This window comes from Meles meles, chromosome 18, assembly GCF_922984935.1.
Source record: "Meles meles chromosome 18, mMelMel3.1 paternal haplotype, whole genome shotgun sequence".
In the NCBI taxonomy this organism is placed as follows: domain Eukaryota; kingdom Metazoa; phylum Chordata; class Mammalia; order Carnivora; family Mustelidae; genus Meles; species Meles meles.
The window spans coordinates 43,111,048-43,231,008 of record NC_060083.1 but is presented as its reverse complement, the minus strand read 5'-3'; the positions used below and the strand labels follow the sequence as shown (position 1 = coordinate 43,231,008).

General features: G+C 41.1%; 5 protein-coding genes, 1 long non-coding RNA gene and 1 pseudogene across 6 annotated transcripts; 6 read left to right on the top strand and 1 right to left on the bottom strand.

Moving 5' to 3' along the window:
* Window positions 1-9,240: 9,240 nt before the first annotated feature.
* On the top strand, window positions 9,241-9,534 carry LOC123930162 (keratin-associated protein 3-1). Its single transcript, XM_045986417.1, has one exon. It carries the CDS (start codon window positions 9,241-9,243, stop codon window positions 9,532-9,534), a length of 294 nt encoding a protein of 97 aa, XP_045842373.1.
* Window positions 9,535-18,912: 9,378 nt separating this feature from the next.
* On the top strand, window positions 18,913-19,287 carry LOC123930045 (annotated as a pseudogene).
* A 10,802-nt stretch (window positions 19,288-30,089) lies between these two features.
* Window positions 30,090-30,386, top strand: LOC123930159 (keratin-associated protein 3-3). Its single transcript, XM_045986416.1, has one exon. The coding sequence runs from the start codon at window positions 30,090-30,092 to the stop codon at window positions 30,384-30,386; it is 297 nt and encodes a 98-aa protein (XP_045842372.1).
* Window positions 30,387-41,079: 10,693 nt separating this feature from the next.
* KRT40 (keratin 40) lies at window positions 41,080-47,295 on the top strand. Its single transcript, XM_045985263.1, has 7 exons — window positions 41,080-42,183; window positions 42,907-42,989; window positions 43,247-43,403; window positions 44,773-44,934; window positions 45,005-45,130; window positions 46,456-46,676; window positions 47,196-47,295. The coding sequence occupies exons 1-7, from the start codon at window positions 41,740-41,742 to the stop codon at window positions 47,293-47,295; spliced, it is 1,293 nt and encodes a 430-aa protein (XP_045841219.1). The 5' UTR covers window positions 41,080-41,739.
* On the bottom strand, window positions 42,052-110,948 carry LOC123929504. The gene is made up of 5 exons (XR_006815930.1): window positions 110,778-110,948; window positions 56,254-56,469; window positions 44,684-44,942; window positions 43,178-43,382; window positions 42,052-42,231 (listed from the first exon to the last, which is right to left on the bottom strand). It is a non-coding gene; the product is annotated as an uncharacterized LOC123929504 (long non-coding RNA).
* On the top strand, window positions 51,226-58,195 carry KRT39 (keratin 39). The gene is made up of 7 exons (XM_045985261.1): window positions 51,226-51,681; window positions 52,972-53,054; window positions 53,688-53,844; window positions 54,490-54,651; window positions 54,765-54,890; window positions 56,353-56,573; window positions 57,943-58,195. The coding sequence occupies exons 1-7, from the start codon at window positions 51,226-51,228 to the stop codon at window positions 58,193-58,195; spliced, it is 1,458 nt and encodes a 485-aa protein (XP_045841217.1).
* On the top strand, window positions 77,533-94,552 carry KRT23 (keratin 23). The gene is made up of 8 exons (XM_045985262.1): window positions 77,533-77,952; window positions 85,491-85,573; window positions 86,744-86,900; window positions 88,247-88,408; window positions 88,496-88,618; window positions 91,444-91,664; window positions 92,683-92,714; window positions 94,193-94,552. Exons 1-8 carry the CDS (start codon window positions 77,557-77,559, stop codon window positions 94,276-94,278), a joined length of 1,260 nt encoding a protein of 419 aa, XP_045841218.1. The 5' UTR covers window positions 77,533-77,556; the 3' UTR covers window positions 94,279-94,552.
* Window positions 110,949-119,961: the final 9,013 nt, after the last annotated feature.

The window sequence follows — 119,961 nt, the reverse complement described above, 5'->3', positions numbered from 1 at the left end:
CCTCCTCTCTAAATTTCTCAGTGTTAATTCCCTCCCTTTTCCCTTGAAAGAAACTATCTTTCCCAGGGTTTTCTGCAGTTCCTACATTTGTAACATCTCAGTATCCCCTTTTAACCCTTTCATTTTTTTAAGAGCTTAGTTTTAAAGTCTCCATATACAATTCACTTGATTCAAATAATGGGTGTGGTTCTTGTTTTTTTTTGTTTTTGTTTTTTTTTTTACATTTTTACTTATCTATTTGACAGACAAAGATCACAAGTAGGCAGAGAGGCAGGCAGAGAAAGAGGGAGAAGCAGGCTCCCCACTGAGCAGAGAGCCCAATGTGGGGCTCAATCCCAGGACCCTGAGACCTTGACCTGAGCAGAAGGCAGAGGCTTAACCCACTGAGCCACCCAGGCGCCCTGCGGTTCTTGTTTCTTGAAGGGACCCTTACTGTTATAATCTTATTGCCTTTAAAAATTCAGATTATCTACTGAACCATTTGTTCAGACTTCTCATCTAACTTTGGCTAATCCTGGGAACTGACTATGGAGCAAATAAGACTCTGAGCTTTGGGGTGCCTGGGTGGCTCAGTGGGTTAAAGCTTCTGCCTTCGGCTCAGGTCCTGATCTCATGATCTCAGGGTCCTGGGATCGAGCCCCACAATGGGCTCTCTGCTCGTCAGGGGGCCTGCTTCCTCCTCTCTCTCTGCCTGCCTCTCTGCCTACTTGTGATCTCTATCTGTCAAATAAATAAATAAATAAAAATCTTTTAAAAAAAAAAAAGACTGAGCTTTGGTGGTGGCAGCCAGAGAATTACATTATAGGCCTGACAAATTCTGACTGAGGAACAAGAGAAACTACTCAGGACCATTTAGCTCTGTAGTTAAGAAAGCTCTACCATGTCTATAAAAACCTTCTATGCAAAGTGGGCTGTGCCATGGAGACCTGACAGCAGGTGGCCCTTTATTAATTACTGACTTATCCCCAAAACCATAACTCTGACTAGAGAAACCTGCTTTCCATCATGATTGTTCTATTAAACACTAATAGGCAAACTTAGTTTTAAAAGCCCAAGAATACAAAGGTATTTTGAGAAACTTCAAGGGAGAAAATGCTGAATCATCACATCAACCGAAGCATAAAAGCCTTAGGTGAGCCTGGGGATTTGAGAGTTAAATAAAAGTGTTCTTGTGAGATTGAGAGAGACTAATCCAAAGCACCAAATATTTGTTCATATTGGGGCTCTTCATTTTTTTTTAAGATTTTTCAATACAGTATTTATCTTTGATGGAAGAGACAAACTAAATCTTTTCTCAAAATGATGGGAGGAATCTTGGTCTGAATGGAGCCAGAATAAAGTAAAGATAGTATTCATTTGTTCAAAAGATGAGACCTGTAGGCCTGCAGAAAAGATCTAGTAGGTTTATGACATTGTGGGATGGAGAATCAAAGGAACTCGGGATTTTCAGAGTCTCTGAGGTGGTGAGCCATGAGAAAGTTTGAGAAGAGTCAAGATGACAGAGGTTTATGTAGAGTAACAGCCAGAAGATCTCAAAGCAGAAGAAATTCATGGTTCTCCCCTAGAGGGCATCATGGGGGAGGCAGGAGATAATATAATGAATCCTAAAGATAGAATTCAGGAAACTCTGAGGTTAGCATTTTGAAACTTCACCCCAACACTTACTGTTTTATTGAACAGAAGAGTCAAAAATGAGAGAGAAACAAACAGAGGTTAGGAACAGAAATTTGTGTGGACCAGAGATTGAAATTGGAAGTAAGCCAAACAAATATCTTGTTATATTATGTTTCAGTATAGACTGTACACTTTGATCACTCTAAAGACCTTTTAACTGTAGGAAGGAACTAAAAAAATGAATCAGAAGACCTAAGATGAAAATCACAAATCTACCCAGTTATATCTTGCCTATCAAATAGGGGTTCTAATATCTCGGTGTCCCTGTATCAAATAAGTTTATTGGGCACCTGTGTGACTCAGTGGGTTAAGCTCCTGCCTACAGCTCAGGTCATGATCTCAGGGTCCTGGGACCGAGGCCCACATCGGGCTCTCTGCTCAGTGGGGAGCCTGCTTCCTCCTCTCTCTGCCTACTTGTGACCTCTCTTTCTGTCAAATAAAATAGTTTTTAAAAATAAGTTTATCAATAGTAATATGCTTGGCATTTAAAAAAAACAAATAATTTTTTCTCTTCCTCCTCTCCATTCCATTGTACATCTTCAGGAGCACAAAACCCTACTACTAGGAGGTTAACAATACCCAAATACATAAGAGTAGAGGATAAAGCTGAGAAAACTAGGAAGAAGGCTGTCCAGGGTGATGTTTTACTCCATTTGGGTGGTTGCTCCTTCTTTATCCAACTCGTCTGCACTCAGAAAAATCAAAACACTCAATACTTGCAGGAATTTTTTCCCACAGATGATGGTCCTCTCCTTCTTTTCACGTATTTCTTCTCAACTGACCAAGAAGCCAAATTTCTACTGATGAATGCTGACCAACTATGATTTTAAGCTGTCCTAATACATCATGGTTCTCCAGTTAAAATTTCAAACTGGGGACACGTGGGTGGCTCAGTGGGATGGGCCTCTGCCTTTGGCTCCGGTCATGATCTCAGGGTCCTGGGATCAAGCCCCGCATCGGGCTCTCTGCTCAGCGGGCAGCCTGCTTTCCCCTCTCTCTCTCCACCTGCCTCTCTGCCTACTCGTGATCTCTGTCAAATAAATAAAGTCTTAACAAAATTTTTTTCAGGGGCACCTGGGTGGCTCAGTGGGTTAAGCCACTACCTTTAGCTCAGGTCATGATGTCAAGGTCCTGGGATCGAGCCCCACATCCGGCTCTCTGCTCAGTGGAGAGCCTGCCTCCCCCACCTCTCTGCCTGCCTCTCTGCCTACTTGTGATCTCTCTGTCAAGTAAAAAAATAAAATCTTAAAAAAAAATTTTTTTCCCAACTGAATTTCAATGTGAATTGCATCATTTCCCATAAACCATAGATATTAACGAGGAATTCAGAATGGAAAAATCCATACTCATGCTGACAGAGCTGTGCTTCAGTCCCCTCTAAGTAATAAATCTTACTGAGGGTTTGCAAGAACTACCTCCACAAAATGGCAACATGGCAGAAGGTATTAGAGAAGGAGCCTCACAGGGTTCCAGCAAAGCAAGGCAGAGGGCCACTAGGCCTTCCTTTGGAGAGGTGGAGCTCCTACTGGTTGCAAAGTTATAGTGAAGACTGAACAGGCAGAAGACTTTTCAGACATTGAGACTGGAAAGCTAAACTCCTAGGATTTACCCCTAGACCTCTTTGTTAAATAGAAAGAACACCTGTAAATGATGGAAAAAGAACTCTAACTCCCCTTCATTTAATTAATAACTACCCTTTATTTAGAACCATTTATTGAGCACTCGCTATATTCCAGACACCGTGTTAAACATTCTTAATGCATTATTTACTTTATCCCTTAAACATTCTAGCGATGTGGTATTTTACAAATGGGGAGATTAATGAAGTAATTTCCCTGCTTTAGAAAAACATGCCAGTGGCTTTCAATGGTCTAACTACTTTACTTTTGTTCAAATTCCTCAGCCTGTGAGTCAAGACTCTCCATCTAGCTTTTACCTTCCAAGACACTTTTCCAGACACAGTACACTATTCACTGCTTCCTAATGACAATTGGTTCTTTTCCATATCCGTGCCTTTGCTGCAGCTGCTCACTATAATTGGAATGACCTTCCTACTCTGCTTTATCTTCAAGTCCTGTGTGCCCAAAGAACTCCAGTAGAAACTAAACCACCTGAAAGTACAATTGTGTCCTGCTCATTCCTAAGTCCCCTCAGTCTCCTACCACAGTGCAAGGCAAATAGCAGGGACTCAACAAAGACTGGCTAAAATAAACTAAATTACGTATTTTTCTCCTCAAAAATATAACAGCCAACAATGGAGAGATTATGGATTAGTATACAGTGATTAAGAACACAGACTCTGGAGTCAGATAGCCAGGGTTCAAATCCCAACTCCACTATTTACCAGTTGCTGACTTTGAGCAACTTATTTATTCTCACTATGCCTCAGTTTCCCTCATCTGTAAAACAGAGGATACCTTCAATACCAACCACAAGGGGTTGTTGTAAGAATTAAATGACATAATACATGCAAAGCATAGAACCATATCTGCTACATAGTAAATGCTATATAAGGGTTTGCTGTTATTATACAATCAGTTGCATATTATAGTAAACTAACAACTCAAAATGTATTTTAAAGTCATCATGCCAGTTATTTAAATACATTAACATTCAATTATCTTAATTTTAAAAAAATTTTAACCACTTACAGGAATTCTTTGGAAATACAGTAGCTATTTAATTCAACCCAGTAATCAGATTTGTCTAACTAATCGATGAGAAACATTTGATTCAAAATAAAATTATTTGATATAACTATTGTTAGCAAATAATTCCAAGGAATAAAAACCCGATGTTTACTATACAATAATTGTTTAACTATCTCAATATTAGATTTCACACAGTGAACAGCCAAAAATTTAATTTTCTCAATGCCTGTCATATATTAGGCATCCAAATTTTATTAAACACCCATTTTCCCAACCAGGTTAATTTTACTTAACACATATAATTTATACCTTCCTTAACCGTGTATAATTTCCTGTTACTACTGCACATTCTACAGCCCACAGTAACACACGAGAATTAACCCTCCAAGAAAAACAGGCAGCACTGCCAGTGAGCAGAAGCTGGGTGAAGCGTGCGTGTGCCGTGTGGCAGAGTACCGCGAAACCTGCTCTGGCATGTTGCGGTGGGATCATGCATGTCCATGGGACACAGAGTGGAAGGGCTCACTCACACCCCCCTTTCAGCCAGTACCAGCTGTCTTCAAATCGCAAAACGTTATTTCCGTTTAAAAGAAATCCAATCAGCACAGGCTAATAAGCTAGCAAGCCTTGATTCTGTCTTAGCTATAACCACACACTAGAAAATATCTGGAAAAAGCCCCCAAAGTCCACCACTTAACCCAAACCCAGAATCCTTTGCCTGCTTGCTCAGCAAAGAATAAAGTGAACATCATGCAATGAAAGGACTGACATCCGTAGCCGTCCTGATGCCAGCTATTTGCTCTTCCAAATGATATCATAAAGGAGTTCACCAGAAATTGAAAAAATCATGCAATTCAGAAAACAAAGACCAAATGTTTTTACTTACAGGCATTTTTATTAGGATGACAAACTGAAAAGGCTTCTAGCCTGCTTTTGTGAAGGGATGAAGTGCTCCATCAGGCTTAAAGAAAATTGAGTTGCCTCGAAGTGTGAAATCTCCCCACACTGACATTCCTGCTGACTCGGGAGGTGCCGTCATGGGAGGGTTTTCCCGACAGCACCCAGGAAATCCAGGATGTTGGTAAGGCACACAGAGGCTCACAAAAAACTGTGACTAACACACATAAAAGTGACCTTTCATCCCAGGCCAAGAACTTGGCAGTAAGCATATTCTGCGTCTGGGTGTTGGGGCCTCTTGTGTCTTCAGCCCTGCTCCCTCTCGAGGGCTTCAGGCTGCTTACCTTACAGGTCCCACACTGACCTCATCATCCACCTCTTCCCACCATCCCAGATGGCAGCTCTGTGGCTCAGTTCCCCTCTCACCTATGAGTAAATCTGAGACCTAAACATGGTCGTTGGCCTCTCTCTCCACACATCTTCCTGATGAGCACAACCTACCATCTCTACTTTCAAAATGTCTCCCCAACTCTTCACCTCTTACTAGTTCCTCCACCAACTGGCACCACAGCTCATCCTCTCACCTGGACCATGGATTGTTCTGCCTGTTTCCACTTTGGCCCTGCAGCACCTACCTTTCCCCAGAATATAACACATGCTTTCACCCCCTGCTGCAAAGCACCCAGTGCATTCTCAGTGCCTTTAGAATAAAAGCTAAACTCTGTTGAGCCTACAAAAATCCTACATGGCCCGGCATCTGCCTACCTCCATGAACCTCATGCACTGTCACACTCATCTTTTGCCACACGCAGACCAGCCACACGGCAAGGGCTGTCACTGACAGCCCTGACCTCCAACCACTCTATCACTACACCCTGTTTCATTTTCTCCTGGCACTTGTCACTTGTCATGGTCACTCCTTCATTTTTTATTGTCATTTTCCCCTACTAGAATGAACACCTTGATAACAAGGACTTTATCTGGCCTGTTAACACCTGTATGCACAGCACCTACGACAGTACTGGTTGTTCTGCTGAATGATTTAACTAATTTAAAAAAAATGAATGAACACAATTTACAGTTATGTAAAATTTAATCCCAGAAAAATGCTGATTTTTATTAGTAAGTGTGAGGAACTGCTATTAGACAAGGTGCCATTCACTACCAGTATTACTTTAAATCATTATTTAATATCCTCACTTTCAGTTCTGTCTTCTGGGAAGTGGGTATAGTAACAGTCCTGGTCTTATAGGGTTGTAAGAAATAAGGAAGAAAATGTGCATATGCATTATGCATTATGCCTGGCATATGGTATATATGTTCAATAATTGTTACCTATTAGCCAAGGATAAGATGACCATATTGTAGTGATCTTAAAAACAAGAATATTAGTTTTGTTGTGGAAACTGCTAAGCCACCAGTGGTCCCCAGGAAATTGAATAATCTGATGAGAAATCCCAGATTTATCCCCTCTTCTCTATGATACCCTGTAAGACAGAAACCACACCCTCCCCAATACCCCCATAGGACACCCAAATAGCTTCCCATCTACTGTCCCTGCCTTCAAATTATCTCCTTTCTACCGCTAGCATTTTGGTTAAGAAAACAGGCTTTCAAATCAACTCCCCCTTTTTATGGTCTCAAGCACTTCAATAACCTGATCCCACCCATCTTACATCAACTTATCTTGAGGGTTGTCTAGTCAGAACAACACCCCCACCCCCCCTCATCCACCAAGAGGAAATCTGTAGAGGGGTTGAGAGTGCACAACCTGGAGCCAGACTGCTTGGCTTCATCTGCTATTATCAGACTGCCAGCTCCATCACCTACTCACTGACTAGTTACTTAGCCTGTCTACACCCCAGGTTCCTCATCTGGGAAGTGGCAGGGACGGCAACTCTGCCTGCCTCATAAGCCTGGGGTGAGAACTGTGTAACACACGTTAAGCACCCAGCACAAGGCCTAATACTTAGTAAGTGACGATGCTGCTGAGCCTCTACTCAAAAACTAGTCATCTTTCTAAAAACAAATCCACACATGCCCCATATCTGTTCAAAATCTTTAATTAACGTCCATTGCCAAGAGGACGAAGTTCAAAATCCTGAGTGGAGCCTCCTAGAGCAAATTCTTCCTAGTGTGGCCCTAGCCCACCTTTCCAACTCTATCTCCCACTGTTCCTCCTCCACAGCCTCCCCGAGTAAGAGAGATCAGGAGTCCATGCTGTGGGCTTCCCCCAGTCAACCCTGTTGCCATCCCATGAACGCACCGCGGCATTTTGTTTCCTTGATTTACTTGCTGAAATTCCCTTCCTATTCCTTCTACCTGCTAAGCTCCTCATCATGCTTCGATACCCACACAATTGTTCTCTTTTCATGAAGCACTTCCTGAATTTTCCCCATAGAGTCAGTGGTACCTCCTTCTAAACTCCCACACCTCATCCAAAACACCTGAATGTACAAGTCCGTTGTCATTTACCAGTTTACTTCTCTGTGTCTCTTCTCTACAACTTCAAGGGCAGGCACGTATTTGCTTCTTTTTTATGTAATGTCTGACTTGCAATAGGTGTTCAACCAATGAGGGTTTGACTGAACAAGAGATATCTGTGGGAGGAATGTGGATGACAAGCAAAATTCTAGCAGAGGAATCCAAAACCACAAAATCATTCTAGTAATGAAAAGATGGCTAAAATGAAAAGTTGTAATGTAAAGCAGCTTTTGGATCCATCGTCTTGTCGATTTTGGCTTCTGACATCTTTATGTTGTACAATTTTCTACTTATTTTTTTAAAGCCTGAGCTATTTTATATGGAGATGGGTCAAGAAAACATTCTTTAAGACTTTCAAAGTAAAATATTTCTGAAGGTTTACTAATTTGGTACTTTTCCGACTCCAAAGCAATTCCAAAATATCACAGTAAGTTTTATACCTTTATTTAATTAAATAATACGATCACTAGGGCTTTAGTAGTTTAGATGTTTAGTAGTTTAGTGTGCTCCATATACACTAACTTATGAAGCTAACTTATGGAAACAAAATGATTCCATGGCCAAGCAAGTTTGGAGAAAAATACATGTTACATCTCTTCATTGGAAAGTCACAGAGCACTTTTGCATATTAAAGGCTCTGGAAGGTCCACTAATGAAAACCTCTATTTCCCAAATGTATTTACCAGAGAACCCTTTAATGGTTGCTTCAAACAAGTCCTCATGGAACTCATTTTATGAAATACTGTTTCATCTCTAAATGGCCCCATACAACTGTTCTTTGGGTCACGATTAATCCTAGTTCATAACATTGTTGGATGGAGTTTTAAAGGGCATCTGTCACTGTACAGTTCCTGACTCTCATCTGCCTGTCCCTGACAAGTTATCGTTCACGGCACGCATGGAGGGAATGAAAAGCAAATTATTTTTGCAACTAAGGAAGTGTTTCTTTACACAGAATCAGAATCTCTTTCTCTATAGATCCCAACTGTTCATCTTAATTCAGCTTGTCGGAGCCATGAAGAATAAATCTAAGACTCTTAGCACTTTTTCAGCCAGAAGACCTGGATTATCACATAGAATCTTTGGTTGCTGGAAGACTAGCAATCAAAAAGCCTACTCATCTCCTTATCTGAAAAACAGACAAAAGAAATGTGGGAATGATTTGCAGATACCTAGCATACCAGGCCATCACTAATGATGTATAATGATTAGAGGTTAATGACTCGGTGCCTTTGAAGACTGAAATGAAGTGTCCTTAAAGTGACAAAGAGCCAACGTGAAGAGTCCTAATTTGACAACAAAACAACCTAAACCCCTTTTATGAGGTAAAGAATGTGTCTCGGGTAATAAACACTTAAGTAGTTAGACGGTTTTAATGGAGATAGCTATAAACTGAAACACAGGGAAAAAAAAGTCGTGGTAATAGGCTGACGCCCAGGGAGGTGAGTATAAAAGAGCCAAGGCAGAAGAGAGAAGCATTGAGACACCAACAGACTTCTCTTCTCAACCCAACAAAAACCCAACTCCTGACACCATGGTTTGCTGTGTTCCCTGCTGCTGCAGCGTCCCCACCGGCCCCGCCACCACCATCTGCTCCTCTGACAAATGCTGCCGGTGCGGAGTCTGCCTGCCCAGCACCTGCCCTCATGACATCAGCCTCCTCCAGCCCACCTGCTGCGACACCTGCCCCCCACCCTGCTGTGAGCCTGACACCTATGTGCCAACTTGCTGGCTGCTCAATTCTTCCTACCCAACTCCTGGAATGAGTGGGATCAACGTGACTACCTACGTGCAGCCTGGCTGTCAGAACCCCTGTGAACCCTGCTAAGCAACCCTGTCTCTGCATAGGTCAGGGACATGGGCCTCATCATCTGACCTTCAACCCCTGCTACCACCTACATCAGGCTAAATCAATCCCAAGTCCCTGGGCCATGTTTTCATGAATTCACTCAACTTCTTCTCTCCTCCGTTGAGTGGAGTTAAAGACCTTCTTTCTGTCTTTTAGGCCATTTCATGGCTCTTTGAGAAATAACTATTTTGACTGTTCCTTAATAAACTTTATTCTGGCTTAGCAAATGTTGCTTTGTGATGATTTATTCTCATGTTTCCTCTCAGGGAAAGTGGAATGCCTACCTAAAGCTGAATAGCAATTCATCATATCCAAGATTTATCTCAGCATAAGGAGAGCATGTGTGGTGGAATCATTGAAAAATTAGATACTGGCTCTTTGTCATGGGATGAAAAGTGAAAAATTCACTAGGTCATCTTGTAGGATCTTTTTACTCAATAGGTATTTTTTGAAGACAACCACTACGCCAAGCCCTATGCTGGAACCTGGAGATTAATGTTTTTTAAATGTTTTATTTGCTTTAATTTCCATTGACCCTGGAATGGATGTTTCTTTCTTCCCTAGCTGACTAAACAAACTGGCCACTTTGTAGAAATAATTTTGATTCCCTTAGTTATAGCCATCAGCAAAATTCCAAGCTCAAAATGCAATGTAATTTGGGGAAGACCAAATACCCATTTCTTCATATATGCTATCTTCTAGAAAAATCAATTCTGAATATTAGCATTTATTGGGTATTCCTTGATCCCTCAAATGAGGCTTGGTTTACATGAGTCAGAATTCTCCTTAGAAGTTTACTAGTCCAAGTGTCATATAATATCATGGTGTTAAAATGAACTAAAAATATCAGACTGTAGTGCAATATTCTCCATCCACAAGAAACAGGCACACAATTCTGGAAGCAAAAACACACAGTTCCTCTTTAAAAAAAAACTTTGGTGATGACCATTAATTCATCTCCCTAGTTGTCCTGGAAAATTTCAAGTGTGAAAGATTTTTACAGAAAATACCCAAACTGCAATCTCATATATTTTCTTGGACTTGCCTTGGAACTTTGGGCTATTCACTTCCTCTCAGCCTCAGTTTCCTTGTTATCATAGCAGAAATGATACTCTTATCCCTGCTTATGTTTCAGGATTATTGTGAAACTCAAACAACCCAATGTGTTGACAGCCCCACTCTGGATGGTGAGAGACGCTCGCCATTACTGCCACACAATGATTCCCAGCTTCCTCACCAAAAGGCATCCCCTGATTTCTAGAAAAACATTATTTTTCCCATGTACCTTTATAAAATAATTCATTGCTTCCTTCATGTTTGTTCAAAAATACATTTATAAGCATCGGTGAGAATTTTAGGATTAATATACCCAAGTTACCTCTTTTTTTTAGTCAAAAGCAAAGCAATCTGACATTTTCACGCATTCCTGTAAGGGATAGATATTTAGACTTTATTTTTAATACTAAAAATAAGTCTGAGTGTCCTAGAGTACTACCTCTGTGGACCCTTAGGCATTCAAAGACCCTTGGCGCTAGTTAAAATGCCCCAGACGGAACCCAGGAAATGTGTGGCTCTGCGCTTGAGCTGCCTCTGCGGCCCTGAGCTGGTCACTGGAGTTCCGTGGGTCTTAAATCAATTAAAAGGGTTGGTTGACCAGAAGCTCTCTAGGATACTTTCAGCTTTAAAATCCTATGGTTCTATATCATCCAGAAGCATTTTAGGTAAAAGTACTCCATGCCACTAACCAACTAACCAACTCCACCCCACTCTATCACTTTTGCTACTTTCATTCATTATAGCTAATATTTGGTGAGTATCTACCAGGCATTTTATTTATGCTTCATGGGAATTATTTCACTTCTAACAAAAAACACATCAGATAACTACCATCATTCTCTTACAGGAGAGAAAACTGACAGTCCCAAAGTTACACAAATAGTAAGTGCCAGGAAGGGATCAAACCTAAAACCACCTGAATCTAAAAGCAGCTTCTCTTTCCACCAAACCAAAGTACACACCTCCTTTGCAGACAGCACTATGTTCAAGACAAATAGGATTACACATGCCTCTCCTTATCTAGGAGAAAGTATATGCCACTTAAAAATACATTTTCAATTATCCCCCTAAATTGTATATTTAGTTTTATATAGTAACTCGCTTTCTCTGGGGTGATTACAGTTTAAGACAAAATGAGTATATACAGTGAGTCTAGGAAAAACGGTTCAGGTTCTAAGGTGAAAACAAATCATCTTTTTTTTAAAAGTCAGACATTAAATGGTGATTAGCAACCTCAGCACAGGAAAAACATGGACTGGTTCATTAAGCCTGAACTGAAATATGGAAGGTTTGGCAACTCAAACACATTTTCGATTTTCTGATAAGTTTCAGTTACCCAGTTCAATGCAAAAACAAACTATCTGTAAAGTTAATAATTGTTTATCCTTGATAAGAGAACAGAAAACCAAGTCATATCATTTTTATTTCAAATTTATCCTGGCCTCCAGGCCTTTCTTTCCATCTTCATTGATTCTAGCCTAATTTAGACATTGATCACCAGACCCCTGATCACAGCCTCCTAGTTAAGCTTGGTTCAATAATCCCACGCCTCTCCCTTCATCCAAACTATACCTCTGTGAGACCAAGCTTCTATCCCTATTATAAATATTGGCTAAATTGAATTGCTCAAAAGTCTAGGATAACTCAAAATTTATTTTTGTAACATTTTATTTTTTTACTAAATCAAAGCTAAATTCTTCAGTGTGGCTTTTAAGACCCCCAATAACCTGATATAGTCAATTCTAGCAAATCTTACCTGCTACTAATCCTGGGGCAATGTGCAACCTACAACTATCAGAGCAATGTCCCCTATATAACAGTCAAGAGAGTAGTCTGCAACCAGACTCTCTTGCTTTAAATCATATCTCTAACACTTACTATGTGTCCTTTGGTCATATCATTTAACTCCTCTCTGCCTCAGGCCCCTCTACTGTCAAATAAGATTAAAAACAGTTTGTAACCTACATAACTAGTACACCACAAAACTGTGTAGGTCATGAAAAACTAGGGAAGACTGAGAAAAGATTGTCCCTGACCAGAGGAGACTAAGGAGATGTGTTGACTAAATGTATTTTGGGATCTCAGATTGGATCCTGGAATAGAAAAAGGACAGTAATGGAAAAACTAGTGATATCTGAATAACAGCTGAAGTTTAACTAATAGCAAGGTACCAATGTTGGTTTCTTAGTCTCAACATATGCACAATGGTATTGTAAGATATTATCATTAAGGGAAATTGAGTGAGGAGTAGATAGGAATCCTGTACTATCTGCAAACTTTGTATAAATCTAAAATTATTCAAGAATAAAAAGTGATTTTTGAAAAGTATGTATAAATACAGAGAACTGGTGGTTTCCAGAGTGGAGGGGATAGGGAATGGGCAAAGGGGGTAAAGGGGAGTGGGGGATACAGGCTTCCAGTTATGTAATGAATAAATTATGGGGATGAAAAGTACAACACAGGGAATACAGTCAATGGTATTGCAATAGTGTTGGACGGTGACAGATGGTGGCCACACTGTGTTGAGCACAGCACAATGTACAGATTTGTCCAATCGCTATGTTGTACACCTGAAACCAATGTAACATTGTGTGTCAGCTATATTGCAATTTAAAAACATTTTTTAAAAGTATATACTTCCCTGGGGATGCAGGGTCTCCTCCTTGTATCCAATACCACGGCAGCGTGGTACTGGCATTAAAACAGACACATAGACCAGTGGAACAGAGTGGAGAGCCCAGATATGGACCCTCAACTCTATGGTCAAATAATCTTCGACAAAACAGGACAAAATATACAATGGAAAAAAGACAGTCTCTTCAATAAATGGTGCTGGGAAAACTGGACAGCTATATATAGAAGAATGAAACTCGACCATTCTCTTACACCATACATAAAGATAAACTCGAAATGGATAAAAGACCTCAACGTGAGATAGGAATCCATCAGAATCCTAGAGGAGAACATAGGCAGTAACCTCTTCGATATCAGCCACAGCAACTTCTTTCAAGATATGTCTCCAGGGGCACCTGGGTGGCTCAGTGGGTTAGGCCGCTGCCTTCAGCTCAGGTCATGATCTCAGGGTCCTGGGATCGAGTCCCGCATCGGGCTCTCTGCTCAGCGGGGAGCCTGCTTCCCTCTCTCTCTCTGCCTGCCTCTCTGCCTACTTGTGATCTCTCTGTCAAATAAATAAATAAAATCTTTAAAAAAAAAAAAAAAAAAGATATGTCTCCAAAGGCCAAGGAAACAAAAGCGAAAATGAACTTTTGGGACTTCATCAAGATCAAAAGCTTCTGCACAGCAAAGGAAACAGTCAACAAAACAAAAAGGCAACCTACGGAATGGGAGAAGATATTTGCAAATGACAGTACAGACAAAAGGTTGATATCCAGGATCTATAAAGAACTCCTCAAACTCAACACACACAAAACAGATAATCATATCAAAAAATGGGCAGAAGATATGAACAGACACTTCTCCAATGAGGACATACAAATGGCTATCAGACACATGAAAAAATGTTCATCATCACTAGCCATCGGGGAGATTCAAATTAAAACCTCATTGAGATATCACCTTACAACCAGTTAGAATGGCCAAAATTAGCAAGACAGGAAACAACGTGTGTTGGAAAGGTTGTGGAGAAAGGGGAACCCTCTTCCACTGTTGGTGGGAATGCAAGTTGGTGCAGCCACTTTGGAGAACAGTGTGGAGATTCCTCAAGAAATTAAAAATAGAGCTTCCCTATGACCCTGCAATTGCACTGCTGGGTACTTACCCCAAAGATACAGATGTAGTGAAAAGAAGGGCCATCTGTACCCCAATGTTTATAGCAGCAATGGCCACGGTCACCAAACTGTGGAAAGAACCAAAATGCCCTTCAATGGACGAATGGATAAGGAAGATGTGGTCCATATACACGATGGAGTATTATGCCTCCATCAGAAAGGATGAATCCTCAACTTTTGTAGCAACATGGATGGGACTGGAAGAGATTATGCTGAGTGAAATAAGTCAAGCAGAGAGAGTCAAGTATCATATGGTTTCATTTATTTGTGGAGCATAACAAAGAACATGGAGGACATGGGGCGATGGAGAGAAGAAGGAAGTTGAGGGAAAATGGAAGGGGAGATGAACCATGAGAGACTATGGACTCTGAAAAACAACCTGAGGGTTTTGAAGGTGCGGGGGGTGGGAGGTTGGGGAACCAGGTGGTGGGTAATAGAAGGGGCACATATTGCATGGAGCACTGGGTGTGGTGCCAAAACAATGAGTACTATTATGCTGAAAATAAATAAATAAATAAAAATAAAAATAAAAGTATATACTTCCAAAGAATTTCCAATGGAAAAAAGACCAGCTCTTCAACAAATGGTGTTGGGAAAATTGGACAGCCACATGCAGAAGAATGAAACTGGAACATTTCCTTACACTACACACAAGAACAGACTCAAAATGGATGAAACCTCAATGTGAGACAGGAATCCATCAAAATCCTTGAGGAGAACATAGGCAGCAACTTCTTCAACCTCAGCCACAGCAAGTTTTTACTAGGAACATCACCAAAGGCAAGAGAAGCAAGAGCAAAAATGAACTATTGGGACTTCAACAAAATCAAAAGCTTTTGCACAGCCAAGGAAACAATCAACAAAATCAAAAGATAACCAACAGAATGGGAGAAGATATTTGCAAATGACCTATCAGATAAAGGGTTAGTATCCAAAATCTATAGGAACTTACCAATCTGAACACCCAAATAACAAATAATCCAATCAAGAAATGGGCAGAGGACATGAACAGACATTTCTGCAAAGAAGATTCAGATGGCCAACAGACACGTGAAAAAGTGCTCAACATCACTCAGCATCAGGGAAATACAAATCAAAACCACAGTGAGATACCACTTTACACCAGTCAGCCTGGTTAAAATTAAGAAATCAAGAAAGGACAGATGTTAGCAAGGATGCAGAGAAAGGGGAACCCTTCTACACTAATGGTGGGAATGCAAGCTGGTGCAGCCACTCCAGAAAACAGTATGGAGGTGCCTCAAAAGTTGAAAATAGAGCTACCCTACAACCCAGTAATTGCATTACTGGGTATTTACCACAAAGATACAAAGGTAGTGATCCAAAGGACACGTACACCCCCACGTTTATAGCAGTGATGTCCACAATAGCCGAACTATGGAAAGAACCTAGATGTCCATCAACAGATGAATGTATAAAAAAGATAGTATATATGTAGATATATGTATATGTAGATATATGTATATGTAGATATATGTATATGTAGATATATGTATATGTAGATATATGTATATGTAGATATATGTATATGTAGATATATGTATATGTAGATATATGTATATGTAGATATATGTATATGTAGATATATGTATATGTAGATATATGTATATGTAGATATATGTATATGTAGATATACATACATAAACATAATGGAATATTATGCAGCCATCAAAAAAACGAAATCCTGCCATTTGCCACAATGAGGATGGAACTAGAGGGTATTATGCTAAGCGAATTAAGTCAATCAGAGAAAGACAATTATCATATGATCTCAGTGATATGAAGAATTTGATAAACAAGACAGAATCACAGGAGAAGGGAGAGGAAAATGAAACAAGATGAAACCAGAGGGAGACAAACCATAAGAAACTCTTAATCTCAGGAAACAAACTGAGGGTTGCTGGAGGGAAGGAAAGTGAGAGGGATAGGGTGGCAGGGTGATGGACACTGGGGAGGATATTGCTATGGAGATGCTGTGAATTGTGTAAGACTGATGAATCACAGACCTGTACCCCTGAAACAAATAATACATTATATGTTAATTTTAAAAGTTTAAAAAAAAAAGTATAGATCTTCTAAAACTGTAGTCAAGATTAAATTAATCAAAACATGTACAGCCTTTGGAACAGTGTGTACCAACTGTCAACCTCCAGGTCCATCTTTTTATACTCTGTGATGCTTGGGGTGAGGACTCTTAATCTCCTTTGCCTGACTTTCTAGTAGATTCCACCAATGGAGGGCACTAGAAGGAGCCTGTAAGGCCTGAGGAAGAGAAGGTCTTGTTGCCCCAGCATCCAGTCATTTATCAGGCAGCCACAGTAGATTCTAGTCTCCAGCTTCTTTCCATGATGCTCCAAAAATAGCATCACTGCACCTCCTCAGAAACACCTACATCAGCAAGGGGGTGACATCCACCTCCCCCCCATGAAGGCCCACACCCTGGCCCCATGGGGCCCCTCCCCTGAGCTTCTGAGGCAAGAGCACCAGTTGGGCAGCCCTCGGGGTCTGTGCCCAGCTCTGCAGGGCCACTCTGCCAAGCATCTGGGTTCAGTTGCCCCCAACCTCTTCTCCCCAGTCCCCGCCCTAAGGTTGGTAGCCTGTTTCTTGTGTTTGTTACCTCAGTTTTCCTTTTTGGCTTTTTCAGTCCTCCAATAACTATTTAACCAATTCCCTATTTTAAAATTCTCTCTGTTGAAATACTTTGTGTGAGGTTTTCCCGACTAAACTTGATACACAAGTATTTGCATCATAAATGTTAGTTATCATTATTTTCTAACCTTCCTTCCTCAACCATTCCTTCCATATGTTCCACCCCCAAAACTCCATCCCATGGTCCAGGTCCTATGGTTAGGTACTACAGAGACCAGGAAAAATAAGACATAGTCTCTGCTTTAAAGGAGATTACATTCTAGTTAAGAACCAACATGTGTGCAAAAACTGCAGCCAAGTTTTATGGGTAGATAAGGGTTGCAATCAAGGCCCAAAAAGGCCTGGCCAGCTCTACCAGGGACAGGGGCAGTATAGGGGCAGAACATGGAAGAAGCCATTGTTTTCCTTGCCCCAAAGACACATCTCTTTTCTAAGCGTTGTCTAATCAAAACGACTTATTCCAAACCCTGCAGGCATCTCTGATCACTGAGCCTCTCCACTGTATTTCCTCCTGTGGACATTCTCACAGGGCCTAGCGGAGAAACTGCACCGAAATGACCTGACAGTGTCACACACAAGGCTGAATGATTTGCATAAGCAATTCTCATGTCATCTTTATTTAATTCTTAAAGTAAGACTATAGTAGGTGTATATTACTATTTTTCCCAAATTTGTAGTTGAGAAAACTGTAGCCCAAATAACTTGATCTAGGTCTCACAACATGTAATTTATAATTTGGATTCAAACCTAGCTCCAGCACTCCTCCCATTACCTTGTCTTGTACTTAATTATATATTGTTTGAATCATATACAAAGGGATATCTAGCCTTTTCCATCAGGGTTGGTACTCTTGGAGGGCAGGCACCATGCCTTCTATTTTTCTCTCTCCTACAGTTTTCAGAATATATTACAGATTGAATAAATGTTTGACTTATAATAAATAGATTTGCTTACCAGTGTCCTTTACTGTAGTTATGTACTAGCTTTGGCCATGACATCTTAATATTACCTTGAATTAAAGTGGAAGGACTTTTTTTTAAAAGTTTGATAGGAGGTGATTACCAGCTTTGGCAGTAGTTTTGAAAAATGAAATAGGTCAGCAGTTTGGCTTTTCTGAAAAGTTTGGTGTTTTGCAAAGAGAGGAAAGCTCATTTTTCATACCATATATAGTCTTATGGACCTATGTTTTAACATGTTCAGGCTCCAGGTTAAAAATAAAAAACAATGTCCTTTGAGAGCTTATTTATACATAATTGCATACACAGACAATGTAGTAGATCAATACAGAAAATCATCTAGCAGGCTCTGAACTTCCCAATCGAGATGATTTTTTTTTATTTCTGATATTCATTTATCCCCTCAAATCCATGAAAAGATAGCAAGGTGAATCTGGCAGGAAAAAAAGTCCCCGAGATTTTGACTTCCCAAATATATCCAGAACACACATTTTGAGAAGGATCATTTCTTACTTTCCAGGGAAATCACTCTTGATTCTTTTACACTCAGCAGTGATCCTTTTTAAGAATAAATTCTGGTGGGTAAAAAGAGGAAAGTTAGAAAAGACAGTGACATATTTGCCCGTGATTGAGTAAGTAGAGAACCTACACTGATACCATTTTGAAACGGCAACAGGAAGCACGTTTGAAATGTAGCAACACAACCAAATAAAACTGAAGGAGAGCTCATCCCACAGCTGATAAATAAGAAGTTAGTGAGTTATTTGTACGGGATTATACAAACAACAACAGGGGAACTTTATGATGGACAGAAGCTGTGTTCCCTGAGACAGCTCCCTATAAAAGACTTACAGAGAACAACTCTGTAGGATATCTTCCTTCGAGACAAAATGTCTTGCTGTGAGTCTGGTCTCCAAGGCTGCTGCAGCATCCCCGCCGGCCCTAACACCACCGTCTGCTCCTCTGACCTACGCTGTCAATGTGGAGTCGACCTGCCCAGCACCTGCCCACACGAGATCAGCCTCCTCCAGCCCACCTGCTGTGACACCTGCCCCCCACCCTGCTGTGACACCTGCCCCCCACCCTGCTGTGAGCCTGACTCCTACGTTCTGTCATGCTGGCTGCTCAACAGGGGCCACCCTCCTCCACACCTAAGCGGGATCTCTGTCACAACCTGTGTCCAGCCCGGTGAGCATGAAGCACCAGGCTGCTAGCCAAAGATAGGTTCAAGAGCTTGCCCACATTGCCCCAAGGGACAACGATAGTCATTAAGGGCCCCTCAGCAAATGGTCTTTAATTAAAAGCTCTGAAAGAAAATGTTCTGACCCTGTGCCTTCAGTTTTGCAGAACTGTTCTACATTTTGAATGATTTCCAGTGAGAAGTCAAATAAACACCGTCATGGACCTCCTCACTTTAAAACTAAATAAACACCACTGTGCCCAAACCACGTGCTGTCTCATGTTTAATGCTATAATTACCAAACAACTCTTGGCACATGTGTGTACATCATAAACCTATAAATATGTCCAGCAGAATGACACCATCTGATGACATCAGCATAAACCTCATAGGCAAAAGGAGGCCTCACAAGGATATGTACGTACTTGAAGAAAATTACCTGAACAGTCAAATATATTAAACTCTAAGATTAAAATCATTTTAAATTCCAAGGTCAACTCCTACTTTTAATTTTAATATTTCCCTGCCTCTTTAAGTAACTACATCGTGTTTCTCCTTTTAAAGATTCTGAGAAACTGGCAATTAAACATCCACATACAGAAGAGACCCCAAAAACTGAGATGAGCCATATTTTTTTTCATTGACTCATTTAGGTGAAGTTTTAAATGTAAAACCGTCTTGACAAGTATAAAAGCACTTCAGAAATGAAATGAATCATTCTGCTTATGTAAAGTATTATTATTATTATTAGGGGATATTCTAAAAATAAATACATACCTTTTTCATTCTAATCTGTAATTTAATCCAATTCAAAACACATTTATCAAATGCCTACTCTGACCTAGTTACTTGACAGAGACAAAGAAAGTGAAGTCATACTTCCCACTTTCAGAGAGTTTGCATTGGAGTGAGGAAGAAAGATAAAAATGATGAGCCATAATATATAACAGACTGAAATGAGGTTTACATGAAAAGATAGGCAGCATACTTTGTGAAAGCAAAAAATGAAAACATCTAGAAGAACCACCTAAAGGTTGCCATGAAGAAGATATTTGAGCTGATGTTTGAGGAATGAGCAGGATTTGAGAAGTAGAGAGCTGGGGAAGGATATTGCAATAGATGATCACACAAAGATGCAAAGTACCTAGAAGGTGCTAACCTTCATTTTTATTTGATAAGCTTTGTGACACATATCAATATTCAAGCAAAAATCAAGCCAACTTCACTAATGAGTTTTTCTTCCAATAAAATGCATGAAGCTTATTTACCAATGCCATTTAGTATTTTCTGCTGATTGTTTCAACCAGGTTTCTTTGCTTTTAAACAGGCCAAGTTGGTATTCAGTAACGTCCCCTCAGATACAGCCCACCAAAGAATGCATACTTTGTGTTTCCTCAACAACTTGCCATCCAACAAATTATGTATTTTAGATTCTACTACCTGAATAGTTTTGTGCTAAACAAGGGGAAGATGTTGGAATCAGGATATTACACCCTGGAGATTATTCAGTCCAACTTCCTCATCTGCCAACCTAGACTCTGGCAACTCAAGGCCAAGTGAGGTGAGGAATGCCGTATAAGGCATTCCTCAAAGGAATTTACAACCTAATTGAAGATCCAAGATATGAAAACAAATAAACATGGACAGTAGGAAATAAGGCCATGAAGAAAGGATTTCTATAGTTCTAAATCACATTGGATCAGATTGACTTCCAGAACCCACTGTCATTTTGCGAATCTTATGACTACTCCTTTAGTCCTTGTTTCAACTTATTTTAAATTTAGTAGAGCATTCATCTGAAAATGAATAAAGATGAGGTGAATTTTATTTTAACAGTACATTTTACAAAAGCCAGCAACTGGGTGGATCTTTCTTCCCAGTGAATTTACATTTTGACATAACTTTGAGTAAAGAATGCTTAAAAAAAAAAATAGTAATACAAATTTTGGAAACTTGGAATAGATTGAAAAATAATGAAAAGGAGTTTCATCTTATTCCATTCTGGCTCTACCCTACTTACTCAATAGAACCTGAATTATAGCCTCAATAAATAAATATGTCTGAGATGCATACAGCCATATGCAACATTCAACTAGAAGTAGCCATGTCCCTGTTGACTTTATTGAGAGGATGGTCCAATTAACCATTTGAGTTATATGTACTAAAATTAGTAATTAAAAATTGTATCACGTTATGCATTTATTATAAATTAAGGGGTAAAAACAAGGAAAAAAATATAGCCTCTGAAACTGCAGCTAAATTGTCTCTCAGACTGATTATCCATAATTCATATAAGGTTTGGCATTCCAGGACTCTGAAGATAAAATGTAATCATCTTATGACAAAAATGACAAGTCAGTGAGTCAAAAACATGATTTACCTTAATAAGGGCAGGACTCTTAATGGACAAGTAAATACCAAACTGATTAGAGAATCTTAGTGAAAAGGAGTGGGATAAACAAAAATGAGAGGAAGCCTTCTGGTTGGACCAACACCCACTGGGGAGCGTATATAAGAGCCCCAAAGCAAGAGGAGACATTTGAACCTCAGAAACCTCATCTTTCCAAGAAACCAAGAGCAGACCAGATTCCCAACACCATGGCTTGCTGTGTTCCCTGCTGCTGCAGCGTCCCCACCGGCCCCGCCACCACCATCTGCTCCTCTGACAAATGCTGCCGGTGCGGAGTCTGCCTGCCCAGCACCTGCCCTCACACCACTTGGTTACTGGAGCCAACCTGCTGTGACAACTGCCCCCCACCCTGCCACATTCCTCAGCCCTGTGTGCCCACCTGCTTCCTGCTCAACTCCCGCCACCCCACCCCAGGTCTGGAGACCATCAACCTCACAACCTTCACTCAGCCCTCCTGTGAGCCCTGCATCTCCAGCTGCTGCTGAATGATGGCTGCTTTCCTCCTTGCCTGACAATGCCTCCTTGCCTGACAATGAAGAACCCAGAAGTTGTCTATTCAGTATTCACTTGCCTCAGCAGTTTATCAGATGTTGAGGCAGACCAGATGGCCCAGATATGGAAAATCACCTTTCATTTTAACGGAAAGAACAACTGAGACCTTTTTTATGATTATTTGGCTGAATAACCATTTCATTCATTTGGGCAGGTAAATATCATCTATTATCAAAACACTAATAAATTCTCTAAGAGCTCAGGCTGTATTTTCTGGTCATGTTGCTTTGTGGATCCATTATACTGGATATTTTCTTAGAGAAAAAAAAATTCATGATGGGTTTTCCAATAAACTATTTCTCTGGCAAAATTTGTTGTTTGTGTATGTCAGAGTTTTGGGTATATGTCTGATTTTTTTTAAAAAAACGTGAAGATGATTATTTTATTTAAAAGAAAGAATCTAAGAGATTATGCTGAGTGAAATAAGTCAAGCAGAGAGAGTCAAGTATCATATGGTCTCACTTATTTGTGGAGCATAACAAAGAACATTGGAGGACATGGGGAGATGGAGAGGAGAGGGAGTTGAGGGAAACTGGAAGGGGAGATGAACCATGAGAGACTATGGACTCTGAAAAACAACCTGAGGGTTTTGAAGGGGTGGGGGGGGGGGGGAACCAGGTGGAGGGTAATAGGGAGGGCACGTACTGCATGGAGCACTGGGTGTGATGCCAAAACAATGAACACTGTTATGCTGTAAATAAACAAAAAAAAGAAAAAAGAAAAAAGAAAGAATCTATTAGAAGAATGCTTGGAACTAGCTAGCTTCCTAGGCTAGTTAACTTCAAATTGGTTATCTTTTATGTTCTCTCCTTTTCTTCAGCCAAATACAATTTGAAGGTGAGCCAATATTTATTTACCTACACTTTGCTGGGTAAATCACAGTAACTCACATAATCCTTAAAACATCACTCACAGATGAGAAAAATGAAGCTTTAAGAATTATTCAGCACTTTTGGGGCACCTGGGTAGCTCAATGGGAAGCCTCTGCTTTTGGCTCAGATCATGATCCCAGAGTCCTGGGATCGAGCCCCACATTGGGCTCTCTGCTCAAGCAGGAAGGCTGCTTCCCCCTCCCTCTCTGCCTACTTGTGATCTCTGTCTGTCAAATAAATAAATAAAATCTTTAAAAAAAAATTATTATTCAACACTCTCAAAGTTACTTATTAAGAAATCCAGAGTTCAGCTCCTCGTATGTCTGATTTTAAATAGTTTTTTTTTTAGAGATTTTATTTATTTATTTGACAGAGAGAGAGATCACAAGTAGAGAGGCAGGCAGAGAGAAAGGGGGGGGGGGGGGAAACAGGCTCCCTGCTGAGCAGAGAGCCCGATGCGGGGCTCGATCCCAGGACCCTGAGATCATGACCTGAGCCGAAGGCAGCGGCTTAACCCACTGAGCCACCCAGGTGCCCCTCATATGTCTGATTTTAAAGCCCAATTCTTTCTACCATGTGACAGAGCCTCCAATACCAACAGCCAGAAGCTGAGTGAACAGTTATGACATCAACTTCAAAAATGCAAGAGAAATAAAAAACGTAAGAATCTTTAACAAAATCATAACATCCAATTATAACCGAAAAGGATCTCTTGGCTCACAGATTAAAAGTGGCAGGTATTCAGTTCTAGGATCTGGGTCATTTAATGAGTCTACCAATTTCAACTTCATTTTCCCTTAAAGAGAACTTAAGTGGCCAACTCTAAAAGCAAGGCACAGGAATATATCTCTATTTGTCACCATCCTTGGCACAGAAATTCAAATCCAGTGATCAACAGAATGTCAAAACTTTTCCGGTGACGAGAACTAGAGCTAAAGCCTTAATTAAATATGATTTAATGGGGCACCTGGGTGGTTCAATCGGTTAAGCATCTGCCTTTGGCTCCAGGGTCCTGGGATCGAGCCCAGCATCAGGCTCCTTGCTTGGTGAGGAACCTGCTTCTCCCTCTCCCTCTGCCCCTCTCCCAGCTTGTGCTCTGTCAAATAAACAAAATCATTAAAAAGAAACAAAATACAAAAAATAAACATGATTTAATCTATGACTTTGTTTTGTTTTACAATCTGCTTAATTTTATCTTGAGATTATCCTTTACCCAGCCTTAGAGAAAGAATACATATATAATTCATATATTACACATATCACGAGGTATACATATACATGTGTAATATATATATATGTGTCATTCATATACAAAGGCAGAAGCCAAAATCTGAAAAGCATTGAGCTAAAACCAAAAGAATATAGGCAAAAAAGAAAAAGGCAGGGCAAGGAAGGGAAGAAATAAATGCCTTCAAATAAACATGTTTCTCAATGTTCTTAGTGTGCTTGTCAGTCTCTCCAGAGAGAGATTTCTCAGACAGTCTCACAGGCTTGTTAGTGGTTTGAATGAAAAGAACTTAGCAGCCATGGGTACATGGATACAGCCTACAATAATGCCAACAATGAATTTAGTCCATTCATTCATTCACTTGGCCTGTATTTCATGAGTGCTTCCCCTGTGCCAGGCACCATATCTGTGTTAGGATTGTAAAGATAAAAGAAATGTTATTACCTGGAGTGTTCTCAAGTTTCTCTCAAATCTGATGAGGGAGGCAGACAAGCTGTCTTTTTTTTTTTTTTTTTTTTTTAATTTATTTATTTGGGGTGCTTGGGTGGCTCAGTCAGTTACGCATCTGCCTTCATGTCAGGTCATAATCCCAGTGCCCTGGAATAAGTCCCACATTGAGCTCCTAGCTCAGCAGGGAGCCTGCTTCTCCCTCTGCCTGCTGCTCCCCCTGCTTGTGTTCTCACTCTCTACCACCCCCCTGGAAATAAATAAAATCTTTTAAAAAAATTATTTGTTTATTTTAGGGGGGGGAGGGCAGAGGAGGAGAACCTTCAAGCAGATACCCTACTGAGCATACAGCCCAATATGCAATCTCATGACCCAGGAGATCGTGACATGAGCCAAAACCAAGAGTCAGATGCTCAATCAACTGAGCCACCCAGGAACTCTAAGACGAACCAGTTATAATCACAATACATGTGTTTTAGATAAGCATATGAATATATTTGTAATGCCATGTGGATCCTGCTGTGACTGATGTGAGCAGCATGGCATGCAAGCACAAAGAGGAACTAAAACCCAGATCTGGTGATTCAGTGTCAGGATGAGGGATAGTTATGGAAAGCCTCTGAGCTATCCAGGCTAAAAATTAGAAGATGACAAGGCAGGAGAGGAGGGGAGAGGCTGTTCCAGACACAGCAGCAGCTTACTAACTCATGGATTGAGTCCACTGAAGATGGGGAGAAGAAGTGAGGGAAGGAGGAGAGAAGAAATGCAAAGACCCTGAGGTTGGGGCTCCCTAAACAAAGGGTTTTAAGACTGAAACCCCCAAGCAAAGAGAGATTTGAAGCAAGAAACTAACAATCCTATTTTGTTTCTTTTTATTATCAACCTTTGATTTATGTCTTCACTGTCACAGATACCCCTGTAGCCAAAGGCAAGCTACCCCAAGATGCGCCACTCTGGCATACTAATTTTTTTATACTCATTATTTTAAATAAAAATTACTTAAGACACAGTCTATGCAAGGACATCTAGATCCTCCTCTGTCCCTGTGAAAGCAAGAAATAAATCTCCATTGTGAAATGTACCCTCCCTGTATTTGGAGGTAAAGACACATCCTCATCATCACCAGAGATAGGAAATGTAAAGCTGAGAAGGATGTATATAAACAAACCTTACTACCTTTTACTTGCTCCTAATTTACTACCACAGCCCAAATTCTATTTACAATTCCTTACTATTTGAGGCTCCCAACGTTAAGTTTTTTTTGACCTGAGAATTCCTCACGTGTTGCTTCTTTGCCTCAGAAGTATAAAAAAATGCCTGCCTTGGTCATTTCTTTAGGTCTCAATTTCATTATTGGCCTTCAATGAGCACATAATAAAAATCTGGTGTTTTCTCCTGTTAATCTGTCTCATGTAAATTTAATTCTTAGGCCAGCTGGAAGACCTTCAAGGGTAGAGGAAGAATTTTCTCCTTCCCCACATCCCCATTGACTATCGACAGTATAATTAAAACTGGGCAAGGACTTGTGTGTGTGCACGTGCACGTGTATATGTATGCAGATTTTCAGCAATTTGAAAATCTACCATCTAATCAGAATCACCACATTTTTCCTGCATTTGCTTAAAGGAAAAGGTGAATTTTGTTTCTTAAAATAAAATGTTTAGTATCTCTGACACATACTTTAAACTTGCATGTTAAACCACAAAAAAGGTAGCTCAATCTCAATAGGTCCTACATTTAGTTTATAACAAATCAGTCACCAGGCCATCTAACGCAAATTACCTCACCACTCTAGGATTCACTGTCCTAATTTACAAACAAAGGAGAGTTATTCCCAGGTCTCTTAGACCCTGCCAAAGAAAAAAAATTTAATAAAGCACCGCAAGTCTTTTCAATAAAAGAGATGTGTTTACTATCATAAACATATTACTTTACAACTGTTTCTAATCTATAACTTTAAATATTATTTATGATTATGAAAACACAACATCCTAAACAGAACAGTAACAATTTCTTTATCTTTATAAGTTTAACTCGAAGTAACACTGCATTCTAAATAAGAGAGTGATCTCTTTCTGCCATGAAATTCTGTGAGAATCTGAAAACCTCGCTGTACTGTTTTTCTTAAAATGTTAAAATAATTTCTTTCTGCTTTTAATGTTTATGCTCTTAGAACCCTTCCTATCATAATGTATAATAACAGCAACTTAAAATAATATCTGCATGGTAAACCTTCCATCAAACTCCAAGTTCCACGAGAGCAAGAATGAGGTCTGTTTTGTTCACGGTTGTGTATCCAAAATTTATCACAGTGCTTAGCACATGGGAATTGCTCAATAAATGTCTATTAAATTATTTTTAAAATACTGAAAATGTTCATCAGTCCTAAGAAAAGAGTGAGCAATTTGGCAGGTATTCACTCAAAGATAAATCTGGTTGAAGTCCAGGGACACCAGCAGAGATTACAAATCCTTTTTTCCCTGAGTCATAGAGTACTTTCTTAAATTTAAAGTTTATTAATTTCTGTGCCAGCTGTTTTAATTGTAGGTATGAACCTTCAAATAAATGCATGGTGTTTCCTATATGGTTCCTCTTCTACTTATCCGCAGCTATGTTTTTCTTCTTGAGACTGTTTATTTCCCCTTTTCCTTACTTCGAATTTGATCTGCAACTTACTTGGATAATGATTATCTTTGTGTAGCACTTTATGATTGTCTATGGAAAATAATCTTCCAAGTAGAAGAATGTAGATATTATGATTCTTATCTTGCAGAAGAGAAAGGATGAAGCTCTAGAATGTGAATGACTTACCATAACAAGGAAGACAATGAGCAGGACTGAGATCAGTAAAGAGCTTTCTGACTCCTAATATGGTCCTTTCGAATCTACATGCCATCCAGGAAAACCATACAGACATGCTCCCCCATAGTGCACAGATACACAGGTATACTTAAAGGAAGAGGTGGGGAGCAAGTGAGAAGAATCATGGCTTGAAGTATGAGTGAGTCAAAGTTGAGTGGAATGGTGTGAAGGTCAGGATGACCCTTCACAGAAGCCTACTGTGTGTTCCCTCTTAAACACTGAACCATCTCTAAAGCCTAAACAGTGTACTGAAACTAAAGAGTCCAGGTCCTAAGATGCCCTTCAATGGACGAATGGATAAGGAAGATGTGGTACATATACACAATGGAGTATTATGCCTCCTCAGAAAGGATGAATACCCAACTTTTGTAGCAACATGGACGGGACTAGAAGAGATTATGCTGAGCGAAATAAGTCAAGCAGAGAGAGTCAAGTATCATATGGTTTCACTTATTTGTGGAACATAACAAAGAACATGGAGGACATGGGGAGATGGAGAGGAGAGGGAGTTGAGGGAAACTGGAAGGGGAGATGAACCATGAGAGACTATGGACTCTGAAAAACAACCTGAGGGTTCTGAAGGTGCGGGGGGTGGGAGGTTGGGGAACCAGGTGGAGGGTAATAGAGAAGGCACGTTTTGCATGGAGCACTGGGTGTTGTGCAAAAAGAATGAATACTGTTACGCTGAAAAAATAAATAAAATGGGAAAAAAAAAAAAAAAAAAAAAAAAAAGTCCAGGTCCTTCCTACCACAGAAACAACTGATTTGGGGAGAAAATGCACTACACTGGAAAATAAAATAAAATGTATACAGATTAACTTAGACCCTTATCTTCGTTTTCTACTGTTAGTAATTTCATGTGAATATTAGTAGTGTGGTCTCGAATTATTCTTTTACTTAGGATGTAGATATAAGCTACAAATTTAACTTTCCCCACACTTAGCAGTTAATGAAGGAAACAAAGCAAGCCAGTTCTCAATAGAGAGATAAATAACCAATACACATATGAAGGAATGTCTCAACTTAACTTGTTATAAAAGAAATACAAATACAATAATGAAATTTCATTTTTACCCACTAAGTTGGCAAAACACTCTTAAAATAAAATATTCATCAAAAAGTATAGGGAAACAGCATTCTCAAAGACAGCTAGTGGGAATACATAACTAGAGACAAAAAGAACCATTCTGAAGGACAGTATGGCAATGAATATCAAAGACCTTAAAATATTGTTCCAATAATTCTACCCAATAAGTCTGTTCCTGAAATGGCCAGAAATGTGCATAAAGACTTCTATCCACAGTTGTTACTACTGCCATAATTACCACCTTGCAAATAACCTAATCATATGAAATTTTTAAGTAGCTTAGATGTATAACCATATGATGAATACTAGGAAACCCTAAGAATAACATTACCAAATATATTTAAGAATACAAGATAATGAATATATATATGTTTAAGCAAAAGGCAAGTTACAGAAAAGTAGGTATGATTCCAGTAACATAATAATAAATGTATAGGAAAATTACTAGAGGTATATATACAAATATTCATAGAGAATATCTCTTGATGATAAGAATATGAGCAAGTTTTTTTATACTTTCCTATTTTGTCCAAATTTTTAAATATATAATATTTATAGTCAAAAATGGAATAACAGGTGTCTTTTAAAAGTTTGCCATGTAGGGGCACCTGGGTGGCTCAGTGGGTTAAGCCTCTGCCTTCAGCTCAGGTGATGATCTCAGGGTCCTGGGATCAAGCCCCGCATCGGGCTCTCTGCTCAGCGGGGAGCCTGCTTTCTTCCTCCTCTCTCTCTCTGCCTGCCTCTCTGCCTACTTGTGATATCTGACTGTCAAATAAATAAATAAAATTTTTTTAAAAAGTTTGCCATGTTTCTCAATAACGTATTTCTCCATATTAATATAAGTACGATCTTCGAAAGTCCCAACATTTAATACAATGTTCCATGTCGATTATATTTCAACAAAAAATTAAGTAATTTTTTTAAAGTCCCAAAGCTAAAAGAAAGTTACTAAACTTAAGTTCAACTTTTCCAAACAAGAATACATCAGGCCAATTGATACAGACAGAGGCAAAGAGAATAAACACTAAACTATCACTAGAGATAAGACCTACAAATTACAGGTTATATTGTGCAATATTCCCCAGAAAGTCTGGTGTTGGAATTGTAATAGCAGAAGCTTTTGGTGATACGTCATAAAGCTTGTGTTCCAGTCACAAACAGCAAGAGTAATCAGTTCAGATTTAGCAAGGAATTCAAATAAATGTTAATTAGGAGAATAGAGACTCTTTACAAGCATCTAAATGTCAAACCAATCAAAGGATAATGGGTACACTAATATAAACAAGAACCAGGAAAGAAGCTTTCTGGTTGGACCAACACCCACTGGGGAGGGTATATAAGAGCCTCAAAGTAAGAGGAGACATTCATACCTTAGAAGCCTCATCTGTCGTTACAAGCAAATCAATTAAAAACACAGATTCCCAACACCATGGCTTGCTGTGTTCCCTGCTGCTGCAGCGTCCCCACCGGCCCCGCCACCACCATCTGCTCCTCTGACAAATGCTGCCGGTGCGGAGTCTGCCTGCCCAGCACCTGCCCTCACACCACTTGGTTACTGGAGCCAACCTGCTGTGACAACTGCCCCCCACCCTGCCACATTCCTCAGCCCTGTGTGCCCACCTGCTTCCTGCTCAACTCCCGCCACCCCACCCCAGGTCTGGAGACCATCAACCTCACAACCTTCACTCAGCCCTCCTGTGAGCCCTGCATCTCCAGCTGCTGCTGAATGATGGCTGCTTTGCTCCGTGCCTGACTTTGAAAGAATCAACCCAGAAGCTTTAGCACTCACCTGTCTCAGTACCTGAAACTAACTGCCTCTGCTTTCCAAGCTGGAACAAGAATGATGTTATCCCTGACAACCCTGGCTCAAAAAGAAACCAAGAGACTTTCAATGGCCATGTGGTAGATATTAGTGATCAAGGGCAATTTAAATAGGTGGATGCTATTGGCTTCCCAAAGTTTTTCATTTCCTCCATATTAAAGTTTATCTTTCTTTGGGTGCTTGGGGAATTCTGTTTCCAGTGTTGGGCGGTATCTTTCTGGAAACTGAGGAGCTTCTTGATGATCATACAATAAATTTTACATCTCTGGCATAGCACAACTGTCTACAATTATGTTTGTTTATTCTATTAATTCATTAAATGTACTTCTCAGCCTTTTAAGAGCTGAGAACATCTGCAAAACTAAACAGCAAAACTAAACTGTACAAATATTTCTTGCTTTTATTGTTCTTGTTGCTTAAACTAAACGGTCTTGCATATAAGATGGTCCACTATTTCCGCATACTTGCAAATAGACTTTCCCTGCCTTGTCTTCCCAAAAAATGGTTTAAGGTAAATAGGGAAGAACTGAACATGACAAGAAGACATAACATATTAACTCCCAATGACCTAATGTGTTTATACAAAAAAAATTCATAACTTTATAATGTCATTATTCACTCAGTAGACAGTTATTAAATAACTGATAACATGCCCTATATTTTATTGTTCCTGCTCAAAAGGAACAGACTGTCGAGCAGGTCAGGCAGATACAAACACAATACCCATTCATTCCTTTGTACATTAACAATTATTTACTGAATGCTGGGCACTGTATTATAATAAAAAAATAAGTTCTACTAGTAGTATTAGCAACAATTATGAAACAGGATTTCCAGAATGATCAGAAAGTGGGGCAGAAAGTTGGGTAGAAAAAGGCTGATTTTTTCCCAAATTTAGTGATATAACTTATCAAACTACAAATTGAAGACTGTCAACAAACCCCAAACAGGTAACACAGCCTACACACAAACACACACAACCACCTAGCTATACCAAAGCCAAACTGTTGAATAAAAAAGCTCAACAGCACGCCTGAAGGAAGGAAGAGGAGTAAATACACATTAAACAGAGGGCAGCAAAGAGAAGAATGTCTGACTTCAATTCAGACAAAAAAACGGAGGTTACCTTTTCATGGTAAAGGTCCTGGGGTGGGGGGAACCTCGGTTTTATAGCTTGTAAAAACCATTTTCAGAATGGAAAGAAAATGAAAACACGTTGAGATAAAGCTAATAAAAAAGCATCCCTCTGAAAGATCACTTTGGAGTTCCGGTTCAAGGTGACACGTGAGAAGCTGTTGCACGCCCCTCTTCCCACAGATAGCCAGGGCTACAGCTCCATCTGGAACAACTTTCTCTGACAGAAACCTAAGGGCTGGCTGAGGGGCACACCAGGCCACCGAAGCGGGTAGGAGAGGCTGGCACCGCCTGGCCCCCACCGCTGGGGTGACGGTGGAGGTGGGGGTGCGGGTTGGGGGGAAGGGGTGGGACCCGCCACCAGGAGAGAACTGAAAACCCCGAGCCTCTCCTCAGTAGCTGCGCGTTCAAACCCCACATCCAGCATCCCAATTTTCAGACACGCACTTGAAAAACAAGCCCCCAAAACATCCACCCCTGCAAACCAGCGGAGGCTCGCATCCCCAGCCCCACGCGACGGCCCTGTGAGAAAGGGCACTCAAGGGGCCCGCGCTTGGACTCACCCGTGCAGGGCCCAACTCCAGCAGCCCATGGTCCCCGGACTTCGACAGAGGAGGCGCTTCCGCTTATATTAGAGCGTGGGTGGCTGAGGGGCAGGCGCTACTCCACACGCACACCCCTCAGCGACAAGCACCGACTGGTAGCTGGTGGGCGCCATCTTGGCGTGCTCCCGTTGGTGCCGCCCAACTGGAGCGTTTCAGTAAACCCGGTGTTTATTATCCTCAGCTGGTGCCCGGGTTTTTGCAGCCACAGCTGCCTAGCGGATGCGTCCTGATCACCTGGTTTTGGAGGCCAGCGGGGAGCTTGTGATCCTGGTCACATGGGACTGTAAGAATCCGTGTCACCCAGTCACCCCATCTGGCACCCCTATTTTTGGCAGTGCTACAAGGGGACACCTCCTGTGGCCCGTGGAGCTTACGTTCATGTGTCCCAAAGGACTGTAACTAAAGGAGAAAGAGTTCTTACCCAGGAGCTTGGTCTTTCTAAGAGGCCTGTACCTGGGGCGCCTGGGGGGCTCAGTTATTAGGCGTCTGCCTTTGGCTCAGGTCAGGATCCCAGAGCCCTGGGACCGAGGCCCATGTCGGGCTCCCTGCTCTTCCGGAAGCCTGCTGTTCCCTCTCCCACTCCCCCTACTTGTGTTCCCTCTCTCACTGTGACTCTCTGTCAGATAAATAAATTTAAAAAAAAAAAAAAAAAAAAAAAAAAGAGGCCTTTAGCTAATCATCATGGCCATACCTGAGGGGCAGGTTTCTAATTAAACATACATCTGTAATCCTTTCTAGGAATCTGAGGGTAGGCTCCATCTTCACTTTCAGGCTCTGCAGCACTTCAGAGCACCACTGTTCCCTGAAAGGGAAGTTTACACATGTCTGGTGCCCCGGGGACACCCTTGATTACTTCGCACTTTTGGGTTCCACGGGAGACTGTGGCAACACTGTGGCAACAGGGGAGACAGTTCTTGGCAGGCTGCCACCCCCAAGAAAACCACATAGACAAGCATTTCCCCGCCCTCTACTCCCTCCTCTTTCTGTGAAGAAGAGGCGGGTTGCTTGTCCTGGGAGGACTCCAGACCCAGCACACATTTTGGGTTGAGTGGCTTTCAAGGAACATAGACTACGGACACCATCTTGGCAGACACTCTGCCTTTCTCCAGCTCAGTGGTACGACCCAGAAAAGGGCTTATACACTCATCTTGAGCCCCTATTTTTGTGACTGCGGCTCAGTGGACACCTCCAGATCACCTGGCTTTGCTGGCTGGTTGGGCTTATGCCTACAGTCTCAAAGGACTATATATATTTGCCTACTTTAAAATGCTAATGCAAAGGGGTCTGGCTCCCAGTCAGCCTGAGTCTAGATGCTGACTAAGATCCTCCTCTTTGGGGCAGTGACAGGTCTTGGCACATCCTTAGCGCTGGGAGCTATTAAAAATATAATAGGCTACTTGGACAAGCACAGAGTTTGAAACACAATGAAGAGCCAGGGCAGAGCTGAACAACAAGGTTCATCCCCTACATAAGGCCACTCCTTCATCTACTGTATAGAACCCAGCATAAAGGGTAAAGCAAGATGAAGAAACAGGGGATTATCTTCCAAATGAATAAGATAAAAATAAAATGGACTAAAGACTGGAATGTAAGATCTGAAACCATAAAACTCCAGAAGAAAACATAGGCAGGAAGCTCCTGGATATAGGTCTGGACTATGATTTTTTAAATTTGATCCCCAAAGCAAAAGCCACAAAAGCAAACAAATGGTACTACATCAAACTAAAAAGCTTCTGCACAGCAAAGGAGATCAGCAACAAATTGAAAAGACAATCTGTTGAATGGGAGAAAATATTTACAAATCATATATCTGATAAGGTGAAATGTTCAAAATGTATAAAGAATTCATATAGCTCCATACCAAAAACACAATCCAATTTAAAAATGGGCAGAAGTTCTGAATAGGCATTTTTCCAAAGAAGACATACAAATGGTCAATAGATACATAAAAAGATGTTTACATCATTAATCATCAGGGAAATGCAAATCAATACCACAATGACATACCATCTCACATCATTCAGAATAGATAGTACTAAAAAGATAAGAAATAACAAGTGGTGGCAATATGTGGAAAAAAGGAAACCCTTGTGTACTGTTAGTGGGAATGTAAACTGGTGCAGACACTATGGAAAACAGTATGGAGGTTCCTACAATATGATCCAGAAATTCCTCTTCTATGTATTTGTCTGAAGAAAATATAATTTTTATATAATTTTGTATAATTTTTATATTTCATATAGTTCTATAATTTATATATATATATATATTTGTTGTATATCAAAAAGATACATGCACTCCCAGGGGCTCCTGGGAGGCTCAGTTGGTTAAGTGTCTGCCTTCAGCACAGGTCATGATCCCAGGGTCACGAGATTGAGCCCATGGGATCAAGACCAGGGTCATGGGATCAAGCTGAGCAGGGAGCCTGATTCTCCATCTTCCTCTTTCTCTCCCCTCCCACTTGTGCTCACTCTTTCTTACTCTCTCTCCCTCAAATTAAAATCTTAAAAAAAAAAAAAAAAAAGGATATGGGCGCCTGGGTGCCTCAGTGGGTTAGGCCTCTGCCTTTGGCTCAGGTCATGATCTCAGGGTCCTGGGATTGAGGCCCACATCGGGCTCTCTGCTCAGCGGGGATCTGCTTCCCCTCTCTGTCTCTGCCTGCCTCTCTGCCTACTTGTGACCTCTCTGTCAAATAAATAAATAAAATCTTTAAAAAAAAAGGATATATGCACTCCCATGTTAATTGCAACATTATTTACAATAGCCAAGATACAGAAACAACCTATATCATATATGGAATATTATTCAGGCAAAAAAGAATGAGATCTTCCCACTGCAATAACATGGATAGACCTCAAGGGCATAATGATAAGTAAAATAAGTCAGATGGAGAAAGATAAATGCTACATGAGCACTCATATGTGGAATTAAAAACAAACAAACAAATAAATAAAACCAATTTGATAGTTATGGAGAACAGATTGGTTGCCAGAGGCAGGGAAGTGGGGAGTTGAAGAAATGGGTGAACTGTTTTATTTCTTTAGTTTACATATATTGAATTTTAAAAATAAGTCACTTTTTAATATAAACAAAAACAACTAAGTAAATACATTCTGAAGCTTATAATCCGGAAAAACTATAATCAACAAAGACAATAGCCTTCTAATAAAAAAGCATATATTTTTGTCATGATCAGACATTAGAAAACTATCAATAAATTTTACCAATACCATTTTTTCATCTATCTTAGCCCATAATCATCATGATGCTCACACTGTTAAACGTTATCTGTAGTAATCCTTAAATGCTTTAAATTCCTTTTTAATTCAGAAGTATAATATTCTGTTAAAAAGAGATAGGAATTGGGGCGCCTGGGTGGCTCATCGGGTTAAAGCCTCTGCCTTCAGCTCAGGTCATGATCCCAGGGTCCTGGGATCGAGCCCCGCATCGGGCTCTCTGCTTAGCGGGGAGCCTGCTTCCTCCTCTCTCTCTCTCTGCCTGCCTCTCTGCCTACTTGTAATCTCTATCTGTCAAATAAATAAATCTTAAAAAAAAAAAAGAGATAGGAATTGAAGAAAAACAACTACGAGAACAACTAAGAGAAAGTACTTCCAGAAAAACTTTCATTTATGCTATAGCATGTAATAACCACCTTAGAAAGTTTTCTTTTAATTTTTACTTTCTGATAATCTTAAGCCAAACAATGATTTAATTGCCACTTTTTTGTAGCTCCTGTGCATTTACCCTAATGGTATTTTCATCCACTGAAACCGATTGGCTTGGATTACAAAATGTTATCCCTATGATGAGGGAAACACTGAATGAAGTCCGTTGGGTTTAAAATAGTAATTTTACCAAATGGAATCTCAGACCACAGGAAGGAACACTGGAAATGATAAAAATTTAGGACAGTGGAGAATGTGTTGCAAAGGGGCATATACTTTCTCCTGGATAAATAAACCAAGAAAAATAGGCAAAAGACTTGAATAGTTGTTTCACAGAAGAAGATATCGAAATGGGCAATAAATGCATGAAAAGTTGCTCAGCATCAGTCATCAGAGAGATGTAAATTAAACTATGAGAGAACACTTTTCCACTGACATGTTTATAATTAAACTATGTGGCAATAACAAATATTGATGAAGATATAGAGGAATTAAATCTCTCCTACATTATTGGTAAGAGTATAAAAGAGTATGTATAATCACTTTGGGAAAAGGTCTGGTAGTTTCTTATAAAAAGAAACATATACCTACTGTATGACACAACTATTCTACTCCTAAATATTTATGAGAAAGAAATGAAATACATATCCACAAAAATATTTGTACAAGAATATCTATGGGAGTTTTATTCATAACATCCCCAAATAAGAAATACTCCAAATGTTCATTCAAGGAGAATTGACACATTGTAGCATATTCATACAATGAAATACTCCTCAGCAATTTTGTGGGTTTTTTTTTTTTTTTTTGAAAGAAGGGAAGAAAGGAGAGAGGCAAGGAGGGAGGATGGGAGTGAGGGAGGAAGGAAGAAGGAAGGAAGAGAGGAAGAAAGGGAGGGAGGGAGGGAGGAAGGGAGGGAGGGAGGAAGGAGGGGAGGAAGGAAAGAAGAAGAGAAGAAGGAAGGAGGGAAGGAAGGAAGGGAAGAAGGAAAGAGGGAAAGGAAGGAAGGAGAGAGGGAGGAAGGAGGGTGGGAGGAAGAAGGGATGGAGGAGGGGAGGGAGGGAGGAAGGAAGGGAGGTAAGGAGGAAAGGAAGGAAAGAGGGCTGAAGGGGAGGGAAGGAGGGAGAAAAGAAAGGAAGGGAGTGAGGGAGGGAGGGGAGGAAGGGAGGGAGGAAGGAAGGAGGGAGGGAAGGAAATACTGTAGTGCTGGTATAAGTGACAACATGGATGAAATAAAAACTGTGACACTGAGCCAAAGAAATCAAATAAAAAAGTACACACACTGTGATTTTACTTATGAAACTCACAAATAGGGAATACCAATCTCTGTTATTGGTATTGGTACTGTTAACAGAATCAGAGGAGTGTTTACCTTTGGGAGGTAGGGACTGAGTGAAAAAGGGTACACGGGAACATTCTGGTATCGTGGAAATGTTAGGTATCTTGACTGGGGTGAGGGTTATATAGGTATATGCATTTGTCAAATTGCATTTCAATATATATAAATTTCATCTCAACTTAAAAATCTTGGAAGAAAAAAAGAATATGTGCTTGGTAATTAGGGAGTTATTGGGGACCAAGATTGATTAGCTGGAGACCTTACATGGGCATTATTTTACTATTTATAAAGTGAAATATATCCATATTGTTTATGCCTTGACAGCTCCATGTAGAAGTGACAGGTTATTATTTTTCCCTACAGTGAGGACTAAGTAAGTCCCAAAGGAGTTGCATGACTAGATGAAGACAATAGAGCTAGTTAGTAAGAGCACTGGAACGAGAATGTAAATATGACCAGGAGGACATCACGTTCATCCTCCGCCTATCTTCCTTGTACTGCAGCATTCAGCTTCTTCCCTTAGCAATTACATGTCAAACAGAAACCTCTACTGAGTCAAGTGGTTATATTTTTAGCAAACACTTATTAAGGGCTTATTATATTATGTCCCAAGTGCTGAGGATCAGACAAATAAGATATGCTGGTCTTAGAAGAGACATTTTCCAAAAAGGAGAAAGACCAGTAAACACAAAATACTGATAATGGTAAGAGATGTGACAATTGCTGTAATGGACGTGTGTGTGATGGGAAATGCCTCCATCTGGGTGTGAGGAGCTGGACATCGTATCAGCTGTCTTAACAGGTGGGTTCATCCGGGGTGGCAGAAGAGCAGTGGACCAAGGAAGCACCACCTACAAAGCTTGAAGGATGGCTGCAGTCTGGGGTTTGTGAGACAAAGTATCGGGAAATTAGCCTAGAAAGGTAAACTGGCACCAGATTGGAGAAGGTCATTTGCCAAGCTAGGAAGCTGGGATGTTATAGGTGGAAAGTGGCAAAAAATGGATTTGCATCTTATTAAAGTGATTCCAGCCCTTGTAGGTGGATGTTCTGAGGTAAGGGCACTGTACAAGAAGAAACAATGATGTCATGTTATCATGACCTTTAACAGCATCTCTTTATTTTCTCTATTCCCAATGTCCCCTCCTTTTGAGGATGATATGCCATAAAAAGGAATTCTGGGCAATTTCAATATTCTTTTTGTTGTTGTTTAGTTTTTGTTTTTAAGTAAGCTCCACACCCAGCATGGAGCCCAGCATGGACCTTGAACTCACGACTTGAGATCAAGACCTGAGATGAGATCACGGGTCAGACACTTAACCAACTGGGCCACCCAGGTACCCCAGCAATTTCAATATTCTAAGATAGGAACTAAATCTATAGATTGTCATACAACACTACCTAATTAATCAAGCCCAAAATAAAATAGTCCTGTGTGCTGGTGCTCTCACTACTTTCCTCTCTCTCCATCCTCTCTCTCTTTCCATATATCAACATTTTACAAATAGAAATTAGCTCAAGATTAAAGGAAATATTTCTTATTTTTACCTGCAGTTACTTTAAAATAATGACACATTGCTGCATTTTCATTAACTGGAATCTGCAGTAGACAACCAAGACATGGATTCTCTTCAAAGAAATCCTTCCTTTAATTCATTAGGTTACTGTGGAAATAAGAATTTTCCTTCAGAGATTTGTAATTTCTGATTTTCAAATGTTTTTGAGTCCTTGAACTCATGTCCTCTGCAAAACAGCATCAATATACCGTCAGCACTCCAAGAACATGAAATGGGCAGGAGACATAAACAGACATTTCTCCAAAGAAGACATACAAGTGGCCAAAAGACACATGAAAAAAAGTTCAACATCACTTGCCTCAGGGAAATACAAATCAAAACCACAATGAGATAACACCTCACACCAGTCAGAATGGCTAAAACTAACAATTCAGAAAGCAGATTTGGTGAGGATATGGAAAAAGGGGAACCCTCTTACACTGTTGGTGGGAACGCAAACTGGTGCAGCCACTCTGGAAAACGGTATGGAGATTCCTCAAAAAGTTAAAAATGGAGCTACCCTATGACCCAGCAAGTGCACTACTGGGTATTTATCCAAAGGATACAAAAATAGTGATTCAAAGGAGCACTTGCACCCCAATGTTTATATCAGCACTATCCACAATAGCTAAAATATGGAAAGAGCCCAAATGTCCATCAACTGATGAATGGATAAAGAAGATGTGGTGTATAAATATATAATGGAATATTACTTAGCCATCAAAAACAATGAAATCTTGATGTTTACAATGATGTGAATGGAACTACAGTGTATTATGCTAAGCGAAGTAATTCAGTCAGAGAAAGACAATCACCATATGATTTCATTCATATGTGGAATTTAAGAAACAAAACAGATGAACATAGGAGAACAGAAGGAAAAATAAGATAGAGACAGAGAGGGAGGCAAATCATAAGAGACTCTTAAATATAGGGAACAAACTGAGGGTTGCCGCAGGGGAGGAGGGTGGGGGATGGGGAAATGGGGTGAAGGAGGAGGGCATTAAGGAGGGCATGTGATGTAATGAGCACTGGGTGTTATATGCAACTGATGAATCACTAAACACTACCCCTGAAACTAACACCACACTATGTGTGAATGAACTTGAATTTAAATAAAATGATGAAAGAATAAAAAAGAATATTTAGCATTGTTGAAATGTAAAGAGAATCACTAAAATCAAACCCAACTCCACTCAATGAATAATAAAACCTAAGAGTCTACAATGATACCACCCTGAAAGTGCCCAATCCTATCTGAACTTAGAAGCTAAGCAGAGTCAGTCCTGGTTAGTACTTGGATGGGAGAAGTAATAAATCCTAAGAGGCTATTTACATCCATCTATTTAAAATCTCTTGGTTTGGTTTTGGTTTTGGTTTTTCCATTATCAGCTACCTAGATAAGAGTGTTCAGAGTTAGAAAAAAAAAAAACTAAATTTTTATAGATCATGAAAATTTTAACTTTGTAAGAATAGTGGGTTTTTTTTTCCAAATTTTAAAGATTCTGGAGGCAATCTGCTCTCCCACCCTTTGAAAATGAAATAAACACCACAATTACTCTAAGCAAAGTAAAAGAGATTATTCTACATACTGGAGAGGAAATTCAAGACATAATCTAAAAAAGTTTTATCTCAGATCCCTATCTATTTGGTACTGCACCAGCGATTTTAAGCAATGGAATTGCTGGTCTGGAACTCACATTATACCATTTTATTCCCCAATCCCTTTATTTCTATTTTTTATGAACTTGTGGCATTAAAAAGAAGTAAATAAGAGAAAACAGTCTGTCTCAGGAAAGAAGCCTTCTGTAGCTTCTTAGCCCCTATTCTGAAGTGTAACCCATGAGGGTTTAGTTTCCCAAGAGACTAAAAGATTGTAACTTACAAATCGTATTTCATCAGGGTGCCTGGCTGGCTCAGTGGGTTAACCGTCTGCCTTCAGCTGAGGTCATGATCCCAGGTTCCTGGCATTGAGCCCTGCATTGTGCTCCCAGCTCAGCAGGGAGCCTGCTTCTCCCTCTCCCTCTTCCCTCCTCCCTGCTTGTGCTCTCTCTCTCTCTCTGTGACTCAAATAAATAAATAAAATCTTAAAAAAAAAGAAATAGTATTTCACTCTTATTATTAATACAGATGAAAAATAGTATCCTAGTCTAAAAATGAGGCATAAGAACGTGGAAAAAACAAGTTTCAGGAAATCAAAAATCACCACTCCAGATCTTGACAACCAATTTGTATTGGCCTGGAGGACACAGATTATGCCCATCAGTTATGTAAATTGACTTTTCAATTTGCGCACAGGTAGACATGGTTCATACACACAAACACACACACGGGCACGTGTGCACACACGCACACACACGCACACATGCACACACACTTTAAGCCCAGTTCACACCTCACTCCTCCACCATCTGAGCACAGCAAGACCAAAAAAGCATTGCAAAGATTGCTAACTACATAGAACATTTTATGATGGTGGCACAAACAAATAAATGGCATTTAATGATAAGTAATATGAATTTTAAAAGGACATATAAACAATTTCCAATAAACAAGAGTAAAATCTGTGGGAATATTATTTTCGTTATTTGTAATCAATTGTATCTGTAATTACTGAGTGGCCAAATTTTTTCTGCCTTTCCATAATCTACCAAAAAGACAATGTTCCTATGAAGATTTTCTGAACCAAGCATTTAATCCTACTGGCACATGGAAATAGTGTCCTTACTTGGTAACCTAAAGTTATGCCTCTTTTATGAGGCATAAAACTCTTCTCAGCAAACAAACAACACTAATGAATGTTCATATGAAAACTGACACCAACAATGATAAACAGAACATCTGATACATTCTGTAAATACTCATTTTGCAGGCTGTATAAAAGTCTCAGGAGGCAAAGAGACCTTGGGAGCCAGTCAGTTGGAGTTTCACAACTAGTCTTTGTTCTTCACATCTAACAGGATGACTTCTGACTGTTCCCCCACATGCTGCTCTTCTGAATCCTGTGCCAGGGCTTCTGACTGTGCATTTGCTTCAACCTGTTCCGTGGAAACCACTTGCCTCCCCAGCACCCCTGCTACATCCAGATGCCAGACTCCCAGCTTCCTATCCAGGTCTTGTTTGCCAACTGGTTGCCTCACACCATGCTACTTGGCTGGGACTTGTAATCCGTGCTTGGTGGGGAACTGTGCTTGGTGCGAGGATGGAGTATTCAACAGCAACGAGAAGGAGACGATGCAGTTCCTCAATGACAGACTCGCCAACTACCTGGAGAAGGTGCGTGGCCTGGAGGAGATGAATGCAGAGCTGGAATGCAGGATCCGAGAGCAATGTGAAGAGGATCTCCCACTGGTGTGCCCTGATTATCAATGTTACTTCGACACCATCGAAGAGCTCCAGCAAAAGGTCTGGTGTCTCTCATTGCCCTAATCTGTGATTTGCTTTATCCTTATGCTAAAAGAAAGAAAGAAAGAAAGAAAGAAAAAGAAAGTCTGTTCTATGGAAGTCCTCCCCACCCCCAGGGAAAGGGGTCTTCCAAGAGGTAGTGTGACTTAGAGGAAAAGGTGGTGGGCTGAGCGTCAGCAACGATCAGCATTAGCCAAGGGGCTGCCAGTAATCATGAAGTGGCCCAAATAAACTCACTCACATCTACATTATGTCATCCAGAGAATGAGAAGAAAACTGCATTACACCTAACGTTACTTCTGTATGAAACACTGGACATTTATGCTGCTATCTTTAACATAGATATTGAAATGTTATCTTTTTAATCATGTAATATCATCCTAGTAATCATTTTCTTTTCTTACTGATGAATTTTTATCATCATGGATGGGGATACACTCATAATACAAACTACCTAGGGAGGAAAATCCAAGTTCAACTGCCAGGAATATTGCAAAATGTCTTAGATCACTGAAAAATCCTTTTTTTTTTCTGTTTCTTTTATAAATTGGTCCTGCTTTTCTCTTCATTGAAGTGACATGGTTAATAAGAAAAATAGGCTGAAAGCTATTTTATACTTTCTTATAAAGGCTTCTAAAAGATAAATAGTGGCATAGTTGTTAAATAAATATTTACATTTCTTTCAAAGAGCCCTCTATTACATATAACTAACTTACTCACCAGATCTTGTGCACAAAGGCAGAGAATTCTAGACTTGCTGTACAGCTTGACAACTGCAAACTGGCTGCCGATGACTTTAGATCAAAGTAAGTTAAATTTGAATTTGAAAATAATTTATGGCTGCCCCTCTCCCCCTCCCCAGTCTCTCACACATGCACACATCTGCACACACCACCAATGTTCTCTATATAAGCTTTATTTTAAGCTAAGAATGCTCGCAAAGCTCACATTTATTATTTGGGATATGGCTTCCTTGAGTCCTTGTGTCACTCACCAGCATGCCCAGCACCGTACACGGTGTCTAGCAAAGTAATCACCATCTGTATCTCTTTGGCTCTGAAAGGTACGAGTCTGAACTGTCTCTTCGCCAGCTGGTAGAGACAGACATTGGTGGCCTGCGTGGGATCCTGGGTGAGCTGACTCTGTGCAAAGCTGACCTGGAGGCCCATGTGGAGTCTCTGAAGGACGATCTCCTTTGCCTTAAGAAAAACCACGAAGAGGTGAGGAAGGTGGTAAAATTGCTGAACGAGTGTAGAAGTGACAAAGTCAGACTGATAGATTTCATGTTGTTTATAAATCTAACTTGGACAGATACTGCTAAAGCTGGAATGAGATTACTTGAGGCACTGTTACAGGATTTTTGTTCCCTTCGTGCCCACGGTTCTTGGTCACACCGCTTCGAAGAATGAAGAAGTAGACCAGATAAAGAGCGGTGGCAGCAAAGCAAAATTTATTGAGTGATAGTAGAAAGCTCCTGGAGAGGGAGGGGAACCGAGAGGGTTGCCATTTTCGAGTTCCAGTTTAGCACTTTTTAGAAGCTCTTTCCAGGAACTATCTTGAGCATCCTGAGTGTGAGCCACCTGTGACTTGGCTGCTAAGGTGCACCGATCAAGGCTTTGATGAGGCACCTGTCTACCTGCCGGGTTGTTATTCATGTGTTGCTGGTCTTTGGGGCTGACATCTGGAGACTAACTGCCTCAATTTGAGATAGTGACCAATGTTTTATGGGTAATTTTTTGTTTCAGGATGTTTGGCAAAATTCACTTCTGCAGAGGCTGCCAGATGGGAGGCTATTATGGTCTTGTCTTTGCTGCAAAACAGGATGCTAGCACAGTTTTGTCTTAGCATCCTGGCTCCCAGTTTTCTTTTTGGGGACCGTGGCCCTGATGACCAAGTGTCCAATTAACCTCTAACAGCACTAATGTTATCCAGGCTGATCACTCCAGCATATCTCTGGATGTACATATGGAATGGCCCCAGCCAGTAACACATGAAAGAACCACTGTTCACCTGCCATTGCTTTTGTGAAGGAGGCAACTCTATAAATGGCCTTCCTTGGAGGCTTTATGGCAGATGTACCTCTAATCCATAAAGGATGAAAATCAGACTGATAAACACAGGGTATGAAGGCCATTTCAGAATGGGGATGACATCTTATGTAATATTTGGGCCAGTATTTTAAAATATTCTGTGTATTAAAATCATAAAATATAAAGTATATGATTATCTCACATTGATGAGGCTACAAAGTGAAAAGCTAAATGATGTTACATCATATATTTTCCCTTTGAGCATGTGATGATGATAATAGCGTTTACAGAGACCTTCCTCTGTGCCAGGGACTTTCATAAGTGCTTTATATGAACATTAACTCGTATCTGACACAAAAACTCTCTGGGGAAGGCAAAATTATTATACCCATTCTGCAGATGCAGAAACTAAGCAATGAAAAGAGATTCAACCTAAGCAATCTGAATCTAAATCCCACATTTTTACTCACTTCTCCAGAAACAGGATGCCCTCGGGATGTCCTTGTGAATTTTCTTCTCCACCCCTCTGTGGCTTTCTTTACTCCATTTCCTCTTCCAGGCAGTCAGCTTGCTCCGGGGACAGCTCGGGGACCGACTCAGTGTGGAGCTGGACACTGCCCCCACCATCGACCTCAACAGGGTCCTGGATGAGATGCGTTGTCAGTATGAAACAGTGCTGGCCAACAACCGCAGAGACGTGGAAGAATGGTTCGCTGTTCAGGTCAGCATCTGGAACAAGAAAATGACAGGCTTCGTCCTTCTTCCATCCTCTAATCATACCTGTGTTTCAGACCGAGGAGCTGAACCAGCAGCAGGTGTGCAGCGCCGAGCAGCTGCAGGACTGCCAGGCAGAGATCCTGGAACTAAAACGCACGGCCAACGCTCTGGAAATCGAGCTCCAAGCGCAGCAAAGCCTGGTATGGGAGGGAAAGACAGCTCTGTTTTTCTCACTAAAGAATCAGGCCCTGAGATGCCATCCCCTCTTCCGTAACCCTAAGGAGAGACCCACAGTTCACAGAGCAGAAAGTCTGACTTTCTAATTTGCAACAGTTGTATTCCCTTGCTTTTCCCAAATACTGCCGCTTACCTAGCTAGAAGCAGATAGGTCAATAGCTTTGTACTGTCCCAGCAGGGTGCCCTGACCTTCCCTCCTGGCCTTGAGTATAATCCCCAGCACCTTCCAGAGTCAGAGAGAGAGACAGAGAGAGCACAGGAGGGTAGGAGCAGGATGAGAGTGGAATCTCTGAGCCAAAGGCATTCAAGTATTCTAGTGGTGGTTTTAACTCTGTTTTGATTTGGGCCTCGGTCCCAAGCTCATCATCATATAAAAGAATGGTATTCACACTTTGCATTCTACCACTACCCTAAACTTTCCCAAGATCCACACCTCAACCAGACCCTTCGCTGCACCCCACACCACCAAGCAACGGGAACACCATCCACTGGGGGCCCCTGGCTGGCTCAGTCAGAGGAGTGCAACTCTTGCTCTCAGGGTCGTGAGTTCGAGCCCTACACTGGGCATAAAGATTATTTAAAATAAATAAACAATTTAAGAATAAAAGAATACCATGCTTTGAAGACCATACTAGCCCCGTGCAGTGGAACACCACTGTTTGTGCCACGTTACAGCCTAGAGAGACTACCTTGGTGAGTAATAGCTGCACGTTCATCCTCTGAGAGCCTGAAAAGCCTCACAGTAGCTTTAGGGGGTAAACCCCTTTACTAACCCCACTATATAGACGAGGAAGACTGAGATTCAGAATACGTAGGGGCCATGCTAGTTTTTTAAGAGGCAAAAGTGGAAGCTGGATCCAGCTGGTTCAATCCCAGAGCCTCTTCTCCGAACCACTCTATAGGTTCACTCCTCCCCGCCTCAAGCCCACACTCAGTCTCTCCTCTCAAATGCTGTAGACCCTCCTGAAGCTACATCAGTATGTTGCGGGTTGCAGTGAGCATAGTGGTGGTAGGAATAACTAACCCTTACACAGCTTTTAAAATTTTTTCCAGGCACTGCTCAAAGTGCCTTACACATATTAATCCATTTAATCCCCACAACCATCCTATGAGTTAAGTACTTTGCATTGCCCATTTTTTTATAGAATAAAACAGAGGCTCAGAGAAGCTAAGTCATTTTCTCAAAGTCACACAGCTGCACTAGGGTAGCGCAAGGATTTGAAAGCAGTGCTCTGGCCCCAGGACTATGCTAAACAGCCCTCCTGAATACACTCTTTTCCTTCTGCAGACAGAATCTCTGGAATGTACTGTGGCAGAGACGGAGTCCCAGTACAGTACCCAGCTGGCCCAGATACAGTGCCTGATTGATAATGTGGAGACCCAGCTGGCCGAGATCAGGTGTGACCTAGAGCGGCAGAACCAGGAGTACCAGGTGCTGCTGGACACAAAGGCCCGGCTGGAGTGCGAGATCAACACGTACCGTGGTCTCCTTGAGAGTGAGGACAGCAGGCAAGTTCCACACGATTATTCTCCAAGTCCCCCAAGCCACAAAGAGGCTCATGCAGGAGAATCCTGCTTCCTCAAGATCCGCCCAAGGTGAAACCTTCCTAATGCATTAAAGACTCACCTTACAGGGTAAAATACAAACAAAAAAATAGCTCAGGCTAATCACATGACAGTAGAAGTGTTCAAAAGTATTCGGAAGTTCTAAAGCGGAATGAGTATCATATATAAGATTCCATGCTGGCGGTCTCCCTTTGTTCCTGTCTTCCGCCAAAGGGAAATCAGGAACATGCACAAGACGACATTTGCAAGTGAAGTAAATACATAAAATTGTATTCAGCTGGCATACCATCAGTGGGTGTGGAACCGCAATACTGGGTCCAGGCCTGACATAGGCTTAAGTCAAATGTTACTCGGCAAAGAGTGTTCAGAACATCATTTGCAGGGCAGATTTTGTCATGATCTTTCCTGAGCTGAAATTCTATCCAGCTTTCCCTTGTTAAGCTTGGTTCAAAATTTCCACAGGCTCCCCTGTAACCCGTGTTCTGCCATAAGCACATCAAGCAACACCTGTGAGCCTTGCTCGGCGTATGTGATTTGCACGGTCGAAAACTGCTGTATGTGAGTGCTAAACCCCCCATGTGTTGGATGGAGGAATCAAAGTCGGCGGGGTCCTGGAAAGCAGATGGGGGCACAGACAGCCAAACCTGAAAGTCAAGAAGGCATTTCTACCCTAAACTTGTCCTCTAAACATCCTCACTATATTTCTGCTTTATCATTTCCTCTCCCGCCTGCTTGTGATATTCGAGCAGTCTGTAAAACTTTCTTGCTAATCTCCTAATAAAATGTGTTTCATTCCTTTAACATGGCAAACATAGCTTTGTGGCTTATAACTGTGGATGTAATAACCATGTGATGCCAGGGTAATTGCCTATGCCTGGCTTAATGCAAAATCGAAGTGGAACTGAAGTAGGAAACTCTATCCTTTTGCACATGGACATGTATAGAAGGAGTTCACCTGGGTTGTCAAACACTGAAATGGCCATTTCATTTTTGGATAAAACAGTAAGACCTTCCTCAGTAAAATCTCGTAGAGTCCTAATTTTTAGTTAAGAATATAACATCCTTGGGGCACCTGGGTGGCTCAGTGGGTTAAGCCTCTGCCTTCAGCTCAGGTTATGATCTCAGGGTCTTGGGATCGAGCCCTGCATCAGGCTCTCTGCTCAGCGGGGAGCCTGCTTACCCCCCTCTCTGCCTGCCTCTCTGCCTACGTGATCTCTCTCTGTCAAATAAATAAATAAAATCTTTAAAAAAAAAAGAATATAACGTCCTTGTAGCTTTAACAATGCACTAAACAAGATGCCAGTAATTTTAGCACTTAGTGTTGCATAAAACTTTTAATCTAAAATACAATGCATCACTCATCTGTAAGAACCAGCAAAAAGCCTTGCATTCTAGTGTCTGTGTATAGTCAACCATGAGAACCCTCACGTGAGAACAATGGCCTCAAAATTTACCTGCTCTAAATGCAAGAAGAATTCATGACTCAAGGACTCGGGCTTCTCATAGTATGTATTTGGTATTTACAACTCATGGATTCCTTGCTAGCCCTACAGAGGTGATATTTCCTCCCTATATCTCAGCTACTGATCTCAGTCTGGACCTAAAGCCCAACCTTTCTCTCTCCTGCACAGCCTCCTTCCCAGAAGGCTCTAGCCAGGACAAAACTGTAAAGGAACCCCTTTCTATTACTCTCAGACTTGCTCTTCTAGCATTTGGAACGTCCTGGCTCCCCAGTCCCTAGGGCAGGAAAAGAGGCTGTCTGAGGGTCCTGAGCTAGAGATTAAAGACCTGGTTACTCCTAACTGCAAGGGGACAAGAAAGAGTCATCTTCCCATGTGCCCCAAAGGAGAGGAGAACCAAATATGGGTGAGTACTGAATTGTCTCCCAGAGCAGCCTTGAAACACCTAGATGAAGAAAGGTGGAGGAAACCTCAACAATAAATCTGCTCTGGGGAAACAAAACAAGGAGAGCTTGGAGAATGGCAAGAGATACAGTTTGGCTAGAGTATAAGCAGCGGGTACAGGAGCCAAAGAATATGAGGTAGAGTCAGCTGGGTCAAGACTGTGGAGGGTCTTAATTGCCTGGCAATCAAGAATTTGTGGGTACCTGGACAGCTCAGTTGGTTACGTGTCTGCCTTCGGCTCAGGTCATGATCCCAGGGTCCTAGGATCAAGCCCCACATCAGGCTCAGTGGGGAGTCTGCTTCTCCCTCTCCCTCTGCCGCTCCCCCTGCCACCCAGGTGCCCCTTCTTCCATCTTTCATTACCATTTTTTTTTTGAGACAACATTTGGTGTCTGTCACTTTCGTTTGCTACCACCAGCTCATTTGTTAACTTTTGGCAATCTGGCTAACCTGTGACTATTCTATTCCCTCTCTCTCTCTGCCTGCCTCTCTGTCTACTTGTAATCTCTCTCTCTCTGTCAAATAAATAAATAAAATCTTTTTAAAAAATTTATAATTTGTCCTACTATAAGGCATGAGGTATGATTCTAACACTTCCTGCCCTACCTTTGACCTCAAGTGATACAGAATTGTCCCCAAACTACATATCATAGTCTATCTTTTCACCCACTGATTTTAAATGTCACATTTATCATATACTAAATCCCAATCTGTAAGGAGATCTATTTTTTTTATTTTTTTAAGATTATTTATTTATTTATTTGTTAGAGAGAGAGAGCACAAGTGGGGGGAGAGGCAGACAGAAGGAGAAGCAGGCTCTTCTCCCCACTGAGCAGGGAGCCCAATGCAGGACTCATTCCAGGACTCTGGAATCATGACCAGAACCAAAGGCAGATGTTTAACCAACTAGACACCCAGGTGTCCCAAGGTCTGTTTTAGACTCCTTATTTTATTCTCTTCATTTGTCTGGTTATTCAGGGATGAATACTATAGTATTTTAACTATTGAGGCTTTAAAATAGGAAGGACTAATCTCTTGGTGAGTTTTCTTTTTCAGAATTTTCCCGGCTACTCAAATTTGATTAATTTTTTTCTCTAAAACTTCAGAATTATCTTGTCTGATTGAAACAAAATCAATTTTGAGAGGATCTCAATAAATTTATTGGAATCTAAGTTAAATTAATGTAGAGATCACTGACATTTTTATAGTGATGACTACAGTATTTCAGGCCAAGAACATGATAAATCTTTCCATTTATCCTAGTTTTCTGTCCTCCAGTGCATTTCAATATTTTATTCATGTGACCTACCTTTCTAAATAAGTTTACTCCTGCATATTTTATATTTGTTGATGCTATTGTAAATTATTGTGCTTTTTCCTTAAATTATGTGATATGCAGAATAATGGGCCTCCAAAGATGTCCTTATCCTACAATCTTTGAATATGTTAGGCTACATGACAAAGGGAAGGCCACTAATCAGTTGACATTAAAATAGGAAGATTATCCTAGATGATATGCATGGGCCCAATATCATCACAAGGTCCTTGAGTGTGGAAGAGGGAAGCAGAAGAGTCAGTGTCAGAGTCATGCCATGCGAAAAAGATCTGCCACCTGCTGGCTTTGAAGATGGAAGGGGCCACGAGCTAAGGAGCATGGGCAGCCTCTAGAAGCTGGAAAAGTCAAGGAAATTATTCTCTCCTACAGCCTCCATAAAGGATCAGGAATAAATAACTTTCTTCAGAAAATGCTGAGAAAGTATTCCTGAGAAAGAAAACACATGCCTTTCAACTGATCATGTTTAAACAGCAAATATAAGTCAACACCATGATAAATTTTTAGCTAACATAATTCCACAAGCAAACATTGAGTGCTAGAAATGTCATAAAAGGTCATAAAATTTCCAAGAAATTTCTTGTTAGCAATCAAACCCTACCTGGAAAACTGAAACAGGAATCTAACAATCACCTTTAAAAAGTGTCTTACTTAAAACTAACAATTTAACCCATACTCACAATGTCTGAACAATAAAAATGGGAAAATCAGTGGGGCAGAACAAAATAAAACACTGATTTCTGAGTTCTCCAATAATTATTGGATATTAATAGATTCCCTTTCCTAGAGAAGAAAGGAAAAGAAGGATGAACTCATTCCCGATTCAAGCTTAATGCCAGGTGGAGAGGTCAATAAGGATTTAATGAACTTAATATACTCACACCTACTTAATAATGGATGCTGTTAGAACTGTGACGACAGTTCCTTTTGAAGACTTCATGTGAAGCTCTGGATCCAATGACAAGTAATAGTAGTGATGGGTCATAACTTAGTAACAGCCTCAATGCACATTTTTATGAGACAAGTAACTCTTCTCAGGCAAGTAAAAAGCACACTAATGAGATGTTCCTATGGGATTTGATATAAACATTAGAAAGGAAAACATTCTGTCAGCTGTGACCCCACCTAGAACAAAGGCTATATAAGCACTTGAAAGAGGAAATAGACGAGAAGCTTGGAAATCAAACACAGTCGAGGTTGCTTGAGCTTTCCATCGGGACCACGGACTAAAATAAACCAAAACTGGGTACACACTATGGAAACCAATGGTTGTACAACAACAATGATTTCTTGTTCAACGCCACACCAAAACTGTTCTAGGATTACAAATTTTCGGACCATTTCTTCTAACGCCAGCTGCCAACATGATGGTCTTGAAGCCAAAAGCTGCCAACAAGCTGGCCATGTTCCGAGGGCTGCCAGACCCACTCCTTGCTTTTATTTCACACCCATCTGCTTAATAAGCAACTTCAATGCCTGTCCCCTTCTGGATGACTGTGGCTGGTGTGGTGAAGGCATCAACAGCCATGAGAAAGAGACCATGCAAATCTTGAATGAGCGCCTTGCTAACTACCTTGAGAAGGTGCGGATCTTGGAACAAGAGAATGCTGAACTGGAGTGCAAAATCCAGGAGGAGTGTAACAAAGAGCTCTGTGTTGTATGTCCTGACTACGTGTCCTACTATGCTACCATAGAGGAGCTCCAGAGGAAGGTAAGATTCTCAGGAATGTGTATAATTGGGTTGTGTCATGACACTCTCCAAGTAATAGCCATTTTCTAACCCTTAATATTTTTAGTTCATCTTATGTTGGAAAAAATATTTTGTAGAATAAGAGAATCTCTTGAATGGAATTGTCTTCTGGAGGCAATATTCCGAGTTTTATAGTTGTTCGTCTTCCAGAGATACATTCTGCTGCGTCAGAAGTGTGTCAACATGTGTCAAAATGTGTCAACAACCTATTGCTGTCATTTCTTTAGCAAAAATAAGAAAACAGGGATCTGAGAAAGGGCATTTTGTTTTAATAAGTTCCCAACCGTTTAGGAATTATTACATGTTTTATCCATTTTGCTACCATCACCACTGTTTCCCCCTTTTATGCTCATTTCATTATCTCCAAATTATTTCGGTGGTTTCTTCCAACACCAAGACTATCTCCTAATCAGAGCAATGTGTTGCTGTTACTGCACATGCCAGATTTATTCCATTTTATTTCTTCAACAAGTGTTTACCGAACACCACCACCAACACACCAGACATTACTCCAGGCTCTGGGAAAATATTCGTGTACTAAAACGTCCTTGCCCTCATGGTGGTTACATTCCAGAGGATGCAAATCGAGGGCAGATTTTATATTTTATTTTATTTTTTTAAAGATTTTATTTATTTATTAGACAGAAATTACAAGTATGCAGAGAGGCAGGCAGTGGGGGAGGGGGGGAAGCAGGCTCCCTGCTGAGCAGAGAGCGCGATGCGGGGCTCAATCCCAGGACTCTGAGATCATGACCTGAGCCAAAGGCAGAGGCTTCCCACTGAGCCACCCAGGCACCCCAGATTTTATATTTTAATGGTAAAACATATACAGAAGTTTTTATTGGTGTGGATTTTGTTGATTTCTTAGGAAAATAACAAAAACTCAGACTTTCCTGGGGTGCCTGGGTGACTTAGTCGTTAAGCGCCTGCTTTTGGCTCAGGTCTTGATCCCAGCATGCTGGGATCGAGCCCCGCATCGGGCTCCCCAACTCTGCAGCAAGCCTGCTTCTCCTTCTCCCACTCCCCCTGCTGTGTTCCCTTTCTCTGTGTGTCTCTCTCAAATAAATAAAGTCTTAAAAAAAAACAACCTCAGACTTTCCAAAGTTTCCCAAACTTCCTAAGCATAGCTATGAAAAGCCTAACTACCCCCCCTCCCACCTACTGTTAACTGCAATATACACAAGCCCTTGGTTTTTAAAGAAGGAGATCCTGGTGTTTGTCTCATTTGTGTGTACAATTTCTTAATTCTAGATCTTGTGCACCAAGGCTGAGAATTCCAGGCTGGTCTCACAAATTGACAACACCAAACTGGCTGCTGATGACATGAAAGCCAAGTAAGCCCACCCAGCACTGTCCTTCTCGACAGAATTCACCTGCCTCTGACTCTATACACTCCTGAGAAGATTATCCCCAAATCTGCTAAACCTCCTGCTCCACACCATACTAGCACAGCACGAGCCCAGGGAAAACCTTCACATTCGATAAATGGAAACAGTATTTGCAGATTCTAACATATGAACCCATCTGATCACCTGCACAGTAATGCAGGAAAATAGGTTAATAAATAGTTGCCTTGTTTAAGTCGAGAAAACTGTGGTTTGAGGCGGGGTCCGTCACATCCAAAGCATACAGCGAGGACAAGATACAGCTAAAACGTGCCTTCAAGTTTTCTAACTCCTCATCCACTGCTCTTTCTCCGTCGACTGCATTGCCTCTTGGAGCAGGAGAAGGAGGATAAATTTCCTTATCTCAAAGAACAACAATATGGCCTCATTCCGGCAAACTGATTAAGGAATAATAATTACGTGGTGATGTTTATCAAGTGGTCTCACCTCTAATGAGAATAAAACTGACACAGAAATATACTAAACGAAAGGCCCAAAGGAAAATGCAGAAGAGAGTTCTGCTTGGCTTGATTTACACCATCTGCATTTTAATGCCTTTCTTTTTGTGTCTCTTTTTTAAAGGTATGAAGCTGAGATGTCCATACGCCAGCTGGTGGAGGCAGACGCCAAAGGCCTCCAGCAGATCCTCAACGCACTGACCCTGGCCCAGGCCGACCTGGAGGCGCAAGTCCAGTCTCTGAAGGAGGAGCTCCTCTGCCTCAAAAACAACCATGGAGAGGTTAGAGAAAAACCAAGAGAGTCATTACAAGCTAAGCCTCTAAAAATAGCAGCAATTCCTTTGACCTGAACTTGGCAATAGGTGTCTCCAAAAAGTAGATACCACTCTGCTTTTCAGCCCTGACAATACCTACCGCTACTACCATGGGAATCCATCACCTATAACACAGTACCTGAGGCCTCCATTGCCCTCTCCTGCTTTTCCAGGAGAAGGAAGCAACACTTTTCCTGTCCTCACAGCTTTCCTATCTTTTTGTAGGATCCCTGCACAGACTTCTGCCACTATTGCTATAAGTCTGTATTAGTAAAAGCCCATATTGGCGTCATAGAGGCTATGGTCTCTTATTATAAATTCTACCTCTCTGCTGCTTCACCATTACCCATCGCTGGAAATGATCTAAATTCTTTAAGACTCTGATCTTGCTGATTGATTCCTTTTAATGTTCTACATATTTGAACACAGAGTCATATCTGAACTAGCCTGAAGTCATTTTATAGCATCTCAATAGCCCCTATAAATCATCTATGCCTTTATTGTGAGCTGTATTTCAGATACAATTAAGCTAAATCATTGCTGTTAGACAAACAAGAACACAAGGGTGTCATCTGTTCACCAAGTGACCTCCCATTCTTTTTCTTTCCATAGGAAATCAATTCCTTACAGAGCCAACTTGGGGACAGACTCAACATTGAAGTGACCGCTGCTCCTTCTGTTGATCTAAACCAGGTTCTACAAGAAATGAGATGTCAGTATGAGTCCATCATGGAGACAAACCGCAGAGAAGTGGAACAATGGTTCAACACGCAGGTGGGAGAGGGTAGAAAAATCAAAACCAAAAAGTTGACATTGCATTTCCAGGTGCCCGTTAATCGAAGTCATGTTTTCCTTCATAATAGTCATGGTCTTTGACTGTGTTTCAGATGGAGGGGCTGAACCAGCAGGTGATGACCAGCTCTGAACAGCAGCAGTGCTGCCTGAAGGAGGTCACTGGACTGAGACGCACTGTGAATGCTCTGGAGGTTGAACTGCAGGCCCAGCACCGAATGGTACCCGGCAAGCTGACCAAGCCTAACATGGCAGGGATGGCAATAGCCCTGGACACCCGCATGTTGCAATGTTTCCCAAATTGTGTCCCTCAGAAGTTCCTCTGTTTGCTAAAGGGCCTATGGCCAAAAAAGGGCCTGTGGTCAAATAAACTTGGGAAATGCTGGAGTAATCACAGGTTCAACAGGGTACCTTTCTGCAGGCCTTTAATAAGCTGATATGCTCTATGGCTCTCCCAGAAGGAGATATATGGTATTCAGCTTTCCAAACTTATTTGGCTCTGGACCCCCTTTTTTAAGATCCTCTCTTGGCAATAATGATCTATGGGATACACTTTGGGAAACATTAAGAGGGCATTTTATTACATGCAAAACATTTTTACAAACTATCAAATTTATAAAATAATCTTATAAAGGAGGTAGCATAATTATTGAGCCAATTTTACAGTTGAGGCTCAGGCAGCTAAAGTGATTTTCCCATGCCAAATCCCAGGTGAGTTCCATCTTGCCTATTTTATAGCGATGGAGACACTGAGATCCTGGGGCATTAAGTAACTTGTTAAAGGTCACAAAAGAAATGAGTCTGAGCCGGAATTCAGGTTCCAAAGCAGGAACCACTTCTGCTTCATTGTACTGCCTCTCTGAAGTAAGCACTTATTTATTTATTTGACAGAGAGAGAGATCACAAGTAGGCAGGCAGAGAGAGAGAGGGAAGCAGGCTTCCCACTGAGCAGAGAGCCTGATGCAGGACTCGATCCCAGGACCCTGAGATCATGACCTGAGTCAAAGGCAGAGGCTTAGCCCACTGAGCCAACCAGGCGTCCCGTAAGGAGTTATTTAAATGGCTCTGATATGAAGGGTACTGGGAAGAGCCTGCCCCAAAGCTGGTTTTGTCTCCAGCTAATCATGTAACCACGGGCAACTCACTTTACCCCTTGAACCTCAGTTTTCTCCTCTCTAAAAATTGGGAAAACCATGCAAATGATAGGTTATTCAAACCTAAAATTCCATTGTCCATAGACTTACAGAATGACGGAGCAGGAAAGAACTTTAATCATCAAAGTTTCAACTCTAATGTTTTAGATTTGCTGCTTTAGATGCTGCTAACTTCTTTAAGGTATAAATATTCATAGAATGAGGTGCCATAGTAACAGGTTCTTATAGCCCAGGTGGAATATTTTTTTTGTCTCACAGGTAGGAGAGTGTGGTAGGATATTATCAAGTGATTAAGAAAGAAGTAAATACTTAAAAGAGGGCAAAAATAAGTTAAGAGTATAAAGGGAGGTGAGCTTTAGCAGAGTTGATCATTTTGGCTTTGGATTTATTTGGTTAGGAAGTAATAAGAGGGTTGGAGATTCATTAGTACCTGTCCCAAAGAAACCATTGTTTAAAATGATGCAGTTTACAAGTGACCTAGGCTCCAACGAGTCATCGTTATAAATCCTACTTTCCTCCTCCGTGGTAGAGAGATTCCCAGGAATGCATCCTGGTGGAGACGGAGGCCCGATACACAGCCTTACTGGCCCAGATCCAGTGTCTGATCGATAACGTGGAGGCTCAGCTGGCAGACATCCGGTGTGCCCTGGAGAGACAGAACCAAGAATATGAGATTCTGTTGGATGTCAAGTCCCGGCTGGAGTGTGAGATTGCCACATACCGCAGCCTTCTGGAGAGTTCGGATGTCAAGTAAGTAAAATAAGAACAGCTCCTACAAGAAAATATGCTCACCTACATGTGTTACTGCCACTGGCAACAGGGGGCGTGAGCTTTGATCTTCTTGCCAGTGATGGGAACTTGCGATACATGGTCTCAAGTTGTGCTGTTCGGAGACCTACAATTGTAACCTGGTCCAAACTTGAGGCCTTAGCTGAGCTGAGTCATTCTGAAGAGCCAGTGTGCCAGGTTAATTGCTTATATGTTGAGTTTTTTTAAGTACAAGGGAAAAAATGGTTTTCCCAAATATTCAAATATTCCTAGCCACTTACAGATTTTCCCCCACTGAGATGAACTTTCGTGAGATTGAAGAGGATGACCCTGTTCCGTTTGGCGGAACATTCTGCTCAGACTGAAATGCCCATTCCTGTTCAGCCACTCATCCTTGATGCCAACAGCAGCATGTAGATATGTATTTTAGCATCTTTTTTTTAAAAGTCGAAACTGTAAGGTTTTTCAATAAGAAGCCAACTAACTCATAAGGAACTGACCTAGATAGAGCATAACCTCTTCAGAGGAAGCAGCTCCTTCCAAATGAACGCCCCAGGTACGGACTCTGTTACAATTGTTACAGAGACCTTCTTCCCCAAAATAACCTCTGAATTCTGTTCACAGCATTCTTTTAACTTGCACATTTTAACTGCCACATTATACTAGCATAAGGTTAACCATAGCTAGTCCCTATGAGGAGCTACAAGGCACCAAAGTGCCTTGAATCATCAAAGAAAGATGATGCTTTCTATAAAGAGCTCTGTTAACTGCTTCCAACTCCAATTCTATAAAGTTTCATTTACATACGCCCAAAGGCACTTTGAAACTTCTTGATAAAGACCGAGGACTCTTCCATAGATGGGGCTCAGGCCGCCAGTAGTATTGTGACTCTCTGATAAGAAAAATATCTGACTAACTTCTTGTCCTCAGATAATAAGCCCCTCAGCTTGTCCTGTATCACTACTGGCCCTGTAAATTTAGTCCCCATTATACCCAGCCTGGAGATGAAGAACTAAAGCTCAGGAAGCTTCACTGACTTATCTGAGGTCATCAGCTGGTAAACGACAGAGCTGGGCTGCACCCTGGTCGTTAACTCCTGGCATGGCGTTCTTCCACAAGGCAGTGGCATTGTGCATAATGGCAGCTTACATAATCTAACGCTTCCAAACCGAGGATGCTGCTTTCCCATGGATCAGCTTTCATTCTTCTTCTTTCACTAACGATAGGACAAAATGAATGAATAAGCTTTTGGGAATCCTTGTTTTGAGTGGCCCATGCTGAAAAATTACCAACCGCTCCATCACCATTGTTATCTTCCCTCAGTAACAGGTAAAATTCTGTTTTTTTCTAGGCTTCCCTGTAGCCCATGTGCCACTAAATGTGAACTTTCCAGTAAGGCCAGCGCCATGGAATGCACAGCCTCAGTTGACAACACATCATCCTCAGCTTCCCGCTGGACACAAGGGCCCTGCTGTGCCTACAGATGCCTGCCCCGGATACTGGTTAAAATCTGCACCACCACTCAGGAGATTCAGGATGGCAAAATCATTTCTTCTCACGAGCATGTGCAGCCTTGTTTCATCATCAGAACTGTCAGAGTCTAACATCCCAAGGTGATGAAAATGACCCTCATTCATGAAAGAAAGGCCAATACTTGCTCCTACCAGAAAGGCTTAAAAAGTCCCCAGCCCCTTAAGGTACCTAGTTTCTTACTACCACAGTGGGTCTACATTGCTAGATAGAATACCTTGCATTCTGATCCTTCCCTAAGTTGCCACTATCAACAGGATAACAAATGACATTTCTCAGGAAACACTTCACCCATTTCTCTGAGAGATGGGCACTGATTTATAAGTTCCCAGGAAGGTGCCCTATATTACTTGACTCCACAGGTGATAGGCAGGTTTCTCTCTTGTTTACTCAGATCTTGTTTACGTATATTGCTCACTAGATCCAGTCAGACAAGTTCTAAGATTGGTTTTGGCCATGGTACATGAGGTGAAAAGCTGCGACCTTCCCTCCTAAAATCCTTCCTTGGCTGTAGAAAGAAGCCTATATAGGAATAGCATAAATAGGGGGAAAGATCTTTAATGTTGTGTTTCCTTTAATAATTGTGAGTCTGACTGGCTGTCTGTTAACCATACACACATACTTTATATTCCCCAAGGCATTTTTGAAAATATCCGTGTTCTCCAAAACTCTGTAACCATTGAGTTCTCCAAATATTTTCATCAAGAGTCAGGAAGAGTTGTGGGGAGTGAATCTAGAGCATTTTGAAGGAATACCATGGATCCTTTCATTAAATGTTTGCTATTTCTCTTTCCACTCTATAGGGAATGGGAGTTGTTTCTGACTGTTTAACAAGGAACATGGAGCTGGAACTCTCACGCCATAACCCTGTTCGTCCATCTCCCTGGGACTGATGACCATGAAAACATAGCTTAGCTTCCTCCTTCAATCTATCCATCACAGAGAAATGGACTTGATCCCACAAACTTTGCAGAAAAGTAATCATTGAGTAATTGCTGCTTCAGAGAACAAGAGAGTCTCAAGTGAGAAGATACCATGTATGTACCGGCCATTATCAGAGCTTCTCATAGTAGGGTCACAGAGGGTTTCAGTCAATTCCTACAAAGTACTTGACATTTCCAGAAGTTTTCATAAATAATTACAAATCAAATACAGAATGTGGAGTCAAAAGACCTGAAGTCCTAAACTAGTCTCTTGGAACCCTGGGCAAAACCTTTAGCCTTTATCAAACTTAATTTCCTTATTTGTTAAGAGAACCACGGCTACTTGACAGGTTTGCTGTGCGGATCAAATGAAATTGTTTATGTCATGTACTTGGTACACTGAAGAGCATGATGCAAATGTTATTTTTACATAAGCTTTGCCTTTAACTACAGCCCTGGACTTAACTGTGTTATTATCCCATGTCAAAATTCTTTCTCCGTAAATGTAGTTATCCACTCATGATTTGGGGAGTTTTAATAGTGCTCAGCTTTGAGGGGTGAAAAAAATTACAGAACAAGATCTTCCTGTCATCAAGCCTGCAATTCTACTCAGTAAAGCGTTTCTGAATCTTCAGGTCTATATCAGATATCAGCTGATAGCTAGTGCCCACAGCAAAAACAGAAGCATCATTTAACTCAGAGCTCAGCAGCCACTTCCTCCATACAAGTCGCAACTTATACTGAGCAAGTGGAATGGAAAACTCTCAGAGTGATCTCCTTCCTATCAATAACTTCTTTCCCATCTGAATGCCCAGATTACCCCTGGTAGCACTTCACAGCATACTATCTCAGACTGAAGGATGGAAATGTGGGAAGAGCAGGGGGTTGCCTCAGAAGCCCTAGGAGAAAGTCTCATCCCAGTCTGTGTGTATGACCTTGAGTAAAAGGGACATAACAATGTAGGTCCTGACACACTGGAGGGATTAAATGGAATAATAACACTAAAAGGGTTATGTAAGCTGTATAAGGCCAGGCAGAAGAGAGGTTTGCACCCTAATTGGAACCAGGCATTTGTCATTTCACAAACTTCTTCCTTGGTGTCTGGTTCAGTGACGGTACCCAGTAGACCCCATACGTACTATCAACACTAACTGAGAAACCAGTTGGTGAGAAGCCAGAGTTGCTCAGTCTGCTTTGAGTTTTGATTCCAATAGGATTCAGGGTTTAGGAACCTCGATGGATTCAGGCTAACCTTGGGTTGATATGGCAATGCCATTCTCAATTTATTCCCAAAATAGGATCTCTTGCTCCCACTCTATGCAAGGGTATCCCATCCCATGTGCCAAACTCACACTCATACATACTAGGCTGAATTATAGATATTTGAAACCAAAAAGACTGTGAATCCCAGTCCTGTAAGGCAATTATAATACCAGGTTCCTTTCTCTGGAAGTCTATGAAGTCCTAGTAAGACATAATCTTAAGAAGGATTGACTCCAAGAGCAAGATGGCCTTTTGATTGGTAGAACCTCTCTCAGAGAGGGAAAGAGAATCAAAACCCATTTGGTGGTCTGCAATTATATTTCTCAACAAAGAAGGTTTAAGGATATATTTTTTCTAGATTTTGTCTTTTTTCATGTTGACCTCACCTTAATATATGACAGCCGGTTTAAACACTTCCAAATGCAGGGGTAACCATGCTTCTCTCTTCCCCTTTGTCTCTCAACCATTAACTGCCCCCCCCCAGTCCCTATAGATGGCTCCCAGCCTCTCCATCCTCATCCTCTATGATCAACTCCACCAATTCCTGCTTAGAAGAAGTGGCCTGAAAATTTTTACTCAGGAGTTCAGTCAGTGGTAACCCCTTACATTACTTGCCACCAGGATTTCTCTAGTTGACTCAGAAACCACTTATATCCAAAATCCCAAGGAATCTATAAAATTCAGATTCTTTGGCCATACTCTAGACATCCTGCATCAACATCCCCAGGTGTGGGACCTAGGCATCCAAATTTTTAAGATTCTCACTTGAAGCATGCGTGTTGAATTATAAAAGCCACTGCTTGCTAACTGACAAATGCCTTTTGCCTTAAAGATCTGGATGACCTGCTATCTTAGGGAATTATCTTTTAAGTTTTGACACTAGCTTGATAGATGACCACACTTGCAAACAATTCCTCCTCTACATATCCATTGATCTGTTTATGAAGTAGGGTTAATTAAAAAGCTAATAAGTAACTCATTTAATAACTAATTCATTTAATCTTTACTACCATGAAGGAGCTACCCCTAATATTTCCATTTAATAGATAGAGGAACTAATGGATAGAGTGGTTCAATGACTATCACACAATATTGTGTGAATACTAAGTATTGTGTGACTATCACCCAGTGTCACAAAGTAATAAGACTGAATGTTAAGTAGTTTGATTTCCTTAATAGGGTTAAAATAACACCAGATACATTCTGTAATCAGTCTCCAAGAATAGAAAGAATTCACAATAGCAAGAGATTATTTTTTCAACTCTTCAAAGAACTATTTTCTAGCTTGCTTGTCTCTGCTTCTAGTGAGAAACCATCCAAGGAGTCTATAGTATTAGCAGTAGTCTATAAATAGTCTTAAATAGTCTATAAATAGTCTATATAGTCTTTTTATCTATAAATTCATACACTGAGTTTTATTTTTTAACCTTAAAACTTTTAACTTTTTAAATTTAAACTTTAACTTTTTTTTAAGATTATTTATTTATTTATTTGACGGACAGAGATCACAAGTAGGCAGAGAGGCAGGCAGAGAGAGAGAAGGAAGCAGGCTCCCTGCTGAGCAGAAAGCCCAATGTGGGGCTCGATCCCAGGACCCTGAGATCATGACCTGAGCCGAAGGCAGAGGCTTAACCCACTGAGTCACCCAGGCACCCCTAACTTTAACTTTTTAACTGTTGTAAGAATGCTTAACATGAGATCTAGTCTCTTAACAGATAATTAAATGAACAATAAAGTACTGTTAGCTATAGACACAGTGTTGTCCAGCAGATCTCTAGAACTCATTTTATTTTATTTTAGTTTAGTTTATTTTTACCCTTTGATTAGCACTTTCCCTTTACCCTCCCCCCAAGCAACCTTCTTCTGTGGCAACTATCTTTCTATATTTTGCTTCTATGAGTTGATTATTTCAGATATATCTCATGTACCATATAAGTGGAATCATATCATACCTCATATAAATGGAATTATGCATTGTTTTTCTGTGACTGACTTATTTCACTATTATAATATCTTCAAGCTTCATTTACGCTGTCTCTTACTGCAAGATGTCCTTCTTCTTAAATTCTGAATAATATTCCATTACATGTGTATGTGTGTGCCCACATACACATACATACATACATACATACATATCTCACATTCTTTTTTATCCCTTCATCATCAAACAATCCATTTAGATTGTTTCCACCTCTTGGCTATTGTGAATAATGCCTCAATGAACATGGGAGTGCCTATAACACTCTGAAAATTAGAAAGATTTTTGATGGCATCTAATAGCTTTTTCCATATCAGAGGTGGAGAAACGGGGGCCCAGAGAGAAAGGGGTTTGGTCCATGACTACACAGTCAGTGAGAGAACCCAGTGCTCTTCTACTTCTCATTCCCCGCATCTGGAGTAGACAGTGCTGAAACTTGGGCTGATAGAAAACAACCTTGGACCAGCAGGCAGTGACCTTCCATTCTAGTTCTTAGGAGCATCATTTGACTTCTCTGCTTTAGGCCCAGAGATTTTTCTGATTTAATATCTTCAACTTCTCTTACAATCCCTAATGTTACTCGCCTTATTGTGTCTTGCCTTCTGTGTAAATAGGAAATAACACTAGAGATAACATCCTTCAGTTCCTTCTTTCTCTGATGTCTTTTTAAAAAGGCAATTAGATGCTATTAATAAGATATTTAAGTTCTTTAGAAGCTAATGATTATATGTTCTTCTTATTAATTCCCATAATTTCCATTTATCAAATGATGGAGAAAAGTATCTTACTCGTTGCCTGAGTAAATCTATACTAAGTCTGTCCATTTTGATTTAAAATGCAAGTTCGGATAATAAAAATCATTTTAAAAGCAAGTGCCCTCTCCAAATAAGAAGGGGGGAAAAGAGAGTAAAATTCAGGAGAAACAGAAAGTGTCCCAGAAGAGAAGGGAAGAACACCATCCACGCTAGGAAGAATTTGTAGGCGGAGACAACCAGCACCCAGAACATAATGCCCTGCTTAGTATCCATGCAAGCAAGCCTGGTATGCACTGTTTCAACACTGTAATCAATGCCTTTATAGGAAATGAATCCTTTGGCTGGTTGGATAGCTGGAAATCTCTGGTGTGTTCATGAATGATTCACAAGCTTCATGGGAACAACCCACACACCCAGTTCAAATGTGAACAACCGACCCTATTTGGCAACACTGGAAAGGTTTATGTAGTCAAATGATCATTTCAGGTTGAGCATTATACTTGGAGGGTTGTCTTATGTGATGCTTTTAAGCCACAGGCTACCACGTATATGCACATAGGAAAATATGTAATATGCTGTTTCTATATGATGTTTCTAAGTATTCCAGTTCAGATGTCACCAGTAGCAAAGTTTCTGAACATACATTCTTCTGTTCCCACCCCTCTCCTCTGCTCTCTCCTCCCCGTCTGTCTGGAACAACATCAAAATCGGAGTGGACATATTGGTGGTACCTGAAGAAAAACATCTGAGATTAAAGTTTATCTTACTATTTCCCAGAAAGGAAGCAGGTTTGTGGCTCCCTTCTTGGGGTCTTTCTATAAAGAAAAAAAAAATCAAAAAGGCCTTCTAAGCCAGGGGTAAAACCCTCTGCTTTATAGCTCATTGTGATGGCCCAATGGGCCCAGCAAGTGCTTGAGAGTTACTTGAGAGTATGTACCTACTTGATATCTGTGACTCTTAGAGAAGCAACCCAACTCTACCAGAAGACCTAGAGAGACCACATTTTGGGCTGAATTTCTCCAAATCCATATTGCTGGTTACAGAGAACTGCCTATCCCAAACTTGGATGTAAGGATAGAAAGGTCTTCTCTTTCCTATTTGTTAGCTCATTTGCCACTAACCAATCAGAAAAACGTAACTGCGCCCTCCTCCATCACTGCCACTCTCCGAGAGACCACCTCCCTGCCCCCAGCATAGATTTTGTGGGTGCAGAGAAAAGTCTCACAGTGAAAGGCAAGTAAAAATCATATCCGATTTAAGAGAACACTGTAACTTGAGGGAGAAAAGGGGACTAAGGTGAAAATTCAGAACAAGTCATGCCCACCATGGCATTAGAGAGAGCCAGAAGAGTTGAGGGTCCATATCTGGGCTCTCCACTGTGTTCCACTGGTCTATGTGTCTGTTTTTATGCCAGTACCACGCTGTCTTGGTGATCACAGCTTTGTAGTAAAGCTTGAAATCGGGTAACGTGATGCCGCCAGTTTTGTTTTTGTTTTTCAACATTTCCTTAGCAATTCGGGGTCTCTTCTGATTCCATACAAATTTTAGGATTATTTGCTCCAGCTCTTTGAAAAATACCGGTGGAATTTTGATCGGAATGGCATTAAAAGTATAGATTGCTCTAGGCAGTATAGACATTTTAACAATGTTTATTCTTCCAATCCAAGAGCATGGAACGGTCTTCCATCTTTTTGTGTCTTCTTCAATTTCTTTCATGAGTGTTCTGTAGTTCCTCGAGTACAGGTCCTTTACCTCTTTGGTTAGGTTTATTCCCAGGTATCTTATGGTTCTTGGTGCTATAGTAAATGGAATCGATTCTCTAATTTCCCTTTCTGTATTTTCATTGTTAGTGTATAAGAAAGCCACTGATTTCTGTACATTGACTTTGTATCCTGCCACGTTACTGAATTGCTGTATGAGTTCTAGTAGTTTGGGGGTGGAGTCTTTGGGGTTTTCCATATAAAGAATCATGTCATCTGCGAAGAGAGAGAGTTTGACTTCTTCCTTGCCAATTTGGATACCTTTTATTTCTCTTTGTTGTCTGATTGCTGTTGCTAGAACTTCTAATACTATGTTGAACAAGAGTGGTGAGAGTGGGCATCCTTGTCGTGTTCCTGATCTCAACAGGAAGGCTGCAAGCTTTTTCCCATTGAGGATGATATTTGCTCTGGGTCTTTCACAACCAGAGGGTTTTGAAGGGGCGGGGGGGTGGGAGGTTGAGGAACCAGGTGGTGCATAATAGGGAGGGCACGTACTGCATGGAGCACTGGGTGTGATGCCAAAACAATGAACACTGTTATGTTGTAAATAAACAAATTTAAAAAAATAAATAAATAAAGGTAGGAAGCAGAAAGATAAAAAAAAACAAACTGGAATTCTTGATACTTGGAGCAAGAGAAGGGGAAGACAAATGGACTTAAAGATGTGTTAGCAGACACCTGAAAGTCTGGGAATAATTGGCAATGTCTGGTATCTCACACCTCAGCTATCCATCGGGTAGATCCTGAAATACTAAAATAAAGACTTCTGAAGAGAAAAAAAAAAAAAAGAAAGAAAGAAAGAGCCAGAAGAGGGCGCCTAGGTGGCTAAGTCATTAAGCATCTGCCTTTGGCTCAGGTATAGAACCCCGCAGCAGGCTCCCTGCTCAGTGGGAAGCCCGCTTCTTCCTCTCCCACTCCCCAGCTTGTAGTCCCTCTCTCACTGTGTCTCTCTCTGTCAAATAAAATCTGAAAGAAAGAAAGAAAGAAAGAAAGAAAGAAAGAAAGAAAGAAGAGAAAAGTAAAGAAAAGAGGGAAGGAGAGAGGGAGGGAAGAAAGGGCCAGAAGAAAACATTGGCCACTTCAGGCTAAGAAACACAATCACAGGATGATTTAGAATAGATTCGTGAAGCCAGACCAGGGGTCTGATTCTCAGCCCTGCCACCTACTGTGAGATCTTGGGCAAGTTACTGAACCTCTGTATCTCTACTTCCTCGTCTTTAAAATGGGGCTTCATAGGGTTGAAAGGATCACACTAATGAATGCATGCCAAGCCCTTAGGCATGCCTGGCACCCAGTAACACTGTGAGTATGATTTCACTGTTGCTCTGAGACACTTACATTCCACTGCCAAACAGTCACACTCAAGTTAAGGAAGTATTTCACTAGAGCTGACAAGTGACGCTGTCAAGCCAAGTCATCCCAATAACTTAATGAGAGCACCAGATTAAGCATGGAACCTTTCTTTTCTTTTTTTTAATTTATTTTATTTTTTTATTTATTTTTAAGTAAATGAAATATTATAAATAAAAAAATAAAAAATAAAATATTTTTAAGTAAAAATTATATCTATTTAAGATGTTTTTACGTACATATACATAGGGAAACGATTACCGCATGCAGGCCCAACTCTTCAAAATTTTCTGGAATGTTATGGATCTCAGCTGGAAAGGACCTCCCCATAATATATCAACCTTCATACTCTTTGGCAGCCAACAGGAAGACGACGGCCCAGGAGGAGGAGCGAGAACAGTATGAAGCCAGCCCTATAAATAGGATCACTTTTGTGAAGATTGGACGTGACAGGGCAGCCCAGATAGGACTGGTGGCCCTTCTCCGAGAACAGATTCTGCTGCCCTTGTCTCTCCTGACCCCAGTGTTCCCTGGAGTCAGGTTATGGGCTCAATAGAGAAAGCAGCAGGAAGCGTCCAAAACACCTGTCCCAGTTAACACAGAACAATCAACATGTAATGAAAGCACTGAGATCCACGCAGAAGCCACAGAGCCTCCTGTGGTGAACAAGTAGAAAGTAAGGCTTCTTCCAGTCAACCAAAAGTTGAAAGCTCCTCATCAGACACTGTGCTAAGTGCTTTACCTGGGTGACCTTGCTCAATCCTCACAACAACCTTACACACTACTATTATTCCCACTTCACTAACAAGTGAAAAGGCTTACAGAAGTTAACTAAGTTGCTCAGCACCACACAGTGAGTAATGGCCAAGTTGAACAAATTCGTGCCTTCTGTACTCTAAATGCCCTGGTTCTAATCACTCAGATTTGGCCATATATCTGTAGCCCAATCAAAGACACAAATCGTTAAGGAAATGTATTTGTCATGGAGTTCTGAAGAAGGTGAACCCAAAAAGCAACTCGACAGTGTTCGTACCCAGCCCGGTCCAGGAAGGAGTGACGCTGCATGCAAATCACATGAGCGCACGGAGAGTAAGGGCAGTTCCTCAGGCCGAGTTCCTTAAGACCCCACATCTCTCTTCTGGTTCCGTGTTTACCAACCAGCTTCCATATCACCATCTGTTTTCTCTATAGAGAAAACAACACAGATGGGAATTTCCTGCAGAACAGATCATCTCTCAATGTTAAATTACTAAGTTTGCATTCTGGCTTATTCATCTGGCACCTAATAATTAGGTGAGTGGGCTCCTGAGAACCCCTTTGGTTCTGGTGCACTAATAAAATGGTGCTTTTGAACCCACCAGCCTAAGAAGAGACTCAGACCACAGGGACTACATGAGGGAGTGTCACCCTGTGAAGCCCTTTCTCAGAGAACAGACAGCCCAACTAGACGGCACTTCCAGTTCATCTCATTCCAAATATAGGAGTTAGGTGGTTGAGTTCATGTGAGGTTTACTGTTTGAGGACGGGCACGGAATGGCACAGCTCTATACTAGACATAAAACCGAGAGGTCTTGATTTGGAGAAGCATCAGGAAAGCACAGATCTCATTTCTAACCCTGTCCATAGTCATGGTGAGCCCAAGGTTGAAACAACAGCTGCCAGCCAGCCATGTTTCCAACAGATGACCTGAAGTTTCAACATCAGTCATGAGTGCTGAAGCTGTAGAGGACTTTCTGGTTGTTACCCTGAGATTAACAGGATATGGGGTAACAGGAAAGGCTGTCAAAAATCCCCCCATCCTGGTTGGGGCACCTGGGTGGCTCATTGGGTTAAGCCTCTGCCTTTGGCTCAGGTCATGATCTCAGGGTCCTGGGATCGGGCTCTCTGCTCGGCGGGGAGTCTGCTTCCCTCCCTCTCTCTGCCTGCCTCTGCCTATTTGTGATCTCTCTCTCTGTCAAATAAATAAATAAAATCTTTAAAAAAAATCCCCCTCAAATACCTTTTAATATAGGCTACAAATTATTGGGGCGGGGGTAGCACTAAGAAGTGAAATCAAATGTACTAGGTTTAGATAGTAAAAGTAGAAGATGCTATGATTGGCAAATTCAGGGGAGGTTCTGGGTGGCACAGACAAAATAAGAAGAAGGGGGAAGATAGGTATGCTCTTGTGGCCACACAGCGAGCTAAGACAAGAGGTCATTTGCAGCTCACACAAACAGAACAGAATGCTTGGTGGGAATGGATTGCAGGTATCTCGTCTAGCACCGCAGTTACAGACCCGTCTCTTCATATTAATGATATGAAGACCGTGCAATAAATAGCAATTACTGATAAACAAACCTGTGGTTCGGGTAGCTCTGTCTGAGAGGAAGGTCCACAGAGGAGCTCAGGAGCTATGGTCAGAGGAGGAGATCGCGTGGGACATAGCCTTGGGGTGTAATTGAAAACAAATATTCACATCCACCCTAATGATGGTACGCTAGATGTTCTGGCTCTTCAAGGAAAACCCTAGTTTTTCATAATTTTACACTCTTCAGTAAAAATCATTTGTGAAATGTTTCAGTAAATGTGGTTTAAATGCTTTAATTTCTTGAGATATATACATTAGCTTGCAAATAAAAAATCTACCTGTAATTTGGATAATGTGGAGTTTATTAAATAGTTCTACAACTATCTCTGCTATTCTGCTAACAATTAAAAATCCATATGATACCTACAAAAATGTACATTTTACAAATGACATGGAAACTATTCTATTTACCTTAATTTAATCTTCAGCAAAAATCCATCACAAGAGTTTCTGTTTGTATCTGTCTCTCTCTCACACACACACACACACTTGCTATGTTAATCTGCTATTGCCGCCAAAACAAATTAGCACAAACTGAATGGCTCAAAATAACACAAATGTATTATCTTATTTCAGAAGTCTGACACAGGTCCCACTGAGCTGAAACAAGGTGTTGGCAGAACTGTGCTCCCTCCTGGAGGTCCTGGAGGAGAACCTGTTTCCTTGCCTCTTTTAGCCTCGCACATTCCTTGGCTGGGGCTCCCCTTTCACCTTTGAAGCCAGTAACCTCCTCACTCCCACTCTGCCTTTACCATATTCTTTGTGGACTTTCTTCTACCTCCGTCTTCTACTTTTAAAGACACAGCCCTGAATCATTCAAGATAATCTCCCCATTTTTAGGCCAACTTATTAGCAACCTTAACGCTGTCTGCAACACTAACTCCCCATTGTCACATACCATAATATATTCATATTATGAATATATAGGTTCATAATATACATAATATACATAATATACATAATATTCATAATAATACATAGGTTCATAATAGGTTCTAGATATTAGGAGACAGACATATTGTTGGGGGAGGACATTATTCTGCCTGTCACACTCTCCTACAACTAAACCAAAAGAAAACTGGAGAGAGAGGTCATTTCCTCTCCATAAAGCACTAAGACCCAAACTGCAGCTTGATGCGTATGGTAACAAAGTCATGAGTGTTTAAGTCTCCCAACCAATCAAGTTCCTTGCTGTACTTCAAGCCTCAGGGAATACAAGTGATGTAAAGAGAGTGTATATTTAGGCTCATCCCTTAACTCATAGTTTGAAGATGTAAACATACTCCATAACCTTCTGGGGGTCACCTTTTTATAGCAACAATAACAACAATTAACATTTATTGAGTCCTTCCAATGTGCCAAACAAAGTGTTCAGTGTTCTTCATGTGCATTTCCTACACACCCACTCATCTTTGAGGAGCCTTAGGCAAGAGACACTCTTAACTTACCAAAGTCTCATGGATACTTAGTGTCAAGAGCCAATATCCAAATCCGAGACTGTGCAACTTCAGACCCTGCCCTTTAAACCATCATGCAAAAGTCCATCTTCTTTTTTTAACCCATATATATTTTGCAAGAATTCATTCCCTAATTGACTGTCATGTCAATGTTTATAGCAGCAATGGCTATGGTCGCCAAACTGTGGAAAGAACCAAGATGCCCTTCAACGGACGAATGGATAAGGAAGATGTGGTCCATATACACAATGGAGTATTACGCCTCCATCAGAAACGATGAATACCCAACTTTTGTAGCAACATGGACGGGACTGGAAGAAATTATGCTGAGCGAAATAAGTCAAGCAGAGAGAGTCAAGTATCATATGGTCTCACTTATTTGTGGAGCATAACAAATAACATGGAGGACATGGGGAGATGGAGAGGAGAGGGAGTTGAGGGAAACTGGAAAGGGAGATGAACCATGAGAGACTATGGATTCTGAAAAACAACCAGAGGGTTTTGAAGGGGCGGGGGGTGGGGGTGGGGGGTGGGAGGTTGAGGAACCAGGTGGTGGGTAATAGGGAGGGCACGTACTGCATGGAGCACTGGGTGTGATGCCAAAACAATGAACACTGTTATGCTGTAAATAAACAAATAAACGAATAAAAATAAATAAAATTAAAAAAAAAAGAATACTTTAGCCACCTATATGATTGGTCTACTTCCTGTCTAAAGGCAGACTGATTAGGACATATATCAAACATGCACGGGACTGTGCTAATGATATAAGCCTGTAGAAAAGGTCGACGCGGCACATGCGTACTGAGGACACCATAAGAATCAAAAATAAACTGAATTTTATGACAAGATCTTCTTTTTCATGGCAGAAAAGCATCGCTGTGCTACTCCTCAAATATCTTAGCGTATTTCATAAAATCATTCTTCTGCAAAAAAAAAAAAATAATAATAATGATAATGAGTAAACCACCATTGTCTCTCTTCTAGATAGGGCCAGTAGCCTCCCAGCTGACCCTACACATTTATTCTTACTCTCATGCATCTTCCACAAGGCATGGCACGGCACTCCCCCACTTAAAATCTTTCTGTAAGAAACTCTTACGTTTCAGATCAAAATACTCAGGGTCGGGAAAGCCCGGAACATACCGGTACCTGGGTGCATCCAACTTCATCTCATCACCATTCCCCCTTGCTCTCTCCGCTCCTATCACTTAGAGCAAGTATACGTTAAGGAGTTTTGTTTGTTTTTTTTTTTTAACAGGAAGCATTATTTTGGTGAACCAAACAAATAAATGGTTGGATTTCAGGCACCAACAACTGTCAAGTGGGAAAGAATCCTGGAGCACAAGGACCCTCCCACAACCCTCCGTACACTGGCCATGTCGCAACATGAACCACACTGCACTGGAGGTAAAAACTACCAAGACCGACTTCGGCAAACAGCATGACATGACGTCTCAGCAAACCAACATCACAGTTACTCAAAAGGTCTCCTTCAGTGGCCAAAGAAAGGAACGCCCCACGAGGCTGAAGCTAATGTGCGGGTTGATTCGAGGATTATCAATGACAACAACCTTTGTATGAGGGATTTATCTGTTACCTGTCACGTTCATCAGACTAAGACGATAAAAAGGAGGAAAAAAAGAAATCATTTCAGTCTTGCACTAGCGCTCCCCACCCACTGGTGGGATCTGTTTGTCTTCTGCAGCCTTAAATGAACAAAATCACCTCAACAGGCCTGGTGGCCTGCCAAAGGCAGGGCAGAAGGACTTGGGGATCTTTCTAAAGCCAGGCTTAGCTCAGATTGTCCTGGCACTCCTTTCTAAGAAGCTATCTAGCTGGAACATCTCTTAACTGCTCAGAGAGGTTTGGTGGCAGCTGGAAAAGGAAACTGGGAAAAGGGAGGGGATGGGCCTCCTTTTTTTAAACGCAATAGTGATGAGACTGAACTCCCAGTATCATGGGATAGACCAACCCACTCTCCCCATGCTCCATGATGAGGGACTGAATGACAAATCTGTCACTCAAATGAGGATGACTTCATCGCTACTGGGTGAAAAGATCCCAGCATCGAGGAAAACATGGCTTTCTTTGTTGGTGGTAACGCTGAACTGCCCCATATCTCCCTGAGATCTGGCAACTCTGAATTCAGGGTCTAAATGAGTAAAGATCAGTAACTGCTCCTAAGCACCCCCAGCACAGACCCTCACATAACACTCTGCGTTACCGGCAGAGTGACTACAGTGATGCAGACAGTGAGGACTGCAAAACGCAAAGCAAAACAAAACCTTCATATCCATAGACCGAAGGATGCTTGAAGGCAGGAGCTGTGTCTTATCTGTCTAGTCCAGAGCACCTCTAAAGGGAGCTCTCAATAAAATAAATAATTACGTTAATTAAATTAGGGGATTTTTAATGCTAATTATGTGTGGCTATGGAGTTTAAGTAGCAAGGGAATCAGATAGGTCAAGGGCGGGAGGAAAAAAGGAACAGAAACATTTTAAACATAGCTGGCTATTTGTAGACAAACAAATGCATGAACTGACATCCCACAAGTGCAAAAATGTTAGTGAATCCCAAGCATCAGCTTTATGATTTTAAAAAATGGAAAAAGTAGAAACACTAAGGAGCTCTACAACAATGTCATGGAATCCTTCTGGTAGTCCTGGCTCTGCTATTAGCTGGCCAAGGGCCCTTGCTCCAAGTACTTCCCTTCTTTATTTTCCTGTCTCTAAAGTGATGGGCATGAGACACGTGATAAATATGGTTCATTTTGAAGTCCAATGTTGTGTCCCTACAAAACATGAAAATCCTACACATCTTACTGGTAACTAAAGGCCAATGAGAGAAGGAACCACCATTGGATCCGAACTTTTTCTATTTATATGTTCCTTTAGCAAGCTAATGAAAGCTTAACTTCCTCTCTGAAGAGTAAACATAGGAACGTGTACAGACAATTTTGCACACACTTTCAGAGATGTTTACTAACTTCCACTGAACTCTTCATTGAATTTCAAGTGAAAAAATCTCAGCTTAGAACGAAGCATTGTCTTGTTTTTTTTCACCTAGGTAATTTTTGCCTGGGATACAGAAGCTTGAAGAACTTCAGCATCGATGGTGAAGCAAGGCTGACGTATGGCGTTTTGTTACAGGATGAACAAGAAGAAGAACCCAACACTCCTTGGGAAGCATTCTTGCCAAAAGTGTCAGACTTGAATCTAATTAAGCCTATAGCTCAAACTACTACCTTACAAGAAATACAGGGGTCAGGGGGAACCTTTTTTAAAAAAACACCATGGGGATGCGATCAGCAGAATCCAGAATTTGGGGGGGGCGCCTGGGTGGCTCAGTGGGTTAAGCCTCTGCCTTTGGCACAGGTCATGATCTCGGGGTCCTGGGATCAGGCCCCACATCGGGCTCTCTGCTCAGCAGGGAGCCTGCTTCCTCTCTCTCTCTCTGCCTGCCTCTCTGCCTGCTTGTGATCTCTGTCTGCCAATAAATAAATAAAATCTTAAAAAAAAAAAAAGAATCTAGAATTTGGGAACTTGTACAGGATTTGTCTTTCCTTTCCAGCCATTCTTTCTGACTCCATTACCTGGGACCACCTGCTCCCTCTCAATCATGACAGCCCCTCAAGTATCCACTCCATTAGAGAGTTTATTTTTAACCAGACCCCGCCACCATCATCTTCCTTCTTCTTCTCCTCTGTATCTCACATTGTCTGTTTGACGTAATCCATAGAGCAGTAGGGAAACTTCCCAAGACCAAGGTTAATAAACATTTATGGAAGGTCCACCACAGCCCTCTATAAACTGAAAATAGTATTGAAGACTTAAAGGTGAGCAGGCCAGAGCCTGGGCCTTCCAGCTTCCTTACTATTACAAAATACAAAAAATATTCATGAAACCGGATCATAGGTGAAATGCTCATTGACCAGAAAGATGAGTAGGTGTTGGGCATCTATTAAGAAGGCGATTGAGGGGTGCCTGGGTGGCTCAGTGGGTTAAAGCCTCTGCCTTCGGCTCAGGTCATGATCCCATGGTCCTGGGATCGAGCCCCACATTGGACTCTCTGCTTGGCAGGGAGCCTGCTTCCGTTCCTCTCTCTGTCTGTCTGTCTCTCCGCCTACTTGTGATCTCTGTCTGTCAAACAAATAAATAAAATCTTTAAAAAAAAAAAAAGAAGGCGATTGAGCCTTTATCCCTTGAGTTCTTTGAAAATCAGTTTAAAAATAATCTCAGCAATTTGCGGTTGACCTACCTAGAAGCAGAAAGCTGCAACAAATGACCTGTTCTTGCCCTTCTCTTCAACTCTGTGATTCCACAGATTTACACGTCATTTTATTCCCCTTAAAAATTGCAAAAAGAATATGATGAAAAGTCTAAAAATCCTATAGAAAACATGTAACTAAAGAGAACTCATTTCAGCTTATTTTCAACTAAATTTTTAAAATTTAATTCTTCTACAATAGAATACACTGTATGAGCTCATTTTTCTAAAATTATTCGTCACCCCTATGTCTACAATATATAGAGATCAAGAGTATCTGAAATAATATTCACTAATTTACCAATGTTGTCTGTGTAGTAGAATCTTTTTTCTTATACTTTCATGTATTACTCGAGTATTTTTTATAATAAGCAGGTATCATTTTTACCAACCAACTAACCAACAAACAAAAATCCACCATTTCTTTTAAAATCCAGTGGAGCACTCCAGATTGGGAGCTACAAGGAAAATCTTTGCATAATAGTTCTAGAAGAAGTGACCTCTCTCCAGTCTTCTCAGACGGCACCACCAATTTTTCCCTACGCTGGTCCTACTGGATATAACACAAGAAGTATTTTGCTTCAGGTTAACTCCTGTAAATCCCAACTCCCACACACTGATGTAAAATGACACATGGGCCAATTCACAGGGCTAATAGATCACGGCCACTTCAGACATGCCTGCAAAGCGTAGCGAAGTGATCATTCCCATCACCAGTCACTGAGAGAGAGGGAGTTTCAGGAGACAGCGCACAGACTGGCCCTTTACACAACCTGGATGTTGTCATTTGTGAGGCTGGGTCCATGTGAACACTATCCAGAGCTGACCCAAACCTTGAGTCAAAATAAATGATCAGGCAGCATCCACACATCCGAACAAGTCTCTATGCTTCCCTCATCTGCTCTCTTTTCATCTTGCTCCCCTGTTGTCTCTTTCCAGTGTTCAGATATAAGTGACCACAGAACACTTTAAAAGGATACTGCCTCTAAGCACCCTCAAGGCTACCTTCAGTCTTGACTAAATTTTTCCATCTTGCCCACAGTAAGACGAAGAAATCCAGAGAGCTTTTGCAAGGTTTTGTTGCCAGGGTGGACAAGCAGAGCTTGTGTGCTTTAGGTAATTTTATTCGCAATGAGGAATGAGGTTGCCTTTATGGCTAGCTAGTTCACCTCTTGGAGTGGCTTTTTCTTACTATCTGATTTTACAACTCACACTTCTCAAAGGGGCAGGAGGCAATGACATCAGAGGAGCAGAGTTAAAATCCTAACTCTAGAAATTTCATTACCTAGTTAACACACATTTATGAAATGCCTATAAGAAGCCAGGCTCTGGGGAGCCTGGGTCGCTAAGTTGGTTGAGCATCTGCCTTCGGCTCAGGTCATGATCCCAGGGTCTTGGGATCGTGTCCCTCACTGGACTCCCTGCTCAGTGGGAAATCTGCCTCTCCCTCTGCCCTTCACTCCGCTTGTGCTCGCTCTCTCTCTCTCTCTCAAATAAATAAATAAAATCTTAAAAAAAAAAAAAAAAAGAAGCCAGACTGGTGTTTGAGAGACGGAAGACATAATCCCAGCTTTCAAGATGCCTGCGGTCCCAGAGGAGTGTGACGAATGCAGAGTGATGAGTGAAAGAACAGGGGTGGAGTCAGGTCCGGGGAGGCAGCTGGGCCCAGTTGAGGGGCTCCTGCTTTCCATGGTGGGGTGGGGGTACAAAGCTGTTTGCCCCTCCGGAGGGTCTTTGGATCCAGAAAATGTGACTTCTTCATAGAAGGGGCACCCAAGTCATGCAGGAAAAATCAGTTAATGATCTCATGGAGAGAGGTAACCCTTGAACTACGTCTGGAAGTCAGGGGAGTGGGTGCGGGCAGTCAGGCAGTGAGTATCCCAGCAGTGGGAACAGCACAGACCAAGGCAGAGAAGCCTACACATTCATGTGCTGAATTACATCGCACATGCAAATCAGCTCTGAATCAGTCACCACCTGATGCTTAATCTATAAAATGGGGACACTAACCCTGGCGTGGCTACCTCAAGAGTGGTCGAGCACCTTTAAAACAACCACCAAAGGGCTGTGTAACCTGGGAAGTCCCATGACCACCATGATGGAAGAGAATCTTTACGGGACTCTGTCAAGACTCAACTCAATGATGACAGTGCTGTGTGATGGAGAGAATCCCACCGTGGCTTTGCCTCTAACCCACGATCTGTCCTCTTGCCATGCCCTACCACCCCTCACCCAGGCCAGGTTTCCATGTTTTTAAGATCAGTGGTTTGAACAGAAGTATACCAAAGTCCCTTCCAGTGTTGCCATTTTATTTCAAAGTCCCCTTTAAATCTAATTGCTAGTAACCAGCACGTGGCTCCCCACCCCCAGACTATTTCTTTATCCATTTCTAACCTTTACCTTGGCAGATAAAGCCTAAGATTCATCAAGCATGTTAGACAGCCCATGGCACAATTCCTGTGTTCCGCCATTCCCTCTGCAGGTCACAGACACACAGAAGCCAGCCTGTTCAAGGCTCAGCCGGGACAGGACCGCTGGCCAGTTACCAAAGGCTACATTCCTGCCAGGGGCCAAGGAAGTCCTGGTGCAGGCTGGGTTGTTTGGTTTTGAGGTGTGCTGGGGATGAAAGGCACCCTGGAAGTGGAAGGCTCGGTCATTCATTAATTAATTATAATTGAGGGTTTGTTCTTAAGAACGATCCTTTGAAATTACTTTCCATCAAACAGTAACTGCCACAAAGGCATCAGATGTTCAGAACATTCTCCATCTCCTCAGCATGAGTATTTTTATCCTAGAACCTGAGATTCTGATCTGGCTCTTCCCTTGGGAGTCTCTCCCACCCTCACTTTAGAGCTAAGGTGTGTTTGGGGCTGGGGAAGGCGTGTGTGTGTGTGTCTGTGTGCTTAAGGTCTACTTTTTAAAAGGAAATCTGTACCACACCAAATAGCCTTTTTGTCAACTTCAGTCTGATCCTCTTCAGATAATGGTCAAAGGAAAAATCCCACAGAAAGATTAGAAAGACACCTGAGACTAATACCCACCTCATGTGGTGGACCGCACCTCCCGGTTACAACAAGAAGGGAGAAGCAAACTGGTGTATTGATGTGGCTCTAAACAACAACAGTGTGTGTGAAGGCCCAAGGGCACTTTGGGATTGACCAAGAGGAAACACCTGTTGCACAATGATACGATCTTGTTGGTGCAGTTGTCAGGGAAGGGAACTCCCACAATGAAGCGCATAAAACCATCCAGGGCAGTTTGGGGCGGCTCAGTTCTGCAGGGCCAGGGAGCGGAGCAGAGCCCAGCCCTGCACCAAACACAGATGGGACCATGAACTCCAGCCACAGCTTCAGCCAGACCCCCTCTGGCTCCCTCTGTGGCACGGGACGCAGCTGGGGCCAGCTGGGGAGCTTCACTCGGGCTCCCAGTGTCCATGGGGGCGCCGGAGGTGTCCGCATCTCCCTTTCCTTCAGCTCACCAAGCTGCCTGCCTCCTGGAGGCCCTTGGGGATCTAGAAGAGGCAATTCTCTCCCTGCTGCAAGTGGGAAGGAGGTGATGCAGAACCTCAACGACCGCCTGGCTTCCTACCTGGACAAGGTGCGCGCCCTGGAGGAGGCCAACGAGAAGCTCGAACATCGCATCCTGAAGTGGCATGAGCAGAGAGATCCTGGCAGTAAGCAAAATTACTCCAAGTATGAGGAAAACATCAGCCACCTGCAGGAGCAGGTAAGATCATGGGTGACCCTGGAACTCAAGAGGGGGCTGCATTTCCAGACAGCCATGGGAGGAGAAATCAGTACAAAAGACAATTTCCGGGAAAAATGGCAAAAGAACTGAAAGTAATTGTAAACAAAGGTATTTGAGGATATTTTCTTGTTGTTATACCTTTTGGACGTGGGAAAGCCTGTTTTGTGTATTTCGTCCTCTATACATAAATTTTATGGAAAATCCAAAAAACGTAAGGCAACCAGGTGCTGTCTGGTGTCACTTGTGATACAGGAATGTTACCGTAACAATAAGGGCCGATATTCATCCCTCACGCTCAGGGCACAAGAAGCACAAGAGAGCGTTTGCTTTTCTCATTACTTCAGTTCTGCTCCATCTCAAAAGTCCTGGCAACAGCATGATTACCCACAGATAGAAAGGCCGAGTTCACGATTCTGGAGATCGTACCTAAAGGCTGTCACTCCACTAACAGATACATCATTCTGACATTCCTGGGTATTTCCTCTTGAGGGCTGCTAGAAGTTCTAAGTTCTGCTGCTCCCAGTTCTAAAAAGGCATATTGCTAGAAAAAAAATAGTGAAATGAGCACAATTTTTGGAATCTTGGAGTTGGGATGGGTTATAGAGACTTCTTTTAAACAAAAAAAATTTTCAACCAAACAATTTAAAAAAAAAAAAAAAGCTGAGCTTATACCTTCTGGAACATCTCACAACATTGGTTAGAAGTGGAGGGAAGATTTTATTTGAGGGAGAGAGAGAGACAGAGGGAAGGGAGCAAAAGGATGGGGGGCGGGGCAAAGGGAGAGAGAGAAACAGACTCCCCATTGAGCAGGGAGCCTGACACGGGGCTGGATCCCCGGACCCTGGCATCATGACATGAGCCAGAGGCCGACGCTTCACCACCTGAGCCACCTAGGCACCCCAAGTTCAGGTTTTAAAACTCACTTTCACTTACTGCCTCCATGGACCCTGAAGGACAGTTTTCATAGGGGGCAAAATTGACTTAGGTTTCACTTTTTATTTCCCCTTCCTTCAACTACTACTGAACGAGGACTGAGCCTCCCCATTCATACCATTCCCCCTCACCCAGAAAAAAGAAGATGGAGAGAAAGCCCACATAATCCACGAATGCAATTAATTTAACAATAAACTACCAAGAGTGAGTTCAACACAGTTTGCTTTACAGTATGATTAGCAGCAAAAGCATTAACTGGCCGGATTATACCTAGAATTAAAGATAGTGTCGAGTGAACTAATAAGATTTTTTAACTTCAGATTACTTCTAGAATAAAGGTAGATGATTCCAGAATAACAGAAAAAAAAAAGAAGTGGAGGGAATCCAATCGGCTCATAAATTATTTTTTAAAGCTATATAGCTTCCCTCTTATGTAAAGTGGTCCCAGAAAATCCCCTGTAAGATCACGATTTTACCCATCCTCGAAAGGGCATCACAGGTTTCCAATATTTATACAGTATGATTTCTCAACCCTCAGTCGTCCTTGCTTGAATGTAGGAAAGACCAATCAAGATAATATAAATCTGTCCTCATAATGAACCCTAATTATTGAATAATCAACCTAATAACTGACTGCATAATTACCCTAACCATATAGTACATGGTTGTCTTTATGAAAAAAACAAGGTGACTCAACAAACCACATCATATTTTTTCATTAATAAAGTTGCTTTTGTGTTAGAATGGAGAGAATAGAAGTTTTTTGCAAAAGGACAGCTGAAAACCTAACTCCCGAAAGAAACATGAGGTCAGACCTGGTCAAACAATTCACTAACTGACAGCAGAAAAAAGGGAAGAGGGAGGAAAACATTTATTGAGGCCTTATTGTATGCCAACCTTCATGGTGGATTTTTTAATACACATTAGTAGTACCATTCGAAAGCTTTCTGTGCTGATGGAAACATTCGATGTTACCTGATTCAATTCTTACAATGACTCTGTAAAGAGACAGAAGCTCAGAGAGGTGAGGTAGTCACCAAAAGCCACCAGCAAGAGGCGGACATGGGATTCTAACTCAGATCGGTTTCTTTTTTTTTTTTTTTTTAAGATTTTATTTATTTATTTGACAGAGAGAGATCACAAGTAGATAGAGAGGCAGGCAGAGAGAGAGAGAGAGAGGGAAGCAGGCTCCCTGGTGAGCAGAGAGCCCGATGTGGGACTCTATCCCAGGACCCCGAGATCATGACCCGAGCCGAAGGCAGCGGCTTAACCCACTGAGCCACCCAGGCGCCCCCTCAGATCGGTTTCTAAAGGCCTCACAATTTCCACACAGCATGGTGCTCACTAGCCTACGTCCTACAAAAATGGTATGCTTGTGGTAGAAATACTGCATTACAGTTGCATTGCTAATCACATGACACACATTTCATACACATTATCTCATTTTGCGAAGCAAGTATTCTTACCCCAAATGTATAGATGAGGAGACTGAGACTGAGCGGTTGCCCCAATTCTTTGGAACAGAACTGAGTAAAGTGAGCCGGGGCAGTGCCAAGCAGTGGGTGGTTTGCCCACTCTCCAAGCCTGGGATTCCGGGTTCTGACTTTAAATTCTGGGCTATATATCAAGTTCAGGTTTGAATTCCACTGGTTTCTGGATTACTTATTTTAGTTGTATTTTTTTCATGTTTGAAGAAAACAGTTCTTTGAAGTTGAGGTTGTACTATCTGTCCTGACCTCCCCCACTCACAGGCAAGAAAACAGAGACTCAAAAGTACAACAACCCACAACAAGCAGGGGCTGACCCCTTCCCAGCCCTCGACGAAAGGCTATCAGTAGATATAGTGTTCTTCCAACCCCACTGTAGGGATCTTAAGTGTTACACCAAAAGTCTGTAAGAAAATGAGTTCAAAATTAATCCAATCCTTTTGAAACACCGAGTTGGACTTAGTCATAAGGATATGTGTATTTTAGAATGGTTCTCAATAGTACCATATTTTGGCACTGTGGTTTATGATTAAAAATTCTATTTTCTTCTTCCTGGAACAAGATTACACACCCTGGAGCACCAATGCTATACAATACACCAACCCAAGTGTTTTAAAAGAATGAACTCAGAGCCTTGAGGGAGAATCCAGGTGATTAATTACAACACACAATGCAAAACCTATGCTTCACAAATTATTTCTCAACCCATCCTCATCATCCATTCATTACTGTGAAGGATGTCTCAGAAAGAGTGGCTGTATCATAATATTGCATCAAGTAAGCCTGAACAGGGGAAATAATTTTGGTTTTTTAAATGTGCTCTGTATCAAATGCTTTTCAGAACTCACCATTCATGTACTCTGAGAAGAATGCTGACTGGGAGAATCAGATTCATTTTTTTTTTAAGATTTTACTTATTTATTTGACAGAGAGAGAGAGCATGAGAGAGGGAACATGCCAGAGAGAGTAGGAGAAGGAGAAGCAGGCTCCCCGCAGAGCAGGGTTAGGATCCCAGGGTCCTAGGATCATAACCTGACCCGAAGGCAGACACTTAACCACTGAGGTACCCAGGCACCCCAGCATCAGATTCTTGATGTGGGTTTTACAACAGATAAACTACCAATTTAACTCAGAAAAGCCAAATAGGCCCACAGATTGTACTTTTTATTTTTCTGATTCCACAGAGGGAATACTGTTTGGTTTCTCTGGATGTCAGTCAAAACCTCAGCGCACAGGGTCCCCAGGCTTTCGAGGATGGAGCTGCTTAGATAATGGAACGAATAAAGAGCCTGGAAGGGAAAAGCATTGGTATGAAAGTCCCTAAGCAGCACTGCAGTGGGGAGACAAGGAAATATCCACAGAATCCTTTTTTAGAGCAAAGGAAGTAGTCATAGTACCTTTTGAATCCACCAAAGGAAGAAAGGGGTCGAGCAGGGCAGCAGCCTGGTTATCTCCCACCATGAAGAGCAGAAGTTTGAGGATATCTCTCAACATACAGAATCTGGGCTTTATCCAGTACAGACATTGGCTCTAATGACAAAAGTGCTGACTTTTTTCCTTCCTTTTTTTTTTTCACTATATTCCCTACACTGTACTTTTATTTATTTATTTATTTTTATTTATTTATTTTCGGCATAACAGAATTCATTGTTTATGCACCACACCCAGTGCTCCCCATGCAATATGTGCCCTCCATAATACCCACCACCTGGCTCCCCCAACCTTCCACCCCCCACTGTACTTTTTATTCCCATGCCTCATTTATTTTGTAACTGGAAGTTTGCATCTCTTGATCCCATTTTCCTATTTCACCCACTTCCCTCCCCTCATCCTCTGGCAACCACCAGTTTGTTCCTTGCATTTATGAGTTCATTTCTGTCTGTTTGTTGGTCCATTTATTTTGTTTTGGGGATTCCACATATAAGTGAAATCATATAGTATTTGTCTTTCTGACTTATTTCTTGTTTCTGTGGTATTTTTCTGACTTATTTCAACCAGTATATACCCCCTAGGTCCATCCATGTGGTTGCAAATGGTAGAATCTTTTTTTTTTTATGGCTTGGTAGTAGTATTCCATTATACGTGTATGTATGTATGTGTGTATACATATATATCTCTCACATCTTTTGTATCCATTCATCTATTGATGGACACTTAAGTTGGTTCCCTATCTTGGCTCCTATCAATAACACTGCAGTGAACACAGGGGTGCATACATGCTTTCAAACTGGTGAGGTTCTTTCTTCATGTAAATACCCAGAAGTGGAATTATTGGGTCATTTGGCAGTTCTATTTCTAATTTTTTGAGAAGCCTCCATACTGTTTTTCCACAGTGGCTATACCAATTTACATTCCCACCAACAACGTATAAGGGTTCCCTCTTCCCCATATCGTCTCCAACACTTATTATATCTTATCATTTTGCTACTAGCCAATTCTGACTGGTGTGAGGTGTTACCTTATTGTGATTTTCATTTGCAGTTCCCAGATGATGAGTGATGCTGAGCATCTTTTCATGTGTCTTTTGGCCATCTGTATGTCTTCTCAAAAGTTCTTTTATAAGAGAAAATTAAGGGGGCACCTGGGTGGCTCAGTGGGTTAAAGCCTCTGCCTTTGGCTCAGGTCGTGATTCCGGGGTCCTAGGATCAAGTTCCGCATTGGGCTCTCTGCTCAGCCGGGAGCCTGCTTCCCTTCCTCTCTCTCTCTGCCTGCCTCTCTGCCTACTTGTGATCTCTGTCTGTCAAATAAATAAATAAAATCTTTAAAAAGAAAATTAAGCACTCTACAGTTTTCTAAATTAATATAGTTTCAACCAATTCTTCTGAGTGTCTGCAGTGTGCCCAGAATATGCTAAGTATGTTACAATGTTATTGTGTTTAACCTCTTCTAATATAATTCTTGTAACTCTCTGATGAAGTGGCTACTATTATTATTACTGTTGCCATTTTATGGATGAAGAAACTGAGACTCAACAAGCTCACTCAGCTAATAGGCGCAACAGCAGGACCCCAGGCTCTGCCTTTTGGGTTCCAGACCCAGAGTTACTACCACCTCTGAGTCCTGCTATTGTGCATTCATGATACCAGATTCCAAGTAATCAGGGAAGCTTTGAATGGGAGCAGATCTTGAAACGGTGCCTTTGTATTGAGCTATAAATTTGCGCTAAGGAAATCCTTTCCAAATAAAGGAATTATCTGTTCAAACGTGATGGCAGTGTCACAGGATTCTCTGCCTCCAGCTAAATCATGAAGTTTAGAGCTAGGACCTCTAGTAGTTTCTACTACAAACTCCTTACTTAACAGATGATGAATCAAAACCCAGGAAATAGGGTGACTGACCCAAGTTCATGTCAATGGTCAATAACAGGAAGTAAAGAAGAAAAATCCCCAGTTCCTGGTTCAGCACAATACTTGGCACAAAAGTAAGTAGTATTATACTTTTGATGTTGAGACATCTTCCATCTAATTTTCCTGAAGACAGGGACATATAACAAATGAACACTACTCTGGTTACAACTACCTAGAAGAATTAACAAATCATGTATGTAAACACAACTGCTCAAGTAGAAACTTTCAATAGTAGTTTTCATGTTAAGGTTAAAAAACACATAAACAGGGGCGCCTGGGTGGCTCAGTGGATTAAGCCGCTGCCTTCAGCTCGGGTCATGATCTCAGGGTCCTGGGATCGAGCCCCGCATTCGGCTCTCTGCCCCCCAGGGAGCCTGCTTCCTCCTCTCTCTCTGCCTGCCTCTCTGCCTACTTGTGATCTCTCTCTCTCTCTGTTAAATAAATAAAATCTTAAAAAGAAAAAAAAAACAAACACATAAACATCTAGTAAAAGTCTTAACCAGAGGCTTTATCAGAGTTAAAGTTTACTAAGCTGCCAAAAAGTTACTTCGGTTAATATTTCAACAAGCCACAATTAGGGCATTCTCATCATGGAATAATTTACAAACACTTACACATACCTACAAGTTATGTGAATGGTTATAGTCACTATGGACAAAAAATAATTATGGCACGTGATGACTCTTATAAAATTCATTTAAAATCAGTTTGACGAACTAGTATCAGTGATATATTTTTTTTAATTTCTTTTCAGCGTAACAGTATTCATTGTTTTTGCACCACACCCAGTGCTCCATGCAATACGTGCCCTTCCTAATACCCACCCACCTGGTTCCCCCAACCTCCCACCCCCTGCCCCTTCAAAACCCTCAGGTTCTTTTTCAGAGTCCATAGTCTCTCATGGTTCACCTCCCCTTCCAATTTCCCTCAACTCCCTTCTCCTCTCCATCTCCCTATGTCCTCCATGTTCTTTGTTACGCTCCACAAATAAGTGAAACCGTATAATTGACTCTCTCTGCTTGACTTATTTCACTCAGCATAATCTCTTCCAGTCCCGTCCACATTGCTTTAAAAGTTGGGTATTCATCCTTTCTGATGGAGGTATAATACTCCATAGTGTATATGGACCACATCTTCCTTATCCATTCGTTCGTTGAAGGGCATCTTGGTTCTTTCCACAGTTTGGTGACTGTGGCCATTGCTGCTATAAACATTGGGATATTTTGATACTTTGCTCAGTATCACTGATCAGAAACATGAATGCTACCACAAGGAAGAATTATGTTCATCTAAAATAACTATTGCATTTGAAGGGAGCCAAACTAATAGTCACAATAAAAATACGACTAGAACTTAAAACTCTTGTAACATCATCAGACGTGGGTGAGCTGAAACAAAACAGTAAGATACGTTCGCAGCACTAGAAAGCCAGGAGGCCCTTTGAACGATGATTCTCTTTCCTCTTCCAATGTCATTCTTTCAGCATCACCATCAATCCTGTCCTGTCAAACTGAGTGTGAAGAAAGACAGTGAAGTGGCTGCAGACCACGTTCTTACTTTAAAAACCATTCTGATGCTTTGTACATAGTAAGTGCTCGGCATTTACTGATTTGATTATTTGTTGTTCCACTGCCAGAAAAGAAGTCATCTATGCTAACAAGTCACATACCCAGGAAATATAGTCTTTGGAAATGCAGTTCTCCCATGGGAGTATGTCTGACTTAAATGACTCTTGATGTGTGTTTTACAGATCATGGATGGTAAGATGACCAATGCTCAGATCATTCTTCTCATTGACAATGCCAAGATGGCGGTGGATGACTTTGGCCTCAAGTAAGTTGCTTCCTGACCCTATTGTGGACAGTTTTCATTTGCTGTTTTTCTTTTGCTTTGTTTTGGGAGCTCCTCTTGTTTTTATTTTGCTAAAGGAAAACTTATTTCACCATTAGCCACATGTAATATCTTTCAAAAATATAATCAAAAAGCATAACATGAACACATACTTGACTGGACCCTGCTTTAAACAAACTAGATATAAAATACAAATACACCTTATAGCATGGGGAAATTTGAATATGAACCAAGCATTAGATGATTTTAAAGAGTTATTATCAGCTCTTTGGGGGTGATAATGTTATTATGCTTATTTAGAAAACTCTTGTTTTTATTTTTTTCCTATTTTATTTTAATTCCAGTATAGTTAACATACAGTGTTATTATTTATGTGTTGCTACACCTTTCAGGTGTACAATATAGTGATTCAGCACTTGCATACATCACCCAATGCTCATCACAAGTACACTCCTTAATTCCCATCACCTCTTTCCCCCATCCCCCTACCCATTTCCTCTCAGGTAACCATCAGTTTGTTCTCCATAGTTAAAAGTATGTCCATCACTTAGATTTAACAGCTGTTAACATTTTGCTTCTTTTTTTTTTTTTTAAGATTTATTTACTTATTTGAGAGAGAGAGAGCATGTGGCAGAGAAATTCAGAGGGAGAGGAAAAGTAAGAATCCTAAGTAGACTCCACAGTGAGCACAGAGACCAACATGGGGTTGGTCTCAGGACCCTGAGATCATGACCCAAGCCAAAACCAAGAGTCAGATGCTTAACCAACTGAACCACCCAGGTGCCCCCATCTTGCTTCACTCTTAACAAAAATTCTTTTTTTTTTTAACGATGTATCCCTAAGTATTTAGGGGGGAAATGTTATAATGTCTATAATTTAGTTTAAAATACAAAGCAAAATTTTAACAGTAAGTCTAAGCAATGGGCATATGACTGTTGATTAGTAAACAGTCCTCTCTAATTAAAAACAAAAACAACATTGAGTCACCATCAGAAAAACCTGCATGAAACAGACATATGAGGGATTTATGATGTGTTCATTTGCTCCTAGTAAGCCTAAAAAGTACAAAATTCACCTCTAAACTAAGGTGAATGCTTACAAAGCTATGGCCTTCCAACAACAGGTGTATTCTTCTCTTCCTTCCAACCAAAGGTATGAAAATGAACACTCCTTCAAGAAAGATCTGGAAATTGAAGTTGAAGGTCTCCGAAAGACCTTAGATGATCTGACCATTGTCACAACAGATCTGGAACAGGAGGTTGAGGGGATGAGGAAAGAGCTCATCCTTATGAAGAAGCGACATGAGCAGGTAGGACTCCCCAGGAGCTCCTGGTAACCAGCACAGCTCTTAATCTGTACCTTCAGATGATTCAATAGCCCAGAAGAAACCACCATCTAAATGTCAGCCTTAGTTTCCTTCAACCTAAGTAATTATAAGGAACCATATAAACATCTAATTTTTCCATCTTCAAGGTTATCTATTAAGTGTCAAATCCAACAGCCAAAATATGATCAAAATTAATGATGAATCAGTCAACAATTTTGTTAATATACAATGTTTACCCTAGACTTGTTTATTAATATGATACTGCAAGAATAAATGCATGAGATTGAACTTCCTTCATTGACCCAATGTGCAGCAAATTGGGAGACAGTAGAATAAAGAGAATTTGCCACTAAGGTAAATAAAACTAGCAGCAAAAATAATCTTTCAAAAGAAGAAGAAGAAGAAGAAGAAGAATCTTAATTTCCATAAGCATTAACTGACTTTGAAAGCACAAACTGACTTTGAAAAAGTTACCATCTAAATTCCCTGAGACTCTGATGCAGTAAGAGAAAAGCAATCCCCATTTTAGGCAAATAAAATTGCTTATGAACATCAAAAAACCTCAATTCTGAATAGTTGTTTAGACATTGATTGTTAATTAAACTTTTCCTATGGTTTCTTGATTTTCTTTTTTTTTTTAAGTTTTATTTATTTGAGAGAGAGAGAAACAAAGATAGTGACAGAGACAGAGAGAGAGAGCATGAGGAGGAAGGAGAGGGAGAAGTAGGCTCCCTGCTGAGAAGGGGACCCCCACCCCAACTCGTGGCTCAATCCCAGGACCCCAGGAGCATGACCTGAGCCAAAGGTAGACACTTAACCAACTGAGCCACCCAGGCACCCCTCTTGATTTTCATGGCATCCTATGGGTGTCAGCCCTACAGAGTCATAATGCATTGACAAGATATTAAAAGTCTTTATACCTTTTGGCTTTGAGTTGCTGAACCGCCCCCCAAAAACTTTAGCCTCTAAGCTGAAATGTTCAACTATTGAATTGTGCCACCACTTCACCCATGAACATGTGCCAAAATACCTTACATGCTATGGAAGCATAATTCTTTGTGAAACATTTTCAACGAGGGATTAAGTCAGTAATCACAGAGGTCATTTGGTTACCTATCTAGTCCTATTTTTTTTTACTTTATAAACTTATAATAAAAAAAATACAGTGTTTTGCCATTGACAAATAACTGAGAAACCAAACCATACCAGTAAAAGAATAACCACCACAAAACCTGAATTTTTAGAAGATCTGTTAACTGCTGCCAATCAACACACCTCTGGCATTCTGATTATCACAGCTAATTTATTTTCTTTCTGTTATTAAACAGGAAATGGAGGAACATCATGTACCAAATGACTTCAAGGTCAGTGTGAAGGTGGATACAACCCCAGGAGAAGATCTGATCAAGGTCCTAGAGGATATGAGGCAGGAATATGAGTATATAATAAAGAAGAAGCATCAAGACCTGGACGCTTGGTATAAAGAGCAGGTAAAGGAAAGGAGTTCAAACTTCCCAGAGGTTCCATTGCCACATGGTCCCAATGCCAATGCCTCTGTCCTTCGCTTGGTCTCCTAGTCAGCCACCATGGCCCAGGAGGTGGCCAGCCCAGCAGCTGTGCAGAGCAGCCAAAGTGACATCCATGAGCTGAAGCGCACTTTCCAGGCCCTGGAGATAGACCTGCAGACACAGCGCAACAGGGTGAGTCTGAGCTAGGGTCAGGTACCATCTCCTCCACGAAGCCTCTCTTGACCTCTCTCCTGGGCTCCTCTCCCCAACTCCCTTGGGAGTTCCCACTTTCCATCCAAACTGTTCATGGTGAGAAAGATAATAAGTGCTCTCATTTATTGAGGTGTCCACATTGTACCACATTGTGTGCCATGGAGTCTGTTCATGTTAACTGCCACCAAACCACACTTTAACCTTTCCAGGTAGGTCTTCGTGTTCTCATTTTAGGGATGAGGAAACCAAAGGTTCAGACAGTTAAGTAAATTTGGCCAACCTCACACAGATAGTAAGGGGCCAGTGGCAAAGCCATCTGGTGTTTAGGGAAAGGTGTGAGGGTCTAGTAGGCCCTCATAATCTCTACCAGTGCTCTCCCCACTTACAACCAGGTTGTCCCCTGAAGCCCCAATACAAAAAAATTCTGGTGTCAACATGAATTGGTGGCAAATCCAGGCTGGGGTGACTCCAAAGTACTGCTCTGTCCATCATGTAGATGTCTTATCACCCAGTAAATTATAAATTCTTATATCTAAGTCATTTCTATACTTTTCATGGTTTTTAGTAAAATGCTCTGTATGAGTGTCACAAGCACTCAAAATTCATTAAATGAAATCTATGATTTGATTCCCTTTGTAGCCTATCTGAATCTTCTAATCATTCATCAATATTATTTCCAAGTGCTACTCTGACCTTGATCTTGAGGAGAAGTAATTGGTTCATTCTGTTGCCAGGTACACTTGGTAAATTACTGTTATGCTTTAGGAATAAGTGATAGTGAACAGACATTTAAAATGTACACTGTCAAGGTGATAATAATGAGCACAGAAATAATTACCGTGTTTTATAGTTTTCAAAACATTTGGACATACAGTACTTCACAACAACCCTGTGAGGTCAGTAAGACATTTACATTCATTTTCATGCATTCTACTATCTGACATTATTCTAAGTACTAAGGATTTTATAATAAGGGAATATACATTCTAGTGTGGATGACAGATCATCAAAATATATGTGAGATGGAGAAAAGGGCTACCAAGAAATGAAGCATGGAGTGGGGAAGTCAGGCATGCTGGAGTGCAGAGCTGCATTTTAAACAAGGTGGTCAGGAAAGGTTTTTACTGTTGAGGTGACAGTTGAGCAAAAACCTAGAAGTGGTAAAGAAGTTCATTATGTGGCTACAGAGAGGGGATTCCAGGGGGAGGGAACAACAAACACAAAAGCCCTGAGGCATGGGTGTTTCAGATGGGTTGGAGGAAGAGCGGGGAAGCCAATGTGTCGGTAGGGAGCATACAAAGAGAAGACAGATGAGAAGAGGGAAGGGAAGGGGAGGTCCCTGGGGTAATGATGGGAGTCAGACTGTGTATCTTGGCCCCTGGAGGGAGGTCCAGAGGACTTTGGAACAGCAGGTATGGACAACTCTTTGAGGAACTTTGCTATAGGTGAAGGAGAGCAGAGAAACTGGATGACAACTGAAGGTGGATATGGATTCAAGAGAGAAAAATTTTAAAGTGGGAGAAATTATTCTATTTGAAAGTCGTTGGGAAGAATCTGGTAGAGAGGAAAATATGAATGATGCAAGAAGGCAGGCAGTTGCCAAAATGACTGGAGCACAGACAGCTCATGCACAGGAACAGGAGAGAAACAAGAACCTGGACCCAGGTTCACGTATGTGGGTGGAATTAATGGTGGGAGCTTGTGGGAATTGTCTCCTGATGGCTTTGATTTCCTCCATAACATAGGAAGCAAGGCCATGGGCTTAGAAAAAGGGGAGGGAAAAGGGTGTCTGAGGGTAGAGGAGAAGGAATGCAGTAGCCCTCTGGGAGAACAGGAGAGTGATGAGCACAGGCCAGGCAAAATGAAGTGCCCCCTGAAAGTCAGCAGCCATCATCAAGGGAGAGTACCCAGCACAGTTACGAGTTTCTCCTGAAAATTAAAATTATGTGTGCCAGAAAAGCAGGTGGGAAATCCAAACAGAACAGGGACTTGAACTCAGTTCTCTGTACCCTAGTGCAGCACCTTCACTGTGCAGCTTTTAGTATTTCCTCAATAAGGACAAGTTGTCACCATTGCCATAATCAATAAGTATTGCTTGGGACGATGGTTGCCAGATTGACCAAATTAAAATATAGGCCATCCAAAAAAAAAAAAAAATATATATATATATATATATATATATATATATATATATATATATGCCATCCAGTTAAATCTGAATTTCAGATACAAAACAAAGGTTTTGTGGTTTTTTTTACTATAAGTATGTCCCATGCAATACTGAGGCAATTTTAGGACATACTTGTACTAAAAAATGACTCGTTGCTCATTTGAAATTCAAATTTAACAAGGCGCTATTTTATCTGGCACTCCTACTTGAGACCCTACTCTGAAGATATAAAGAGACAGCAGTCCAGTTACTGTTTCCCCCAGCAGTTTTCCATCTGGGTACAGACAAAATGTAAGCATGAGGAGGTGAGGAACAGATCAGGGCAAGGCAGTATACACCCAATCCCAAATGAGTAGCATACACAATAAACACTGCAGGAATGTAGCGAAGTTGCCAAGAGCTCCCGACACAAAGAGATGCCCAGAAAATGGGCTTCAAAAGTCCTGACTCTGGTCCACTTATCACTGCCCAAGCCCCAAACCTGTAAGTCGGCCAGCTGCCCACCTTTGCATCCCAGGAGCCACCAAGACACCTAGCAGAGTGGCTGGTGTATTGTAAGTACTCAACAAGCCCACATTTTGAAGCAATCAAGCCATCAGTCAATTAATAGAAGAAACATCGTTTCCTCTTTCAGAAATCTGCTTTAGAGAACATGTTATCAGAGACCCAGTCTCGGTACTCCTGCCAGCTCCAGGACATGCAACGGGTCATCTCCCACTATGAGGAAGAACTGATGCAGCTCCGCCATGACCTGGAGCGTCAGCACAACGAATACAAGATCCTCCTGGGCATCAAGACCCACCTAGAGAAGGAAATTGCCACCTACCACCAGCTCCTGGAGGGAAAGAGTGAGGGGTAAGGCAAAGGCTAGCAGGGGAGGAAGATGGAAAGCGCATCAAGTTTTTGTGAGTGCATTCATATACCTCAGGGTTTTGTTAGCAATCCTCATTCTAGAGAAAGAAAGGTTTATGTTGAATTTCTTCTGGACATTTAGATCAGGTTATATTTCATTAAGTAGCAAGTATGAATTAATAAATTATTATTTCCACAGCACTAAGATTTGAGGTCAATAGTGAAAATTAATATAATAAAATCTCTAGAAAGAAACAACTAGGAAGGCTTGGCCATAGTGTTTCCCACAGGGAATACACACAATTTTGGCTAAACACACACCACCACCACCACCACCACCAACAACAACAACAACAACAGAAGGAAATATTTTAGTCTGACAGCAGGAAAAGAGTCCTAAGAAATTGAGAAATCTAGATTCTTCAATCTGGTATTTCTGACCAACTTGTCCAGGAAGAAAAGGGGGGGAGGGGCACATATATTCTATGACCCAAGAGAAAGGGTTAGAAAGTCTTTTAAAAGATACATAAATAGGGGTACCTGGTTGGCTCAGTCAGCAGAGCATGTGGCTCTTAATCTCAGGGTCATGAGTTCAAACCCCACATTGGGTGTAGAGATTGTTTAAATAAACTTTTAAAAAACAAAATAAAATAAATAAAAATACATAAATAAAAGACTATCAGACCAAATCCTGAACAGTCTGAAAATCCCAGGGATTCCAGACTTCAAACCCAGATCCTGGAAAGGATCCCAGTGGAGGCAAAGCCTGGAGCCAGCTGAAATAATGGAGATGGTATGACAGACTTCCCTTGACCCCAAGGTCAGTTGGAGGCGGTACTCACTTCCTTCTGGATCCAGGAAGGGTTTCCCATGAACTCATGACCTTGAGACTACACAGCTCAATTATCCTTATTAAAGAGCTATGAATTTACAAGCAGGCAAAGGAGGTTAGTTCACCTTAACGAGTTTTTATGATTGTTGCTAACACTGGAATGAGCTGTGACTCTTATCATTTTTATAGGACAATGGAGAAATCAAAGTCAAGTGTGGAAGGTAAAAAAAATTTCTTTCATTGTTGGAATCTACTTTTTAAAAATGAATCAACATGTTTATTCATTCTATAGTTCTCACATCATTCTATAGTACTCCTAATCCTTAGTGTACTCCCAAGTATCCCGTGTTCGATTTTTATTTTACTTGCAGATGTCCAGGAATTTTTAATTAACTTAAAGCAGATAAAAAAGAACAAAGTGCACTCTCAGTGTTGTCTTCAATAATATATATGCAAGTTCTCTGCCAGCAGTAAAGCAGATAGCAATGATCGTTCATACTATTAGATCTCTGTGAAGTTATAGAGTCTGTTTACTAAACTCCTAGGAGATTACAAGAAAACAATTTCACATAATTTCCCAAACTACATTCTGTTGAACATTAGTGTTCCATAAGACTTTGTGTATTACAAAAGATGTGTCCCATGGCCAGAAATGGTTGAAATACTAGGTTCTACCATCCTCTTCATGAATAGTCATGCATTTCAGTAAGTTAAAGATGGACCAGCCACCTCACTACTGTGAGGAAGAAAAGGAACAGGAAAGACAAAGAGACATCAAAAGTTTCACTTTGTTAACTCGGTGTCACCCAATGTCTTTGACCTAGGAACCCTACTTTCTGAGATTTTCTTTAAGGTCTCACAGAAAAGTTCTAAGAAACCACAGGCTGGGACAAGTGGCACGTTGCTGATTAGTTTGTGGTAAAAATGTTCTAAGGCAAAAAAAAAAAAAAAAAAAAAAAAAAAAAAAAAAAAAAAATGTTCTAAGGCATTAGAGGTTCAGAGAATCAGGGTTTCAGGCACCATCAAGGGCTTGTCTAACAGCTATCCCTCTATAAGATATCGACAAATGGTCCTCCAGTCTCTCCTTACACATGTCTAGGAACAGGGAACCCATTACTTGAAGGAGTGGCCCAATCTACTGTTAGAAAGTTTGATTTTAACGAAGTTCTCCCTGTATCTCTCTTAACGTCAAGTCTTTCCTTTGGTCTGAATCAGTGTCCTGGTGTGTCGACAAAACACATATTCAAATAAAACTTCGAAAACAGTGACCATGATAAACATCCCTGGCTTCTCACCCATCCTTCATGCTTTCTAGACGTTTAAATGAGGTGCCTAGAATGGCATTTTAGTTCTCTGTTAGCTCACAGAATCTATGATACAAGTGCAACAAAGCCTCCATAAGGAGGAATACCTCCTCAAGAGCAGATACTCAGAGCCTAGATTCTGTATCAAGCCAGCCTAGGATGCAGGTCTTGGCCTCTAGAAGTTAACACTATTCACACACCCTCGTTTCCTGGAGGGTGGGAGGAAAACCTTCCTTGGTGAGATCTCTTTACTCCAGCAAAGCCCACCATATTGCTGAGTGATCATTTTGGAAGGGACAGAGAAGCTTCAGGTAATGAGAGCAGGGAACTAAAAATGAGTATTTCAGATGGTGGGAGAAGCATGGCAGTGACCTGTTCATTGCTTTTTTCCTCAGCTCCAAAGATCAAGGCCATCACACAGGAGAGTGTCAACGGAAGAATAATTCTTTCTCAAGTGAATGAGATCCAAAAGTGTGCCTAAGGCCAATAAAAGTTTCTGCCTATTGTAAGAACTACTTTTCTCCAATGGAAATCCTTGCCCAGACACAAATGGGTGAGTCCTAAGATATATCCTTGGAGTTATCAAACTCAGAAGCTTTTTTTTTTCCTCTGTAACAATCTCACCAGATATTCTATAATGATCTTAATATATTGCTGCACTTTTTGAATCAAATTATGAGTTCATGAGCTTTTTCAAGCTCTACTTTCCTACTACAATCTTCAGATTGCCATCACTACATATCTGTTTTGTAGCCAATAAAATGCTATGCCAGCTGCATCTTGTCTCTGTTTATATCACATCATATTCATGTCATTTGTCTCATCCTAGCAAGGGATTCTCAGGGCACCGTCCATGAAAGAAAGGGACCTTAATGCTTTGAACGGTTCCACAGCAGCCAAACACTGGGCAGAATTGTTACCTTGCAGCCATGCAACCTTTCAGTCATGAGGCTCTCCAGACCTCTGCCAGCAGGAAGGGGGGAGACACAGAGGAGGGGAGGCCTGGAAATCTTCACTGAGAATGTGAGATGAGCAAAAATTATTCTAGTTCACATACATACATAACCTGAAGGGCCTAAAAGAAAGGTAAAGCTAGAAAAGGGAACTCGGGCGGGTGGGGGACCCTTATTACAAACAGACACTAAGCCCCTAAAAGGGGAAGTGACTTGTCTAAGACCCATAATGCAAATATTAGGATCCTGAGTATTATGTTGAGGTGGAGTAGAGGCTGAAGCACAGAGACTATGCACCTCTGCTCTCTCAAAAAGATGCATTTTTCTCAAACTGTAGCAGTGTGAGCCACTGTTCCAGGGCTGGGACAGAGGAGGAATGTTGGAGAAAAGGAAGCTAGAAATCCATATATCTGCTAAGGCCTCATCAGAATGCTGTATACAGAATTATACGTTGTTCACAATTTAAGGGACCACAAGCACTGGCGAGTCAAACTCTCCCATTTTACAGACAAATAAATTGAGGCCCAGAACATTAAAGGCATTTACTCAAACACTTACTGAATTGTTGCTAGTCTAGATCCAGCTCTCTCGAGTCCATTAACAGTTATTAAACTTAAAATGGTGTAATGTAGTTCCATTATCATCTAACACATTAGCAATGCCCCATTTGTCTTTTGTCTCTGTGTTTTAATACTTTCTTGGAAAGGATTGCTTTTGATGTTTTCTGACTGGGCATCTGTCAAAACTGAATTGGTCTTTCCTTTAAGGCAATTAATCAGTGTTTCTGATTCTTAATGCCCAAAGAATGGAAAACCAGCCCATACCAATCTTAATTTAGGAAAAAGGAACCCAAGATAATCACATCATTGCAAAAATGTGTTATTGGTTTCACTGAAATACACTAATTCTCTGGAGTAAAATTATAAATTTATCTGTACTATGTGGTTACTTCAGAGAATCTCAAAAATAACCAATACACCAACAGCTTCAGTGAGTTTTCTTTGTGCAGTATTTGTCTGTGGAGATGTTTGATGTTTTGAGGGACAAGAGGAGACCCATATTAGACTCTATTATTTCTCTTTTTCTATTTCACTTTACTACAAGAACTTTCTTACATTAATGAGGTACTAGAATCTCAAGGCAGATCTAAAAAATTAAATTGTTTCCATTTTAGCACCAATTTACTCTGCAATTTTAGACATTATTATCTCTTTCTTAAAATCTAGAAATTATGCATTAAATGTACATATTTTCTCAAAGTGAAGTTTGAGCATTGCTAGCAAAATCTTTTGAAGTACATTTTAAAAATAATATGATAAGCTGAAGGGAAAGTTATAATACTATGCCCAGAAAATAATCACTAATCTTCCATTTACCATCATAACTTATGTATGATTTGGTAACAGGAAATGATAACATAATGAATAATTTTTCAGTCAAGGGGCTAAAATATCCTTAAAGTGTTATTAATTTTCACTGTATTGATTAAGGTGATCAAGTCATCCCAGTTTGCCCAGGAAACCCCTCAATCCCAGGAAAACTGGGATGTTTGGTCACCCTAGTAATAATGAATTGCTCTTGCCTCAGCCCATGTAAGTAACTATAACTATACCACATACTGGGTATTCTAAACAATAGAAATTTATTTCTCACAGTTCTGATGGCTGAGAAGTTCAAGATCAAGGGACCAGCATGGTTGTGTTCTGGTGAAGGCCTTCATCCTGGTTCACAGCTTGTGTCCTTGAATGGGAGAAAAGGCCAGGGAGATCTTGGGGTCTCTTTTGTAAGAAAACCCATTCATGAGGGCTCTACTCTCATGACCTAAGCACCTTCCAAATGTCTCACCTACTAAAACCATCAACTGTAGGGGTTAGGATTTTAATATATGAATTTTTTAGGCCATACCGTCTCTATTTCACTAAGTAGAGACAAGCAGAAAAATTAAACAATTTGCTTGAATAAAGAGGTGGAGCACCTGAGTGGCTCAGTGGGTTGAGCATCTGACTCTTCATCAGCTCAGGTTATGATCTCAGGGTTGTGGGATCGAGCCCCACATCAGGCTCCATGTTTAGCATGGAGTCTGCTAGAGATTCTCTCCCTCTTCTTCTCCCTTTACCCCTCCCCCTGCTCATGCTCACTCTCTCTCTCTCTCTAAAATAAATAAATCTTTAAGAAAAAAAAAGACAATTGCATGTGAGGCAACACAGAACAACTTCTCCCCTACATCTAAATCATCTCAAAAATATTTCAAAATACCCATTGCAAATTGATTAGTGCCTACATGTTTTGGTGAGTTACTAACCACAGACATTTTCATTTGTATTTGGTTTTGACCAACACACACCCAAACCACATAAAGCAGTTAGTAATAAGTTATATTGTTTTCATTCTAGAAACACTTTAAGCAAATAGCGCCTATTCTATTACCCAAGACCCAACTAAACAAATAGTTGGCTAACCCAGAGAAATATAAAGTATTGCTTCAGAATTTAATATTTATGACAACATATTTTCCAACAGTACCACAACATGGTTGAGTGGATTGATCCATCTAATGAATGCCCAGCCAATCAAATGCATGCCTTTACTTAATGTTTATTTTTCCATTAATGCTTTCATACACCTACCCTGTTAATCATGCATGAAATTGAGAACTAAACTTATAAAAATTTATTATTGAGGAATGTAGCAATTGTACATTGGGACCGTACAATTGAGAAGAGTTGAGAAGAGGGCAAGGACCATAGGAAAAAATGATAAGAGAAAGAGATCCCAGAAAATTTCTTTAGGGCAGAGGTCCTCAAACTCAGCTGCATTTCAGGATCTCCTGGGAGATTTAAAAATTCTAATGGCCAGGCCATGATGGATCAATTAAATCATGGTTTTTGAAGGTCAGGACCCAGGCAAATATATTTGAAAGATCCCCAAATAATTACAACATATAGACAAATTTGAGGACCTACTGCTTCTCAAGTAGCTTCAGGTGAGTGCTTCTATATTTGTATGTTTCCCATATTACTAATTGTTTAATACTGTTGTAAGAATGAATGACAGCTAATTGAAAAGTAAAAGCTTCCAAATGGTTGTGAAGATAAGACTTTCATTTTACCAGACTGGAAGTTCCTTCCAGGACAGCTGAATAAAAACTTAGAGGTAAGACAAATATTGATATGTATTTCACAAAACTCTGCAAATTTACTTCCACCTAATCTTAGTAAAATCCCTTTCAGTTGCTTAATCAAATATTTTCCCAAGGTGTTATGCTCCTGTAATGCATTTCTATGATGAAAATTTGCCATGTTATTTTAGCCTCTTCATTTCCTTTGGCTCTTTTTTTTTATTTATTTAATTTCTCTTCAGTGTAACAGAATTCATTGTTTATGCACCACACTCAGTGCTCCATGTAATATGTGCCCTCCATAATACCCACCACCGGGCTCACCCAACCTCCCACCCCCCTGCCCCTTCAAAACCCTCAGATTGTTTTTCAGAGTCCATAGTCTCTCGGTTCATCTCCCCCTCCAATTTCCCTCAGCTCCCTTCTCCTCTCCATCTCCCCATGTCCTCCGTGTTATTTCTTATGCTCCACAAATAAGTGAAACCATATGATAATTGACTCTCTCTGCTTGACTTATTTCACTCAGCATAATCTCTTCCAGTCCCGTCCATGTTGATACAAAAGTTGGGTATTCATCCTTTCTGATGGAAGCATAATACTCCATAGTGTATATGGACCACATCTTCCTTATCCATTTGTCCATTGAAGGGCATCTTGGTTCTTTCCACAGCTTGGCAACTGTGGCCATTGCTGCTATGAACATTGGAGTACAGATGGCCCTTCTTTTCACTACATCTGTATCTTTGGGGTAAATACCCAGACAAAAGGCTGATATCCAGGATCTATAAAGAACTTCTCAAACTCAAAACACACAAAACAGATAATCATGTCAAAAAATGGGCAGAAGACATGAACAGACACTTCAATGAAGACATACAAATGGCTATCAGACACATGAAAAAATGTTCATCATCTTACTTTTTTTTTAATAGCAAAGCAAAATAATAACATATGCAGGTAAGAGATTCATGGGGAAAATATCCTAAGCCAAGTGACTAAAAAATTTAATTTTTAGGAACACCTAAGTAAATCCCTCCTTAAGGTAATATCAGATTATTTTAGTATTTCCCAAATGCACATTGTACATTTCTCTAATAATCAAGTTAATCAGGCATCACATGGAGGCCAAACAAAAAAATAGCAGCATTAGAAGAAAACAGCAATCAATTGATTGAACCTTCTTATTAAAGAGATGAAGAAGCAAAAGTCTAGAAAAGTTAGCCCAGCTCTCCTGGGACTCATATCTCATTCTATGTAGCATCCCTGACATATGGAAACATAAGAATTGAAAAAAGCACCATATAATTTTTAAAACTCATAGCAAATTAAAAATAATAATTCTAAATGTATGAACAATTGAAAAACCAAAATAATTAAGGTATGAGCTTTTAAGGGAACCAATTTGTAAAAATGTTAATAATTTCCAGAGAAAAGTAAGCCTGCAATAGGTACTAAAGTTTAGATATTTTTATTTTCTATACAGATGATCTTAAATATAAATTATTTAGAGGCACCTGGGTGGCTCAGTGAGTTAAAGCCTCTGCCTTCGGCTCAGGTCATAATCTCAGGGTCCTGAGATCGAGCCCCACATTGGGCTCTCTGCTCAGTGGGAGCCTCTCTCTCTGCCTGCCTCTCTGCCTACATGTGATCTCTCTGTCAAATAAATAAATGAAATCTTTAAATATATATATATTATATATAAATATATATAACATTATCTATATAATATATAGATATTATATATCGTATATGATATATGATATATATATATAATATCTATATATTATCTATATGATTATATAGATAATATATTATGGGGCGTCTGGGTGGCTCAGTGGGTTAAAGCCTCTGCTTTCAGCTCAGGTCATGATCTCAGGGTTCTGGGATCGAGCCCCGCATCGGGCTCTCTGCTCTGAGGACAGCCTGCTTCCTCCTCTTTCTCTCTGCCTGCCTCTCTGCCTCCTTGTGATCTCTGTCTGTCAAATAAATAAATAAAATCTTTAAAAAAAAAAAGAATTTTAGATAATATATTATATATTTTTATATATTATCTATATTTATTATATATTATAATTATATATAGGATTGTATATAATATATTATATATAAATTTATTATATATTATATAAATATATATTTATATAAATGTAAATAAATATAAATGAAAATTTATATAATATATAATATATATATTTTTATATTTATATATAAATTATTTAATGTAGCTTTACATAGCATGGAGATTTCTTAAAGTTTCTTAAAGTTTACATTGTATCAAATAATATAGCATACCATTTCTTTGGAATTAAAAATAACATAATTCTAAAAATACATTTTATGGACATTAAGCAACACCATACCATAGTTACATATACACCTATCTAGCCTTTCACAATAGAACATGGATACTAAATAGTAGCATCATTTTCTGGCTATGTAGTGGATACTGGTGGCCCCAGTGAACCCACACCACCAGGTCTCAAGCCTTTCTGTAGTCTTTCCCACATAGATTCTGAGCTTGACCATGTGACTTGATTTGGCCAATGGAATATCAACAAGCAAGACACAAGCAGAGATTTAATAAATGCTTACACATGAGGCTTATATCTTCTTAGAATTTCCCTCTAGGAAGCCAGCTGCCATATGAGAAGTTCATTTACCCTGATACTACCACGCTGTGAGGAGGTCTAAGCTAGTCTCACAGAGAGGCCACATGGAAAACTGAGGAACCCAGACAACAGTCATAACTGACAGTCCAGATGTATGACTCTGTTCCAACCATTCCAGCTGGTTTCCAGCCATTCAAGCCAAACAGGCTGAGGCCCCAGACATCATGGAGCAGAGATAAGTCAGCCCCAATATTCTGAATCTGAAATTCTGAACCACAAAATTACAAATAAAATGGTTGTTGTTTTAAGCCAGTAAGTTTAGGAGAAGTTTTTCACATGACCATGGATAACAAAACACAATATTTAAAATAAAAAACCATTATTTGTTCCATGACAATAGCTAGTTTAAGTCTGGTCTCAACATTTCAACCAGGATTTTAATCATTTTAACAGTGAAATTGATCTCTGTGGAAGCCCTGGTCCAATAACCGTAGATGAAACACCAAAGCATCCAAGAGAAAAGTCAAGATTCTCACTCTCCAGAGACAGCAGAGAGTAAAGCCATTGCCCATGTATGGATGTTTACAGCTCTCCTCTCTGCCTCTTCACAATGGGGACCAAGCAGTGTAACCCCAACCCAAAAAGCAGGGACATCCTCTGCTCTTCCCTCAAGCACACCGGAATGCCCACATAAATTCTCCTTCTTCTTATCTTTGAGTTTTGATTCCTTCTGACTCTGTCTTTAAGTTCCTCATTCCAGGGACATTAACAACTTCTCTATAAATATGCTAATGGTAAGTATCACGCAGATCAAGAGCTTCACTGAAAGGTGATCTGTTTTCAATGTAGGCAAGCAAGGTTCTCCTTCACTTAGAAACTATAAGGCCTCTTACAGATTAAGATGATCTTATAAAAGTTCTAACTTTTAACTTTTTAAGTCATTATGACCCTTGACCATTGTCCATTCATTCTAGGCACATCTCTTTAGCATACTATTATAGCAATAAATGCTTTCAAGATTTTTGGTGTTTGTATACACCCTCTGAAGTGTTTTGTTGGTTATTTGTGTATCAAAACAACGTTGGTTTCTCTTCCTCACTACATGACTGAGATCATTCCCATGTGGGCGAGTCATTCACCATCTCATTTATGCTATCACAACATCTATATGTCTCCTTATTTCTGAAGAGGATGAGTGCGTTTCTGAAATATATTTGCAGTGAGGTCATGCAGAAAGGAAAAGATGACAGTGCCTCTGATATATTTCATGATCTGACCTAAATTAGGAGTTTTACTGAAAAACTTGCATATGTGTGTCTGTGTGTGTGTGTGTGTGTGTTATACCAGTACATGGACTGTCCTATGCACCAAAACTCTTTAAAATTTAAATTAGAAACCATCTAATAAAATTATGAGTCACTGAATAAAAACTATATGCCAATTTTTGCTAGTTTTAAAGTATGCATACCCAACGGGCAGAAGACATGAACAGGCACTTCTCCAAAAAAGGCATACAAATGGCTAACAGACACATGAAAAAATGTTCATCATCATTAGCCATCAGGGAAATCCAAATCAAAATTTGAAAAGGTGAAATACCACCTTACACCAGTTAGAATGGCAAAACTTGACAAAGCAGGAAATAACAAATGTTGGAGAAGTTGTAGAGAAAGGGGAACACTCTTAAACTGTTGGTGGGAATGCAAGGTGGTACAGCCACTTTGGAAAACAGTGTGGAGGTTCCTCAAAAATAGAGTAATATAGATATATAGAGGAATATAGAGGAAAAATAGAGGAATATAGAAATAGGAAAATAGAGCTACCCTATGACCCAGCAATTGCTCTACTGGGCATTTAACCTAAAGATACAGTTGGAGTGAAAAGAAGGGCCACATGCACCCCGATGTTCATAGCAGCAATGCCAACAACAGCCAAACTACAGAAGAGCCAAGATGCCCTTCAACAGACAAATGGATAAAGAAGATGAAAGAAGATGTGGTACATATACACAATGGAATATAAATCAGCCATCAGAAAGGATGAATACCCAAATTTTGCATCAACATGGATGGGATTGGAAGAGATGATGCTAAGTGAAATAAGTCAAGTAGAGAAAGTCAATTATATGGTTTCACTTATTTGTGGAACATAAGAAATAGCCTGGAGGACATTAGGAGAAGGAAGGGAAAAATGAAGGGGGGGAATCAGAGGGGGAGACAAACCATGAGAGGCTATGGACTCTGGAAAACAAACTGAGGATTTTAGAGGGAAGGGGAGTGGGTGGGTTAGCCCGGGAATGGGTATTAAGGAGGGCACAGATTGCATGGAGCACTGGGTGTCACACACACACAAAATAAAAGTAAGAAGCATTTAAAAAAATAAAAGTGGGGGTCAGAAATTGGGTAGCCGGGTAACCCTCTGAGTCCACCAGATTGTCTAAACAACTTACATCTCAGGAGAAAAGTAATGAGGAGAAGGGGAACTCGAGACTGCTCTGGAATTCAAAACAATCACATCTTCATCACAGAGCAGACAATAGTGTCCACAGGCTCTCAGTGGAGATTTTAATTTTTCTTAGAGATAAAACAAAAATGTATTTAAAATAATGAAGAAAAATTTTTAAAAACTTATGTCAATTTATGCTAATTTTTAGGTATGCATACACAAGTAAACTCACACATATGACATGTACACACATATGCTAGAAGAAATTTTAACAATAACAACTATTCTTGACTAAACTTGCATTCAAAATCTCATTTAACACTGTCACAACCCTGCAAAGTATTATTATCTTCATTTCAGGCTGAGGAAATTGGGGCTAAATGAATGAACGGACCTGTGGTCATATAGCTAGAAATGGTGGAACCAGAATTTGTACCCAATGTACTTGCTCTTTTTATTCTAATCATTTAAAAAATGGTTGCTAAAGCTATATAAAACCTTAATACAGGCAACACGTTCTTATGAACTCTTGCTGACGATCTTTCTCTAAGGTGAGAGTCCAGAATGTAGTGTGAAATCTGAATGTATACTGTACTAGAATAATACAAAGGAGTCAGAAATACGCACTCAGGACTAGAGAGGGACAGGCTTTTATGACTAAGAGCTACCTTCCCATTACCCAAACCTCAAAGCATTCAATTCTCTGTGGTCAGAGGTCAACACCAGGGAAGGGATTAGCAAATTCCAAAACTGGAGGACCTCGCCCCTTAGTCTGTCCAGTCAGACCTTACATTCATTTCTATCAGTTTTCTCCCCCTTACACTCAGAGAATAAGAAAGAAAAAGAAGGACAAAGAGAAGATCATAATGATGGATGAGCCATAGTTACACAAAATATGCTCCAGAGTCATAAATTAGAAATGTTTTGTCCAAAATGTCATCACAAAAATATTGTGAAAGTGTCCATTTATCATTTCCAACATTCTGGGAAGCAGTAGTTTGGGGTCAACATCTAATCCCAAGACTTACACATTTGTCAGTGCTTCTGAAAACTTAATGTGTGTGTATATGTATACACACACACACACACACACACACACACACATATTAAATCTGATGATCATGTTAAAATTGCAAATTCTGGGTTTCTAGTAGTGCCGGGTTGGAGGCCCAAGAATTTGCATTACTAACAAGCTACCCCATGATGCTGAGCCTCTTGATCCAGGAACCACACTTTAAGTAGCAAGATGAGTTCAACTCATTAGCCATTGGTAAATCCCCTGGACTGGGTGTCTTATCCACAAGCCAGTCTCAATAGATTTGGTGTAGATTGAACTGGAAGTACAGTAGGAAAGGTGGCATCATTAGAATCTAATTTGCACTGCTTTGCTCAAGGCAAGAGAAGCTTGCAAGAGTGCTCACTGATTAAGGAAAGCCTTAAAGAAGGGATTTCTTGGTTCTGGTCAAGAGTGGAAATCAGAATGAAGTCAGGAAACCAAGGAGATTGATCACTTTGTCTCAAATCATTCCTGGTCTCACTGCATGAGTACAGGACATGAAAATTTCACCACTAACCAGACTCATTGTAGAGGGTGATAAACACCTGTCAGAAGTTGTCCACACAGCACTAAAAAGTACACCACTATTTACATAGGAGTATTCACCTATAAGATTCTTCCTCCATTCTCTTCAATACCATTTTGTTATTCAGTGAACTAAACAATGGCTGAAGTTTTTTTTTTTAATATTTTATTTATTTGACAGAGAGAAATCACAACTAGGCAGAGAGGCAGGCAGGGAGAGAGGAGGAAGCAGGCTCCCTGCGGAGCAGAGAGCCTGATGTGGGGCTCGATCCCAGGACCCTGGGATCATGACCTGAGCCGAAGACAGAGGCTTTAACCCACTGAGCCACCCAGGCGCCCCCAACAATGGCTGAAGTTTTAAGACAAACAAAAATAACTCTGTGAAATTATGTCCCGTTCCACACACACCAGCTTGACCTGACTGCTTTCATTATGGTTATTAATTTTACCATTCTTTGTTTTCAAGAAATTCACATATGAGTTGGAATTAAGAACCAATCGGGACACATTTATTAAGCTTCTGGCACATATCTGCTATGAAGCCAGTCATGATTAGGAAGACAAAATAAGGAAGATCATGAGGTTAGAACTTCTGAGAAGGATATTAAAATACACAAAACCGTCCCTTTGCCCAACTGTAATTCCTGTCACCCATACACATAGTAAGTAGTCATAATAATTATACCTTTGCTGGTGGTGTGATAAGGAAACTGACTGGAGCTGCAATACAAAAAGAAAGCATGTCTCTCCAGTAAAGCTCTTTCTACCCTTTTGAAATTTTCTCCCACACTCAACAAAAACTTCATAAAGTCATCCATGACCCTGGCCCATTTCCACCAAGTCAACTCCTATGACTGGACCTCACACCCTTCTCAAGTATCAAGGCATTACCACACGGCCTTCCTCTCGTGAGGCCCAGCTTGTTTTTCCAGAGGGCAGCAGTCATTACCTGAATGGCAGGTTTGCAATGCAAGCTGCCTTAATGCAGGGCTTTGTAGACATCACGCCTGGGTTGTCATTAGTGTCCTCTGAAAATAATAATCAACTGGCAGACCAAAAAAGGGCATTCCAAAAAAACCTCATTAATTCAAGTGTTTGGGGAAGCCACTGAAAATCTAAATTTATTTATCTTTCAGTTATTCAAAGAAAGGTCTAACATACACACGGCCATAATAGTCACCTAAAAGTTTATGAACTACACTTGTACAATGCTGAGAGTTGGGAGAAGTTACACACCTGTGGGCTGGCAGCTCTGAGGAAGGAGGTAGCGCCTTTAATCATTTCTGCCTGCACATCAGGCTGAGCCATATTAGGGGGACATGGGTAATTCCATTTCTCACTCTGTCCTCTCTTCTTCCCTCTACCATGTTAGGTGGTAAGAAAGTTCTGGAAGAAGCCTCTCTACAGGAGAGAAGGCATCATCATCTGTCTTCCTCCTCTGCCCCCAGCTCTAATATGGATGCACCCGAGGCCAGTAGGCAAGAAAGGAGATGATAGCATTCAAGTCTTTCTCTTCCACCCCATCCACACAGTTCCTTGGCCAGCCAGAGGTCAGAGTGACCAGGATGGATTCTGTGTCAGACCATCTGGGGCTGCCTTTGAATACCAGATGTCCAGAGTCTGTTCCCTCCCTGATCACAGGAAGCAGAAAGTAGAAATAAATCCCCCAGGACAAGCACAGGCCTGCTAACTATTTTACAGTAGGCAAAAGTTAACATTAAAACCACAGCCTCCAGAAAGGTGCCTACAATGTTTTCAGGCAACTGGCAGAAGGAAGGTGGGAACCTGCATCTCTGGACAAGCCAGATACCCCTATGGGGTCCAGACACTGGGCAGGCTGGATTGGAGGGACTCACAGAACACCTGAAGTAGGGCAATGATGGAGGGTATGGTCAGGAGCTGAGTTCAAGGCTTTGATACACAAATATGCTCTGCCAGTTTCTTCCTGATAGTCCCTGGAATTAGGGAACCCTCCCCACCTCACCCACCAGGAGCATGTAAAGGGGAGAATTCAGAGCCCACCCTCATAATCCTCTAGAAATAAAAGTTTCTAAGTGGCTCTACTATGCTTAAAGGATCCAAAAGATATCTAGAAGGCCCTCCTGTGCTTGTATGAGTCCCACAGCAAGGGGAGGCTTGGAGGCCTCTCTTTGAAGATATTCCCTTCCTGCCCCCCAGCTTCATGTTGGTGCTTCGAAGCAATCTCTGGCATTTAGGTATTTACATAGAATTATCTTGGTATAAAAGCTTCTCCTGCTCTTGGTGTCCTCTAGCTTCCTTCCCCTCTGCAGCAGCTCCAGATGAAGGTTTCTTTGCAGGTGGGAGAGTGGTATGTAGCCTCCACTATCAGAAGCCAGGAGGGGGGGGCGCCTGGGTGGCTCAGTGGATTAAGCCGCTGCCTTCGGCTCAGGTATGATCTCAGGGTCCTGAGATCGAGCCCCGCATCGGGCTCTCTGCTCCGCGGGGAGCCTGCTTCCTCCTCTCTCTCTGCCTGCCTCTCTGCCTACTTGTGATCTGTCTCTCTGTCAAATAAATAAATAAAATCTTAAAAAAAAAAAAAAAAGAAGCCAGGAGGGGAAGGGGGAGTTTAAGAGGAGGGATTGAAACCACAGGCAGCAACTGTGTTACCTCAGTTTCCCCCAAACCCACTCAAACTTGAAGAGACAGAATCATTCACAGAAAGAGTACAAAGATGGGTTTGAGATCAGGCAATAGACAAAAAAGTTCCATCTCCTGCCCTTATACCGATCCCTTCTCTGAATGCTGGCTCCCTCTGCAAGACAACTTGTCAGAGTTTATTTCCATATTGGCTTCTGTGTCCTCAAGGCATCCAAGTATCTTGTGTATCTTTCAACAGATCAAAAGGTAGAAAGAAAAATGTTCTTGGCTCAACTCCTAGAAAAACCTTAAACCAGATTTCCTGGGATCTTTCAGGCCAGTCAGTGCCTGTTATTCTATACTGTGGCATTTTTCTTTTAAAATATGGACTAAATGGCATGACGAATGAAAAGATTAAAACTTCGCACATCCAGCGTGCTGGTTTCTAAACTTCTGTGTTATCTCCTTATAAATGTCTATGGATTTTTATCAGTGTTTCTGCTCTTTGGGGCACTGCCTTGCTTACAGGGAGAACAGAAATTCTGAGCTTTCCAAGCAGAGGACGAGGACAATGGTCAGGAATGTTGTAGGGGGAACTTCCATTAATTCTAAACAGGAGTGGAGCCAGATGGCAGATGTTCGGATTTGATTATTCTCTTGTTCCTGAAACTAATATTACAGTGTATTGTTAACTAACTGGAATTTAAATTAAAAGTTTAAAAAAAATCCTCATTGGGGCGCCTGGGTGGCTCAGTTGGTTAGGTTGACTGCCTTCAGCTCTGATCATGATCCTGAAGTCTCAGGATCGAGTCCCGCATCAGGTTCCCTGCTCAGCGGGGAGTCTGCTTCTCCCTCCGACCCTCTCCCCTCTCGTGCTTTCTCTCTCACTCTCTCAATAAATAAAACCTTTTAAAAAAACTGATTATTCTCTTATTCATTAGAAGAGCTTGCACCTATAAATATAAAATAACAGATATAGGGAAGATATTAGCTGGTTTTTAAATATCTATAGATGCCTATAGGTTGGCCAAATTATAAATAAAGTTTCATTAGGACACAGCCACACCCACTTGTTTGCACATTGTCTGTGGCTGCTTTGGGCTCCCGCAGCAGAGTTGAATAGTTACAACTGAGTTTCTCTGCCTCACAAAGCTTAAAGTATTTACCATCTGGCCTTTACAGAAAGAAATCTGCCAACCTTGTCTGCAGACGTTAGACCAGGAGAAAATGAGTTGAAATTACAGCAGAAACAGGCCCAACTATAACAACATCTCGGCCAGGGAAAGGGGACAGATTATTGTACCTTTTGGACAGCAGAGAGTGCTTTTGACTCTTTGCAAAGTACTAACCAGGAACACAGCCAACTTAAAGAGCACCTGAATAATTTAGGACTCGTGTAATAACTCAAAAAGATGGGAAAGTATCTGTTCTTCCCCCAGGTAATTCGTGCCTAACTGCAAAAATAATATAAAAAATACATTTTGTTTTTTACTTTAAAAGTTGTAGGGGTTCCCCTATGTTTTTCAGGAAGACTGGTCAACTGTTGCTCACCAATGAACAATGCTGTTCTTTGCAAAATGCCAATTAGCACAGAGTGGGCAGGAAGGGAATGGTGACTCACAAGCTTAGGTGCCTCCCCTCCCCCACCCTCCACTAGGCGCTTCCGAAAGGTGCCTTTATTGGATAAGAAGGGCAAGGGCACCCCCTGCTGACCAGAGAGGCAACTGGGGCCTGAACTCAGTATTCTTTTTCCTGATGGGGGTCTCAGGTTAGACAAGGATCAATATCCACATAGCCCCGTGAGGGCATAAAGGGATACGAAACGTTCACAATTAATGCCCAAGGCAGTTTTAGATCTCAGTAGTTTGTTTAACATGTACGGTAGCAAAAAAGAAAAACGACCACCAAAACAGATGTTCATGTCTCCTCTTTAAGTTTCCCTCTCCACTAAATATAAACATAAAAATACAGCCTTCTCACTTATTTGTGGAGCATAACAAAGAACACGGAGGACATGGGGAGATGGAGAGGAGAGGGAGTTGAGGGAAACTGGAAGGGGAGATGAACCATGAGAGACTATGGACTCTGAAAAACAACCAGAGGGTTTTGAAGGGGAGGGGGGAGGTTGAGGAACCAGGGGAGAGCACGTACTGCATGGAGCACTGGGTGTGGTGCAAAAACAATGAACACTGTTATGCTGAAAATAAACAAAGAAAAAAAAAAGAAAAAAAAATACAGCCTTCTACAACAGCTCATTGTACACAAATTCCCTTAACAACAACGAATTTAACTACTTTTTTGAAATCAAATGCTGGCCAAGGGTTTTGTTCGAAATGGGCCAAACTATATGAAACTGCTGATATTTCACTTGCTTGACCCACAAAAATGACAATTTCATATGTAATGAGTCCATCACACCTGACAAAGATACACAGAAGTCAGAAGACGGGATTCCCTTTCTGATCGACACAGTGGTTGGGGCCTGGGGATACAGGACCTAAATCCTCTGGCCTCACAATTCTCCCCTGGAGCAACCTTGGAATTCCTCTGACCAGTAAAAACAGAGGCTGGGATTTTAAAGTGTCTTTCTTGTCATTGAGGCAACCCTCTTCCACATGATACTTTAGCATTTTTTTAAAATCAGTCTTCTTTTTTTAACACAAGTGTCCCAATTAAAGAGCTTCAGGGAAGAGGAGGTTGTAAAATCGTGGTCTCGGCATTGCCTCACTCTCTGAGGCTCTACAGGAAAAGGAACGTTGGGCAGCCTGTGAAGTGAAACCCCCACTAACCATGACCGTGGGACCGCAGTGGTATCTACGCCATGCAGACCCTGTGTAGTCGAGGACTAGGATCAAGACAGATGCAGACAGTGCCAAAGCCCAAGTGTTAGGAGGGCAAGGACTTCTGATTTGAAAAAAGAGAATCTGGGAAGCAAACATTTAAAAGGTTTGAATACCAAGCAAATTAGAATGTAGACTCATTAATGCATCTGAGTTTTGCAATAAAAATTGATGTGGATCTGGATGTCTTAACCACAGCAGCCAAGACAACAGTCATTCTTGTGGACCTGTTTTTCAGCGCCCACGGTTAGCTACAAAAACCATAAGAGTTACGAGAAATAATCTGAATTATCTGAAGTAAAATAACAGTGAAAGAAGATGGGCAGGACAGCAACTCAGTCACACAGTAGTCTTAAAATAACTTGGTAGGATCCTGAAGGTAAGTTCCAAGTAGACATATTTGAAGGATCAATTCAGAAGAAGTATGAATGCCCATACCCTGAGGTAGTTCAAGATTTTGGAACATCCCTTAAAATTTCCATGTTGATGTAAAACAAAAGTCCCTAGGTTAAAAACACAAAGGATCGTGGCTTCTAATTTTTTAAATTTGAAAACACTGTGGCCAAATGCCATTCTCTAAGACAAAAACACTGAACACAGTAAAAGCCTGAATTCTGTCCTTAAACTATGACATCAAGCCCCTTGGAGATTCCAGTGTGCAGCTTAATGACAGAAACCAAAGGATTTCTTGAGTCTAATTATAGTTCAGTATAAGCTTGGGAATTTTTAAGTAAAAAAAGAATAAAGAAAATCCCACAGCTACATAATATAGTCATTACAAGAGCAAAGCACAATGCCAGTCACCCAGCAGAGGGAGCAAGAGATAAATAAATACCTCTTTTAAAGTTGCAATGCGGAGGGCCTCCTGGGTGGTTCAGTTGATTAAGTGCTGGACTACTTTTTTTTTAAGTGCTGTACTTTTGATTTTGGCTGTCATGATCTCAGGCTCTTGAGAGGAAGCTCACATGGGACTCCACGCTTGGAGGGGAATCTGCTTCTCTGCCTCTCCCTCTGCCCCATCGCCCCGCACAACCGCTCACACGCACACACGCTCTCTCTCCCTCTTCCTCTATCTAAAATAAATATATAAGCCTTTGCGGAAAAAAATAAAGTTGCAACGTGGAATTTAAGACTTTGGACCCCAAATGATTCATTTTTATCTTCAATGATACTATTTCCTGAAAAGTAAAGAAACTTGGTCACAGCAACACAGAGAGTAAAATCCTGTATCTCTTGACTCCAGGTTCTGTGTTCTTTCCCACGACAAAGCTAACAAGAAACGATTATTTTATGTTCATTTACCTATAGAAACATGCAATCAAAATTCCTTCATTGAATAAGGAACATGGTAAAATACATTTTAATCGGTGGTGGATACCATAAAAACAGAAAGGCATTTAAAGAAAAAAATACCAAGAACTGTCTTCCTCTTTAAAAGATAAAATAGACCCCTCGTACTATTCATTCATTCATTTATTAACGATCAACTGTGCACGTACTATGTTGGACTTTATATCCAGACCTCACTGGAGATCTCTGCACAGCCCTGTGTTGAAGCTGGGGATATTTTAGCTCCTTCTTCAGATAGCCGACTTCATGGGATACAGCGCTGGGTATTATGGTGCCATGTCCTTATGTGGCTGTCAGTGTGATATTCATGGCTGTAGGGGTACACTTGTACACTGGTACGCACAGTAGGGAAGATGGACAGAACATTCCAGAGCCCCTGCGTTTCATACACTTAGCCATTCAAAGCACTTTTGGTGGCCAAGGTCCATTCCTCAAACTTCAAGGTTGTTCCTCAAACAAACTTTATGTTATCAGTCCACTCAAGGTTGATAAGGAGCTAAGGGAATAGAGTCATATAAACCCCAGTAACAAGAGAACCCCTATTCATTTACAGTGTAAGTGGTGATGGTGTTTGACCACTATCTGGTGCACCTTGTCTTATGACCAGTGTGCCTACAGACTAAATTAAGATCAGAAAATTGCTTGGTGACCATGGAATAAAAGCAAAAGCTGTGAATAAGCTTGAAAGGCATTTTTTGAAGGAAAGTGAAAGCAGCTGCTTCGGTACCATGTAACACTCTGGTGTTGTGATGCGAACACCATCTCTGCCAGACGGCGCCTGCTGCATAATATTCTGCTGTCCGTGCCAGACCCCACCGATGTGCCACTTTCACCAGGTGCTCCCATGTACATCCACTTGCAAGCCCTACGCTAGCCTCTCTGCCTACGTGAATCCTCAGGGGAAAACACGCTTACTCGTATTTGTACCTGGATGACACTAGGTTCCCAGAATTCCTAATGATCAGACGGGTGGAAGGAAGGAAGGAAGGAAAGAAGGAAGGGGTGGGTGCGTGAGTGAAAGGCAACTCCATTACCCAGACTTTGCCTCCGTTACCAGAGTCCTTAGCTTCTGACCCCATTTGGGAAGTGTTAGGGGTCTCACTTTGAATCATTACTAGTTTGTTCTGTTGCTTCAATTTCTTTGCATTCAAGTATATCTGTGTGTGTGTGACCACTGGAACTACTTCCCCCTCTCAAATGATTGTAAAGAAGAAGGGGTGTTATTGCCTATTCTGCTCATTTAACATCACTATTTATAAAGTGAGGGCTGTGTGTATTTCAAAAGATAATAGGGGATTACTCCACGGGCAAATTTCATTGGCTGCCTGTATTATAGAGACTAAAAGCCATAGTCCTTGCAGGACAAGGCTGTCCGCACACCATAACCATTTACATGTGGCCTCCTTTCCCCCTGGTCTTGATCCTTCCATCCCTCAGCACCAGCTTGGGTTGTGAGGGGCCACTGCTCTACCCACACTGGAAGGTCCCTGCCCCATATTTCTACACAGCTCTTGCGGACATTGCTGCTATAAACATTGGGGTGCAAGTGCCCCTTTGGGTCAGTACATTTGTATCCTTGGGGTAAATACCTAGTAGTGCAATTTTGGGGTCGTAGGGTAGCTCTATTTTTAACTTTTTGAGGAATCTCCATACTGTTTTCCGGAGTGGCTGCACCAGCTTGCATTCCCACCAGCAGTGTAGGAGGGTTCCCCTTGTCTGAATCCTCACCAACATCTGTTGTTTCCTGAGTTATTAATTTTAACCATTCTGAGCACTGTGAGGTGGTATCTCATTGTGGTTTTGATTTCTATTTCCCTGATGTTGAGTGATATTGAGCATTTTTTTTCATGTGTCTGTTGGCCATTTGTATGTCTTCTTTGGGAAAATGTCTGTTATTGTCTTCTGCACATTTCTTGACTAGCTTATTTGTTTTTGGGGTCTTGAGTTCGATAAGTTCCTTATAAATTCTGGATACTAGCCCTTTATCTGATAAGTCATTTGCAAATATCTTCCCCCAATCCACAGGTTGCCTTTTAGTGTTGTTGACTGTTTACTTTGCTGTGCAAAAGCATCTTTTTTTTTTAAAGATTTTATTTATTTATTTGACAGAGAGAGATCACAAGTAGGCAGAGAGGCAAGCAGAGAGAGTGAGAGGGAAGCAGGCTCCCCGCCGAGCAGAGAGCCCGATGCGGGACTCGATCCCAGGACCCTGAGACCACGACCCGAGCTGAAGGCAGTGGCCCAAACCACTGAGCCACCCAATCTTGATGAAGCCCCACTAGTTTATTTTTGTTTTGTTTCCCTGGCCTTTGGAGACATGCCTAGCAATAAGTTGCTGTGGCCAAGGTCAAACAGGTTGCTGCCTATGTTCTCCTCTAGGATTTTGATAGATTCCTATCCCACATTTAGGTCTTTTGTCCATTTTGAGGTTTTTTTTTTTTAATATTTTATTTATTTGACAGAGAGAAATCACAACCAGGCAGAGAGGCAGGCAGAGAGAGAGGAGGAAGCAGGCTCCCTGCGGAGCAGAGAGCCCGATGCGGGGCTCAATCCCAGGACTTTGGGATCATGACCTGAGCTGAAGGCAGAGGCTTTAACCCACTGAGACACCCAGGCGCCCCTGAGTTTATTTTTGTATATGGTATAAGAAAGTGGTCTGGTTTCATTCTTCTGCATGTGACTGTCCAATGTTCCCAACATCACTTTAACATCTAGTTAAAGAGACTATCTTTTTTCCATTGGGTATTCTTCCCTGCTTCATCGAAGATTAACTGACCATAGAGTTGAGGGTCCATTTCTGGGTTCTCTACCCTGTTCCATTGATCTATAATGTCTGTTTTGTGCCAGTACTATACTGTCTTGATGACTAGAGCTTTGTAATAGAGCTTGAAGTTCAGAATTGTGATGCCACCAGCTTTGCTTTTTCAACACTACTTTGGCTATTCAGGGTCTTTTCTGGTTCATCCAAATTTTAGGATTGTTTATACCAGCTCTGTGAAAAATGCTGATGGTATTTTGATAGGGATTGCATTGAATGTGTAGCTTGCTTTAGGTAGCATAGACATTTTAACAATATTTATTCTTCCAATCCATGAACATGGAATGTTTTTCCATTCCTTTGTGTCTTCCTCAATTCCTTTCATAAGTGTTATATAGTTTTCAGAATACCTTCTGAATCGTCTACCTCTTTGGTTAGGTTTATTCCTATGTATTTTATGGCTTTTGGTACAATTGTAAATGGGATCAATTCCTTGATTTCTCTTTCTTCTGCTTCATTGCTAGTGCATAGAAATGCAACTGACTTCTGTGCATAGATTTTATATCCTTCAACTTTGCTGAAAGCCTGTTATCAGTCCTAGCAATGTTTTTGGCAGTCCTTAGATTTTCTACATTGAGTATCATGTTGTCTCCAAAGAGTGAAAGTTTAACTTCTTTGCCAGCTTGGATGACTTTTATTTCTTTTTGTTGTCGATTGCCAAGGCAAGGACTTGTACTACCATGTTGAACAACAGTGGTGAGAGAGGACATACCTGTCTTGTTCCTGACCTTAGGGGAGAAGCTCTCAGTTCTTCCCCATTGAGGGTAATATTCACTGTGGGTCTTTCACATCCAGCTCGCAGGTGAGGCCGGTGTTGCAGCTCCATGGACCAAACTCTGAGTTTAAGGCATTACAAATTAGACCAAGTAGATTAGTATTGAAAATTGAATGACTTTCTTAGGTCTCAAAGCTTTGCGTTGGCTCAAAGCATTTGATTTTGGGTCTGAGCACGAAAACTCCCAAAAGCATTTACACTTTATTATTAAAATTGTGACAGAACAGAAGCAAATCAATCTTTTAACCTTCACGGATACACAACTTTCAACACAGATGGACCCAGCTGACTCACCGGCATTGTCCGGATAGACCTGAGCTCTGTACAAACAGTGTGGATGAATAAAAGTAAATTTGGTGGAGATGATTGGGAGGGTGGGGCTATTTATACACGTTGATTTAGGACTTACTCCTTGTTCCATGGGAATGGTGTTTTGTTATACAGTCAGAGCATTTAGCCTTCACGGACATCCAGTTTTAAAGCACCATTATGTCATACATTATTGATCCTAGTTCCCCCGAAGCCTGGGTTATCTCTTTTTTTATTTCTTGGGCTATAAAGAGATTGTGGTGGTGGGGAAGTGAAAGAGAGCATAAGCTCCTCCCAAACCATACTTACTCTTTTACAGCTAGCTACACACAAGGTGAATATTAAGAACACACTTAAGGGGGAGAACAGAATAAGGCACATAATGGGCAGGCCCGGGGCAAAATGAAAATTATTAAGAATTTCCATACTGCAAAAGCAGAGCATTAAAACAAGGGCCAGGCAGGGGTGCCTGGATGGCTCAGTCGGTTAAGCATCTGCCTTCAGCTCAGGTCATGATCTCAGGGTCCTGGATCGAGCCCCACTTCAGCCTTCATGCTTGGCAGGGAGTCTGCTTCTCCCTCTCCCTCTGCCCCGACCCCCGTTCATGCGTGCTCTCACATGCATGCACATGCATGCGTGCTCTGTCTCAAATAAATTAATTAAATTATTAAATTAAAAAATTTTTAAAAGTTCCAGACTCTTCTAAGGTCTTATGCCCATGAAGCCAACCCTGGGGGTGGGGGGGAGGAGTCTGACATAATGAAAAACCCATGAATTAAGAAACTAACCAGACCCTCTCAATCCCTCTCCTCCTCTTTCTCCCTCTCAAAACATTTAAATGTCCAAAAAGAATAGCTATGATGATAATGATAGTGTCATCGTTGAGTAAAAAGCTGACCCTGTCTCATCCTTGGCCCTACCCTTCATTTTTCACTAAAATATCTCAACTTCCTGATCAAGAAAAAAACTAATGAGAAGCCACTGATTCCAACAAGGGCTAAAATGAACCCTACCTTTGGTCTGGTTATGATAAGATAGTTTACCTAATCTCTGATAAGGACGTGTACAGCACAAATATGATTAGAGGCGAGGGCGTGTGTGATCTCAAATAATCAGCTTTTCGAGTCATCAGACTGCACATCTAAAGCATCAGTGATTCATCAAGGGTCTTATTAAAATGTAGATCCTGATTCAGGAGGTAAGTAGGGGACCCAGGGCAGACCTATACTGTGAGACTGAGTAGCTGAGCTCTAGAACTATCAGTAAAGCAGCCATTAACCTCATGGACTACTGAGGGCTTGTGTAATGGAGATATACTGTGAGTTTACGTGGATACCACATCTCAAAGACAGTTCAAAAAGGGGGTGCTTGGATGGTTCAGTTGGTTAAGTGTCTGCCTTTGGCTCAGGTCATGATACCCAGGCCCTGGAAATGAACAGGCCCCCCATTCTGTGGGGAGTCCGTTTCTCCCTCTCCCTATGCCTGCCCCCATCACTAGCTTCTGCTCTCTTTCTCTCTCTCTCAAATAAATAAATAAAATCTTTAAAAAAGGGGGGGGCACCTGGGTGGCTCAGCGGGTTGGGGCCTCTGCCTTCGGCTCAGGTCATGATCCCAGGGTCCTGGGATCAAGCCCCGCATCGGGCTCTCTGCTTAGCTGGAAGCCTGCTTTCTCCTCTCTCTCTCTCTCTGCCTGCCTCTCTGCCTACTTGTGATCTCTATCTGTCAAATAAATAAATCTTTGGAAAAAAAAAGACAGTTAAAAAAAAGTAAAGTATCTCATTAATAATTTTATAGATTACATGTTTTGGCTATATTGGCTTAAATAAAATACATTATTAAAATTAATCCTTTTTTTTAAACCTTTTTAAATGTGGCCCTAGAAAATTTTAACTTAGATATGTTGTTGCTATTGAATAACACTGTTCTAGGAGCACTAATGGACGTTCCCTTACACATCCTCTCCATTTGATTATAAACTCCCTAGGGTGGGAACAAGAGAGCAGCCCTGGACATCATCCAGGAAGGGAACACCCTGGTAGCTGAGTTTATCCCTCAACTTCTCACTGCACTATAAATTTGCTTCTCTGGTTCCCTCCACCCCAACATACCCACCCACTCCTCTGCCCCCCCCATCCCCCCCACACACACCAGAGTGGAGCAGACCTGAGGACAGGACCTTGTCTTATGCATCTTTCTATCCTCAGTGCCCAGCACATGAATATCTGATGTGTTGATGCTCTAAGTAGATCATTCACAGCTCCTCCCACTTACCATATGTCTGGGTCACTGTACACATTTCAAAGTTACCACATGCTTTCTCAGTTACATGTTCATCCAGAAGGTTGTCCTTCAGCATACCTAACACTAGCCACACGGGCTCAGTCAATATCAGTAACACAATGCTACTAGCCTAGTGTATACTAAGTGTGCTCATGCTCATGAAGGGGGAGAAGCAGACTCCCTGCTGAGCAGGGAGCCTGATGCAGGGCTCAATCCCAGGACCCTGGGATCATCACTTGAACTGAAGGCAGACACTTAATCAACCAAGGCACCCAGGTGCCCCTTCCTTAATTCTTTTACTGAGTCTATTTTTTAAATGTGTGTTTCTCAATATATAAGAAAATAGAAGTCGTCATCAACCTTTTATTCCTCCAAATCAGGGAATATGTAAATCTGACATTTCCTTTATAGCAGAAAGTTGTGAGCACATGTGTATACACATTTATGAATTGTGTATGATATGTATGTAAAGACATACACTGCATTTCAAGTTTTAATATGGGGCATAGCAGAGCAACATGGGGCAAATAGGCTTATAAAGAAAAATGTGGAGGAATAACTCAAAATTGATCATAATGAATTGTTTTATGATGAAGGCACAAGTTCTGGGATGATCTTTGAAAGATGGATCTAAAATTTTTGAGTCAATTACAGGTTTGCAGCCATTTTCTTTTCTGACTTTATTCTTTCCTCACCAAGAGAGCTGGTTCATTCCAAAAGGTAAATTTTATGATGGTAAGTTTACCTTGGAGATTATCACCTGTGTATATAAATATCTTAGTACAGTTTTAAAGACTTAATTATTTGAGAGAGGAGAGAGATCATGGGAGGAGAGGGACAGAGAGTCTCATGACCCTGAGATCACGACCTGAGCTGAAACCAAGAGTTTTCCACTTAACCGACTGCGCCACCCAAGCACCCCTCTTAGGACTATTTTAAAACTCCCAAGCTATGAAATAATATGCAAACTACTTCCTAAATCCATTTTGACAGAGCTGTAAAAAGGACAGAGTCCTTAGAGACTTCTTATAGTTCTACCAAAAGATTTCATTCAAGTGTTCACATTAAGAATGTGGGCTAAAGGGGCACCTGGGTGGCTCAGTTGGTTGGGCGACTGCCTTCGGCTCAGGTCATGATCCAGAAGTCCCAGGATTGAGTCCCGCATCAGGCTCCCTGCTCAGCAGGGAATCTGCTTCTCCCTCTGACTTTCCCCCTCTTGTGCTCTCTCTCTCTCTTTCTCTCCTTCTCAAATAAATAAATAAAACTTAAAAAAAAAAAAGAATGTGAGCTAAAATTTCTGGAATACTACAATGCAAAATGTTGGAGACAAAATGCGATCACTGTGGTGAAGCAGGTTAAGGATAGTGGCTTTAACATGAGAGCATGGCAGGCCAGAATCACTGGTTTCCATTTTAATCTATGGCCAGCTGATCACTGCTTCCAGGGCCAGTTTTGCGGTCTGGTATTTCCATGTTGACAATGCTAAGACCCTATGTTGGTGTCAGTCTAGGGAGTTGGGGCAGAGGATGAATTAGAGATTAAAACCCAGCCTCTGGCTGAATGTCATACTTATTATGTCCAATAAACATAACTGGTGACTGAACACACACCACAGTAAATACGGTGCTTTTAAAAAGCCACCAGGTAAATCTTTAATAAAGCCTCCAATGACTTAGGAACAAAATTAGTGCTGCAATAGGAAAAAATGAATTATTGCTACAGATCGAATTGCCCAGAAACCTCATATGTCAACATTAACGTCAGTTCCTCAGAACCAATATATCGCTCCTTAATTACTCCGGGCTTCCGAAACCTGTAGTCCTCTGGGCAGCTCATGTCACAGAGACGCATTTATTTTGGAAACGTGTGTGTAGCTCCCAGCCTGTCCCCTCTATCAACAAAAGACTTGGCTATAAAAAACCCTGTTATATTTTTCCCTGAGCATCAATTATTAAGTATCCCTCAACGTATGTGTCAAACACATAAGACATTGCTCCAGGCTTTTCATTGCTTAAAAAAGTTGAAAACACCAAACAAGGAGGCCTTTGTGGAACATGAGGCATTGAAAATATTAGCAGCGTTATGAGAGCTGAAAGGTAGCAACTTGTTTTTAGAAAAAAAATAGGAATGAACCAGGTCTCCACTGACACCTAGGAAGTCCCCAGAAAGGTGTAAAGCCCCTGGTTACAAGGCGAGGAACACAGCACAGGAACAAAACGCCAAACTGTCCAAAGGCTCTACTATGTGCACTGGGTATTGTCGCGAGTCGATCTTGTCACAGTGATGGTGTTTCTCTGCCTTCGCTTTTCGAAATCAGGTTAAATGAGGTTCCTCATGGTAAGGTTGTTTCCTCCTAACCCTCTGATGCCCAAGGGGGATTACCTAAGGATTTATTACCCTATCATATCCTAATATCCCAACTCGACAGTTGATATATAACCTGGACCCCAGAGCCGGACGGCTGACTTAACTCATCCAAGTCTTTAT

What these genes read in the sequence shown, in the direction of transcription:
- LOC123930159 (XM_045986416.1), top strand. Translation starts at nt 30,090, where the DNA reads ATGGCTTGCTGTGTTCCCTGCTGCTGCAGCGTCCCCACCGGCCCCGCC.
- KRT39 (XM_045985261.1), top strand. Translation starts at nt 51,226, where the DNA reads ATGGAAACCAATGGTTGTACAACAACAATGATTTCTTGTTCAACGCCA. An exon ending in TAGAGGAGCTCCAGAGGAAG is followed by an intron (nt 51,682 to 52,971) that starts GTAAGATTCTCA and finishes TCTTAATTCTAG; the next exon opens with ATCTTGTGCACCAAGGCTGA. An exon ending in AACAATGGTTCAACACGCAG is followed by an intron (nt 54,652 to 54,764) that starts GTGGGAGAGGGT and finishes ACTGTGTTTCAG; the next exon opens with ATGGAGGGGCTGAACCAGCA.
- KRT23 (XM_045985262.1), top strand. Translation starts at nt 77,557, where the DNA reads ATGAACTCCAGCCACAGCTTCAGCCAGACCCCCTCTGGCTCCCTCTGT. An exon ending in TCAGCCACCTGCAGGAGCAG is followed by an intron (nt 77,953 to 85,490) that starts GTAAGATCATGG and finishes TGTGTTTTACAG; the next exon opens with ATCATGGATGGTAAGATGAC. An exon ending in GTGGATGACTTTGGCCTCAA is followed by an intron (nt 85,574 to 86,743) that starts GTAAGTTGCTTC and finishes TTCCAACCAAAG; the next exon opens with GTATGAAAATGAACACTCCT.
- LOC123930162 (XM_045986417.1), top strand. Translation starts at nt 9,241, where the DNA reads ATGGTTTGCTGTGTTCCCTGCTGCTGCAGCGTCCCCACCGGCCCCGCC.
- KRT40 (XM_045985263.1), top strand. Translation starts at nt 41,740, where the DNA reads ATGACTTCTGACTGTTCCCCCACATGCTGCTCTTCTGAATCCTGTGCC. An exon ending in TTAAGAAAAACCACGAAGAG is followed by an intron (nt 43,404 to 44,772) that starts GTGAGGAAGGTG and finishes TTCCTCTTCCAG; the next exon opens with GCAGTCAGCTTGCTCCGGGG. An exon ending in AAGAATGGTTCGCTGTTCAG is followed by an intron (nt 44,935 to 45,004) that starts GTCAGCATCTGG and finishes CCTGTGTTTCAG; the next exon opens with ACCGAGGAGCTGAACCAGCA.